This window comes from Agelaius tricolor, unplaced genomic scaffold (assembly GCF_023055355.1).
Source record: "Agelaius tricolor isolate 1412-34295 unplaced genomic scaffold, bAgeTri1.0.p SCAF_4, whole genome shotgun sequence".
NCBI classification, from domain to species: Eukaryota; Metazoa; Chordata; class Aves; order Passeriformes; family Icteridae; genus Agelaius; species Agelaius tricolor.
Window position 1 is genome coordinate 10,742,158 of NW_027269264.1, and position 120,691 is coordinate 10,862,848.

General features: G+C 43.3%; 1 protein-coding gene across 2 annotated transcripts; it reads right to left on the reverse strand.

The window, feature by feature from the left end:
- Positions 1-58,894: 58,894 nt before the first annotated feature.
- CORO2A (coronin 2A) lies at positions 58,895-116,415 on the reverse strand. Of its 2 annotated transcripts, none has more exons than XM_071424536.1 (12): positions 116,093-116,415; positions 80,196-80,396; positions 75,044-75,160; positions 70,374-70,523; positions 69,677-69,856; positions 68,739-68,855; positions 66,451-66,555; positions 66,007-66,103; positions 64,113-64,225; positions 62,943-63,033; positions 62,062-62,333; positions 58,895-60,856 (listed from the first exon to the last, which is right to left on the reverse strand). In XM_071424536.1, the coding sequence occupies exons 2-12, from the start codon at positions 80,394-80,396 to the stop codon at positions 60,728-60,730; spliced, it is 1,572 nt and encodes a 523-aa protein (XP_071280637.1). In that variant the 5' UTR covers positions 116,093-116,415; the 3' UTR covers positions 58,895-60,727. The 2 variants fall into 2 exon arrangements, with proteins under 2 accessions (XP_071280637.1, XP_071280638.1); XM_071424537.1 differs by lacking the exon at positions 116,093-116,415 and adding an exon at positions 115,748-115,892.
- Between the last annotated feature and the right edge of the window lie 4,276 nt (positions 116,416-120,691).

Consider the following 120,691-nt stretch of genomic DNA (forward strand, 5'->3'; position numbering starts at 1 on the left):
ATTATGCTCTATGTGACTCAGACATTTCCCTTTGATAGCAGTCAAGGCAGAGCATTAGGAAGTCTGTAGCATGGTGATTTCACTATTGCAAGGAATGAACAGATATGTGATGTTTTTGTGTGGGATTCACACAGTAAATTCAGTCCTTTGTGTGTAAAAGCATCATGTGAAATCATTGCACCTGTTATCAAATAGCACAAACTACTGGTCTAACAACATTTCTTTTCTGTCTTGCTACCTACATGACTGGTGGTCAGGGAATTTTTTAATCTGTTGTAATTTTGGTTCTGCTGGTCTGCCCCATTTTTGTCTCTTTTTCTAGGGTAGGTTGGTGGGGAGTTTAACCCCACCAGCTAGTGTCAGCTTTTTGCTTTGCTGAATCCCTCACCAGCCTAAGTGCCAATGATTCCAGTTGTGAACCAACCTATATTAACTCAATGTGGGAGAAAACAGAGTACCCTGGAGCTAGGAACCACAGGAAACGTTGAATTGGAAGGGACTCACAAGGATCATCAAGTCCAGCTCCTGGCCGTGCACAGCACCTTCCCCAAGAATCACACCATGTGCCTGAGAGCATTGTCCAAACACTCCTTGAACTCTGTCAGGCTTGGTGCTGTGACCACTTCCCTGAGGAGCCTGTTGCAGTGCCCAAACCACCCTCTGGGTGAAGAACCTTTTCTGATAATGCAACCTAAACCTCCCCTGACACCACTTCAGGCTACTCCCTCAAGTCCTGTCACTGTCACCACAGAGAAGAGATCAGTGCCTGCTGCTTCTCTTCCCCTCATGAGGAAGTTGTAACTGCAATGAAGTCTCCCCTCAGTCTTCTCCAGGCTGAACAGACCAAATGACCTCAGCTGCTCCCCACAAGGCTTCCCCTCAAGGCCCTTGACCACTGTCTTAGCCCTGCTTTGGACACTCTCTAATTGTTTAATGCCTTTTTTATATTATGTTACCCAGAACTGCCCCCAGGACTTGAGGTGAGGCTGCCCCAGTGCAGAGCAGAGTGGGACAATCATGTCTTCATTGAAGTCTTCCTACTAACACATCACGACCAAAATGTAACATCCAAGAAAAGGAAAGGGCAAATTATATTTGCTACTGTAACAGCCTCAAATTTATATAGCAAAATGAAATTACTTTCTGTGTAACAAATCTGATAGAAGGGAGATTTACTTTTTTAACTTCAAGGTAAATTTGTCGTTCATCTGTGAGCAAAGGAGGATGTTTTAATGGTTTACAAACTAAACCTGCTGGGAAAAATGTGAGTAGTAATGGATTTTAGTTTTCTATTACTGCATTGCTGCAGAAACTTCAGGCTACATGAAGAATAGGGAATTACTAGAGACAAAGAGCCAAAATTCTTTTTAAACTAATGTAAAACCATTGAAATATGAATGGTTTCAAACTGAAACAGGCAATAGAATGAGATTCAGATTTATGAATAACTGGCAAAAGTAGTATTGTATCTCTCCAAAATGACAAGATAACAAATAACAATGTTAATGAAGTTCCAGTATAAATGACATCTAAGTGTGATCACAGCACCAGAGAATCACACGATAACAGAGGGACTGAATGTGGAAGGGACCACTGGATGCCATTTGGCCCAGGCTCCTGGTTAAGAAGAATCACCTACAGCATGTTGCCAAGGATAGTGTCCAGAAAGCTTCAAAAAGTGGATATCGCAAAAGTCTCCAAGGATGGAGGCTGCACAATCTCTTGGGACAACTTTTGACAGTGCTTGGTCAACCCACAGTGGAAAAATGTTCAGAGGGAGCCTCCTGTGTTTTGTTTTCTGCCCCATGCCTCTGTCCTGTCACCGGGTGCTGTTGGACAGAGCCTGTTTCCATCTTTTTGGCAATCTCCCCTCAGGTACTTATACCCATTAAAAAGATCCCTCCTTGAGACTTCTCTTCTGTAGGCTATGCTGTTGCAGCTTTCTCATCATCCTCAGTTATTAAAATTTTTTCCCCAAATGGAAAACTCCAAATAAACTTTTCAAGGACATGTAAATCTTGCCTTTGAAGTTTAGTTCTACAAAACCGCAGGGTTTTGAAGTCAATGAGACACACAATTCACAGGCAGGTGACTTCTCTCAAAGTTTAGAAATTTCAAAGTCTGTCCACATCTTTAGCCACTTTACTCATTTTCAAATTTGTATCTGGAACACTAAAAATTTTGTAATAGAAAATTAGGTAAACAAGTGTTGCCGAGCAAATGTTAAAAGGTGCTTGAATCAGTACTTAAATTGAGATAAACAGACAGCATAATAATAATGAAAGAAAAACCTTTACAGTCTTATTTCTGTTTCAAAGAACATTTCACAGGTGGCTTGAGCAATCCACAGGGTGACTGATCATTCCTTTCACAGGCACAAACAAAAGCTGTGTGGTTCACATCTTTGTGTTGTTCCAAAGATTTAACAGTCTGGGCTTGGTAGAAGTATAAAGACACAGACAACCCAAAAAAGGGCAGAACTCCCTTGTTTTTAAGCCTTTTGCTTTTCCAAGGCTGTCTCCATCCAGGGAAGGGCTGCACATCCTTTTCAAAGTAAGGCTCTCCTTACTTTAGAGGTTCAGAGGTTTTTCACCCTCCCTTGATCCAAGAAGAGGCATGAAAGCATGATCTAACTCTGACATGCACAGAGACACAGACATGCATCTGCCTGCCCTGTTTGTAGCTGAGAATATGCTCAAAGGGCATTAAGGTAATACCCTTTGACCTGTTCCCCCATCACTCTTACTGACCACACAGCAGGTGCTGTGGTGTAAAGGCTCCTCTGGGTTACACCCACTACAGGATTGCTTTCTCAGCTCAGACAGCAGACAACATGAGCTAGAAGCAGTATCACCCTTCCCATTTGAGCCTGGAGTCTGGAGTAATCTCTAGGTCTGGCTTGTAGATCTGCAGACTCCAGAGCAGAAGTGCTGTGACACCAAAAGTCTACTTAATTATGACTTTTACCCATGCCTCTGCTTCCAAGGCCAGATCAGCAAATGCAAAGCTTTTGCTCTAAAACAGTGAACAACGGGTCTCCAAATATGCTTTAAAAATAAAATTGTATTGTCATGACAGTTCAAAGACATTTCTCCCCACAGTTTCCCATCTTAATTTATATATATATGTGTGTGTGTGTATCTATGTGTGTGTGTGATATTCTGCTATAAATTCAGGCTCTCTAAAATCACAGAGGCAAAAGAAATTCTTCATGGAGTCAAACACAGTCTGAATACATTGACGTCCTGCTCTAAATAAAAATAGCAAGTATGCCTTTAAAATTATGCAAAAGCAAGCAGGAGGGAAAGGGGGACAAGGGAGAGTGAAGGCAGCTCTCTTCAATGATTTGATAAGAAAGCACATCAGAAGAAGAAAATTGTGTCAAGACATACAAGTAAATAAAATATTTAAAATGAAGCAAAATATCTAGGTCTAGAAGACCAGCACAGGCAAGAAAAATAGACATAATGATTCTATAATTAATTATGTCACATGTATTTACCAAGTGATTCTTTTTCTTGTTTTGGATTACTAAAGATTTCTTGTTGCCACTGCCTCTAGCCTACAGTGTCATTTGTAATAATTTCTTGTTCCTATTTGATTGCCATGTGACAGAGCTTGTTCTGAACTCAGTTCAATAATTAGTCACTGCAGAGTGTGGGAGGGTTCCCCATCCCAGGCACACATGAAAGGTGAAGAGGTAAATCTTTATGGGAAAAAAATGGCTCCATTATCTAAAACAGCAAGAGATTTCTCAGGTACAAACCCTTCTCTTGTTCCTCCCAAACTCACCAGCAGGGAAAAAAGCTAATTCTTTCTCTCCTTCCTCACCTGACACACAGTGTTTCTACATATGAAACAAACTACTTAGATGCATCTGTGGATGCTGAATTTGCTTGATTTAGCTGTTGGGTGAAAACCTGAGCACAGTCTAGAGTTCAGAAATTCACCAGGAAGCACTGTGTCGATCGATTAGTTATCCTGAGAGTCCTCATCTTCACTTTCACTGATAAAGCCTGACTGATAATTATTTTCCAAAGTTGTTCACCCTGGAGGATGCAGACTGTGACTGATAGAATAGAGGCAGCCTGAGGGGGCTGAAGGAGCTCAGAGGATGGCAGCATCCACAGTCAGAGGAAGCTCCGCATTGGTCAGACATTTAGCAGATAAACAGGGAGAGAAGGGAAGTCAGTCCATCAGCTGGCTGAGATGTAGGCATGGGTCTCCAATTAACAGGCACATTATCCAGGAGCAAAAAGAACTGTCTTGTGTGTCTCAACCTCGTTGTTGCCTGGCACCCTCACTCTTTCCTCACCATCCTTCACAGTGCCCATATAGTGCCACCATGCTGTGGATGTTGATATACTGTCCAGGTTGCAGGAATATGGACTGGGAGCTTCACCTCTGAACTGCAAATCATCCCAGCAGAGCAGTGAGACAGATCAAGGGCTGGCTTGGGTATTTTCATAAGGGTCTTGCTTCTCCCAGGAAAGCATGCCATGGTAAATACCTCCCATATCTGCAGGAAATAATTTCAGGTTTTAATGATAAAATGAGTTAGGAAAATTCTCCTACACCGACATCCATGCGAGCCCAAGGGGCCAGAGAAACACAATGGACATCAGAAGAAAGTGATTCACCTGACCTTTCCTGTTCCTCTTAAAGGACCCCATTTTTACATCAGTATGATCTCAAAAATACCTTGTGCAGTTTATCACAAGGTTCCAAAACTATGGCCTGTCATTTACAGTGATGATCTCAGGCAAGATGATAATAAGCATGCTCTTAGCACCTTCTCTCAGTGTTGTCAGCAGAAACTTCTCTATGCCCTTAGTCCTTGTGAAAGGAGACCTGTCATCTGTTGTCAGCTCATCTGGCTCTTCTACTTACATATTAAGTGTCCTGTGCTGAGTAAGACCTTTTGGCAATAAAAACATATTAATGCTGATGCAGATCTCCCGGAAATCATGGTAATGCTCAGAAAAACTGTGATAAAGCAGCAAGATTCTTCAGCAACTAAATATATGAAAACACCAAGAGAAGACAGTATAGCTGTATTATGAAAACTAGCACTTTACTACCCTAGGCTTATAGAATTACTATTCCTAGAGGGCATTCCTATTTGGCTGTTAAGGTAACAAACTTAAAGGTGAGTAGGGCATCATATCCTTGCAGCTGTATAGATATAAAAATGTGAACTTTCTTCCTGCTGTAGGTGGTTATTAAATTCTACTTCATTATATCCAAGTTCTATCAAACCCAAGGATTTAAGAATGAAAATGCTATGTAATGCCATAGCTACAATATGTTATAAACCCTAACTTTATTGACTCAGCTGTCAAAATGTAAACATATTCATTAATGGTGGAGGTAATTGGACCAATGTTCAAAATGCAAATCATCAAAATAAAATCACTCCAGTTTAGTGAAAGGCATAGGTTTATGCCATGTTAAAAATGAGAGAAATATTTCTCTGTCTAATGTTACCCTCTAGATAACATCATTTCATGCATTGATCCCTGCCTGCACCTCAGAGCTTTCACTTGAACAGCAGTACACTCTGCAGACACATCTTAGATTAACCCTTCAAGCAATGAGGAAATTAGGACTCTATGATGTCCCTAGATATTTTGCTTGAAGCTTAATTAAAGGTTAGTAAGGAAATGAAATATTTCTCCTGTATATTGGCTGTGCTTTTCCTTCCTATGTTATTTCTACATGGTTTGAGTTCATTAATAAATTGAGGTGAATGCACTTCATCTCCAGCAACGGGTCCAAGCAGTTTTATGAGGAAACGGCTACCTAGTTTCCATAACAGCCCTCAGTACCTTTCACTGAAATATAATAAGCATAAATGGCAATCCATCTTCCAATGCCAAAGATGTTCCCAGACTGATCGCAGGGACCAGTATTTGGAAGTAGATTATTGTATTTTCAGGCTCCACTTCACAGTTTCCAAAGTGGTTAAGAAGAGTATTTGATTGAGGAAAATGGAATAAATGTTTAAATTAGTTGTCTTTTCACCCAGACAATGTGATTGAGGGATGTCCCCTCCTCAGGACATTAGCCTTGGGTAGTTTTTTTCCCTACAGGGAGCACTAGTGTCTCTGGGCACCCAGACACTAGCTCAATCCCATGTCTGCTCAAAAAGTAAGCTTAAACTGTATTACATAGACAGCAAGGCCTGCTCTCAAACATCCTTCACACTCCTCAGTAAAGCCTCTTGCTGGCTTAAAATGTGACCTCAGTGTGAGCTGTAAATTTTGGTAGACAGGATTTAATAATTGTAAAGAGGGACCAGAAACAGTGGGCTGCAGGATCTGGGGTGAGTTTCCATCCCAGCACAGTGGAGATGGAGCAGGTCAGTTCTCAGGGCCAGGGTGATTTCCTCACAGACCCACCAAAGCATGCGGCTGACATTCCCCCTTCTGCATCTCTGATGAAGAAGTATTAAATATAGGTTATAAACCAATCCCTGGACACCTCAACCAAGAATGGTCAACTGGATGACATGCCAACAGGTTTAACTTTCTCAGTTTTACAAGGAGCTTCTAAATTAGATTCATTCAACGCACACTGACTTTGAGAAACGCTAATCTTTTTATATGGGTATAATGCAGGACTGAGAAAAATGTCTAGCAGAAGTATAAGAATATTAATTTCAATATATTTCTGACTGTAAAAATTAGTCTATTTCATATATTGTATTCCTTTTTGACTCTACCAGCCCAAAACCTTCCCCTGATTCTTTTGAGAGGTGGCTCCTTCTTAAACAGCTTACTACATTTTCCCCAGCCTCTTCTCTGTTTACTGAATGTTATTTGTTGCTTTTAAAAGGACAAAGGCTGATGATCACATTTTTTTATTATTGCCCCATGTCCTTAAAAGTGAGAAATTCTGTTTCTCTATAGAGCTCTGCATAGAGAGTTTGTAGCAAATTCTGAAACCTAGTTTATAATTGGCTTTTCCCACAAACTCTCTCTTGGGAAAGATTGCTGCCAGCTTTACAAGTCTGTGCTGATTTTGGATAAACCTTCACCAGTTCATGACTTTTCATAAAAATCATGCAATATGCAGACAGCTTGCACAATTTTACCAGAGCTAAGCAGGAATACTTTCCAACAATTTACCTTGCATTTAAATACGTTACTTTCTGGAAGACAAGTATTTTTCAGAGACCTATTCATTGCAAGAAAGTCCACCTTTAGATACTCTTGCTGCTGTCAAGTTTAAACAGTGAAAAATCTGCATACTTATAAATCAGTCTCAATAAAGGAAAACAAGCTCAGACTTCTGCCTTCCTTGTGGGCATCTTCATTTGAAATTCTCTCTGGAAATTGCATTAGTTTTCATATGAGAAGGTCCCTATAATTTGCCTAATTACAAGCCTGACAGTTTTACATGGAGCTTATATTCAGAAAATGAAAGGAATGATGAGGGAAATTCATGGAAGAGTTTTTATTTCCCCTGACAGAAATATCATCTCAGCCTGATTTGCATGTTAACATTACACATCACCCTCCAAATCTTATTGGTGGAAATATATCCACTCTCATCTATTCCCATGAAAACAGAAAACAAGGATTGACATTTGTTCATCTTGTTCCAGCAAAGCAGCTCCAAAAATAGTGAATTTAGGTCAGACTAAGATATTGCCTGTCATAGAAAAATTCAGCCTTCTTAAATCACAGTTAAAAGAGAAACATGATTGCATTTCTACATCTTAAAAAAAAAAAAAGAGACACTCTAGGACTTACAGTCAAACAGATAATTGCATGCACTTTTTTTTTGGACATGTCTCAGTCAGAGCCTGAGACACAGAAACAATAGGGTCTTGCTAATAAGTTGTTGCCATGTCCAGATGGCCATTCCTTAACCAGATTTGTAAGAGTGCCTTTCGATATGTAACCACTGTCGGTACTTGAATTTTCAAGAAGGCTGATGTATTCTAAAACTGTAGCATCTTCTGAGGCTCCTGTGCTCAAGACTAATGAATAATTAAAAGTTACTTGGGAAATTCTCCAGTGACCCCTGTCTTAATTTCTCCTTCTTTAAAACCCACGGTACACTCATCTACACACGAAGTGTTTGAGCACTTCCATTGAAGAAGAGAGTGCAAGTGCAGAGGTCTGTACTACTGATCCCTTGATACTCATTGATAGCACATTTACAAATCTATAAACAATTGATTCAGTCACAGTGTCAAGGCTAATGGGCTTTTTTTCATTACAGCACTTAATCTAGTAACAGACAAACACCTTGTATGACCAAAAATGGCATGGAGTCATCTTCTTCAATAAACTTTACCCATTTTATTTTAACTGAGTACTATATGGCTGGTATATGCACAGAAATTAGGAACTTAAAAGTCTGTATTCTGGGCTAAAAAAGAAAAAGGAATAGTATGAAGGGTCATGTAACTACACATAGTTGTAATTGTTTGGCATCTCAGCTTCTGTGCTGCCTTATGTGTTCTGTTTAAAGTGCTGTGTGTGTCTCTTCAGCACTATCATTTTTATAGGTAACCAAGACACAATGGAATAATTTTCCTCCACATATAATACAAAGTGAAAATTTCAGCTATACAGTCAACAGTTTTCAGATTTCCTGATTTTTTGAGTGCTTAACTATAAAACTTCTTCAAATACATATATTTTTACTGAGAATATGATACTCATTCTATCTAATATTTTACTCTTTTCTGTAACAGAAATTTACAGTCAGTTATTTTAATGTAGAGTGTGTATTTAATAGGAAAGGGATTACAGATACCTTCTATTTCTTGACACAGCACTAGCAACATTCAGCATCTCAAACTGAAATATTCAAGCCAACTCAACAATAATACTTTAAGTATAATATACTTCATTTACATTCTTCCCTGAGGGAGTTAGAAACACAAATACCATCTTAATTAATTCATAAAAGATAGATTTAGTGTTATAACTAAATGTGTCTGCAAAGTGCCACTTGAGAAAATACAGGCAAGTGTCATTACACAGGGGCATCTATTGTGTTAGAGAATAATTTTTAAAAATCTGCAAGCTTGAGTCATATACAGCATCACGGAAAGTGCTGATACCAGTTTATATTCAGTACCCAAAACTGTTCCAAAGAGAGCCTAAAATAGACTTAATGTATACTTTCAGAAAACCTTTTTGGTTTTATATCTAAATAAATGGGTAAAAGGAAGATAATTTAACCATAATCTGTACCATGACTTCAGTCTCTGAAATAATTATACATATGTTGAAAATAATTATACATATGTACCATTTGACTTCTTGTCTCAATAATTAGTCCTAACATCATAATTTGTTTTGTATGTAGTTTACACATATTATTTGGTCACATCCAGAGTACAAAGAACATTTGCTCTGATGAGTTGAAGTAAAACAGATACCATGTAAATAATATGCTAAGAAACACAAAGAAGCAAGTTATCAGGCTACAAAAGCTACCTCATGCAAAGCACCAATGTTTCTTTAGTTCTAGGCAAGTTCTTACCGCCTTGCAAGAAGAAATGCGCAAACATTAGTGGATCCAGCCACTCTATAGGCATAGTATATAAAAAGACTACTGTGATTATTTCCAATTTTTTCATTTCACTCTTCTCTTCTAAGCTTCCCTTTGCTTTAAAGGTCAACCAGTTTCATTGGATTATAATAAAACTGGTATTTTATGCTAAATGAAAGCTTCTTTTCCTCTCCCCCATCTCTGCTCAGAAATCTTGACAAAGTGGCACATATCAAAAACAGCAATGTTCATTTAGATTGGGATGTTCAAATCTCAAGTGAAGCTTCATAAACAAGTCTCATGTGAGCCTTCATAAATATACCTTTTTTCTACATATGTTCAGCACACAAGTGCTGCTCATTAAAATTTACCTGTATTCAATAATTTCTGTTTGGTATTCTTTATTGTGCAGCATTCCCTGAAAAAGGCCTGGAGTCTGCAGAATCTCACCAAACATCTACCCCAACACATTTCTGGCACTAGAAAATGCTTTTCTAAGTTTACACACTGAATATCTAGTTACAATCAAAGCACTAAAATTTCAGCTTTCTGAAGAAATTAGTGTTTCACAGGACAGAGGAAGGCTCGTTCAGGGATACAAATTAGTTGATGAGAACCAGGCATCTTCAGGCAAGTATAACATCCTCTTACAGGAATTTCAATTTCAGGCTCCTACAAGAAATAAAGCTGGAAGGCCCTCTAGCCACTGTTAGGAAAAGGCTTCTGTGGACACAGCAGACTTCTCCAGGAATCAGAAACATATCTGATGAAGAGGGAAAGATCATAGAATTGTTGAATCACAGAAGAGTTTGAGTTGGAAGGAACTTTTAAACATCATTTTGTGCAACACCCTTGCAGTGAGCAGGGATATCTTCAGCTTAATCATGTTGCTCAGAGCCCTGTCCAACCTGTCTTTGAATGTGTTCAGGAATGGGTCTAGTACCTCTCTGGGAAACCAGCTCCAGTGTTTTACCACACTCATCATAAAAAAAATGAGTTTAAATTAATATAAACTTACTACCTCTCATTCTATTACTATAGCCAAAAAGTCTGTCTCCATCTTTCTTGTAAGCTGCCTTTGAAAGGCAGAAATAAGATCTCCCCAGAGCCTTCTCTTCCCTCCTCTAACATGCTCTCTGAGGCAGGGAGGAGCACACCCCAGAGGCATCAGTTTCCTCTTTCTATGCTGCCTGCACAGATCTGATAAGTCTGATCTTTTGAATGTGCCCAGGAAAAAATGGAGCTCCTGTTGCAGCACAATGACATTTTAATGAGCTGGTTTAAAGTCGTTTTTATTATAAACGCATGGGAGGATAAAGCTCTCAGCTTTATCGTAAATCCACACAGTTCAAGGGGAAAAAGGTGACTCTCCCACCAGTGCCTCTGTACATCACACTGAGCCTCACCCTCTGATCTGCCTGCGAAGTGAATTGCGCTGGTGCTGCCATTAGAGGAAGCCTTGCTAGCAAGTCCTGCCACAGCAGGATCAAGTGCCTGTTACAGATCTCCTACCAGGCAGGTATTAATCATTCAAGCACAACAACCTACAACAGACTTTTAAATGGGTGAGGGAAAAGCTGCTTTACTAAACCACAAATTGCACAGAAGAGAAGAACGACCTACTGGTAATTGGTTGTAACTAATTAAGTAACCTGAACAGAGAGGCTACTAATGATAGTCGGTTGCTAAATAGCTACAACTGTTAATTGTAAAAGTTTCTGGAGACTTTTGACATGATCTCTGGCAGGCTATATGCAAAGGCACCTGTATGAATAAATTAATTGCAGCTTTGCGATGTCCAGAAAGAAAATGGATAGGAAAAATGCAGTGCAGCTTAAAAATGAAAAGGTGATTATCAGAACTAAATTAATCCTTCTAAAAAGGTACAAAGTCAGACAAAAGACTTGATCACCAGAAATGTGACAAAATGGGAGCAAGCATTAGAGTACTTAAGAATGTTCCTTTTAGTAAAAGGCGCCTTAAGAATTATAAGTGAATCACCTTCAGTATGCCCCCCTATAGCAATCTCCAATAGCAAAACAATGGTTCAAGCTCTATAAACCTACCAACAATCCACAGGGGGAAAAAGATATAATATTAAAATTAATTTTTTTAACAGCCAAATTCTGGTTGAAATCAAAGAAAAACAAAATGAAAAAGTAGATACAATAATAACTCATATCTCTGTTTTCTCCTGGGTGTCTTTCTGTACTCATTAGATATGCTACCCACATGCATCTAAATCTGATTTCTGATACAACAATAGTAAGAGATTTAGCACAATGGACATGGGCCATAGCCCAATTGTCAGTCAGACTAAATTTTTGCAGCAGGCACTATAGTACACAAACACCCTTAGGCCTGGTCACCTTTAAAAAAGAGCCAAATTCTTGTCTGCTTTCAATATTTCATAAACTCATTATTTGATGCATCACCAGTCTTCTCCATACAGATTTTTTTACCTCTCAGGTATTCTGGAAATGCATCCACTTCTGTTTGATCTTGCTACTTTAACAAATTGTGTGCTCTGAAACATTTCATACAGTTGACCCTGTGACTCCATTATTGAGCTCAGATAGTTACATTGTTCTAACTTGACTTATCTAGTGGCCTCAATGTCAATCTAAACATCAAACCAAGTTAAAACTTAATTACAACTCAGGTTCAAAACATGTCATTGCAACTTTCAACATAGAAGAAATTCTAGCCTATATTTCACAGTATATAGTCTAAACTGTCACATGATAATAGAGAAAAATCCAAGCAAGACACAGCACTGCAGACCTTGTTAGCCAGGGAAAAAAGGTATGAAATGTAATTGGCCAGAAGTAGTCTCTTGACATTCCCTTGAAGGATTGAATTATCTAACAGGAAGGAGCCTAAAGCCAAAAACCAAAGATGGGAGTATGTTTTTTTGTTTCATCCTTTTCTTGCTTCTTGTCACAGCTGAACATGGTTCACATCGTACCTGCTATATTTGTTGGATATTTACACAAACATTATGGTCCTAAAGCAGTTGATGTTTCTGAATTGTTTCTAACAGTTCATATTTCAACACCCTAACTTCAAATAACCATTATTTTGAACTTCTGCCAAAACCTTTAAAGTTTTACTATCAGACAGCCACAGAATCTCCTATTACTTCCTTGTCTCCTAAAGCACATGATATTTTATTTTAGTGTTCCCATTACATGTAAATATATGTCAAGTGTTATCTTCTCTGAGGTAGCACCATTCTGGCAAAGTTACAGGTGCTATTGCTCTTCCTGTAACTAGGAATAATAGCCTCCAACTCTTTAAGGTTTGCATGGTTTTCACAGGTCCTTTTATGCAACTTGTGCATGACTAATGTTTCTCCTCTCAGGTAAAGAGCTTGCAATCTCCATCAATCAGGAAGAATTTCTTCACTGAAATTGTGATCAGGCATTGGAATGGGCCACCCAGTGAGGTGGTGGAATCACTTCTGGAGGAGTTTGAGGAATGACTGGACATGACACTATGTGCTATGGTCTGGATTACATGGTGGGTTTTGGCCAAAGGTTGGACTCAATGACCTTGACAGCCTTTTCCAACCATAATGATTCCATAAATCTATGATTTGAACAAGTAAGGGGTTGTGACATGAGATGAGTATTTGATATAACGCAAATTTATCTTTGTGACATGCAGACTGCAATCCAGTGAGTGGTCCTGAGGATCAGAATTAACAGATTGTTCTACCAAGCAAATAACATAAACTCTTTTCCATGTAGTGTAAAGGCAATACAGCTCTGGTCTTAACTCTGACAGACAAAGCAATTTTTCCTCCATGAAACCATGTTTTATATGCTTACAGTTGTTAAGAGGTGTTTTATGTAAGACATCTGAGAATATCTTCATGATACCACCTCAGCTTTTATTAGAATATTAGCTATGTATGGAGGTCATCCTGAGCAGAAGCTAGAAATTATGTTAGAATGAGATATGGTGATTTTTTTTAATTGCAATAGTTACAGGCTGCTGTGGTATTTTCTGAGGTCCCCCAGGGAGGAGGAATGATGAATCTGACTCCATGCTCTTAGAAGGCTAATTTATTATTATATTATATTATATTATATTATATTATATTATATTATATTATATTATATTATATTATATTATATTATATTTATTATATAAAAGAATGCTATACTAAAAGAAAAAAAAGAAAACTATACTAAAGAATAGAGAAAGGGTACAGACAGAAGGCTAAAAGATAATAATGAAAACCTTGTGACTCTGCCAGAGTCCCGACACAGCTGGACAGTGATTGGTCATTAAGTGAAAAACAATTCACATGAAACCAATCAAACAACCATCTGTTGGATAAACAATCTCTGACCACATTCCAAAGCAGCAAAACACAGGAGAAGCAAATGAAATCTTATTTTCCTTTTTCTCTGTGGCTTCACAACTTCCCAGGAGAAGAATCCTGGGCAAGGGGATTTTTCAAAAATATGATGGTGACAGGCAGCAATATCTGACTCTGGAGGTGATTTGTCACATTGAAGCTGATCCCATACCCTATATTGTAGTTTTCAGTCAATGTAATTGGCTGTGCTGGCCTCCTGGTTCTTGACCAAGTAAATAACATCATGACAGTGTACAATCCAAGATCTGTGAGAGGATACTGAGAAAATGCCACGTTGCTGTAGAAAACTGGGTTTTCTCCAAATCTACTTGCTCTGGAATAATCTTGCTTGTATCATAAAGAGTCAGAAGTAATTTGCAACACTGAATGTGGAATTAAATACTCTGTCTCTGAGCCTTGATGATGCCATTTGAACTAGCAGGAGCAAGGTTTGGGATGGGGCCTTTAGAATTCCTATCCAGCGCAGCGATCAGGAATTACTAGTGAGACAGAAGAGCTGGATTATTTGGCATGGACAAGGCCTTGTGCTGATGCCTGGAAACTCACAGGACTTCTTGCAGCTAAGCAGAGCTGGCAGGTTACTGCACCACCTAGCACATCCAGCCAGGTTGCCTCAAAAGGCACAACAAAAACAGCAGAAAGGTGAGGGATGAGACACCCACACCAACCTAGCCTTTGGCTTCCAGCACTTCCACCATCCTCAGCAAGCCCCTGAGGACAGACAGTACCACCCACTGCGCACCAACAAGTCTATTCTGCAAATCATCTAAACATAGGCAATAGCACAATAAATTGCCCTGTGAGCAACCCGTGAACTGATTTCTAGCAGATTTGATTGTTGTAGTTGACTGAGTTTTAACTGAAATATACAGAGATCGTGCTCTGAATGAATCCACTCTGCCATGCTTCATTAGGCACTTCTAGCATGGAGAAGCCAGAACTGAGGAATTAGGCCCAAGCAGCTTGGGCAATTGCCCCACACCTATATCCAATGTATTTGTCTTGGCCTGTAGTAGTGCCTGCCTTCAAATACCATTTTTTTCTTTTCACAAGGTTATCAATGATGTGTTCTCATTTACTAAACTAGCTTATTACTATTATAATTATAGGAATCTGGTAGTTTTGGCTACATCTATAGCTGTAACCTAAAGAGGAACAGAGTTGGCTTAAGGGATGGCACATGTACATTGATACTGTTCAACTATTACAACATTATCTGGCACATTTTTTTCTGGTGACAACCACCCCCTACCTGGCAAAGTTTGAGCATCATTTTGGGAAGAAGCAATTTCAAAACACAGTAAAGGGACAAAGAAAAGAGAGTTTAACCATGTGAGCTTGCATTTTAGCCTGGTTAAATTATAACTAAAAATTGACATTTAAAAAATAATTATCCCTTCAAATTCAACAAAAACTCTCAAGAGGCTGAACTCACACAGACTCTCACAAGTTCATCTAACAACATAAGCATTAAATACCTGACATTTAAAAACAGATCAAAATACTAGAAACATTTCTTGGCAACCCCCTATTAAGGCGTGTGTTTATTCCAATAAAAACAATCCAAGTTCTCAGTGTTTCAGGCAGCCATTACACACTATTCCCAGATTTACAGATCAAAATTACTAGCTTCAATACCCAAATGAATAATTGAAGAAAACAATTTTTTCTTCTACAATTTCTTTTATTTGTAGTACGCTACCAAGTCCTTACTATCTTCATTTCATGAATGGAAAATGTAAGGAAAAAAATGTCATCCCAGAATTATCCAGTAAATGAAATAACTGAATTTAGGGTATTCTTCCATTCTATAGATGTTTACTTTCTCTTCCTTTGCCTTCTCTAGGAGCTGATAATTTTTCACTTCCATGACTACTAATTCCCTTTTTTGTAACTTCCTGCCACTCCAGCAACCAATGTTGAACAGGAAATAACTTTTCCTGATTTTTAGCTCCAAGTTTTTCATGTCTCCCTAAGCACTGAGAAAGGCGTCGTTTGTCTGTAAGTTTACATGCTTTTTCCAGTCACATAAGCCATTTAAACAAAGTATACCTCTCATAACAAACCTCTCTTCTAGCCTTAGCTCAGCAGTGCTGCCAGCCTAACAGAAAGCCTAGTTAACTCCAGAATGTGCAGATACCAGCACTGAAGATAGGGCTAGACAAAACACCAACACCTGTGATGATCCTTGGCACAGGACCCAGACACTGGGACTGAACCCAGATTTGCTGAAGGCCACAGAAGCTTTCAGTCATATTGTCAAGAATCCAGCCCAGACTACAGTCTGCAGTTTTAACCTCAGGGATATCTGTTGTTCAGTGGTGAAAGATGAGAATAACCCCTTATCACTCAAGAATCTTTGCAGAGTTTTTCTCTGTACACTTCTGTGAAAAGAAGTGTTGTGAGGGTTAGACATCTGAGACAGCTTGATCTATTCCTTCTGTAGCCTAGTAGAAACACTTTGGCTCACATTAGAAAGTTCATTTTTAAAACAACTGACCAGAGGCACAGTAGCTGCATCAGGTAACGCTGTAATAGTTGGAACGCCAGATAAATGTGAGCAAATTTTTGCAAGACTTTTGCTTCATTCTCATCCTTTCTCTTTTTGAGTCATACTACCCAGCTGTCTTGCTGACACCCAGCAGAGTGGAAGAATGGGTTTTAGCAGCATGGAACAAAGAGTAAGAAAGTCGATACTGACCTTGTAAAGATTCACAGTTGCAGCCTCTGAGCGTATAATTGTACTTGCCAGCAATAGCTGTCTGGTTCATAATCTTGAAAAGTCCATTTTTAGAGATTTCCTATGTCTGTCTTAAAAGGTACTTAATAATTGTATGAGGTATTACCTTCCAGAACATGATGCAGAACAACCTCATCATTGATTTTTCCACCCCTGTTCCTTTCTGTTCAAACAACTGTACAGATAAAAGTAGTTTAACTGCGACTCAGGTCAGCTGGGGAGAAAAGTTTAACTTTACTTTCCATACTTAGTAGCACAGGACATCTTTTGCTTCTTTTTTCCTTTACTTTACATTTGAATATACTCAGTTACCCATCCTGTTCTGTGATTAGCCACACTCTTCAGCCTTTGTTTACTTCATCAGAGAGTACAGCTTTCAGATTCTGAAAATGAACTAGCATACAAAAAAGTCAATAAAAGTTTTGGCAGCCGTGTTCCTAAGGGCCTCAAATGATGTTTTGCCTAGGTTCTTGACCTCAGTGATCACTAGCGTCAGAGCATTGCGGGGTAGGACGGTCGGGACAGGCGGAGACGAGAGATCTCTGCAGCCAGGTTGTGGAACTTGCGGTTTATTGCCAAGGGCCTGGGTGCAGGGCCCTGCTGGGAGCCGCCAGCCACAGCTCGGAGCAGGCCCGAGAGAAGACAGGGGTAGAGAGGATGAGAGGGTAAGAGCATAAAAGCATAAGAGAGTAAAAAGGGTAAGAGAGTAAAAAGGGTAAGAGAGTAAAAGGGTAAGAGAGCAAAGTTCTCATTACAATACAATAAATCTTCTTCTGTGTTGAATATTCTAATTCTCACTAACCAATCTAGTACAATATACAAATCCTATAGTATTTACATACAGACTATAAAAATCATTACATTACCATACTGTGTTACATTTTAAACCCTAAAAACTACTCTTTGGACCCCTTCTGCCAAGCTGGCAAGGTCTGCTCTGACCCTTGGACCTGCCTGCAAGCAGAGGGTCTTGTTTCATCAAAAGGAGATTACCTTCAGTCAGCCACACCATTGTTTTCCAGTTGTTCAGTAACTAAGGGATCTCAAAGCTTGCTTTCATTTCAATCTCGCTTATAGTTTCTATATTCTCAAAATCTTTTGCCAGACAATCATATTTATAAGGCTTTCCTGTTTCATCTTCCCCAACAACTAGCAATTACATTTGAAAGATGTACCCAGCACTAAAATCTTACATAAGCATCAGTTATATATAAGCTTGTCAAGACTGATGGCAAAAAAATTAAAGAAGGCATGAAGAGTACGTGACATTCCAAACGTGACTATTGGAAGAAACACAGATCTCTCTCAGGACACCACTTCCAGCAGCAAAATCAAGGGAAGTGCCATTTTTGTCTCTACCACCAACCCAGTGCTCCTGATGAGCCTACAGACCCTGCAATCAGCACACCTGCAAGGTGGCTAGAAACCTGTGGAGCATCACAGATATCTAACTTTTTTGTTAGTCTAGCAGGAACAGACATATCAAACATATTTCACTCAAATAAAAATAGACAGTAAGCAGCAATTTGATTTAAGATTTATGAAGGATAATGTAAGCATGAATCCAAACCAAAGGACTGTTTCTTAATAACTGATGATTTGTAAAGGATATAAAAGCAATATGCAAAAGTAAGCTTGATGTGTCCTATCAAAAGTAACCACAAAAATCTGATGAGGACTTGACAGCAAGTGCTCCTTTGCCTCGCTGTCCAGACCACATGGACTAACATATTTGGAACTTCATGAGTTTGTGAATGTTGGAGAGTGAAATTATAAAATAGACTTGCTTAAAGACTGTGTAAAAAAATATCATATTCCCCTTGGAAAAGATATTGCATTGAACTTAGTTTTTGTTTCCCTGCAAGTGAGAGTGATCCTTCTACAGCATGGTTTGAAAATGCAAAGCAGGAGGGCTGGAGCAAATGGCTCTGCAGCCACACAGAGCCTTATTAGCAGAGATGAGCTCCATATACACAGAGAAGAATAGTGTTGACATTTCTCTATTCCTGTGGGGTTCCGTGCCAAAGGAGCTGAGCTAAAGAACAGGTCCTGAGGGTGGCTACTCACAAGTTTTCTCTGCAGCCAACTCTTAAATTTCAGGAAGTCATCCCAGCTCCTTTAATCTGCTCTGTTACTTAAGGAAAAATATTGGAACACAAAATTTGTGATCTAAATTCTCTTTGGCAATCTTTTCTTGCCTACAGAAGGGAACACACAGTGTTGAGACCTGTACTTGCTCGAGTTATCACCTGGCAACAATCACAACAGAAAATCCCCTGCATTATCCAGCTTTGGCACTGCTAGCCTGGAGGGACTTTTGTCAATGGGAGTAATGAATCTGAGATTAATTGACACACAGATACAGCTAAACTGATTCTGGGGATGCATACTGCCAGGGACAGTTCCATTAAGTTTTGCACTGAAATGAATTTAGAATGTGCACATTTAGTGCGTAGGCTACAATTATTCTGTATGTATCATTGTGCATACTTAAATAATGATATTCAGCAATCAAAAAGATTCCTTTTCCTCCAAGGTATCTCCCAAGAGTATTTTTATACTGACCATGGTGGACTACTCTAGATGGGGTAGAACCAATATGGATAAAATACTCCTCATTTCTGTTTTTTCACTCAAGTTGCAACTAAAATGCCTCAGAAATATCCATGCAACCTGAGGTAATAATCTTTCTCAATGTCAGTAACTTCATAAAAGCAAGCCTCTGCTGTTGCCCTTATCATTTATGTTGTGGAAGAAAGGCTAGAAGAGGCTATATTTAGCTTGGTTTTGCATAAAACCATCAGTTCCAGAAATATACAGAGACAGATGAGTCTTTGGTTTCTGCAGCTGACATCTGTGTACCTACTGGAGCTTCCAAAGGCAGTATTCTTTAGTTGAGTTTAGTTCTAGCTTGTTTCTGTCTGCACTGGATTACCATGGTCAAGTTTGGAGACTGACACTATGAGACCATGACTTATCAATTTTGGCCTCTCTGCACTGCAGCTATCATTGAAATAGACAAACAACCCCCAAAAGTCACCTCAGGATATGTAGCAGTAATGCAAGGAGCAAAAAATGCTGGACGCCAGGCTTGGAGATGCTACTTCTTTAGTAGAGCTTCAGAGGAAGTCTAGATCAGAAAGATCAAAAGGGGAAAAAAAAAAGGCGGGGGGGGGGGGGGGGGGGGGTAAAGAGCTAATAAAAATGGGTTTGTGTGACAATCAATCCTTGATGGTTTCCAGATAGGTTTCCAGATATTTTACAGAATAGAAGGCCACACCTCCATCTGTATCTATTCTCACCACCTCTATCCTATAGAAAGACCTTAACCTTAAGAGAGTCTCAAATCTCCTTGAGGACTCACTGGTTTTACAAGAAAGGCAGGCATGAAAACATAGAGCTGTGCATTCTTAAGTTCTTGTGTGGCCTGAGGCCCCTTCTTAGCAGCCCCTCAGAGGGTGCTGGGCTTCCCCTCTGTCTTGGTCCCAGTGGTGCTTTGCAGAATATTTAGTTGCTGACAGATCAGCCGTGGCTGGCCCTAGCTCTGGCCAGGCTTTCCCTCTTGGGCACAGGCTCTGACTAAGGCTACACATCCTCCAACCACTCCTCCATCTATCCCTGCATGTACTTCCTGGGGCTGCCACCCAGATCTCACTAGGAAATAACTGGCCATATGATTCCAAACCCTGGCAAGACGGAGGCACCGGGGAGGGAGGGAGCCCTGGCTGCACACAGTAACTCAACAGCCCCTCAGAGCAGAGGGTTGTTCATTACTACTACTTGCTCAGAAAGAAATATGAGTTCCTGAGGTGAAGAAGGTGGGATTTTTCTTCCTGAGATGCAATTCCTTTGTTAAGAGAATTCATGGTGATGTGTAACCTGTTATTAGGTGTCTTAGCCCTATGCAGCAGAAGGTAAAATACCTTTACAGGCTTGTACATCTCTGTGCTCTGTGTGCCTCTATGAGAAGACAATCTGTTGAAGCCAGCTTTCCTTGGACAGTTTTGTGTTACAGTTCAGCACCACAAGAACACCCCAACAATCTCTCATTTGCTTGTCACGAAGTTCCTTTCTTCCAACCCATAAAATACTCAATTCCAATCCAGGTAGGGTTGGCTTCCTCAGCTCAGACCAAAGGGACTCTGGTTTCAGGTTCATTTGACTCTCCAGTGATGCCTTCACCAGCTATCACTGTGAGGAAGTTGTTGCATGACTTACAGGTCCCTCAAGTGTTTTCTTCCATCTTGCCAGCCTCTCCCCTCTGGACATGCCTCTCTACAAAATGAATCAAGCAACAGAGAAAGAAAGGACTCACTCCTATTGAGTCACGTACATGTCTGGATGTATATTTTTTGTTTTACATTCATTATCTGGCCCTGAGAATGCTTCTTTCTTTGTGCTTATATCACCAGCTCCCAGGACAGCACATGAAAAATGAGACTGAAATGGAGCTGGCTCCCTTCTCCTCTGTGCACCTGGCTGAAGGATACCATGCACAGCCTCAGGCTTACCTGCCAGCATAGCCAGGGGGAGGATGTGAATTAAGTGAATATTTGGAGATTAACAAGATAATGACCAAAACACTGCACCTATTGCTTATAAACAAAAGTATTTCGGTGTCATTGGTCCACTGAAGGCATATAGCCTTTACGTTAAAGATCAAAAATTATTTGTGAGAGTCCAAAACAAATAAGCCTCAAGTCAAAAGATTTCTCTCTGCTGTCTGAGTCTGGAGGTGAAAGGAAGTGTCTCCTCCAGCAACACCACACAATTGTCTGCCCAATTCCATATTTTCCACCAGCAGTTTCATCTCATTCATCCTGGTGGAAACCAGCTGCTTCAGGAACCAACTAGCAATTCTTTCAGCCTTCCCTCACAGGAGAGGTGCTCCATTCCTCTAATCATCTTGGTCCTGGACTCTCCTGGACTCCTGGACTCCTCTGGACTCACTCCAGCAGGTCCATGTCCTCCCTGTGCTGGGACCCCAGAGCTGGATGCAGGGTTCCAGGTGGGCTCTCAGCAGAGCAGAGCAGAGGGGCAGAATCCCCTCCCTCCCCTGCTGCCCACGCTGCTCTGGATGCAGCCCAGGACACGTTTGGCTCTCTGGGCTGGGAGTGCCCATGGCTGGGTCATGTCCAGCCTCTCACCCAGCAGCACCCCCAAGTCCTTCTCACAGGGCTGCTCTCCATCTGCTCACCCCCAGCCTGTCCCCTGATACTGGGGGTAGTCCTGACCCAGGTGCAGCACCTTGAACTTGGCCTTGTTGATCCTCATGGGATTCCTGTGGGCCCCTTCTTGAGCTTGTGCAGGACTTGACTCTCAAGGGTAGGGACACCCACCTGCCTCCAGTTCAGCAGCCATTATACATCAGCAGCTTTTACAATTCTCTCACTGGCAGATACGCAGCTGCTTTGCAGAGAACACAGCAGAGCAACATGTACATTTTGCCAGCTCAGTAGCAGTAAAATCAAATTAACAACAGAGAAGGAACATTAATTTAGGTTTTTCAAAATAACACTTTTACTGGAAGCCACAACAATCACCAGTTCAAATACCCCTTTTAGCAGGTAAAATTCATGCCTGAAGAGATTGAGCTGTGTAAATCAGATTGGATTTTTTTCCTTTTAAAATGGTATCAAAGTAATTTCTCACTTTTCCCATAAAAATTATTAAATGTTATTGCTTGTCAATCTTATTTAAGATTTTTTTCATTCTGTATTTACCTACCACATATTTCTCCATCATTCTTTCCCTTGAGGTCTCAATTATTCTCAAGTACTATGTCATTAACATTATTACTTATGTTCCAATAGTAGTACAGATAAGTTAAGTCTTGCTTTCTCCTATTGGAGATCTGAATAATCACATTAAATAAATAAATGCTTACCAAGGGCTCCTCTTTTCCTCACCTTTCTTGCTGTTTTTACTTATGAAATGTTTATGAGACCTGATGTGGTATTAGATGTATTTTCACATTGGAAAAGAAAACAATGCAAGATGGGAAGAAGCTTGCTTATAGACTATATTGAAGAATGTAATAGCCCTGTCCCTAGAGAAGCAGGAACTCTGCATTTTGCCCATCACACACATAAGATTTTAGAAACTGCTGCCTTATATTGGAAATAGACAGGCAATTAATGATGGCCCATTTCTGCAATACATGTGCAAGCTCTTAGCAAACCAGTGGCTGTGCTCCCGAATGCACCTAATGTGTGAAGTGCTCTGTAATGTCACTTCCCTTTGGGTACTTCCTAGAAAGGCTTCCTGATATTTTCTTTGGACACAAAGGACGTACAACTTATCTCTTCTTCCTGACTGCATAGTGAGAAGAGCACAGGTCCCCAAAACAGAAATGTACCTCAAAATCTTTTCAGAGATCTTCCCTAATGCTGTTTCAAGTGCAGAGAGCTGTGCTGTGTATTATTACAGCTCTCTTCCTCTACTTCCATTTCCCCACTTTTTATTGGCTTCTAGTCTTTGCATCATAGGAGCCTGAAAAAGCCCAGCCTAGATCAGGGCTGTGTTTTGCAGGATGATGTACAAATAACTAAGAGAAGACAGTCTCAACCTTCAGCCTCTCAAATTTATACTGAAAGATTACAGAAAAGGGGGGGAATATCACCATCCCTTTATCAAACAAGCTATCAGTCACAGGTAATGCAATTTGTGAGAGCACTGAAGAGTGAACCTCAGGCAGAATTTCACCATCATGTTAAATGGGCATTGCCATTTCTCAACAGCATAAACAGCTTTGCATCTGCCTTTAAGCTGACTGCTTGGCTTGGTAGCCTTTCAGCCCTCCACCTCTTCAAGACAGAACAAACAACAGAAACACAGGATGTTCTATCTGAACATGAGGAACAACTTCACAGTGAGGGTGACTGAGCACTGAAACAGGCTGCCAAGAGATCTCATGGAATCTCCTTTTCTGGAGTTAGTCAAAAGCTGCCTGGACTCAATCCTGAGTAACATGCTCTATGGAACTCTCCTTGAGTAGAGATGTTGGACTCAACAGCCTCTACTGGCCCTGTCCAACATTACCCGTGGTGTGATTCTGTGGATCTCTGAGTTTTGCACCTCAGAGTGAAGCAAGTCCCATATGAAGCTAAGAGGCCAAAGCAAGGAAGTATTTAGTCTGCTTCACCTCTCTGGGGAGAACCGCCAAGTAACCATATTTGAATTGCATTCACTGGTATGAGAGAAGGAAAAGGGAGCCAAGGGCAAAACTGTGTTTTCTGAAACAGCACCAGTTAATGCAGGTTTGTGACCACAGCCAACATGTCCTCTTCCTTAGCCAAGAGATGATTTTTGTAATGCAAAGGAATTCTGACTTGCCTTCCTGGTGTGCCTGCAACATGGCAAGGCAAACCTTTCCTCCTTCCTGTGCAAACTAAGTACCTGTAGGAACAAAAGTACTGTAGCCCAGGGGAGAACTGATTAGTTCTGATTAGTTTGCATAAGCTGGTAAATGGAGTGCTCACTAACACAATGAACACACTGGCTGTAAACAGGAACATTCTGTTACACAGAACTCCAAGGTATTAACACAGCACTACCAATGAACACACTGGCTGTACACAGGAACATTCTGTTACACAGAACTCCAAGGTATTAACACAGCACTACCAATAAAAAATATCAGTTGGCATACTTGTGAAGATTTGGTCCTTAATAATCATCAGAAAGAAATTTACAATCCAAATAAGAGTAAAAAAAGAAAAAAATAGGGGGAAGGGGAAGGGAAGGTTCCAGGAAGGTTCTGGGAATATTCTGGGAAGGGAAAGTTGGGAAGGGAAGGGGAAGGGAAGGTTCCAGGAAGGTTCTGGGAATATTCTGGGAAGGGAAAGTTGGGAAGGGAAGGGAAGGGAAGGGAAGGGAAGGGAAGGGAAGGGAAGGGAAGGGAAGGGAAGGGAAGGGAAGGGAAGGGAAGGGAAGGGAAGGGAAGGGAAGGGAAGGGAAGGGAAGGGAAGGGAAGGGAAGGGAAGGGAAGGGAAGGGAAGGGAAGGGAAGGGAAGGGAAGGGAAGGGAAGGGAAGGGAAGGGAAGGGAAGGGAAGGGAAGGGAAGGGAAGGGAAGGGAAGGGAAGGGAAGGGAAGGGAAGGGAAAAAAACAGAGAGGAGTTATTTGAAACAATTGTGTTGCCTGCTATCAGCCATCACTCCATCCAAGATCCTTTCTGTGAGTATTGAGCACAACAAAAGGGTGCTACAACCCAGCCCTGGTCTTCATCTTAAGTCATATAGGCTCACAGGTATCAAAGCAGCCCTGTTCTTTCTTCCAAAATGTAGTCCTCAGGATTGCATAAAATGACTACCAAAAAAATTATTTCACATGCCTGCTGCAAAATTATGCTTCCGTCCTGGGCCTCATCACACTATATGTCAATGCAGTGCAAGACATCTGCTGCTGGGCTCGATGCCAAATCCACAAGACTCAGTATGATACCAAAGTTGTGAAAGATGCAATTATGGAGCTATAACAATTTCATTTTCTGGATCCTGAATCCCTCTGTCTTTTCAGAACCAGTGGGGACAACGGCTTTTTCAGGTAACATACTGCTCTGGAATGGTGCCCATCCTGTATTGGCTGGCAGGAGTTCTGAGTTTGGTCCTTTTCATTTCCTTTCTCTTTATCCCTACCACTTCCCCACTTAAAGCACAAAAACAATTCAGAAGAAATAAGCGGTGTGTATGCTCTGCATGGAAAATATGGAAAGTCTTTGCCAAGCTCTAGGATGAAATCAGTAATTTATGCAGTGAAAACTGGGTCAACAGTCACTCCCCTCAGTGGACAGATATTTTGCCATCATCTTGAGGGGGCTTTGCAAATGATTAGTGAACGTGTATGTTGGGAGAAACAAGAACACTTCATGCCCCAGGCACTACCCAAAACATCCTGCAGACTCCTGCTGAGAAGGTGGTTCAGGGACAAGTTTCATAGGTCAAAACAATCAGATGAAATCCGTGAGGATCCAGCACTTTGCTAAAAATGTATGCAAATTTTGCCAGTAGATTATTATTATAATTATCTCTTTTTTTCTTTTTTTTTTTTTTTTATCCCTCCATTTTAGTAACCTTCCCTCAGGATTTACAGTCATATAAACAAAATCACCTCTTTCACTGACCTTATCCTTCCAATCCCTCTCCAACTGCTCACTTTAGTGCCAGTGTAATTATCTCCCAAAAATAAATAGACAAATAGTACAGAGAGGCATGCGGAGAAGCCATTTTGAAATCTTGTCTGAACCTGTTAGTGTTCTGCAAAATACCTCTGTAATGAAAGACATGCAGTAATAGTGGAATTCAGAGAAGAAGAGATCAATCAAGCTGCATAAATCTCTCCTTCCTACTGCGCTCATGTGCTTTTCAGACAGGACACTCTTGACTGGTGTGTTATAAGCCTTTGGGGCTTGGGTTTATGTGTTGGCTTTTCTACAAATTAGTCCATTAGCAAAGCTGTAAAAAGGAGTTTCTGGAATGTGTGTTTAGGTTCATACAAACAGCCTAGGAGACAGACAGGACTCAAACACTAAGTTTAGGGAAAACAAGGCCACCCCAAAGACCAACAAAGTGGCCATAAAAGGAACCTAACCATAATCAAGTCCTCTAATTTGTAAAATTATCGATTCAGAGCTCAAGAACACACATTTATGAAAGGTCCCAAAACTAAAGGATTGATGGAAAGTGGAGCAAATATATGAGCTTACATCTCTAAAACACATTTTATTTAAGAAGCATGGGATGCTCTTCAGATGCTGCTTGAATCACTATTTGCTTTGGCTACCAAAGCTCAAACCAACATCTGCCATCTGGGATATTTAACTCTGCTGGGAGCCCGAGAAACAACAAAAGCCACATTAGCCCCAACATGCCTCTATCACATTTGTCTTTTGAATCTCAGTGCTATAGCATCTGTAATCTGTGTCTCTGGCTTTTTTCTTTTCCTGAGAAAGACAGATAATAATACTATCGAAGAGCAGTATCATCATTAGCCTTACAAAAATATCAAACATGCAAGCACTCTTGACACCATGCTCTCGTGATGTGTTTTTATGATGACTGGAGAAGTGCAATGACTGTCTGAGAACAAAATGTTCAGTGTTACTGCTCCCCACCAAGATCACATGGCCCTCTTCCTTCATAACAGCAGTGGAAGGAACAACCACAAGAAAAATGCATTTAATTTTGCTGTGCAAGTGAATTTCTAAACTGATTCTTTTATCCAGAAATGAAAAACAAACAGTTAAAAAAAGAAAATGCTCATCTTGCAGTCTCAGGACAACTTAGCAAAAGTACAGTTTTATAGAAGTTGTTATCCTGTCTTTGGCCTCAGGCATATTTAGACCAATATCTTGCTCAATACAGATGAACGCTAAGAAACAAACTTCTAACATACATTGCAATAAAATAATTTTCCACTAAGGAAAGGCCTTTTAACCCCATCCAGTTAAATTTAACTCACTTCCTACTCTTCAGAAATTTCTTGAGAGAAGCTGCAAAACATTATCAATATAACAACCAAAAAAAGTCTAATTTTTCTAAGAACTTACATGTTTATGACCTCACAAGCTTTCATTTCTTAGTTATCTTTCAAATAGAAATTATTTTTCTGTTCAAATTTGAATATATAGTGTTCAATACCAAGAACATCCCATATGTCCAGATTCCCTTTGAGGTAAGAAGGGGAACATGAGCAGCAAGAACATCTCCCAGAGCACACTCCTGGAAAAGCTGGCAGCCCATGGCTTGGACAGGAGGACTCCTTGCTGGGTTCAAAACTGGCTGGATGGCTGGGCCCAGAGTGGTGTTGAATGGTGCTGCATCCAGCTGGTGACTGCTCACCAGTGGTGTCCCTCAGGGGTCTATGCTGGGGCCAGTTCTGTTCAATACTTTTACTGACAACATGGATGAGGGTATTGAGTCTTTCATTAGTAAATTTGCAGATGACATTAAGCTGGGAGTGTGTGTGGATCCACTGGAAGGTGGGAGGGTTCTGCAAAGGGACCTGGAATGGTTGGATGGAAGGGCAGAGTCCAGTAAGATGGAGTTTAATAAGTCCAAGTGCCGAGTCCTGCATTTTGGCCACAATAACCCCCTGCAGCGTTATAGGCAGGGGATGGTGTGGCTGGACAGTGCCCAGACAGAAAGAGACCCAGGGGTGCTGGTCCACAGCTGGCTGAACATGAGCCAGCAGTGTGCCCCGGGGGCCAAGAAGGCCAATGGCATCCTGGCCTGTGTCAGGAATAGTGTGGCCAGCAGGAGCAGGGGGGTCATCCTTCCCCTGTACTTGGCACTGGTGAGGGCACACCTTGAGTGCTGTGTCCAGTTCTGGGCCCCTCAGTTTGGGAAGGATGTTGAGACACTTGAGCGTGTCCAGAGGAGGCAACGAGGCTGGTGAGGGGCTTGGAACACAAGCCCTGTGAGGAATGGCTGAGGGAGCTGGGGGTGTTTAGCCTGGAGAAAAGAAGACTCAGAGGTGTCCTCATCACTTTCTACAACTCCCTGAAAGGTGACTGTAGTCAGGTGGGGGTTGGTCTCTTTCTCCAGGCAGCAAATGACAGAATGAGAGGACGCAGTCTCAAGCTGCATCAGGGCAAATATAGGTTGGATATTAGGAAGAAGTTTTTCACAGAAAGAGTGATGAAATATTGGAATGGCCTTCCTGGGGAGGTGGTGGAGTCACCATCCCTGGATGTGTTTAAAAGAAGATTGGATGTGGCACTCGGTGCCATGTTTCATTGAGGTGTTTGGGCATAGGTTGGATTCGATCTTTAAGGTCTCTTCCAAACTAGTCATTCTGTGAATTCAGTGAATTCTGTGAAGTCTTATTTGTCTTCTCTTTCAGCTACACAGCTGCAGACTCCCAACGGAAGCTTGGAGAGCAAGAAGAACACCATCACCATCCTTTTTAACAGCTTGCAGCACCCCTAGATTAGGTGGTCTGCAAAAAACCTATGATAAAGAGGCTTTCCACAATATTTTAAGCTATGCTGCTCCAAAAGGTACAGGTAAGGAGTAATCCCATGTGGTCTTTTACGTCTTCTTCAAAAATCCTGAAGTTACTTGAGAAACAAAATACTACAGCTTCACCCCCCAGTGAATTTCAGAATAACTCATATAAAATTATAAAAATAAAATGTATTTACACTGATATACCTATTTAAACTTGAGTATTTTATAAGTCAATTAAAAAACAGCCCAATTTTAACCCTAGTTCTGCAATGGGTCAGAGATAGATTAGCATAGATAAATTTCCAAGAAATGTGAAATATAAAAATGATAATAATTCAAGAGGCTAATTGGGCAACATGTAACTCAGCAATCTTTTGGTTTTTGCAATGTGTGTTCTAAAAAGAGATAAAGCAGTGATATTACATGCACTGTAATGCCCATTTAACACTACTAGTTATTAATACTGTGTAAAAGTCTACCTAAAACATACACATTTTAGTGGGATGTATTGACCTAACCCCTTTGAGGGTCTGGAGTACTGGTTGCAGAAACTGGTTTCCACTGTTCTGCAATAAATCAAAATTACTTCCTGGTCATAGGTTTGATCTTAAAGAATGGATATATGCATCTGCTTTTTTCTTATTATCTCTACCTAATCCATAAATGGATCTGTTAGGGATGTGGCAACAAATTTCAGCTCTTTCCCCAGCAAAAGCTATAGATCCCTGGTGCTTTGCTGCATTTCTCTGAAGCTTCGGACTCTACTTTCTACTGATATGCTTCTAGTGAATTAATGTTTCTTCAGTGGAAAAGAAATAAAGAAGTAAATTAGCTAAACTTTTTCATTAATATTCTGTTTGTGTCTCCAAGAGAGAACAAATAAGGTGCTGGACAGAAGACAGAAATAAATATAGTTGCGTTCTACAGCATTAGTAAAGCACTCTGTTTATCACAGCTGAAGGGACAAACACTGGCAATGTCTCTAAGCTGGGAAAATTGGAGAATGTAAAAAGTGCATCAGGATTGTATTTTGTTACTATATGGTTGGTGGAAGACAATGCTCTGTGAAATGCTCTGTTCTTGTGGACTCACTGTGAGGAATTACTCATTAATCATAAAGGATACAGAACAGAGGCCTTTTGTGAAACAGAGTCATCTGTTTTGTAAAAGCTTGCTTTTGATGAAAGTCTGTTGCATTCAAATGGTGTAACAATATTTTGTACCAGTAGAAGATTTATCCCACCCTTTTTACACTTTTTTCTTTTTTTTTTCCTTTTTGTAATCTCTTTTTTTCTTTTTCTACTTATTTTCCTTTCTTTTCTTCTTTCTTTTTCTCTTTTTTTCTTTTTCTTTTTTTTTTTCTTTTCTTTTTTAATATGTTATTCAGCATCTTCCATCTGCACAGGTATTCTATCTGCTCCATCCATTCACAGGTGTTCCATCCTTCCTACAATTATTTTAGTACATCTACATATTTCCACTGTGCTTTGCTGAGGTTTATTCTTCCTTATATATTTGTCCCTGACTTGAAAATTACCACAGAAAAATAAAGAGCTGTTTAGAGGTTCAGGGTTATCAGCCTTGAGTTGGAGTCAGCTGTACCACAGTGTGAAGAAGGAAGTATTTCTTGTCAATATGTAGAGCAAATCTGGAAGGAAAAGCCTTCACCTCTCAGCCACAGCCAAGATGCAAAAATTGTATTCAGGATCTTGGCCTTAAAGCCCAACTAGCCCATCTAAAATATCAGTTGCCACATATTGGGCTCTGACTGATATTTGAAGGAACAGAACTGGCAGGGCATTAGGAGTGCAAAGCTTTTCTATGAGCGGCCCTAGCAATCCTATGAACTCATCTTCTTCTTGAGTTGGCCTAATAATTTTGTGTTCTCTTTATCTAGACACAACGGTGTGCATGGTTTGGCTTCTTCACTGACCCATAGCGTTGAAGGCCTGCGTGTACCCCAGCACAGCAATGCTTATAGAGGTGTCCCCCAGATACTTTGCAACACGAGTAGATGCATACTCCACGTATTTAACAGAGACACTGGGAGGCTGAGGTCTAGGCACCAGGGATGTTGCTAATCCATAGACATGTGTGGAGAATCCAGATGGTGAATTAGAGAAAAGCAATGGCATGTTGATAGCAGGCTTGGGAAGAGTTTTGGCTCATTCCAGCTTAGCACATAAAAAAACTCCTGCACTTAAGCAGGACTGGAACTTCTGCTGTTGAGGAACAAATTTTTGACCCTTGCAACACCAAAAGTAACATACCTATTTCAAAACCAGCAACTATTTGAAAGCACTACACTGACCTGCAGCTGTCTCTCAACTCTTTTGCCTAAAAAAAGCTCAAATTCTTCCTTTTCCTTCCTCTTATAAAAATCTCACTTCTTTTTGTCCCACTTTATATGAGAATTTCTCTCCATGACCTGACCAGTTTATAACCACAGAATATATGAATTTCCACAGTTCATGACATACCGAGAAAATTAATATTTTGCAAAACATAGAAATGAGCTCACAAGATATTTTGTCTTAGTCATGTACTTTAATATTTGGCCTCTAAACCACCTTAGGTGTATGAATGCTGGGAAATGGCATATCTGGGAATTGTTAGGGGCCAAACTCTGCTGTCAGCCACTACAATGTAAAAGGTATGCGCAGATGACCTCTCCTAGACTAACACAGCCACAATCCTATCAAGATTTTTATTATTGCAATATTTCGTTCTCTCTATAACTCCTCTGCCACACAATGCACAGTTCCTCCAGCTGCCTTGAATAAGCTGTATGCACAATGCTTGCTGCTTATTACTTTCCATAATCTTTTTCTTTTTGTCATGGGTAATGAAGCAATGAACCTGCAGTGTCTTTCCTAACTGTTTTATAAAGATACAACACAGTGTCACAATTACAGTAAGCAAAGGGGAAAAATTGTGTGAATGCACATATTATATTGCCTACAACAGCTTGCAGAATTATCAGTTCTCTCAATTTTCTTTCACTACCTCCTACTTCATCTCTTCATTAAGTCAGTGAGCTTCTTATGACCCTCTCCACCCTTCTGCTATGAATAAATGGCAAACCTCTTCAAAAGCTTGGTACTGAAAAATTCTGTTTTCTCAAACACTAATGTTCATGTAACCTGCTGGGCAATGTCTTGTAAAAATAATGATGAAATATTCATGGGAGTATGATGACAGCAAATAAATGGAGCAAAGAGAGCCACAAAGCAAGACAAGAGGTCATTTATCACATACTTCTAAGCCAAAAAATGAAATAACAAGCAGCCTTCTGAAGCCTGCTGGGTGAAGCATGAGCCCTCAGTTAGGCCTATCAATATCAGACTCATCTCTATTGCCACAGCAAATCAATCTCCTGGCCTCTGCTTGCTTCTTACTATGATAGCTACCACTTTAAAATCTCCTGGGTATACCAAAACAGATAGACTTTGCACTATGAAAAAGTCTCTCTCTAGATAAGGCTGAATAATAAGATATGTAGCAAGACTGATACTTCAAAACCAAAATATGAATGAAAAACTATTGCCATGGAAATTACTCAGGAATCAGGATAACAGCTCTTTGGCTAAGTCTCAAAGAAGGGGAGTGGCTAGTTTCAAAAAGATATTCAAAAGTTTATTTGCCCATACTTCTTTCAGTTTTGGGCAAGCAAAAAATGCCAACAGGGTATTTTTTTCTAGAAATTGATAAAATTTCACGGTTGCCAGATAAAAAATGTTGGACTCCAGTTTTACGTATTTATTTCCCCTTCCTCAAAGTAGATTGAAAGGACTGAGCAATGAGGACGGTAACAGTTTTATAATGGCTTTACAAAGGCATAAATGATTTTAAGCAAAGACCATGTCACCTGACATGCAGACCACAGGGAGCAGGCTGTCCTTGTCCTCCCTACTGCAAAGTCACAGCATTTTGATCATGAATTTGATGCTTATTCATCCCCTGCACAGAGCAGTAGATCAGTGCTAGGTTTGCTACTCCTCCAACAGTGGAGACCACAGGGCATGCAGGGCAGCTTCTCCAGGGCTTGGCTGTTATCTTTGGAAAGCAAAAATAGTTTCTTGCATGCAGCCAAGAGCTGCAATGAGGAGCTTGTCCCTGTCTCATTGATCCACTCTCCATTGGCACTGAGGTGATGCTGGGTGCCCTGAGGCTCCAGATGAACTGAGCCCAGACCCACAGCCTTGGTGTCACCTACAAACCTGACAGAGTGCTCTTGTGACTTCCCCTGCTGGAAACAGTAACCAGAAAAGGCCACAGAGAAGATCCTGAAAGACCCCATGGGCCCTGAGCCCTTAGGCAGATTTGGCCCGGTGACCACCACCTCTCCTCTTGGCCAGTCAAGCAGGGTTTATCCACCCAGACTCTAATCTCTACCATGGATTCAAGGACCTTGTGGGATACTGTTGGAAACCTTGCTGATGTTATACTCCTTGTATATGTTATACTCCTTGTATATAACATGCTTATGTTCTTCCCTTATCCACAAACACTTTATCAAACAAGGTAACCAACTCTCAGACCTGATTCACCCCCGGTCCCAATCACCTTTTATTTCATGCTGCAAGGGATGTGCTCCAACTGAATGCGTGCCATGATTTTCTCAGGAAGCAAAGTGAGACTTGACTGCCCTGGGGTTCCCCAGATCATCTTTCCTCTCCTTTTTTTAAGACAAGTCTGATATTTGCCTTATTTCTGTTGCTGGGATTCTCCCCAAACTCTCCATAGCCTTACAAAAATGCTTGAAGGTGATCTTACCCAGCCATAGGCCAGGTCTCTCAGCAGAACTCTCTTTGAAGTTCCACAGCCTTGTAGGTGTTGAGTCTGTGCAAGTAATCTGTGACTCAGCCTTCATACACAAGCTGGCTGTTCTTACCCTCCTTAAGTTCTGCCTCAAGGGAGTCCACCAGCAAAGAGTGAGGAAAAGACAGTATTGAGCACCTTTGTCTTTATCTATGCCTCTTTTCATAAAAACTGACTGCCTGATTTAGCCCACGTTTTTCTTGTTTAGCCTTTCACTGTTGATGCAGAGGCATGACTGACAAGATTGGATTTTGACATTTATTTTGCCCAAGATGAAACAGAAATGACTGTTGTAAAAACAAAGAATGACAAATTCATTGGTATTATCTCTCAATGACAAGTTCTAGATTATGCTGAGAGTCCATCATGCACTTACATTACACAACAATTACTATGGAAGTGTCCCTTCAAGCTGCTCTTTAATGAACAAAGAATCCCTTTTCCTATAGAGAAATTATTCCTGCAGACTTACAGTTTATCTAAAAGGAAACTTCTTTACCATTTTCATTCTTTTTCCTTATTTTCATTCCATACAGCAGTTTTATCATATCATACCTTCCTTTCAATTGAGATCCCTTGAGATGTTCTACCATGAGATTACCATACTTAGACTTGATGTTCCTAGGAAAACACATCAATGTAACATTTCTGAAAGGCCAAGTTGTTTCCTGTTGTCCCTTAGGAGACAATATCACTTCGTCCTATCTTTGTTTAAATGTACCAAGAGCTTTTTGGCACCATGCAAGAACAGAGCTGTCAAGATTGTAAATTCAAGTTATAACCCAAGGAGTGTTCACAATTTTATCTTATCCTGAGCTGCCTAACATCAAAAGAAATATTGAGAACACAACCAGCTTTCTGCATCCCTGAAATATGCAGCTGCAGAAGCCTCTGATTTAAAGGAGTTGAAAGTACAGCAGCTGTTTTAGGAAAAGTTATAAATGAAACTCTGCTCCTTGCACTCACAAGCCTAGCTAAGTCCACATGGTAAGACTTTGTGTCATAAGGAGCCACTCTAAAAGGCAGAAATGGAGACATATGAATAAAAAACATACTGTGACAGAGGACACTGCAGCACTCAGTTCCTTATTGCTGCCATTCCTCCTCTTCAAGCATCAGTGGGCTGAAGCTATATGATGCTATCCATAATGTTTGTAATCCAAACACATGGAGATGGAACTGGCATAGACATCTAGTAAACTGAGCCCAAACCTCTTGAAAACTTAGCAAGCCCTCTAAATTCTCAGTTTATGGCTTGACCTATTTAATGGAAAGAAAATTTGAATCATACTTAGAATAGCCATGATTAGATGCCATTGCCTTGTGCAGACATTTTGTGATGTACAACTTACTGTCCATAATTCCTCATAAAAATTCACTCTTTTAATTACAGTTTTCACATCCCAAGGGCTTGAGCCTACACTAACTGATAATCATCCCAAAAGTAATTAAAAGCATAGAGGACAACTGACCTCTGGATAACAATTCCATTCTGTGGCGTACACAGTTTTGAAAAGGGATTTTGGTCCCCTGCTGAATAACAACTATTCAGAACCTTCTTATAAACACAGAAATGCACTAAAATGCATTATTTTAAATTGGATTTTCAGGTTTTCCAATTCAAGTATGCATGTCTTTGACTGGGACATGGGCCAAGCTTGGAAAAGTCCCAAATGGAGGACTGTCTGAATTTTTCATGTCAGATAGCTCTGAATGAGATAGATGAGGGATATAAATACATTGTCTGTATTTCATATTTTCAGTCTTACTGCACTGCTCTTGAGAGGTACTATCTCCTGGTCTTTTCTCCTTCCCTACATTAACATGAAATAATATGCATCAGAGAAACATCATTTGGTCATAAACTTACTACCTGATTCTACTACTCCCTGTGTATTGTAAAATGTAACAGGTAATATATATGTGTGTAGGAACCAAGTATCTTTATGTGGGTTTTGCAAATGATGTAATGGCAAAGGCACAGGCACATAATCTAAAACATTCCTCATGAGTTTCCAAAAGCCATATGGGGGTGTGTGCCAGTTACTACAGGGCTGGGGTTATCTAAGGTGTCCTCAAAGGTGTGGTGTGAACAAGAGTGTTGACACCCACCTCTCATCCCTCCAGTAAAGGAATCTCCACCCGACATCGTGGAAGAAGCATCCTGGCACTGGTACTCCCTAGAGGTGGTATGGTTTCACCAAAAGGTCTTCCAGGGCTTCAGTCCCTGCAGTTAAACCCAGTGCTCACTGTTTCCCAAGGAACTGGGAGTTTGTGACTACCCAGTACTGAACTGTGAGTCTTGCTGACCCCACAGCTGAATATAATAATAAAACAGTGAATGGGAAAGAATCTGCAAGCTGTGCAGGGCTGGCCCACATCTGCTTTCACCAACTGCTATCCTGCAGTGTGGTTGTGCATCCCACATAGTACATCTCCACCATCCTGCTCCCAGAGAGCTGGGCCCACCCATGCCCCACACAGCAGGTTTCTGACATCTCTACAAGTGCATCTCCACAAGGGATTTCCTTTTCAAGGATTCTGTTCAAGAGCCTCCATCCATGTATTGTAGTGTTAAAACCAGTGCCTCAAAGTTTTGTTATGAGGAAGAGTTTATGGTCAATGACAGGCACTGTTCCCAGAGATGCTCACTATTCCCATACTTCAATGACTCCAAGAAGTTAGGAGTGTTTAGGGGGTCTCTGTTTAAGGATAAAAACACACTTAAAAATAATGGATTTAAGTTCCACAAGTCCCAGTGCTTCTGACTACTTTTATCTCTCTCCATTCTTTATTCCTGAAACTCTGACATTTTCAGCACAATACTTTTGGCATTATCATATACTGCTGTCACATTTACAATTTATACAACTTCATACACAATGAATAGAAGGTAAGATGTAAGTAGCTATATCAATGATAAGCACATTTTTGATGTATGCTCTGCTGTTTACTGTGTCATAAGGACATAGTAGGAAAAAAATAACTGAATGGTTATAACTATACAATAGATAATATTGCCTAAGTCTCTATTAATTGCACTGCACACCTTCATACACTCTAAGATTTTAATTTAAAAGAGAAAAAAGCAAAAAGCTATTTTTTAAATTATCTCTGAATGTTTTAAATGATCTTTTGATTTTATTGGAACCAAACATAAAAATACACTAGTTCTTAGGTAGTGCCAGACCAGTACTTTTTAAAGATAGTATGCCTTGTCTCTCCTTGGTTCACAAGTTTCATATACAGATGAAAAAGACATATTTCAGCTCCAGAATGATTAGTGGAAGGTGTGCAGGTCCACAGCCCTGTGTCAGGTCCCTCTCCTCAATCAGTTTCTTATTGTATTTCTGTTGAGTTGACAGTAGGACTGTGATCCCAGTGAGTAAATCTGCATAATGCCAACACAGAATAATGGTTGCAGTGTATCTGGAATGTAAAGCACGGTATTAAGATTTCCCTGTGGGACAATCTGTCCCCCTCCTAGCAATTCTGTGTATTGAAGCAATCCTAAACATACTTAAAATGAACAACACATTTTAGAGAATGTCATAAGGCTTCACCAGGTTGGTGAAGCCTTGGACAAATGATAAGCTGAATTAGTTTTGCAACTGTTCTTTCCCATTCCTGTTAGAATGATGAATCAGTAAGCAAACCCCGTACTTAAATGATGTCTGGGTAAATGCATGTCCTCTAGAAATTAAAATGCAAGATCAAAATAGCATTAATTATTCTTTTATAAAAATAAAGAGGTAGCACAAATATACAAATCCAGTGCCACAAACTGCATCAGTTGTTTCAGAATACACAAATTATCAGAAGCTCTGAAAATACCAGGACTCAAAGTTGAAAATGCAATCATAGATCAAATAACTAGTTTCCCAGAACTTTTCAAGTTGGAAACCTGAGTATCCTAAATTATGTCTCATGGTTAACTTTTTCCTTTATATTTCATAAATCAAATTTTTAAAAAAACCACCAAAAATACAGATTAATTAAAATATACCTCTGCTGCCAAACTCACTGTCATAGAAAGAAATGATAAAACCACAAACAGAACTACTCTTCATACATGTTAAAGCATGAAAAAGCTTCACATGTCCCACATTACAAACATGCCCCACCCTTGGGCACTACTGACCTCTTCTGACTGGCAGATCACAATTTAAGCTCCATGTCAGGTTAATTTATGGAGTTTCAATGAGTAAAGCCAGCCACTGTAGGTTTTTTTCAAAGCTTTATTAGTTTGACTTACTTCAGATGAAGTTCTCACTTAAAATAAGACCACGAAGAGAGGAGCCGTTCTCCAGCAGCAAAATTCTGGCTGAGGTTTCTAGCTGGAACATGGAACAGCTCTTCTGTACAAGTTCCAGGATAGCATACACACCACACTGCTCAGGACCACTCACATCTAAATTCCTGCTCTCAAAAAATAGCAAAACTAGATTCCAACCCAAAGCTGATGCAGATCTTCACAGGCAGATAAGTTTTTGCATGCTTCAGTTATTTGGGAGAGAGCTGATCACAGAATCACAGAATAGTTTGAGCTGGAAGGGACCTCTAAAGGTCGTCTAATACAAAATCCCTGAAGTAAGGAGGGGCATTTTCAACTAGATCAGGGTATTCAGAGCCCCATCCCACTTGGTCTTGAACACTTCCAAGGATACAGCATTGACCATCAACCACCTTTCCAGGCAACCTGTGGCAATGTTTCACCACCCTCATCATAAAAATTTCTTCCTTAAATCCATCCTCTTTTAGTTTAGAACCATTACCCCTTGTCCAACCACTACAGGCCCTGCTAAAAAGTTTGTCTCTATCTTTACTATAAGCCTCCTTTAAGTTTACTGAAAGACCATAATAAACTCTCTCCAGAGAGAGGAGAACCTCTTTTCCAGGATGAACAAGCTCAACTCTCTCAGCCTGCCCACACAGAAGAGGTATTCCATTCCTCTCATAATTTTGTCTCCCTCCTTGGGACACACTAGAAAGGATGTACATCTTTCTTGTGCTGAAGGCCCCAGAGCTGGACACAATACTTCAGGACTGAGGGTCTCACGAGGGCAGAGGGGCAGAGTAGACGGGGAGAATCCCCCCTAGACCTCTTGGCCATCCTTTTTTTGTTGCAGCCCAGGATGTGGCTGGGGTATTCTGGGCTGTGAGTACACCTTGCTGGGTCATGTCCAGTTTAAATTCTGACATTTACTTCAGTCTGATTAAACTTCAAAATAAATCAGAAATTATGGCACATGAGAAAAATTCATTTTAGAGTACCCATTTCAAGAAGCTTATTTTCTCGGTGTGGTCTGCACACTCTATAAGGTCTGCAGACTAAGCACACCTAAAAAAAAAAAAAAGGTAATAAAGAGAAACAAGCTTATATTTGTTGTCTTAAATTCAGTATACTGTTGCCTGCATCTTCATCTTTAGGGATCTGAAAACTGAAGAAGGTTGAAAAGCCCTGAAGTACAATCAATGCCCTGATTGTACTTCATGAGGAAGACTTGACCAGCTGAAGGATCCCCATTTTCCATGTCTTATGCCACAGGAATCTCCCTTTCAGCTGGAGGATCTTTCACACTCATGAATTTGTAAATACCTCTTTTGTCAACCACACGCTGAAGCACAACTCAAGCCACTCAACCCTCAAAAACATGAAGAAAGTTTCGTCCACAGAGTACCTGGACCTGTTCCAGCTGGACTCCCTTGTAAGAAACCATGGTGGACCAGGTTGTGGGAAGGCCCTCAGCAGGACAATGCCTGTTTAGAGCCTTATTAGCATTTCCTCTGTAACCCTACTTCACTTCAGCCACTGGACTGAGATAATAAATTTGGAACCATACACTTCCATCACAGCTCACTTTTGAAGTTGTCTTTCTCTTTGGACTGACTTCAGGGCAAACAAATACTTCAAACCTAATTTGGATATTTTGACCCTTTCCCAGTGTCAGGAGTTATGGATCCTAACAATGGTCTGATCTGTGCCATCTCTGCAAGCTGTGCTGACTGGCCCCTGCTCACGCCATAGGTATGTGTTTTAAGGCAAGGGGAAATTATTAACTGACCAAAATTTGTGTCATGTTTTGACAATGTGCTCACTTAGTATGCCTCTTATAAAACTAGTGTGCTCAGACAATACTCCCTGTAACGAAACATGTGCTTTCACTGTTCATGCTCTGCTGACACTGGATATTCAGCATTGCAAATTCATCTCACAGCCACTCAGCTTACATGGAGCCTGATCAGAAAGCAAACAAAAGCCTTGCCCTTCACTTCAGCAGACTTCCAGTTGGGCTGTTTCACTGCTCTGTTTGTGCTCCTGGACCAAACTGTCATACAGCACCTTTCACAGAGTGAATGTTTTTATTGCAGTACTATATTATCTGGAGGAGCAAGTTTTATAACGGAAGCACTGACAGTGACCCTTAACTAAAATACAGCTTTAGATGCTGCTACTGCTCTGCCTTAACAAGTCTCCTATCAGCTTCACAGCAGTAAAGAAGAAAAATCCAAGTATCATGGTGCTGCCAGGGAGCATTTCACTCATGTCTTGCATATACTACTTTTATTCAACCTATCTTTGCCAGATTTTAAACTCTGTTTCATATCCTCTCTGAATAGTGCTGCTGTTGTCATGGCACTGTAACTTCACTTACTCCTTAAGATACACCAGCCATTACATTTATGTCATCATTAATTTGCCTCTCTGCATACAGCTCATAGACTGATTTATAGCTTTAAATAATCTCTGGTAGTCAGCATCTACATCCAGGCCATTCTATTCCACATGTAAATCACAGCTAAGTCTGGCCTCTCCTGCTGTACTGAGTAACTGCTCTGCATCTCTGCGCTGACTTCAAACAGGTCTGAGTAGCCAGGCCCTGAAGAGGTCTCACTTTCCCCTCTTCTGCCACAGGCTTTGCTATTGTGTGCATCTGAAAAGGAGAGAATTGTGCAGATTTAGGAAAATTATCCCTGGACTGGATCTCAAGGCTCAAGCCTATAATTCAGCACACTGCCTGTGCTTGTCCATTATGCAGCACGAATAAAGCATTACAGGGAAAGTAGACTTTGAAAGCCCTGGATGTTTCAAGTGCCTCCTGCCAGCCAGCCCTCATTGCTGATCCATCATTTCACAGATGAAGCACTGCAGAGAGCTGTCAGTATTGCTGTCACTATGATGAATGAGGCAACCTGCTACAACTTTCTCAAACAATATATTGAGCTCATCTATTGTCAGCATTTATAACATCCCTCTCCCCAGGCACTCACATGCAGCTACCACTTTACCAGTTGCTTTGTTTATTTGAACTTGCTGGAGGGGTTCTTGGAGTAAACAGTTTATGATTAGAAGTACAGGGAGTGGCTTGTAGATAAGAAAGTAGACATAAGCCTTTTTGACAGTCATTGAGCTACAGAGAAAGATGCTCAGAGACCACATTCTTGGCCATTTTAGCCATTGCAAACTATACTCTATTTTACTCAGTAATCACACCTTCCATTGCAAAACATGTTAACTACAGAATTATATACAAGACTAGGTTTTATAAACTCCTCATCATTGTGGTATCTATTTCAATGATTTCTTAAAGTATTGTTTTCACAGTAGGACAGGCTTAAAGCTTTTCCACTACCTTATCATCCACTACTCTCCTGTATCCAGTTGTGGAATATTTAGCAAGCTGGAATAATACACTGATCCCAGTTCTAAACAAGGGAGTTTCCAAGCTGAAAATAATTGCACCCTGGGGAAAATTACATATATGTTTTCCCTGGTCCTAATTTCCTCTACACACCTGGTTTTGATTATGACTGAAAAGGGAATCCTGCCTTAGATCTCTAGTCTTATTCACCATGGCCATTTTTATAGCCTTTGCAGTAAGGAAAATTATCTGTGTCTCTGCCTACTGACATACTGCAGCATATGTGTATCCTTTTACAGTTTTATGGTATTATCAAGTGACACAATGATGCACTGATAAACTCATTGGCATGGTTGAAATACTGAAGTCTTTCAAGTTTATGTGAAGAAAATATTTTTTTACAGTAAAAGTCTTATAAAATTACTTTTTGCATATGCTTCTCCCTGAAATTTTGTTGCAAGAAAAATACAGAAAACCAGAGGATCAAACCCAGACAGCATGGGTTTAGGAAAGGCAGGTCCTGCCTGACCAACTTGATCTCTTTCATGACCAGGTGACCCACCTGGTGGATGAGGGGAAGGCTGTGGATGTGTCTACCTGACCTTCAGCAAAGCCTTTGACACCATCTCCCACAGCATTTTCCTGGAAAAGCTGGCAGCCCACAGTTTGGACAGGAGCACTCTTTGCTGGGTTAGAAACTGGCTGCACAGCCAGGCCCAGAGAGTGGAGGTGAATGGTGTCACATCCAGCTGGGGGCTGGTCACCAGTGGTGTTCCCAGGGGTCTGTGCTGGGCTCAGTCCTGCTTAATACCTTTATTTATGGTTTTGGTGAGGAGGTTGAGTTCATCTCACTAGGTTCACAGGTGACACTGCATTGGGTAGAAGTGTCGACCTGCTGGAGGGCAGGAAGGCTCTGCAGAGGGATCTGGACAGGCTGGATTGATGGGCCAAGGGCAAAGGTGTGAGGTTCAATAAGGCCAAGTGTCAGATCCTGCCCTTGGGTCACAACAACCCTGTGCAGGCTGGGGCAGGGTGGCTGGAAAGCTGCCCTGGAAAAGAAGACTGGAAGTGCTGGTCAACGATGCCTGTACAGCAGCCAGGATTGTGTCCTGGCAGCCAAGAAGGCCAATGGCATCCTGGCCTGTATCAGCAATAGTGTGGCCAGCAGGAGCAGGCACCTCTTGTCCACCTGCACTCAGCACTGACAAGGATGCACCTCAAGTTCTGTGTCCAATTCCGGGTCCCTTAATTCAGGAAGGACCTGGAGATGCTGGAGCATGTTCAGAGATGGGCAGTGGAGCTGGAGAAGGGTCCAGAGAGTAAAAGCTAACAGAAGAAGCTGAGACAGTGGGATTTACTCAGCCTGGAATAAAGGAGGCTCATGGAAGACCTTTTTTTTCTCTGCAGCTACCCGAGAGGAAGCTGTAGCCAGGTAAAAGTTGGTCTCTTCTCCCAGATAGCCAGTGATAGGACAAAAGGACACCACATCAAGCCATACTAGAAAAGGTTCAGGTTATGCCTAAATTTTTTCACAGAAAGAGTTGTCAAGCATTGGAAAAGGCTGCCCAGAGAGGCAGTGGAGTTACCATCCCTTAAAATGTTCAAGAAAGGATTGAATATGGCACTTAGTGCTAAGGGTTTTTTTGAAATGGTGATTTTTTTTGTGAAAAGTTAGACTTGACTGTCTTGGAAGTCTTGCATCCTTAATGATTCTATGATCCTACATTTTGTTCAGGTAAGCACAGTAAGCACATACTTATTACTTCCATTTAGAAATAATAGCTTCAGAAACAAAACTGAAACTATTTAGTGATAGAATTCCAACTACAGAGTAATATTTTGCTGCATAATGCTGGAAGCTCTACAGCAGATCTCAGATCCCTAACTCCACTGTTATGATCTCCCACTTGTTTCAGATGCAGCCATTACCCACAAGTACAGAATGTGATGTATTTTGTCTTTGCTGTGGGTATATGTAAGACAGAAAAAGAGGAAACTGATCAACAGAGGCTTGATTTCCTGGTACTGAAAATAATCTAATTATAACAATAGTAGCAGCTAGCCTTCATTAACTCATCAGTTTGGGGGTTTTTAAGAGAGATATGTTGAACTTCTGCTCCCCTGTATCACAGTACTGAATACCTTGTTGGAAAATGTCTCTGTTTCTCAAGATGAGACATGAGGGTGACAGTTACCCCTGCTCAGGCATATCTCTAAGTCACTCCTTCCTGCCCTGCTTCAGACTACATTTATGTCCTCATCCAAGCAGAATCAAACCTTGTAGCTGGAAGCAGGTAGATGTATGGGGCCATCCTTCGTGGAGAAAGGAAAAGAAAAATGTAGCTTTTTTTTTTTTTGATCTTCAGAAGGATATGAAAATGACTCAGTAGCAAATACAACCCAGAAGCCCAAAACCCTGATCTACCTGTATATGAGATCTGCTGTGTTCAGGCTGGGATCATTGTCGCTTTGTTTCAATTTGCTCTAGTCTCCCTGTCCCTGACCCTGGGCAAGCGGGTGGAAAACACACGCGCTATCCTCCTACCTTTGCAACTGCTGCTGATAGCCAAGGGTCACTCTACCTTACACAGCTCTTGCAAGAATTGCCAGAGCTTCTCCAAAGGCATCCCGACGACAATAAATCAGGTCTTTTCACAGTGCTGAGAAAAAAACTTCTGTAGCAGGCAAAGAAGCACTAATGATGAATACCTGCCATGCAGCTGAATTGAGGCCACGGAAATGAATGCCCCAGAAGGTGCCTTAAGAAAAAAACAAAAGCCAATTAGTGCTGCACATGTCTTTCACAGGGTTTTGCAAACCTGAAGTACATACAGTGCCTTATTCTGCCAGTTGAGCATCAACAGTGTCTTTGTCCTCAATAACTTCCTTTGAGATACAGAAAGAAAACTTCTCCAGTTTTAAGACTCCAGACAGATTAAGGCTGAGAATTATCTCTCTAAGTGATGCCTTTGATGAACCCCTTAGGATCACCGTGATACCATGGTCAGGGTCCTCACACCATGCACAGATCTCACCATTTTGAAAAACCAACTTTTCCTACCCAAGACAAAACCCTCCTTCCTTAGAAGCAGGCTGCTCCTCCACTGACTGCATGGTTGGTGTGTCTGGTCTGGAGCCAAATGTATGCACACCACGTGCCTCTGGCTAAACAAGATGAAACCCCATACCAGATGCTGGCCCAAAAGCACAAATCTATTGGGATAGTAGAGTAGAGAGCAGTGATATGGCATGATCCAACCTGTTTATTCATTGTCATTTCTCTTTAGCAAACACTCTGCCAATTCTCCAGAATAAAACCTGCAGGAGAGGCTCGTAAGGTCTCTCCCCACAGGTGGAAGATTAACAATTTTCTAAGAAATGTTTAGGTAATTTTCCAGGCGCTGATATATTAAATGCCCCTGTGCCTTTTTAAATGTTCTGAGCCTGACAGTTACCATGTATACCTCATCCACCTGCTGGCAATCACAAGCACTATTTTCGGCTCTGGCGCAGAGCTTGGGTTTTCCTCTTCAAGTCTATGGTTTCACCCTCTCCATGGCAGTTTGAAAAGTACCAGCACCACTCCTAAATAAGCCCAAGATTGTTTAGGTGCTGTCTATTCTACTGATGCCAAGGAAAGAATGATTACAGCCCCTCCCTGAGGCCACTCACTTCTGCCCTGGTTGCAGTGTGAATGTTGGCATTCAGTCCCTGGCCCAGTGCTCCTCCACAGCAGAAACAGAAGCCAACTGTAGCTTCTTCTGCCTCACCCCTTGACACTTTTTCTGTAGACTTGTTAGGAATTCTGTGCTTTCCAAAGGAACATTCTTAGCATATTTTTTGCTTTTCGCGCATAAGATTACTCCTTCCCTTTTTTTCATTATTTTATCTGCCTTACACTTGCAGTTTCCAAGTTGATTGCATATCAATGCTATCACTTGCATTGATAGCTGTGACATATGAGGCACCTCTTCAAGAGTTAATATGCAATCCACCATTATGTTGTGTGGCAAGACTTAAGTTAATAATACCCCAACAGGTAACCTCTTCTGCATTTTTCTTATGGAACTTCAGAAAAAATTTTGCTGTGCTGGTCCATTAGGAGCTCTCCATAAAGGTGTCCAATTGTTTTCTCTGAGAACAGTGGCTATTGTGTATACAAGACAGAAAAGTAATTACAACCTATATATAACACACAATGATGTGTTTACTTCTCTCATTTCTCACCAAAAGGTTAGCAACAAAAAGTTTCTGGGCTTAAAACAAGGAGAGCTGACATTCCTTTCAGTGTTCTGTACATGCACTTTCACTGAAATTTAAATCTAGTTGATGTGCTTCTTTAAATCACACTTTTCCTCACTATACAAAACCAAACCTGTGGTAGAGGGAACACCAGAAGTTCGTAAAACAATCTGGCTACAGGCACAAACCCTTTTAGCATGAAGAAAAAGCCACAGAAGAGTTGCCTTTCCCCAGCACTGCACTAACTCCATCTGTCTGTGGCTACTTGCCACTGGCTTACACAAACAGCATGTTTCCACATGGCAGCGTGCAGCAAGGCACATTATAGCCAGACCTGCCTCTTTTCACTGCATGTCTTCTCCTCTGTCCTGTGTACTTGCACTTGCTCTGTAACTCAGCCCTTCATGTCACCAGCACAATATTCGTCTCCCAGCCCCTGAATAATATTACTTATAAGATATATAACTTATATATCCCACTTTACCACCCATCCCAACCTTATAACTTCATGTATGTGCGAAGCAGTAAGGAGCAACAAATAAATGTTTGGGTTGGTATCTACACTGCATTTTCTATTTTTATTTTGATGGTCAGTCTCTCAATGGGCTTGTGAAAGAGTACTGTAAGGTTAGTGAATAGGAATGGATAGTGAAGAGGAAGAGATAAATATTGTTGCAAGAGTAGATTATGCTTCGCATTTCAAAGAAAATGTCTACATAACATCTATCACCTTATCACAAGAAGCCTGCAGTTTGAGACTGTTTATTGTGTCTTGCAGGGGAAAGAATGTAATATAGAATATTACAGAATCATCTGGACAGAAGGTCCTCATGTCAGCCCTGTTTCCATCAAAATTACCCTTCTCTTGTTGCTACTGCTATCATTCCTGCAACTACTAGACATCCATCACTACAGAGGAAATCAGTGAGGGCTGAAGTAACGCACGGTTACTGATGCTAATATCAACATGAGAGAGTATAGATGCTATGACTTAATAGTCATAGCATCTATAATATAACAGCCAAGAATTTGTTTTGCTCTAGTGTGAGGTCATGCACACTAACTGCTGCTCAGGTTCAGGATTCAAATTCCAGTTAAAGGAGTTATAGAGTTATCTGATCCCAGAAAGTAGAAATCACATTTTCTCTGCTTGTTGGGACAAAGACAAAACCTATCAGAACATGTAGGAATTTCTGAGATTAAGAAAGTACTCACCTTTCCCTCACAAATGTCCCGCATTTCTGCACAAAGCCCTCACTCACCTGGCCAAAAGAAGGACAGAAGTGCAGGAACCTCCTGTTTGATGTTTTAGACCATTTTGTTCCTCCTTAAACATAATTAAGCCTTCCTGAAAGATTTTTAATCAAAGGGTCAGCTGCAGTTATTTTCTTGAGATGGGAGATCAGCCAACAACCAGCAACAGTTTAAGTACTTAGCCCAACAAATATGGTATTTTATTTTCCCTTTAAGCTCTAGGGAAACAGGCCTGGACAGTGGTTAGAGCAGTGGTCAGAAGTAAAGGATATTTGGGATTCACACAACCAGATGATAGCCATTCTGCTTTAAAGAAAAGTAAATTAAAATGCATAGCTTCCAGGCTTTTTTGAAAGAACAAAACAAAACAAAGCAAAAAAATAAAAACAAGCAAATAAACAAATGAAAATACAAAACTTCCTGTTGGTGCCTGCTTCAGGAACAATGTAAATATGATCAGCTGCACACTGAAAGAAGTCTACTACCAAAGTACCTACATACACATCAGTAGTGGTGTGTGTTAGTGCATGTGCATGTGAGTATCATGACAGTAAAATATGTCTGTATGCCTGTATTTGTATAGATTAGTTACACACTGCACAACCTGCTGTACTGAAGCAGAATGAGGATAAAGGGAAACTGAGATGAGATGATTGAGATGAGATGAGATGAGATGAGATGAGATGAGATGAGATGAGATGAGATGAGATATGAGATGAGATGAACTACCTCATCAGCTGCACCTAAGAGGGACAGAGAGGTTGTTCAGAGAGATTCTCATGACAAGGGTGAAGACAATGGAGGCCTCATGCTCCCTACAAATGTCCAAGCCAGTGTCACATAGAGGAGTACCACAGACTCAGTGCCTTCCCTGAGGCAGGAACTGCAAGGAGCTGGGCTACCAAGGACTATCAGAGTGGCCTAAGGCTGATGGGAGTGGCAAAGGTCAGCCAGTGCATAGCTAGCTGGAGATGGATAGGACTGAGAGGGCAGATCAATCCTTGAAGAAGCATCCTGGCAAACAAGCCCCAGACTAGTGTTAATGGCTCAGCTCCAATGTCCATGAAAGTATGTAAATAATTCATGAATAAGGAATTCCCTGAAGTAGGTAACCATGAAGGCAGCCAAGTGCTGAACAGAAGTGCATGCTTTGTTCACAGGCACGGTGGCTATTTAAGCCTTTCTTCCCTTCTGCCCTACAGCATTATTACAAATTAGATTCCTTACCCTGAAACTGCAACAATAAAAGCCTTTGCTTTGCAATGTTATCCCAAAGAAGATGCAGAGAAATGGGTCATGACACCTTCAGCTGCAGAGCTAATCCATCATAATGCGCCATAGCTCCTACAAATTGCTGCCCCTGGCAGATCATGGCAGACATTTCCAATTGTTCCCAGATGGCTAATACGTAGTAATGGTTTGTAACCTGCCTACACTGGACCACCACAGCTGCTCCACTGAGTATTTTGGATATTGATGGATTCCCCCTTTTGACCCAGAACACTGAACATGTTTAATAAAGGAGTATTGCCACCAAAATCATTCCTTTCCCTTCTTTTTCCCCACATCCTGAATTTAAAGGTCAGAAGTAAAATCAAGCTCTATGAAAACTGTTTTCCTCATTTTAGGAAGATATATTTGTGCTTTCATCTGACAGCTCAGTTGAAACATTCTGTTCTATGCCAATAGAAAGGATGGTTCTGCCTATTTACAGGAAGTACACAAGTGAATGAATCACACACACTTCCCAGAAAGTATATAAGCTCTCTTTGTGATGGAGTACACATCTCCTGATTTCTCTGTCCCAAATCTAAGATCTATCTATTCTCTGAAAAATGATGACATAGTGTTTATTTTTTTAGGACATGCTTCTTAATTTAATCTTTAAGAAAGCCACAACTGCACAGAAAATAGCCAACCATTATTGATGCTTCACACTGTGTTAGTCATGGTAGTGTCATTCCCTCATGGGTGAACACAATTTCATTTTCAAGTTCTCCCAAATAAACCTTCAAAATTATTCATAACAAAACAAGCACTCCAAATACTAAGTATGCCTGTGTGTGCACACATGCATTAGTGTATGTACTTATGTTTACATATGAGTTACAGTCACTTTAAGAGTCCAATCTTCCAGCAGACTCCAGCAGAGGGAGTTGAACCTCTGTTTTGTTATTCATTCTCCCTTCTTTAGAAGCCATATTGCCTATTAGTACTGAATTTCCCTCATGTTCTATGCTCCTTTTTAGCTTCCCTTCCACATAACTTGCCCTTGGCATTGTTAACAGTATTCTCACTGACCTTTTCCTCACTCAATGATTTTAAGGCTGAAGGGACTTCTAAATTTTTTCTAATCTTCCACACTACCCAACCCAGAAAAACCTCACCCAGGTATTTTTACAAGAGACATTGTGACTCACACTCGGCTAAAATTTTATCCAATAAGCACTCTTTCATAACCCAAGAATGCCACAGGTCAAAGAATTCACCACAGCCTTTCTGTGATAGTGTCCTTCAGCTGTCAGTATGTTAGGATTGAAAGGAAAGACTTAATTCCATCCTGCTCCTTCGTATCTTCAATTTCTGTCAGCACTTAATAATTTTTCTCCTACATTTTTTATTATTTGTAGCATTTGTTTAATATTTTTCTGTTATATGCAACTATGTGTATTTCAGGAAACCCATGTGTAGCAGGGAAAAAGAAGACTTTCTGTCAATACTGAAAATTCAAGAAAGAGGCCTCATTCTCTCTCTCATGAGAAAGAGAACTCATCCTTTGGTCCTCTGTACTTAGATCATTCTCATACTCTTTCCCAGGGAACAAGATATCAAGGCATCCAGTCATTTTATAAACAGCATAAGAGAAGTAAATTAAAGTTTGAGTCAGGTAGGCACTCACACAGCTTCATGAATGTTTGAGCAAAAATAGCTGGACAACTGTTCATTGATTTCCAGTAATTAAGACAGCTGAATTTCCAGTTGTTGTAATTTAACATAGCACTGTAACCTCCAGGGAAAAAAAAAAATTACCTGCTATCTCTTAATGGCACAATTTTGAAGTTTGACCTCGCATTCCTCCTCAGGCACATTTTTATTTCAAGGTGTTCATAAAATACTTCTATGAAGATGCATTAAATGCTACACATAAACAGAAAACATCATCTGAAAAATATGAGGCAAAAAGAACGTAGCAGCTCTACAGAAATGGAGGCCAGGCTTACAGTGAATATATTGAGCATGATTCCGTTCATTTCATTTCTATAGGTAAAAAAGAGTCATACAGGCATTCAGAAACATGGCTACAGACAAGATAATCTTTGAATGCACCCTTCTCATCTGGGAGACTGTGTACGGTGTTGCATCATAAGATTTGAATAGAACCACTTAAAATAACCCAGAGGATCAATGAGATGAATCAGAAGAGAATGAACTGAGGGTAATTTCACTGAGGGACTTTGTCTCCAGCCAGGCAAAGTGCTATTGCAGAATAAAAAGGAATCGTATACTCTACAGTTCCACAAAATAGGACAAAAAGTAACAACCTTAATGTACAGAAAGGAAAATACTTCTGTAGAAAGGATTAGACAGACAAGATGTTAGTGTAAATCCTGCTGAAGGTAAAGATGGAAAAGAATTGGCACAGATTACTTGAAGATGGCACACATCTCCATCATTGGAGGTTTTAATAGGCCAGACAAACACCTGCCAGAATGGTGTGACTGCACTTAATCCTGCATCAGGCAGAGACATGGACTGATGACCACTTTAGTCCTTTCAGCTCTGCTCTTTTGACTCTCAGCTGAATCAAAAATCAGCTAAGAAGGAAGAAACACTGGAGTCAACCACGCTTACTCTCCCCAGTGAGTTCCAGATCATATCTGCTTGAATACATTTGTATGCTTCTATGGAAATACCTTTTTGTACAGAAAATTTATAAAGCATTTCACATGGTGGCAAAATACAGCTGTAAATGCAAATACAAGTAATATGTGGAGAAATATTATAATATAGCCCCAAGGTATCATCTGGAGTCCTATCTACTTAGTTTATTGACAAAAGTTGAGCTACTCTAAATTGTCATTGAAATGTCTTGTGACCTTAACTGCAAATTAAGCTGTGTTCTTACAGCTTGGAATATCATTTTCAATCATTAAGGTTCAAGAGCTGAAATTTAATGTGGGGTTTTTTTGATGGCTCATAGGGCAAACCACCACAGTTGTCTTGCCACTGTCTCACTATTCCTTAGGAAAATTTAAAAATCAGTGGGAAGATACAAGGAATGATGAAGAAGAACATTAACTCAACACAGAACTATGCAAAATAGTGGGAAATTCCAACTTAGGAAGTGCAGAAAGTGAGAACAAACTCATTGTAACTGGCAAAACATTTCCTCCCAGATTCAGACTAAAAAGTGCTTTAGCAATACTGCAAAGTGCAGTGTTGACATACAACATGTGAAACTCTGCTGATTTCATGTGGTTTCACTTAAGAAATGCATTTAGCCTATTAGTGGCAACCACAAGTCATTCTACAGTGTCATCTCCCTGATAGCTATACTTAAATAGTTTCATCAGTTTTGCCCTTTGTCAGCAAGATGAACCAGGGCAAGATGGCTATGTAAGAGAAAGTCATTAGGCAACACATCAGCAGGACTAAGACAAAGCCACAGGGCTGATTTTACCGGTCTGCATACATCCCTCTGTTGTTTAATTGTAGCAGTAAGAACACTGCTGTGGTTTGGCTGAAAAACCATTAATTGGCAGCTCATGGTAGCCTGCACTTTCTACTCAAACCTAACCACAGACGCTAGCTAGCATCAGGGCTAGCCGCTCTGCAGCCTTGCTCCCATGTACTAAGTACCAGCACTAGGGAGACCACACCGACATGCTGTCCACACATCGTGCTGAGAACAGTGAAGGTACGATTCTCTCGCATTCTCAGTCCTAAATTATGTACCCAGTCTCGGATCCAAGTAAGCTGATAGTAGTTCAATGACTTCTTGTTGTGCCTTCACTTGTTACTTGACACTCCTTTGCATGATTTTATGCACGATAACAGGAACATGTACAGGAACATTTGAATATTCCAACAGGAATATGTTGGCATACAAATGCTTTATTTAATGTTGAGCATATAGGCTAAAAACAATATAGTTAACAACTGAAACATACCATCATCGCTGAGCAGATGTAAGCAAGAAGCCCCTTCTCCAAAGACAAACATTAGCTACAAGGACACTGGTTGTTAAATTATCTCAGCATGTACTTACAAGAACTGAATTATACAACCATAACTATAGAATTACCCTCAATAAGTGATTCTTAAAGAAACTGAGGCCTTTACAGCATCTAAGTTTGAAGTGCCAGAGTGTTCACTTAAGTAAATTCTTGTGGGAAGGAAAACACTCCTCCTTTCTGATTTCTGGCAATGGCTTATAGCAGAAAGCTGCACATGAAGAAATGTATTTTTTAATAGGGCATTTATTGTTCCCCAGAAAGGCTAATGCACTTAACATAAAATCAAATTAAATCCAAGTACATTACCAAAATAACTCAATTAATTTAATTTATTTCACATGTCAGAAAATGAGTGTGATCTCAGGTGTTTTCCTATTCTATGATAAACAGTTCAATTATACTTACACATTTTTATATAAATCACCACCATAAGAATATTCTAAAAACAAAGATAGATGGCATTTGTATGCTCTGATATTTTATTGTTTTGTTAAAATCTCTAAATATCTCAATTTTTACACCTCATTGTTTATTGTCACTAGAGAAGACCATTTTCATCTTTTCATCTTCACATTAGAACATTCTCTAAACTATTTGCTTGGACTTACAATATGTGAAACAATAGTTCCCTCTTCTGGACTGAGGTAATGCTACATTTAGGGCAGAGAAATCTCTGCAGAACATAATTCTGGTTAATGTTCACTGAAGGTGTGGGTTTTCTTCCCTAATTGAACAATCTTACAATAAAACGAAAAGCCCTGAAGTGTATACACAAAGAAGTCAAGCACATAAAGAAAGAGAGGTGTAGAAATCAATGAAGTATTGGATTGTGGGGCTTTGCATTCAATTTCACCTAAAGGCACTGATAGCTGCAACAGATGTAAGTAAGGATCTGTCACCATTTTGATAGTGAAACATAAACTCTCTGGAATGCATTGATTCCCAAACTCCCAGGGTTTTTAAAAAAGTGGTACAAATCACTGATCTGGAAGGAGGAATTTATTTTAAACAAGTGTTTAATTCAAGGTCTTGTGCTTTTGGACCGGAGCATTGATTACATAACCAAAGATCAGCTAGTACATACTAAATTTTAAAAAGTAACCACCCACTGAAAGAATAGAGACAATGGATAGAGGAAGTAAAGCAAAAAAAAAAACCTCAAGGTCCCAGATTCACAGAACAAAATATGCCCTCAAAGGCACCAGTTGTTATCCCCATCTTGAACAAAGCATCAGGAAGCAAATTTCTGGAGGTGCACAAGCACCTTAAACTAACTAATGCTCTCTCACAAGGGTTTTTCTGTGAAAAGCAGGCCAGTACAGCAAAGTACCAGTATGGAAGAGTTGAAACTCTGGGTTACCTGCAGCTGGAGACAAATGGCAGGTACAGAGTCAATCTTGTGAACAAAGAGTACCAAACTCGCCTATGGAACAACACTTGAAGTTCACACTTCAAGCCTTGTTCCACAGACCTCCATGACTCTTGCCTTGTCTGGCAAGGAGAGTCTGGGAAAAAAACTGATGGTCTCTGCAGGGCAGGGCCTGTATTTGAACCACAGCAACTGTTACTCTTGATGAAAATATCCCTGAACAGAAGTTGCTCAAAATACCCTCTTTTTGAAACAAGAGCCCCCCTGAAAGGGGTGAGAATCTGCAGTGGTTCACATGGAGATGGGAGAGTGAAACTATTATTCCCAAGTCCAGCTCTATAGGTGTAATACAGATCAGTCTGTCTTACCCATCAGGAAATTTTATTGAGTGCTCTGTGAACTCTGAGTGGTCCCACTGGATCGCCCAGAGCCTGGGCATACTCCAGTAAAACAGGCAGAAGAGACCAATAGGTTTAACTTCCATTTCTTCAGTGCTCAGTTGGGTTAATAATTGACTGCAGAAAAACACAGTGAGCTTTACCAGGGTGGCGGCCTTTATTCTCTGATGTCTAAAAGATACTATTCCAAGAGGTACATACTCCCAAAATTAGTGTTACAATGCTTGCTGTTGCAATAAGTAATAAAAACTCCTCTCCACACATACAAAGGAGCCTGCAGCTAAAATGGTCCTGTGAGAGGAACATATTCTATAGCAACATGGTCATCTTTAGGTAGCTGAAAGGGCTTCATATTTGGTACTGACCTGCTCCTTTCTGGTATCGAATTCAAATGAATAGCCAAACAATTCTGCTACATTTACCTTCCAATGGGGAGAGAAGCACGTTTTGAGCCAGGTGTTTATTTGTATATTCTTTTCATGAAAGGATCTCAGATGTCTGTTCCATCACTGTAAGATGAATCATGTTTCCATGAACCATGAACACAGTGATTTGCTCCCTTCCAGTGATCATTTGAAAAAACTAAGGTTTCTTCTTTCTGTATGATTGACACTTCCACTGACTGCATCTGATTTTCATTGTCTCTTTATGATGATGAAAAAAAAAAAAAAATTTCAAGCCTTTTTTTTCACTTCCAGAGGCTTTCAAGGCTTCCTAAAGATGGTTTTAACCCTCTAAGCATAAGGGTCAGAGACAAAAGCATTCTAAGAACCTGAGTGTGAACTGCTATGATCCACTTCTGTGGCCCTAAAAACAAGGTCCCCAGATGGGCCACACCCTTAAGAGCTGGATTCAGAGATCGTGTGTCCCTTTCAACTCAAAATATTCTTTGATATAGCAATTATACCCCTTTTCACCACTTCCCTCAGACAAAAGGCAAGCATTCTCACCTGCGCCTCACTTTTTCAGTGTGCTCCGTTCCCTAAAAATGTATTTGGCTTGAGAAGGAGTGCACTTTTAACTTTACCACCAGCAAAAGCAATTGTGGGTTTATGAGCAGACAAAATTTATGTGTGTAGGAAAATGTGTGACACACTTCAAATCAGAGTAACTGAGTCTTAGTAAAACACAGTCTCTCCCTTGAATCTATTTTCAACCTTTTTCAGCAGCAATAGAAAGTAAAATCAGTTCCTTATTTTGCACCTTGCTGTAAATGCCGTTACTTCTACCACTTTTCCAGCTGGGACAAAGCATCTTGTGCCTTTCTTCATCAAAATAATGCTTGAGCAGAATTTCATTTAAATCTTCCCAAAGATTTAATTTGCCTCACAAATCACAGTGGACATACTTTTTGCAAAAGGCTCGGGTAAACTCACATGAAAAAATTCTGTAGGAACATCTTTGTGAAAATTGAAGAATCCATAGTCCCGTGCCCTGTCAAAAAAATGTACCTAAACATTTTGCATCACAATCACATACACTGTACTTGACCTAGAAATTAAGCTTTCCAGATTACATTAAGTCAAAGAAGCTGAGGTGTTCTGCAAGGGCTATCAGTAGGAAGTAAGGTTTGATTCAAAATACATTGCCTTCATTTTTAGGTGATTCTACCCTACAGACTACCCCTCAGGTTTACTCACCAGAATTTTTTGTTCCTTCCTCAAATTTGTTCACATCAAGTCCTGCAGAGATATGGAATCAGTGCAAAGACTCAACTTTGGCATTTAAAGACCTGAAGCTGAGGTAAGGTAATGATGGTATTTTCCCATAAACCTTGCAAGGCCTGATCAAATATACCCACGTGAGTCAAGACAGTGAAAATATAAAGCATCAAATCCAACACAAAGAAGAAGCCCAGTCACTCACTCTAATAAAAAGAGAGAAAGCATATGAGGCAACATCCAAAGCAGATGAAGGCCCAAGCTCTCTACTGTTAAAGGAAATAAAATTATGCTGCCTCTATCCACTTCTAATGCCCCTCACATATGCTATCCATATCTCATGACTAAGCACTGAAAAAGATGAAAAACACAGATAACTCCTGCTATTATGCCCCTTCCTCTGAGAATCCTCAAGGGGTGTTTGTGGTGGGATCATAATTACTGGATGTGCAAATTTCTACTGAAGATAAAACACACTAAAACAAGAGGAGAGAAAATCAGTGGAGGAAACAATCTTCATTTATGTATGCATTCATTTTAAGAACTTCCCTAAACAGATTATTGTGCATCATTTTTCCACAAACAAGGATTTGGAGAGAGCAGGGCATAATGTTTGCCATGTTGTGACACAGAAAATTAAACTCATATTTTTTTCCTCTAATTCTCCACAAAGATCTTACTCAGGAGAGTGTACTTTGCTGACAGAAGCAGCAGTTGCCAGCAGCTCAGAGGTGCAGAATTTTAAATGTGATAGCTCTAACCATGTAGTCTCAGTCCCGGCCTTGTCAGGACCAACAGAAAGGAGTTTCCTAGGGGCATGTGAGCCACTTAAAACAATTGGAAGGAAGTGACAAGTCATAGACAGAGGACAGTGCTGTCCACTGCAGGGGTCAGAAGCCCCATATCTGCAGATCTGCAGATTTATCATTTAGGGAGGTTTGCTGCTTGTGTGGGCCTTTCGCTGAGAACGTTGTGCAGAGGCTACCAAAGCTTATCTGCCTGTCTACTATGCAGTGGTGCCTTTCCATGTGTGCGCCAAAGCCACCACCAAGGGTAACCTGAGAATTATCAAATGTAACTAGCAGGCTAGAGGGGAGCTGCTGAAGAGTGTGGACACCCAAGTGGTTTTCTCCACTGTGCCCAAAGAGGACTCAGCAGAAACTGTGCATGAACCACTGGTTGCAGAGCTGCTGCTCATAGCAGACTTCTGAGTCCCACAGCCACAGCAGCCATGGTGAGAATCTGAAGGACATAACCAGGTTCTAAGGAGAGGGAAAGCTGGCAGAGAAAAAGAGATATTGTTGAGGTAGATAAGTAGATACCTGCTGTATACCAGATTAGGGAGGATCAGGTTAAGATATGCTTCAACATCCTGTATGTACACAGGTTTATGGAGCCAGATGGGTTTGACCCAAGTGTGCTGAGGCAGGTGAAGGCCAGTGGCAGTGCAAGGCCACTCTCAGTGTCCTTTGAAAGGTGGAGGTGAGTGGGAAAAGTTGCAAATTAAAAAGTTGCAAATCTCAGCCCTGCCTTCTAACCATGTAAGAAGAAGATGAATGAACTACAGCCTCATGCAATCCTTTGGAAGATGTTGGAGAAAATCCTCTTGGAGAGCATTTCCAAAGGCATGAAGAATCAGAAGGTGTTCAGGTGTAGTCAACCAGGATTTCTGAGCAGAAAATCAAAAACTGTTTACAAAACAAATCCAAAACTGTTGAACCTCTCCCTTAGTGACCTGCAGGATGGGACAGCACAGACTCAAGCAAGTTCAGAGAGCATATAAAAGTGGAAGGAGTGGAAGGTGCAGTAGACAGCTGTGCTGCACTTCAGGGGAACCTCAACAGGCGAAATGCAGAGCTAGACAGGGAGGAATGTGACAAAACCCAGCAAGAGCAATTGCACCATCCTGCAGGTAAGGAGGAGTAGCTCCACGCACTGGCACGTGCTGGGGACTTGACGAGCAGCTTTGCAGAGAAGTTCTGTGAGGTCCTGCTGGACAGTAAGCTGAGTTTGAGCCAGCAGCACTGGCCTTCTGCAAAAATGACCAACATTATCCTCAACTGTATTTAGGAGTGCATTAAGAGCATTCCTAATTCAGGGGAATTTGTCCTTCCTGTACCCTCAGTGCTGGTGAGGCCATGTGAGGAGTGCCAAGTCCAGTCCTGGGCTCCCAGCAGAGATGAGTTGTTGACAGACTGCAGTGGCTCCAGCACAAGCCCAGAGATCCTGCTCTTAAATAGTGCTGCAGCATGTCCAAGAGGCAATTCCTGATACTGCAACTTCACTTCAGTGCCCCCCTGCAGCTTGCAGCCACCCTGTCCTAGGGAGGGATGCTACCCAGCCCAAGACAACAAGGGGAATCTGCTGCTTCCCACTGCAGGGCAAACAAGGGGGCATCATCTCCATGCTCTCCTCTGTCTGCAGCTCCTTGAGCACACCAAGGGTACAGCCTTCCAAAAAGAGAAATAAAATGAGAATGACAACTACTGTCTAGGTTTTATTCTGCAGTTGACAGCTGGCCTGGAGTAGAAGATGAAGATGTGAAGTGTTGTGATTCTAAATCCAGCAGGCAAGCTAACACTGCAGGGCTGTATTTAACTCTGTCTTTCAGGTTAAGCAGCCATAACACCAAAGTTGCAAAGGTGCTGCAGGCTCTTCCTCTGCCTCCCACACTAATCTGCCTGCTGCTGCCTTTTTCTAGGCTTTGGTGTGAGCAGTGAGACTGTATCAGCCCCTGAGGAGGGACACAGTGCCTGCCCAGGCAGTCTCACCAGCACAAGGTTCTTACAAGACCAGGAGGTCACAGTGTCCTGATGCCATGGCAGATGCACAAAGTTCCCAGCACAGTCTTCCTCCAGCAATTTCCACCATTATTTCTCCTTACACTGGCCTAAAATATGCCACAAAAAACATTCAAAATTACATCTCAAATGCAGCCATGAGCATTTCTATGCCCAAAGCTGTAACTGATAAACAAACCATTACAGTGGAAGACAGCTCCAAGGACAGGAGCACAGGGAATGGTTCTTCAGATTTTCACCACAGCTATGATGCCCATGGGAATCAGAGCATTGAACAAAAACAACAAAATTAGCTTTAAAGAGAGCTACAGACTTGAGATGGCTTCAGACCACACTTTTTTTTTCCTGGTGACTGGAGATGGCCAGCATCATGACAGTAAGCATAATGGGAATTTTGCTTGTATTGTGACGGAGGTTGCAGCTGCTATCCTGTGCTTTTTCTGTGCTGCTTCAGTCTGCTAAATCAAAATCTTGTCTTCAAATAAATAAATTTGGTAATAACACATTAAATCCTCCTCATGTGGAATATCTAAAAGAGCCTGGTCAGAGTTGTACTGCACAAGAGAAGAGCTAGGACTGCAAGACAGCAGCAGACACCTCACCACACAGAATGCATCTCCAGCAGCACTGAGTTTACTCAAGGCAACACACACAGTAATTCAGTGTGCAATGGCCACCCCTTTGTGGCATCAAGGGCAACTGGGAACAATGTAAAAAGAAAGGGCCATCTGCATAACTCTGTGTACAACCCACCTCCTAATGTAAGGCCCCAGCTTGACACAAGCAAAAGAGACAGTAGGTGACACTCCTTTCTGCCCTTGATTGAGCTTAAGTTTCAGTCACTTCAAAAATACAATAATAAAACAACAATCTTGCATGTATAAAAATGCAAAACTCTAAATATATTTATTATTCAGTTATATTTGCTTTTCATTGCACAGATTTGTTTTTTATCCCCATGTTCAACAGTTTTTTACAAAGCTTTTAGGAGTTTCGAAACTTAGAATGATCACTCAATACTATTTAGGCACAGATCATGAACGCAAAACTCCATTTCCTCAAGGTTTTTTCCAGTGAAAGATTAGTGGTTGCAGTTAAGCTCCAAATTTAAATACATTTCACAGTCCACGCTTTTACAGGCATACCGTCTAAAAAAGAAGTTTTGATTAAATAGACTCCCAAAGCCTAAATAAAAGCACCTTCTTTTCCATAAATGCTGAAATCAACAAAACCCAAGGATAAAAACCATAGTGGCCAACCATTTTCTATGCTAGCCAGTCATAGATTAACAAAGAAACAGTTCTCAAGAGGATGTAAAAATCCCCTGGAAAAATTACTTTACTTTGGAAATAATTTAAATTATTTCGTATTTAAAAAAAATAAGCTAAAAAAAAATGCAGCCAATAAAACATATCTGGTGACAAGGATTTGTCCTAGACATATCCCCTAGTTGATTCCATGATTTCTATGTGCCACAATAGAGGTGCACAGTTACAGGTTAAACAGTGTTTGCTTGCTCTGCCTGGGTTGAAGACATCTCCATAAGGTCCAGCATGGAGCCAGAGAGCTGGTGCTGAAGGGCACAGGTCAGTGTGGCCACAGGGCTGAGGAAGGCTGAGCAGCCTGGGAGGATGCAGGGGGCTGGACAATACAGCTGGCTAGAGGGAACTTGCAGCTGTAGACGGCTTCAGGAATGGGACAAGGTGCTGGCACCTGGGTGTGAAGGAAGCAGCAGCTGCAGTCATTAAGGACAAGTGATATCCCAGCAACCCTGGAGGGCTGTTCATGACTGGCCATGGCCCTGTGATCTTACTGTGGCTGACGCAAATCTTCTAGCACCATTGCTGAAACGCCTGCAGTGGGCTGGGGGTCCAAGTTCCTACTCATTCTTTTAAACCTTCCTAGCAAATTCCCCCACTGTCAACACTGTGGAGCTTTAAATGCTGTTCTCAATCTCTGATGACCCCCAGTTGACTGCAGCTGGTCTTTGGCAGAAGAAGGGAAAGAAGGCCACTAACTCACATGACACAGAGACTCTTCAGCTTCTCTGGCAAGAACTAGCTCACACCATGACCTTTTTAAAGCAAGACATCCAACACCAACTCTACTTTTCCTATTACAAGAGTGCTGGCCCTTGGCATCCCCAGCACCAGGTCAGGGCAGCCACGGCTTTCCCAAAGCACCTGGGGGCTGGGCCAAGCTGTGAGGTGAGAGGGGTGCATAAGGATCACTTTGGAGCTAGAGGTGCCTCTGAAGCTCAGCAGAGTGGACTCCCTGAGCAAGGGGACAGCAGCCACAGGAGCCACATCGCTGGGCCCAGAGCAAGAAAAGAAGCTGGTAGCTGCCTTCAGTCTCCCAGTCTCCTGTCATGTGGAGGGACAGCAAAACAGGTCATTCCTAGAGTTTAACATGTAACTTCTCCAGGAGCAGAAGAGCAAGATTTTTCAAAGTCTCTCACTAGCATTAATACACAAGCTTCTGACATTGGTGAGCAGGCAAGCAAGGGGAGCCTGAAGAAGCACAGCAAGTCCATCAAAAACTGTCTGGTGATGATTAGGGAAATGTGACCACCACAAGCCAGGCAAGTCCATGCTGCCTAAAATATCAATTCTACCCCCAGTAAAAAACCTAGGAGGAGTTATCTGCAGGAACTAGAGTCTCCCCCTGTGTCCAGGGGAACAAAGAGCTGTAGGCCAGCAATCCCATTAATCATCTGTGTCCGTGCGGAGGTTTCTGAGCTCCAGCGACAGCTGTTTAATTTGGATATCTCTCTGGATTACCAACTCACGTAGTCGACGGATTTCTTCCTGTTGCCGGTAATACATCTGTAAAAGCTGTAAGAAAGCACATATTTTATTTCCTTTACACTAAAAAAATTAGGTTTAACCTGACAATGCCATCAGACTTGTTACATCACTTCTGAGAGAAACATCTAAGGAGGAGGCCTTCAACCAGCAGACAACGCCAGCAGTGCTCCTGTTTTCCACTAGATTGGGTAGTGACTGCATGTGTTTCACAGGAAGTATTTAGAGTCTGCCACATCTCCTTCTCTGACCTTGGACAACTCCTTTTTCCTTCTTCCAGTTGGGACTAGCATTGTCTTTCACTATGCATGCAGCAGAGCACTCAGCTCTGCAAAGGCTGCTTCTGTACCCTTAGGGTGCCAGCTCAGAAACACGCAGAAAAATATCCTTTTTCACGCCACAGGGAAATTCAGTTGTGGAAATTCCTGCCCTATCAAGGTGCAGATGCTAAATTCTTGCAGAGATGAAAGGTAGGGGAAGAAAATTATTCCAGGGTTCCTAAAAGCAAACAAACTGCACGTACTTGAAAATGTCCCTGAGCTGCCAACAGTGGGAGGCTGACAAATCACCACAGAGATGTATCACTGTGCCAGCTTTGATTACTATACTGAGAGGTGGTTTTCCATTATTAAAGACAGATCGTGGACCTGCCAGGATCTTTTCTAGAGGATTTCCCAGGTGCATGCTGCAGCCAGCAGCCAATCTCAACAGCACTGCACTAATAAGTTGACCTTCAGCAGTGAGCTGCAGATGCAGACTCTTTCCCATGTCAGGGTCCACAGTACATCAGGCAGTTAAGACTACATGGATGCACCAGGAGTACACCCACTCCTTTCACAGAAATCTCTGCTGCCTCACCTCTGCTGCAGGCTTGCTGACTGCAGTTCTCATCAAAGGCTTATCCTGCATAAACCCCAGAACCCTAAGGTCCCAAGGACCTCCTTGTGCCCAGCCAGTCACCAGGCAGGTCTGTGCCACAAGAATGCCTAGGAAGTGAGAATGCTGACTGCCCCCTCCTTTCCAGACACCCTCAGCTGGGGCGCCGCTGGGCTGTACTTCTGCTTCCTTGTGGCAGTCAGGCTGAGTTTTTGCCACCACAAAGAACAAAGAGCTTGCACTGACTCAGGCCTGAAAAATAACCCCTCCCTGAATTGCCACCATGTGAATGGCATTCTTTCATCATCTGGCTTTGAGCCTAGCCTGTAGCCCCAACACTTTACCCTAGACATTCATACCTCACTTTCAGTTTTTGGTGGTGGACACTGAAATACATCAAAGCCATTGGAGAGGCATGTTTGTTGATTTTCTGGCAGATTCTCTTCCACTTTCAGCCTTTTTCTGCCATGTTCAATCTCTCTTGGCTTCTGCTTGTCCTCCACTGATATCCTTCCTTGCGCTTCCTGTTGCTGGCTCACATCAGTAGCTTCTGTGAGGGGCTCTTGATCAGGAAACTGTGGCAGGGACTTCACAGCTTCAGAGCCTGGTCTCAAGGATACCAAGAGAGGCCCTAGGGAGGGAGGAGACAAGTGAGCACTCCCAAACCACACTCAAAACTCAGCACTAAGCAGTTCATTCTAAGAACCAGCTCTAACCATTTCATTCAAAGATAAACATGGAGGCACGTGACCAGAGCAGCTTCCAGAATTTACAGCCAACAAATTATCTTAACTTCCAGCCATATTTACTATGCCTCCCCTTTTCCTTCTTTTCTCTTTCTCTGGCAGGTAATAGGCCAGAGAGCTGGCAGCAGCTGGGGAGCGTCACAAATGACACATAGACAGGCAGAAGGCTAACTGGTATAAGAACCTCCCATCTTTACTAAACTGCTTCTTTTTACACCCTGGTCAATACAGGTGGTCATTTAATATATTTCCCCTGATTGGCTAATTAACAAGACACCCATTTGTAAACAATCTTTTGAGAATAACAGGAAAACAGATACTAGAAAAACACCACCTATGGGTTGTTTTTAATAATGGGCTATAATTGTTTATCTCCAGCTTCCTAAAGTCTCCCAGGCCAATTCTGGGAAAACTTATCTAGCTTTCTCACTCTTTGACCAGGCTATCACATCCACAGGGGAGCTGAAGGGCTGGGGAGCTCTCCATGTGCTGACCTTTGTTAATCCCAGCGAGCCATTCTTCTGCTGTCAGTGCCGGTTGGGCTGCTGCAGTCAGGGGGTAGATATCTGCCTGGTATGATTCCGACTGGAAACAAACAAAAGTCCAGAGTAACTATGTCAGTGAGATTTTGGCTTAAAGATGTCATACTGGATTGTGGTGGAGAAATGAATTTATTCCCCTTCAGCACAAGGGAGTGCCATGAGCACTCACTGCAGGGACACAAAGTCTTTTCACCTGCTCTGGACCTCTCTGCTCCTCACCTGAACTCAGAAGAATTGTATCTGGAGGCCTAATTTAATCCGTGCTAGTAAGGTCTTCAGACTCAGGGAGGTTAACATAGGCTAACTCAACTCCCATGAAATCATGTTCCTGAGGGTGAATACATGGATACAAAGGATGGACAAGTCCCAAATCATCAGCTGATTATCAATTGACAGAAACTGGCCAAGGAGATAAAGCTGGAGGAACACGCCTGGTTGGGAGTTGCAGTGAGCATTAGTTCTCCTGTGTCTCTGAATGCAAGGAACTCATACCTTCTTTTTATATTCTACTTTCTGGAAGTAGAGAGCACAGTACTGACATTTCCCATGTACCTATGCCCACACAGTCACACAGGAGCTACCTTGGCTAGCTACAGATTCAAGGCCTGTTTCTTTCTCTAATGACACCAGCTCTGAGACTTACTCCTACATCACCCTCAGTGCAACAGGTCGTGCCTTACATGCTGCAGAACAACTGTCTGTAACACAACTCCACCCAATGGGTAGACACCCATAGTTCCTATTTTACCAGGGTGATTCTTCCTTCTTCCACAAGGAGATTGTTATGCCACCCAACACCAGCTCCAACCCCTCTCCCTCTTTTGTCATTATGTCACACAGATTCTATTGGAGAAGTTTACAGACAGCTAGCAGACCTGGCAGCATGTCTTGGAAAGTCAGATATTAAATTGAATAAACTCCTGAGTAACTCTTGAGTTACCAGATAGGGTTTGTTGGCAGGGCTGCCCCAGAAACAGGCCAGCTACATCCCCCATGCCAGGAGAGAGAAAATCTCTTGTTCTACCTACTCTCGTTCCCCCAAGAGTTGCAGAGAGGAGGCAGTGCACCCATTTTTTCACTGATATTTGCCTCAGATAAGAACATGATCTGAGGTCAACTTACCCGTCGAGGCACAATCATGGAGATGGGCTCAATCAGGCTTTTAGTTGGAATCAGTTTGTAAAAACGGAAAATTTCACAAGCTGCCACATCAAGACCTCTCTTTGGCATCATTCCTGGGGGAAGAGCATGAAATAAATGGAGTACAAATCTCCTTGGGAAAGTTAATGTCATCAGCCATGTGAAAAGGGTCATCAAGAAATGAAAGACATCATAGCATCAGCACCACATCAGCATGGTTTGAGGTCTGCGTCCATAACTGGCTCAGAGGCACAAATGACAAGACTAAATAATTACTTTTTTTTCTGTCAGACAATGTTGTTACATACATGCGTGGGTTTCATGCTAAGCCTCCTGGTCCTTATTCATTCTAATGGGCTCCAAATAGAGTGAGCAGAAGAGAGCAGAGCTGGCAGGTAATGCCACAGCATTTGAGTATCAGGATCACTAGGAAGGGATTTCAGGACACCTAAACAACACCAGAATAGCTCTATATGGCTGAAATACCTTCCAGGGAATTATCCTCCCCCAATTCTGTCCCAAAACAGAAATGAGAATGAGAAGGGTGTGAACATCAATTCTGCCCATTTGTGTTTTAGGGACTGGCTAAGCTACACAAGGTCTCCAAGTTACCTGATAACCTCAGTGGGTTTCTCTCTCATTAGCTTGTACAGTTCAAAGCTCTATCCACATCAATTCCCTTAAAAAAAGAGATTCCCTATGCTTGTAGACCTTGCTTCATGGCACCCAAGCTTAGTTTTCTACTAATACCCAGTGACTTCTTTAAGCAGCAGATTCTACGTGAAGGCCTGCTGCACTTTACATTATAAATTCATCTAAAAGTGAATCTAAATTCCACTCCTCCATACAGTATTTTGTTTTGATAATATGTTAAAGGAACTTTTTTACAATAACCTTAGCAGTACGCTTGATCAGCTCAACAAAGCAAGTTAGGGAAGTAGACTTGATTCACCTTTTAAAAACACCTGTACACTTACTTTGCATGAAATTATTTTTAAAAAGACTATGACAATGAGAAATAAGGATGTTGTACTGGATTATAAAAAAAGGATTATAAAAACTGAAAAACGAGCAGATCCTTACAGTTAAGTTTTAAATAATATATTCCTTTAATTTTTTTTTTTAAGAAACCTGCAGGCACAAAATTCAGTGCTGCCAAATATCCATACCAATGTTCTCTATGAGTAGGAGTGTCCACAGATAGTGTAGAGGGGTGTTAATGATCCTAAAAATATGTAGAGGAATATGACTCAGAGTAGACCAGACAAGGTTCAAGAAAGGGTTAACAATAAGGTCTGAGGGCTGAAAGCTAAATTCTGTGACATTAATTAAACAGTGGGTAGTACAAAGGTTAATAAGCAAGGGTCTCCAAGGGAGGAGAGGTGATCTAACCACAAAAGATCTATTTCTGAATAGGAAATGTCAGTAAAAAAGAAGGTAGACAGCAATAAAGACTGAAGGCATTAAGCTGTGAAGCATCTGTTACCGCAGAAATCACAGAGTGGGAATGATGGAAATAGAGCTCAAAGACAAAAATCTTGAAACAGATTGACAAGTGTCAAGGAGCATTCTCTACTTTTAAATCCAGACTATCCTCCTTTCCACCTTGACTAGGTATGTAAGAGGAGATGTAGCAGTGACTGGTAAAACTGCCCAGCCCATGCTGGTCAGAAGGGCCCTTTCCAAGCTCTGACCCTGTAATACCACCTGTCATATTTGGGTGAGCTAAGCCAAGCTGACTGTAAGCACCTGTAAACCTGTGTGGAGGTTCTCCATTCTCTTTTCTAAACAGAATTTTGGATATTCCTAGACTCTGGCAGCCTCTAAAATGAAGAAACCACAATCCTCTTGTAACATTAGACATTCTGGCACTCACCAATTCCTTTCTGCGGTAAGTGAGAATGATATTCCATCAGGTAGTTCAGGAATGGTTTCTCAGGGCTTACCTCATAGTACCGTATGTTTCCATCACCCTAAAGGCAAAGAAAATCAACATCAGCCGGACTCTGCTGTTCAGCATAACAATCTGAGAATTCCTGGCCCCAAGCAACCATGCAGGATCAACCATGAAACAAATGCTTATTCTCAAATTCCTATACAGGAAGGTTAGGACCCAGCTGCATACCTCTCCACAACAAACATGGTACATCTGTAAAGTTGGTAAATGTAACCTGATGATGAAGAACCCTCTGGCCCCACCCCATCTGCTTATATCCTTAGGTTAACATGCTTCAGGAGCATCTTTGACCTCAGTCTCTCACAACACAGGCTGACAGCAGAATCAAACAGACCTGCACTTGCTGATGTGGAAAGCACTTACCTTTCCCACCACATAAAGCATGTGTGTGTCAGAGTCATAGACAGGAAACAGAAGTCCCGAGGAGCCATCCAGATCCTCCTCCAGTAAAGGCACAGAAAGGTCATTCTGGGCAGGACACAGGAAAAAGAGTCAGCTGCAATCACCTGTGAGTCGCCTCAAGTCCAGGACACCTCACCTGAGCCCCACCTGGCAGTGGCATGTGAGCACAGCTCTGTAATGACCCACAGCCATGCACAGACTGCTGCAAAGCTCTGTGGGTGAGAAATGGGTGCTCTGTCCCAGTCCTTGTCTGAAGTTCCTGCCACTATAACACCTCAGGTATCTGATGGCATTTCAGGGTAGATATGGTAAGAAACATTGCCTGCCTCTACACGGGCCAGACCGCAGGAGATGAAGGGGCCTTCAGGGTACACCTGCACCACTGGTGTAAAATTCACACTGAATTTTACTCATGTTCTCTCAAAACCTCTAGTCTAGGCAATACTTTCATGACAGTGCACCACCCACAAGAGCAGTCTGCATCAGCCAAGCAATCTCAGCATTGCACAGTGGGAAGGTGCCTGATACAAGGACAGAACCTCCCACTGGCCTTTTGCAGGTAAGCCATGTAGGAGGACACAGCACACCACTCCATATGCAAAGCTCTCATGTCTTGTACAAAGCTATCTCTGCACTGCTGAAGGGAGTGATTTTGGGAGGCCTAACAAAGCAGAATCTGGTGTCTTATGGCTGTCCATGTGGTGATTCTCACATAAACATGTATTTAGCATAGGGTTAACACACATTTTCTCCTGCAGAACTGACCAGCTGCAGGCTGCAGTAAGCCAGGGCTTCTGTTTAGATGCAAAGACGGGTGTGGACATGGAAAAGAGGCCTGCTGGGGAGGCTCTGTGCCAATCCCTGTTCCTAAGGAGGCTTTACACACCTTGCTTCACAGATCTTTCCACTATGTTTTTAAACCAAGCACGTAAAACTCTGACATGACACCCATGAAGTATCACAGCACTGCTTAGCATTGTGGAAAGCCTTCAGACAGCAGCATTGTGCTTTGTCTCTCACATGTGCAAAGAAGCCATGTCAAAACATAGCCAAATCATAGCAAATTGTAGGCCTGGTCTACCAGCTTTGTCTGGTAACAAAGTGTGACAGCACTATAAAGAGACAAAAGATTGTGCTGCATGGTGGTTAATGCACAGAGGCATGTATAGATGCTGACAAAGTAAAAATATCTCACTACATATGAAAGGGCAGATGAGAGCAGCCATCCTGACAGGAGATCAGATGTCTTGGAAATGACCAATTAAGCACTACCTCAGTACTCTACTGTCAGGAATCATCAGAAATCAAAAACACCCAACATAATTTTCTTCTTTGAGGGCTTCATCTGAGTATGCTGTGTCTAGAGCTCATTTCTCTTTCCAGGACCAGTTTGCCAGTAAGACCAGTAAGAGCCATGTTAAGTCAGAGCTACAGTAACCATGAGGTCCTTTGAACAATTTCTTCATGTAGTGGGCTGTTGTGGTTTAACTCAGTCAGCAACTAAGTACCATGCAGCCATTTGCCCACTTCCCCTTGGTAGGATGGAGAAGAGAATCAGAAAAAATTAAACCCATGGTTGAGATACAAATAGTTAAGTAATTGAAAAAAAAAGAAAAAAAAAAGAACAATAACAATTGTAATGAAAAGGGAGAGAGAGGAATAAAACTCAAGAAAAATAAGTGATGGACAACACAACCACTCACCACTTGCTGACCAATGCCCAACCAGTCCCTGAGTAGCAATCCATGGCTCCTGACCAAGTCCCCCCAGTTGAGCATGACGTTCTATGGTAAAGAATATCCCTTTGGCCAGTTCAGATCAGCTGTCCTGGATATCCTCCCTCCCGGTTTCTCGTGCACCTGCACACTGGCAGAGCATGAGACACTGAAAAGTCTTTGACTTAGGGTAAGCACTACTTAGCAACACCCCAAAATGTCAGTGTGCTTTCAACACTAAATCCAAACCACAACCTTGTGCCAGCTACTAAGAAAATTAATTCTATCCCAGCCAAAACCAGGACATGGGCACAGCATTCACTTTGCTGTCTTAGGTTTCTCTGTTGAAAACCTCTCCAGAAACTCAGTTATGTCTCACACCAGTAAGACCTATCACCCCTCAGGAATCTGACAGATCACTTCTGAATTCCTGTTATAAATCAATTCCTGTGTATGTGGCAGGTGGAAAGTTAAAGTGACAGCAAAAGAGAGAAAGCAGAAGCTGGTAGGGTTAAGATTTTTGGTCCAACTCACTTGATCCCATAATGCAATTTGCCTATTATTCCACCGAGACGTTCCAGTAGAAAACAGCATTTTCATGTTTCCAAGGAATGAGACTTTATTGACTCTGTGAGACTTGTAGCTTCCTTCCTGTAGAAGAGAAAGGACACTGCTTGAGTAAGACAATATCTGTTGCATTGTGACATTTTATATTACCTGACAACTCTCATTCACTCACATCTGAAAGATCTGCTCAGCCCAGCTGAACACTGGTGAGCAGGATTTCACAGGCATCTGAAAATAGTGGCCTAAACTCTTCAGGATCATTCCCAAAATCTCAACAACACATCACAGAATATTCTGAGTTGAAAGGGACACACAAAGATCATCAAGTCCAACTCTAAAGCGAATGGCCCATACAGGGATTAAACCCACAATCCTGGTGTTATCAACACCCTGCTCTGACTGGCTGAGCCAGTCTCACCTCTCTAACTATTGATTCACATATTTGCAAGACAGCAGTCTTTAGTAGTTCCAGGCAGGACTTTCTGTGTACACTAACCTCTGCAAATAGCTACAAAATGCAGCCAGCTGCACCTAGCCAACAAAATCCAGGTAACAAGAACAACCATTGAGACATTTGTCATTGGGACAAATGTACACTTGCATCCACCTCTCCACCTGATCTCTACATTCCCTCCCATGTCCCTCTCAGAGGGCTGAAGAAGGTACCTATGAAAACAATACAATCCAAGTAAGGTTTCAAGGAGCAAGGAACATGGTATCAAGATATAAAATCCCTGTTTTCAACAATGACAGCAAGCATTCTGTGGAAAATAGAAGGGAACAACGCCATATAGTGCCTTGGGCAATGCAGATGCATCATCTTTTATGGCAATGAAGGTACTCAGGAGAGGAAACACTCCAAGAGGTGAGATCAGATGGACCATAAACCTCTGAACCCAACCTACCTGTAGGACTGTTCCAGCACGAGGGTCTATCACACGTATCTTTCTGTCCCTGCAAGCAGTGGCAAGGAGACTGCCATCTGTGTTGAATGACATGGAGAGTACCACATCTTTGTGAGCATCAAGAATCTTCACTGGGTTTGAAATAACAGCGTCCGTGACACCAAGGTTCCAGATCATTATCTGGAGCAAAAATAATTTAAAAAATCAGTCCTTTGCTGCCTCACACCCGAGACTTCGTGTATTTTATTCACTTCTTCATCTTTTCTCTACATGTATAGGTCTTACCATCATAAGTGATTGTTCTCCAGCACTTAAAATAATTCCTGATACTAACAGCAATGTATCAGTGTCAGCTAAGAATGTCCAATATTTTAATTTCCTTTAAAACCACATTTTGTACATAAAAATAGAAAACATCAATGCATATACGTTCAGTAGCACAAAGAAAAGTGGACGGCATTGCATGCTGTATGCAATTCAGTAAATGAGAAGTGCAGAGTAGACTGAAGTTCATCAGAAGGCTGGAAAATTAGACAGTCCTTTTGAACTTATAGCAACATCCTTTTGCTTTTGAGTCACCATGGAAATTCCCCCTGAAGAAAGCTTCCAAACTCTTTAGTACCATCTTACAGCTTGAAATTAAAACAAAATTTCAAAACACCAAGCCAAACAGGGTGTCCTAGGAGCACAGACCCACCTTGTAGTCATAGCCAGAGCTGAAGAGGATGTTATCAGCCGTGGGATGCCATTCAATCAGACCGACTCTTCGAGCATGCCCAAGAAGTTCTTTCTTCGGAGTGGTAATGTTTCTTTTTAGCAACTGATTGGGGATGTCCCAGATTTTAACCTGAATGGCACAGCATGGGTCTTTGTGAAATTCCTGAGAAGGAGCTAATTTGGAATTTATCAATAGCTATTAACTGCCTTGGAATTACTATTGCATTTGTAGTAAATAGGAATGCAATTGGCTTTTTTGAACACCTATCCTTGTTATTTGTATCTTTACTATTCTGTGGACCTGAAGACTCCTCTTTATGTTCTATCTTCAGACAACAGTCCTACCAGGGTTTCTTTAAATTTGGCAATCCAACCCTTAGGCATGTCAGCACAATTATGAAAAGTTATTCCCAAGGGGAAGAAATAAACCACTAATCTTGCAGCCCTTGCCTCTTAAGTGTACTGAAGCCACTCAGCACTGAGAGCGTGCTGTCTTGTAACAGGCCCACCTACAGCTCTGGGTCCTTCTAGAAGGATGCTGCATGAAGACAAAAATGCTCTGTCCTCCTGTGGTGGAAGAAAACAATAGCAGAAACCAGCAAGAGGGGCTGAACCTACGTGGGTATAAAAGGAGTCTTTCCCACACTAACCCTAGAAACACAAGTATTTAGGATGCTAACAGATGATTAATCCTTTGGCTCAATGAAAATTACTATGCTTGTGTCATAATTTTTCTATTTCTTAGCCTGAAGCAAAAGCAAAATGCTCTTTGGAACATTGTTTGTGGAAATCAGCCACAGATGCCCAAGTCTCCTACTGTTTGGTTGATGAGGATCACACCTTTCTAAGACAAATAAGAAGCAGACCCAAATTCTGGGACCTCCTGGCATCAGCACCCCTCTCAGCAGTGTATTCTTTATCCCAATAAGGAATCAAGCCCACCAGAAATGCAATGGCTGTAGAGTCCAGCAGTATCTGCATGAACTTCTACAGTAGTTAGAGAAAATATCACACTTTACAATCAGACTGATTGATTCCTTACAGTTTCAACAGCTGTCACTAAAGAAATGGGGCTAAGAGACTAGAAAAGGGGAAAATAGGTTGTGTTCATGCTGACAAGAACTGCCTAGAATGAGCCACCCACTCCTCATGCTGTGAAATGATTGCTTATAAAAGCAGAGAAAAGCACCTGGCTGGAATCTCAGACTGCATTAAAAGGCAGAAATTTCCAGTTCTTTGCTGTGCAGAATAGGCAGGACTTGGACTCAGGCCTGCAGGGCAAGCAGGGACAATCCAAGCATGAACAAGCTGTCTACCCTGCTACCTCTTGAAGAAAGTCTGATAAAATGAAGTAAAAGGCACAGAGTTGCCCCTCTAACCAGAGGGCAGCAGAACTTCAACAAGTTGAACTCTTCAAGCCTGATGATTTGCCAAGAAGAACAGAAGGGCTAAGAAGATAAGCTCAAACTCTCAACCCCTAGGCCTTTGCATAGGCCTCAGCCCTAAGCCCACCTGAAACAGCAGGGAGAACTGGAACTCACTGTTCACAGAGAACATACAATCCTTCCCATGCCCAAAAGTACCATTCTACATAGCTCCAGCTGTGCACCACAAAAGATAGCTGTAGTGCTGTCAGATGAAAAATTGTCTGCACCTGGCAGGCTAACACAATGCCTATTCTTCAAAAACCACTGCCTGTGGAACTGCACAATACCCATTCTGTAAGAAAAAGAACTGGAAAGCAACCAGCCCACTTGTGCCAAATTTTACCACTTGACTGGGTGGTCAAGTATGACTTTGAGAGTCACTGACCACCAGGGATGACCAAAGAGATTCCCAGGACAGAAGAACACATGAGTAAAAGAGAGAGAAAATATGTTACTGATTTTAGGGAAATTATTACTATGCTTATTCAGGGAAAAATCAGTGACTACGTACATAAAATATAGTATCTAAACAGGATTTTCTTTTGTAGTCAGCATGCATGATATTTCAGAGGAGATATCCCCTCATACACCCAGCTAAATAAAGAATGTCTGCTATTTAATGCTATGTTAGTGTTAAGAAGCTTTTATTTTTACCGATTTTTGGTAACGGTGGTACCACCAAATCAAGCTCCAGAAAGGCTGGTTAACAGTCAAGAAACCTCTGAGCAATGTGGGAGAAGTGAAATTTCCATTATCTACTCAGAAGGCTTGTAGCCTTGCTCAAAGGGAGGCCCAGCCCAGTAAGCATTTAGATGCATCCTTGTAGTAAGCCACAAGTCTTACTTGCACAGTGGCTTACTAATGCTCAGAAATAGAAGAGAGCACCAGGCTTTTGACAACAGGCTGGAAGGAAGGCTTTTCCTCTTATGTCCAGCCCAGTGGAAGCGGTGGACACCTCTGTGACCCCCAAAAAACCTTTCTCAAACTTCTCTTAAAACAGAAGAAATATTGCCATGAAGATGTCTCAACAGTATGTCCAATCTGAGCTCTCCAGAACAGGCAGGTTAAGTAAGATGTTGACCCCACAGAACAAGTCCAACAGCAGACAAGAGATAAGAAGGAAGCAGCAACACAGCAAATCTGAGGAGAGCTCGAAAGAAAATAATTTGTTCAGTCTCTGGCTGCCCTTCAACTACATAGCATGAAGGCACAGAGAGGATGGAGCCAAACTCTCTGAAGGTAGAAAAGGAGAGCATCAAAGGCAATGGATGTATATGGCAATACAGCAATGCCTGGAGATCAGATGCATCCCATTTTCCCTAGAAGGATACTCAACACCTGGAAGGAGGACCTATTGAGGCCACAGGATCTGTAGCCTTGGAGATCTTCTCAGCTCATTTGAACAAGGCTTGGAGAAACCCAATTATTTGAGTAGGGCATAGAGGAAGTGACATCCAAGGTCCAGCTATGAGGTATCAGGAAAGGCAGTCACACCAAGAAACAGTCTGCTGTCCTTGCTACTTAGCAGGCAGGGAGGAGATGTCTCTACACCATGTCACAGTGCAGAAGACCCCTAAGATACCATTTTCTGGTGCTAGGATGAGGATGGGAGAGTAGTAAAAAGCAAGTACAGTCACAGACAGGCAGATTTCTTGGAACAACTTTTGGTACTGATACCTGTGACATGCTACCTGTTTCCATTCTTTAGTCTGAGGAATGATCCAGTGTCAAGTTTCTGGAGAAAACTGGAAAGGAAATCTGGGGATAGTGCATCCAGTTTTGTACCCCTCAGTGCAAGAAAGATGCTGGAGGCCCACCCAGGATGCCCAGGAGACTGCAGCACTTTATCTTGCAAGTAAAAGCTGGGGAAGATGGTCATGCTCAGCCTGGAGAAGAGACAGCTTCCAGGCAAATTGATAAAAGCTTCAACACTTACAAGACTAACTGAGAAAACAGAGCCAGGCTCTGTCTTGAAATGCACAGTAGGAGGGCAGGATACAGCAGTCATTAACTGCACTGGAAAGAAAAAGATTCCCCTTGGGAGGAGTGAAGAATAGGAACAAGTGGTCTGCCTAGAGAGGTGGTGGAAGAAACCTCCCCTTCAACACAAACGCTTCTGTGATTCTGTAACTGCAGTGGGATGTTTTGAGGATTGTGTTCATTTCTCATATGAGGCTCAAAAGAGTGGCCAAGGTGGTGCCCTCTGCCACAAGTTAGTCATACCATGCCATACCTCCTGAGATAGCATGAAAGCCTGGATACAGGTTGGCAGATACAATAAAATCTTCACCATCAGTTCAGAAACTGAAAGAAGCCTTAAAAGAAATAAAAAAAAAACCAAAAAAACCACAGAGGAGTATCCAAACAAGCAAAACAAGCAGTCACAAAAAAGGAAGGACAATCAAAAAAGCTTATAATCAAAACTGACTTTTTGGCAGAATTAAAATGGCAGAGCATGTGAACCAAGCCAGGTCTGGAGAAAATAACAGGAGAAAACTCCCTGATTCTCTACGGCAGAGTGAGAATAAACCCAGTGGGATCTCACATGGGATCTCTGGAAAAAAGCATGGCAGTTAGTCAGACATTCTCACTATCAAAGACGTCAGCATCACACTTTTTACAAGACCTTTTGAAAGTGACCTTCCAGTAGGGAGATATGAGCTAAATTGTCCCTTACAAACACGACTAGAATCTTTCAATTGCCACAGTGTCTACATCTTACCCACACTAACTTCAGCCAAAGCACCCACTGCAGAAGTGTATGATGCATATTCCTCACCACAGCTGATCCAGCATGACCCTACAGAGTGCAGGAGCAAGCTCTGCGGGGAATTAATCCGAAAGAGCTAGTCCAGATAATGTTGTGTTGAAGCTTTTTTTAAAGTAAAGACAGAGTTTCAAAGAGATTAAACTTTAATAGCCGTTCCATTTTAAACTCATATTTTGTTTTCCTCATACAAACACACCATAAAAAGGCACAAGCCCCCACAAAATAGATCTTCCTCATTACACTGATTTGGTATTTCATCTGGAAGGCATCACACAGGTCTGAATTCAGGAGAAAGAAAGGAATCTTACTTTTTCCTGACTTCTTAAATAAGTATATGCATGTTTTCACATCTCACATCATTTCACATTCATGAGCTTTTGGTTTCTTTCAACTTCATTCTCCAAAAAGCACATTAGCCAGGTACTAACACACAGTACAATGTGGTAAACTTACTGTGGCATCTTCTGAACATGAAGCTATTACAAAGTCATTGAATGGGTTCCACTTGATGTCCAGAACATTTCCTTTGTGCCCACATACTTTGGGATAATGTGGGTCAAGCTTGCCTGTCTGGAAAAAAATAAATATAATCAAGGTGAGCCATGGAATTACAGGGCATTTTCATGGCAGCTCCAGAAAGAAACTTTCTGCTTGTTGTTCTCCAAATGCCCTAGGTGCTCTCTGCCTGTTAAAGATGGGGTTTTTGCTGTCCCTGATAGTCAAGTCTTGATGATACCACCATAAAGGAAAGAAAGTCTGCCAGGCCTTCCCAAGAACATGTGCTGTGAAAAAATTTCCATGCATGCCTACACATTTGGAAGACAGTATTAGGTTCAGACACCAAAGAGTAATTTAGAGGAGAAACATCTATGAATGAGATTAATCTTCGACATTTTTTAGAGATCTTTTGCTGGGGGGATAAACAACAGCAAACTCTCCTTCAGAAGTTATTTCCTACAAGCAGCAAAAAAAATTTATTTCGGTTTTGGGTTACCAAGGTATTTGTGACACAAATTACAAATTACCGTTTTTCTTTCAGCAAGCTATTTCTCTCTTATGGTGTTCAAATCCAGCCATTCATCAAATTCAATCAGCATTCTGGACTCTCAAAAAAAGCCCAAAACCATGCCATGTTTAGGTGGCAGCACTGGTACAAATCCCAGACTAAGTGCCCTAAGGTGTACTGGGAGCCTTATGCCAGATGGGGGCTGTATTGCATTGAACAAACCCACACTGCCGGCACCATCTCTGCTGGAGAGTCAAGTCTGAATATTTAAATAGTAGAAAGGGTGGTGGTGATTTTATTAACATTGAAGTAATGCTTGCTTCCCTCTGTAAGAAGCAGAAAAAGCGTGGGGAGCCCCCTGACCCACCCCAGGCATCAGCTAAAGAGCAAAAGTTGGTCACTGAAGAAGGGAGACAGACATAATGGCAAGAGTAGTGGTGCTTACCAGCGTACTGCTTCCTGCCAGGAAGAACTGTAGACCAAAATGATTGCAAATGTGTGCTCTCCTAGAAAGCAGACACTTCTGTAGATGTACTACTCCCTACACCTCTCCAGAGGTGGGCCTTAGGAGAGCAGAGCTGAGGGGAATCTGCTACCCCTAAACAGGCCATGGATAGGATATAATTTTCCCAGCTTTTAAATTCTGGGGGGTTTTTGCAATTTTGCATACAGAACAGGACACCAGTGTGTAACTATTCTGGCTTCACTGGAAAGTTTGTTGCATAAACTGGGACTAACCTGCTTTAAACTGAACATCCAAAGGGCTTTGAAATGTAAAAGACTGTGGTTTTTAAAACTACAGTCTAAACCAACTCCCTTTTATAACAGCGACAATGCAAAGAGATTTGGGAAGGCAGAAGAGAGATAAAAGGCCTTTAATAAGAAGCACTCCTCCACCCACAGTGTCCTTTTGTAGGCTTCAGAGCTTGGTTTTAAGATGACAACTAAAAGGGGTGGACAGCTGGATCGAGAGGGATCCATTGATCCTTAAGGGAACTCTGTCCCCTCCCAGAGTTAGCTGCCTGTCTGCTCCCCACTCCATTTTGGGAGACTCCCAGGCTGTCCTGGGAGTTTGCCTGACCCATCCTTCAAAGCCCAGTTTGCCTGACCCATCCTTCAAAGCTCTCTTACCCCACTCCCACTTACCCTACTCCCAGGCTTTGGAAAAGGAGCCCTTGCTCTCCCAGCCACCAGTCTCACCTGCCCCATTGCAAGCCCTGGGACACGCCACACATGAACCCCCCAAGAGCCAAAAAAACACATGACATAAAACTAGAGCTGCTGGTCTCAGATGCACATCTGCATGTGGAAGTGAAAATCTTCATTGCTAGAGGAAATTTCGTTCTACAGATCAAAAACTAGATGTGTTGTTGTTCCATGAAGTGGTACCTGACTTCCACAGTTGCCTGCAGAGCTTGAAAATTAGCAGTTTTTCAACCACTCCCTTTCTAAAGTTCTAGCACTTCTGAAAAGCTTGGAGCTTGCTGACAAAAATCACTTCTAGTGGAATATCTGTCAAAACTCTCCCAGCAGATTTCTGCGGGGTAGATTACTGTGAGGTCAGTCAGCCCCACCTCTGCCCCTGAAGGGCACTAGCACAGCGCTCACACACCTGTCAGTTCTGCAAGGCCAGAAGGGTCATCAGCACTCTCATTTTACAGTCCATGTTCCCAGAGAGAAAGGAGGGGAGTTTGTGTCTATGAAGTCTGCACAGCCACAGATATGCTCCCTTTCACACCTGGTGCTGACACATGGGAAGACTGGAGATTGCAGATCTGGGTATAAATAATCTCCTGGGACCTTGTTCTCACTTTTTTTTTTTGCTGCAGAGGAAGAGACAGATGCGGTCTCAACAGTCTGGTCATCAGGAAAGGAAAAAGGCAGGACTTCATCTTTCAAAGGAAGGCCACAAAATTTCCCTCCCAGTCAAGATCTTTCCTTGGCATGCTGTGCATGCACTTCCCCCACACATCTACACCCAGGCCACACTGTGGGAAAGCAGTTGATCTCTCATTTACAGTCACTGAGCTCATGTCTCCCTGAACTTGGGAGTTTTACAGTCAGTCAGCCTGTTCTGGGCACCAGGCAACCCCTGTGGCTGCAGCCCCTTGCCTCTCTGTTAAGATGTGCTGCCTTTCCACCCAGCTGGTTTCAGTGGCACATATTCACCAGGATGCCACTGACACACCCTGCTACAGACCATTTCCAGAGTGATGGCAAATATTCAACTAATTTCTTATAAGGCTGAATGCAAAGGCCTGCTATAAGGATGGTATCTAGGGCAAAGAACTCATTCTTTACATAACCTCCACTGTCCCTAGCCATACCCCACCCCCAGGCTCTCAGAGAAGAAGACTGGTGCAGAAGGAAAGAAGTGGTATTTATTCAAGAGATGAGAGACCTTGTTGTCTGTGACTCAGCAGGAGTACAACAAACAAGCAAGGAGGTGCAGTTAAACAGGACAAAGCTGAGGCTTCATTCAAGGATATCCTTAGACAGGCAGCCACCCTAGCAGCAACACATGCAGAATGAACTAAAAAAACATTGGAGGGAGGGATAAGAACAGCTCCCTAAACAGGCTGTTTATCCTCTTCAGCAACTGTAGCCCTCCCTGTCCTGGCTACTACCTCTTGCTTTGACCAAATGTCATCCTGGCTCTTGGGCTCTTGGGCTCTTCCTCCACACTTTGTCCCACCTGGGACGTGTCTGCTTCCCATGAATCCAGTGAAAAATAACCACAGTCAGCTGTCCATTGTAAGAGGGCAATACTGTCCCAGACAGGTCTGCAGAACAAGCTGCCTTTATGCCCTGGCAGCCAAGGCCGCAAGCCAAGTGTCCAGCACACTGTCTGCCATGGCTCACCTTCACAGCAAGAGATGGCAGTCACAAAAAGCCACCATCAGAAGCACAAGTCAAAAGTTTCTGCTTTGCACCAGACAGTACCACTTTGGAAGTGGAGTAGCCAAAACAAAGTAGCTGGTATGGCAGGTCCTGACTCAGGTAATCCTTTTTTATGGGAGGCTGAGGCTGCTTTACCCCCCAGCATAGGTCAGGAACAGGTATTCAGAGAACAGCTGTGTGAAGCACCTAATTTCTCTGATCCACAACCAAAGATTAACCCTTAAGGGGCCAATTCCTGTCCATAGCTCCATTTTGAAGCCATTAATTCTTCTAGACTCATCAGCATCCAGAACAGAGAGCCCCACATCTGAACTGCAGCAGCATTTACATCTGCTGCTAACAGTCTGCTCCCTGGTCTCCAGAATCCCCTTCACCAAACAAATCAAAAGGAGTTGCTCCTTAAACTTCTTCTCCTCACAGCTTTATACATCTTGCCTTTTTTCCCAGACTGACTGAGGCACGACCTGCAAAGTCTTTCCTCATATGAAAGTACTTTTACATTTTCATTGACATACTTTAACTATCCTTTTCTGTATCTTTTTTAGTTCCGCCATGCCTTTGACTTCTGCATTCAATATTTCAAAACTGGGTGGAGTATCTGAGCAGGTGTAAGAAGGAAAAATTACTACAAAGACTAGCCAAGCTGAGAAGAGGTGAGAAGACAGGAAAATTAATAGTAAGCAGTACAAGCACCTTCAGCTACTTTTGCCAGCACTTTCAGAGCTTGGTCCCACACCACATCCCCCACAGTCAATAGCTGTCTGCCTACAGGTGCAGTTCTGTGATAAAGACAAGTTGTTGAGCCTCAACAGACCATCATTGCGGGGGCAGAAGTGAATCAGTTAAGAAAAACAGGGTAGTGGTTAATTTTAGAAGGACAGTCTCTAAACTGCACCAGCATTGAAGGAATGAATTAACAAAGTCCAGAAGGGCCGGAAACTGTGCTAGGTTCTTCAAGCACAACCAGTTCACTTTCATCCTTAGCAAATATATATTAAAAAAGTGGCATTACAATAACACCATCCATTAACTTTTAATTAAAGGCTGAACTTTTGCCTTTCATCTGTTCTGCCCTGATTCCAGAGAGATCATAATCCCATACTGAAGTTAGTGCATGCCTAATTTTACTGAAGCAATAACCATCAGACAGCCAGCTTCTCCCTCTCACCACATCCTAAGTCATGAAATCTCATATACATGGGATTTGTTTCTGAAAGGGAACTCTTCACAGCAGCACTGCTTGAAGTTTAAGAGCTTCATTGCCTGATAACTGTGTCTCCATTCTTCCACAAAGGAGATGATAGAACAAAACATACCATATTCTCCTTTGGTTATAGCTGAATCCATGTCACTAAAGCAGCTTTCTGGTTTTGCCCCCTTTATCCACTAAATACTTTTTAATTTGCAGTTTCTCCCAGGAGACAAACATCTGAACAGCACATTCTGCTGACTATACAAGAAAGGCAAATGAGTTGTAAAATGAAGCAAGGTGTTAAAAATCTGCAAGCAGCAATGCAAGACATACAAATACACACATGCCAGGAGTCACCTGCTAGGGCAACTGGGGCCTCTTCCATCATTTTGCAATTTGGGTAACAGCATTAACTGACTATCCTCTGTGACCCAGCTCCCTAGAAGATGTCCCTCCTCCAGCCTCCTGATGGGCTCCCGAAAGCCAGCTCTCCCTGGGGAGCTCACCTGCTTGATGGGAATGACGAGGAAGGCGCCGCCGCCCACGCACTCCGTCACCACAGCGATGAAGCTGGGGTTCACGGCGCAGAAGTGGTTGTCATTGATGTTGTGGGTGATGGGCACGCAGTCGTAGCACTTATCCTTGCTGGCAGCTTTGCCATACACGTGGCGGAACTTGGAGCTGCGGTACTGCGGGTGCCACGACATCTGCAAGGAGAGAAACACAACATCCAAGGCATAAGGACAGGCCATCCTGGCGAGGCTTGCAGAGCCCCACTCCCCTCTTCCCACCACAGGCTCACCCTCCCCACCTGGGCTGCTCACACCAACCCACAGCCAGCAAGCTGTAGATGCAGTTTTTTTCTGGTGTTCACTCCTTTGCCATAACCATGTTACACATCTCTGATGGAGAGAGGAGAGTGCAGGGAAGAAGTGACAGCTCTCAGCATCACCAGCCACCTGGACTGTGCATGTGCCAGCAGTCCCCATCGCTGGGGTAGGGCCACATGGCAGCAAGTTCAAGAGGAGATGAATTCTGGTACGATAGAGTTCAGAAAGCATGAAAAATACAACATCTTGAGCATGGAAAGCATGAAAGACAGTGAGTGAACAAGCCAGTCTGGATGCATGCTTTGTTTAGCCCTCAGGTGGTTTAGGACCAAAACTTATTCTAAATTTTGCTCACATGAACAGAAAAAATAAGTTTGGCAGATCACAGGAATAGCTACAGTCACCTGTTGATCTTTTTTCCACAGACAATTATGTTCTGCATGTCTGGTTTATAACTGCACTATAGCCCTCTGACAGAATGCATTCTAAATGGTGTTTAAATGACACATAAAGCATGCTAAACACAAGAACCCCTTCTCACAGAGAGCAGTGAGGCTTAATAGAACTGATTTAACAGATTTCATAAAATCATACAGTCACAGAGTCGTAGAATGGTTTGGGTTGGAAGGGACCTTGAAGGCCATCTAGTTCCAACCCCCCTGACATGGGCAGGGACACTTCCCACTAGACCAGGTTGCTCAAGGCCTTATCCAAACCAGCCTCAAACACTGTCAGGGATGGGGGAACCATAGCTTTTCTGGGCAACCTGTTCCAGTATCTCACCACCCTCACAGTAAAGAATTTTTTCCTAATATTTAATCTAAGTTTCCCTTCTTTCAGTTTGTATGCATTAGTCCTTGTCCTACCACTACACTTCCTGGTGAAGATGCATTCTCCACCTTCCCTGTAGAACCCTTCAGATACTGGAAGATTGCTATTGAGGTTTCCACGCAGTCCTCTTTTCTCCAGGCTGAACAGCCCCAATTTTCTCAGCCTGTCTTCACTGGGGAGGTGCTCCAGTCCTTTTAGCAATTTCACAGCCCTCCTCTGAACTTGCTCCAGCAGTTCCATGTCATTATTATGCTGGGGGCACCAAAACTGTATGCACTGTTGCAGGTAAGGTCTCATGAGAGCAGAGGGGTAGAATCACATCCTTCAACCAGCTATTTTCAAATAGCTATTAGTGCTGGTCAGAGAAGGTAATTAAGACTATTAAACCCAGATCCCACAAGATTTAGAGAGTAAAAGGCATACAATGAGTGTAGGGATAAGACTCTACTGCCCAAATGAAAAGAAATGCAGAAATGAAAAGAAAGACAGGAAGATTATGGGTGAAAGAGCACCTCGCACAACAGCTGGGAATGTAGGCAAATACTGTCAGAAGGCAGGGTTTTGCCCCATATTGACCTCCTTAATGTGCATTTGGTGAACAGTATTATCAGTGATACTGGATCAACAATACTCCAATTTGACAAGGGAACCCAACCAATTAGCTTTTGAGCTACTGCAAGGCTTAGAGAGCTCGCTCACATGGTTGAAGGGTTAAGGGAAGCGTGAATGCACTCAATGGCAGGAAGTCAAGTGCATCATCACCTGACAAGCAGAGGTCTAAGCAATTTTAAACCAAAATGTTCATGTTGCTGGCATGGTACTGCATCCTCCTGGGATGTCTATCAAAGGCTAAGGAACCAAATGGCTCAATACTGGGCAGTGAAACTGGAGCTTTACAAGCTCTCATCAATACAAAGTTCCACAAGGCTGTGTCACACTGGAAGATTTGGGCTGTGAACAGTACTAGGACACAAGTTCTATCCTATTTCCTGCCTCCTCCCAATTCTACTGACACAGCTCAGAGCCAACCCCACCTTGGACAAATACACATGCCTGTAGTATTTGTGTCCTGGCAGATCACCAGTTGCTTTCATAGTCATCCTTGTTGCTCTCTGTTACCTTAGCATGTTTTACCTATGCTAACCCTAATTTGTCCATACTTTTAGCTGAATAAATCTCTTCCACAGAAAACACTAGGTCTTTTATACAGTGAGAGATACCTGTGCCAAACAAAAACAAGGAAATGCAAGTTATTTGAAGAAGAAAGCAGCAATCCTGAAAGCTGATCTTGGAAGAAGGGATATTCACAGGCAGAAAGTAAGTTGAGGTTATATGCAAGTGGCTACCTTCCCAAACAGCAGAGGTGCAGTGTTCTCAAACAATTTCATGTTCATTACAGTTTTAGTGGTTAGGCTTACTCACACCAGGAGGAGGGGGAGGAATCACTGTATTGCCCAGATGCAGCAGTATGCAGCAGTTGCTTCTTACAGCAGGACTATTATCTTTCCAAAATGAACTAAATTGCCTGGCTGCAAGTTAATTTTAGCTACACTGCTTTCGAGCTGGGAAAGAGTGTGTGGTCTGAAGTTTCAAGCCCCTTCTGGAGAAAGGAGTCACCAAGCACAGAGGAGCAACTATTGAGAACACCAGGACTCTTCACCTTGAGAAACTCAGAAGGATCTCATCAATGCACACCAATACCTCAGTATTAAAGTAGTAGTGGAGAAGACAGAAGCAGACTCTCCTCAGCAGTGCCCAGCAGCTGGACAAGAAGCAATGGGTACAAACTGAAACTCAGAAATCTCTATTTATATGCAATGAAACACTTTTTCTCCATGAGGAGAAAACACTGTTCAACACTGGCACCAGTTGCCCAAAACATTATGGAGTTTCCATCCTTGGAGGCATGGTCCTGGGCAACTTTTCTAGTTGATCCTGCTTTGAGAAGAAGGATTGGACTAGATGATCTCAAGGGATCACTTCCAATCTCACCTCTTCTGTGATCCTGTGATTTTAGGGCCTCTGGATCTCAGCCATGTGTATCTTGTACTGTCCTAAAAATGCCACTGCCAACATAGAAAATGCACACCCATACAAGGCAGACTTTCAACCCAATAAACCAGAAGTATGCCTTTCAGGCTCAGCTTTCTCACCTGTTCCTCTGGCAGGAAGTGATGACAACACATTTCTTCCTCGTTCATAAAAACTGGTTTTTGGACAGGTAACCATTTTTTTTAAAGTGCAAAGAGCAACTTTTGGTATAAGGAATGGTGGGGGGAGGGGGGAGAAAGTGACAAAAACTATACCAATATTTTGTCAGTAAGATAGGATTGCTTTTATATTGCAAGAACAGGCACTATCATCTTCAAATAATTAAAAGGCATTGTTTGTGCATTTTAAAATGTCTGAAAATTTAATGTTTTCCCCAGTCCCTTAACAATATGCTTTCCCTGAATGTTTTTTGGACTAAAAAGCTAAAGCATTAGCTTTCTCCCTGCACTGGAGGGTCAGCCCCAGTGTAGAGGGTCTCTCCTTGCACAGCCATGTTTGAGCTGTGTGAGCCCATATGGGCAGAGCCCAAGGACCTGAAAATCCCATGTGTGCACCACTGGGTAAGGCTTGAAGCCAGAGCTGAGGGATTCCCAGCTGACCTCACTGCTTGTGGCACAGCAAGATGCCAGGGTGCCCACAGCAGGGGCATGCAGACCACCCGTGAACACTGGGCAGCACACATGGACAGCAGATTTTGAGAGGCTGCTGGAACTGAGGTCCGGGTCCTCTTTCTGGTCAAAGAGGTGGAAGACCTCCCTCACTTGCTGCTCAGGCCTCTGGTGCCAGCACATAGACTGATCCTGAGCTGACAAAAGGATAAAAGTCACTGATTAAGGGATCACTGACCCTCTGCCTGGGTAGCACAGAGCCCTTGGCATCCTGGGGAAAGAAGGAAGGCAGCACAGCCTTTGCAATCCAGGAATCAACCTCATGCCTTCCCTCCTCATCATCCTGACCTAATTCCCAATATTGCTAGCCTCCCTGTAGAGGAGGGGAGAATCAGAATGGAGTGAGACAGTGCAAATTATAGTACTGTTCATGTATTTCTAACCATACAGCTGATGTAATGACTGTGCTTAGCAATGTCCTCTCACTCAGCTCTCAGGGAACATATCCTGGGACTTTGTGGACTTTTTATTACCACCTCTCCCAGCAAAAAACATTAAGTAGATCTTTTCCTGAAGCTGCCAAGAGTTCCTGGAGAAGGATACAAAGATCCCTACAAGCACTTCTCAGATCCCTGCTTACCAGGTCAGATACCAGCTTTTTTAGGCTGGACAGTGTTTCCAGACAGCTTCTGCCTATTGAGATGTGCAACCCTAGTGATGCCTCAGGTTTTAGCTTTTATATTTTTCAGATTCTGTTCTGCTTTAGTCTGTAAGTCTAGGCTTCATATTATGGGATAGTAAGCTCTCTTCACAGAATAGGTAGACAAAACAATTCCTTCTTTACCTGGGGACCAAGGACAACCAATCCGGATCTCAGGCCCAAGAGTATAAACAACAGTGGACTGAAGAGAGAAAACAAGAAGGATTGGACTTCATGGGCTAAAGCTGTAATTGGACAATTAGCTCCAAAACTTATAAAAGTGAGAGACCCTGTGACCGGTCATCCATTTTTGTGGCCATTTGGGGTTGTGCTGCCCAAGGTGGATCTATTGAGACCTCTTAATAAATACCTGTTTTATTCTCTAGCTCTGTCTAGTCTCTGTTCTAGGTCAGCCTTCACAAGGCATCACTAGCACTGGAAACACTATCTCATGAAAGAATATGTTGTACTTCACACAAAACAGAGTAAAATACATCCATTTGCTTCAGAATTCCTCACTGCTGGCATGAAAAGAGGAAGTAACTCCTCTGCCTCTGTAAGCAGGACAATGGTAAGAGATATAGCAAGGACACACAGTTTAAAATTGTTTCTGTAGCCTCACTGTAGGCATTCCTGGGTCTTCACTCCAAAAGAATACTACTACTCTGAGAAGCAGATCTGATTGTGAGGAAAATCTCAACTACAGAGCAGAGGAAACCTCATGAAAGCTTGATGCAGCAAGTGCAGTCAGCAACAGGCCATGGAAGGAAGAGGAACAGAAGGGAATCAACCAAGAATCTGGTGCTTGGTTATCTCTTTTGGTTCTTTAGGGCAGAGCTCAGCAGTTGGGTCTGAAATTACGAGATAAAAAAGCAAAGCCATAGCAAATCTCAGCCCAGTACTCAGAACAGGTGAGAATTTTCTTTCTGGCACCTGAAAGGATGCCCAGAAAACCACTGAGGTATTTTGATACCCACAAGCACAGCCTACTCAGCTCTTTGGTGCTTACCAAACATGACCATCAAAATGGTTGTGTGACCTCTAGAGAACAGGCAGGTAAAGACAGACTCCAGTTCCACCACTTGTCTTCAGAAACACAATGCAGTACCACTGAAGGGAGTTTGCTCTGCTTTAGCTCTCACTCTTTTACATGGCTGTTTCTGAAATGTTAGCTTTTCATGACTCACCTGCAAAACACGACTGCAAATGTCTCAGCCCTTGCCAAAGGAGTGAGCTCCTAGAAGGGCTGTGAGGCCTATGGATGTCTGCAGCACCTCAATGCATTCTTATGAGAGCCATGCTGTGGCATATTTACTACTCCTGAGGAAATGTCAGACCAACCAAACAGGCATATGCTTGTACAACTGAACTGAACACATGCTTCACCATCACCTAGCACGTTCCCAGTTTTCCAATTCCATTCCACTTACCCTAGGATTACAGATTTGTCTGCACCATTGTATCGGCTTTACAAGGGCTGGTTTTGGTAGCAAGGGGCTAGAGGGGTAGCTTCTGTGAGAAACTGCTGGAAGCTTCTTCCATGCCCAGTAGAGCCAATCCCTGGTGGCTCCGAAGATGGGCATGACACTGGCCAAGGCTGGGCCAATTAGAAATGATGGTAAGACCTCTGTGACCACATACTTAAGAAAAATTGAAAACAAAAAGTGGTTGCAGAGCTGTAATTGCAAGCAGAGAAGAGCAGAGAGAGAACATGTGGGAAGAGCAACTCTGCAGACACCAAGGTCAGTGGAGAAGGAGGGGCAGGAGCTGCTCCAGGCAGTGGAGCTGAGATTCCCCTGCAGGCCGTGGTGAAGCAGCTGTGCCCCTGCAGCCCATGGGGATTCACAGGGGTGCAGAGATCCACCTGCACCCCATGGAGGTGCCCATGCAGGAGCAGGTGGATGCCTGGAGGAGGCTGTGATCCTTTGGGTGACCCATGGAGAGAGGGGCCCTTGGAGGAGTACACCCCACAGAAGAGTGACCCACACTGCAGCAGTTTGAGAGGGGTTGGTGCCCATGGGATGGAGCCACGTCAGAGAAGCTCATGGAGAGCTGTCTCCCATGGGAGGGATCCTGGGTGCAGCAGAAGAATGACTCCTGAGCAGTGGGAGCAGCCTCAGGAGATGAACTGACCATAACTCCCATTGCCTGTTTTCTTGCACTGCTGGAGTGGGAGATAGAGCTGGAAGGAGGGAGGGGTGTGGGGAGGGTGTTTTTAGGAGTTTATTTTACTTCTCATTATCCCGTTCTGAGTTTCTTAGTAATAAATTCAATTAATATCTCTAAGTTAAGCCTGTTTTGCCTGTGATGCTATTTGATGAATGGCCACTTCCCGTTTCTTCATCTCAACCCAGGAACTCTTCATTAAATTTTCTTTCCTCTGTCCAGCTGCAGAGAGGAATGAGTAAGCAGCTTTGGTGAGTGCCTGGCATCTACCCTGGGTCAACCTATTACAACCATGAATGATATTTGTGAATTCTGGATGAATTTATCTTGGTCCAGGAGAAAATAACCACATGGAAAAAAGTGAAATATGTTTGAGGAAACCCAGAAATCCTTAGTGTTTTTTATATCCCTGGCAGTGTCGGGAGCAGACCAGGAAATTATTTTCTTTACATCCTGGGAAAGGCCTGAAAGAAGATTGATGGGCACCTTATCTCCTACAAATACCAGTTCTTGGGTGTGGCCCCACACACTGCTAGGAGGCAACCTGTCCAGCACACAGTCCTGGAGTGCTTGTGGTCTGGCACCTTCAGCCCCATCCACAAGCTGATTTTTCTTACTCCGAGCAGAAAATTAATATGTGAGAGGATGGGATTTATGAAAACACAAGCAAACAAACAAGCAGAAGACCACAACACCAAACAATCGCAAAACCAACCCAAAAACCAGAACAAGGCACTTGAGGAGAATCAGATCATAGAAAGTATCTGATGTGGATTAAAAAGAGAACAAATGATAGGGTTCACATCCCATCTGGAAGGAGGTGAACTGGAGTGTTTTGGCAGCAATGAGATCTCTCACTCTGCTTCCCCAGGGAACCACAGCTGGGCAGTATGACCGTGCCAGCCCAGGAAAGAAACAGCCAAAAAGAAAGAGCTCTCCTCATTCCCCTGTGAACAGACATGCACATCTCCAGCTGTGATGGCACCAGAAGTGTTGGGAGCCAGGACTTCCATGCATCCCGCTGCTGACTGCCAGGAAGATGACTCATTTTCTACTTCCCAGATGCCCACAGCAGGACTATCAGGTACCAGGCCCCCACCTGCCAAACAAACCCCAAGGGCTCAGCACCATGGCTCTCTTGGAGCCAAGAGTGTCTGCTGCCACCCATCCCAATTCAACAATGAGCCTAGTGCTGGTGAAATTTTTGTTGGTGACTTTATACAAAGGGAAAGGCTGAGCAACCCCATCATTCACCAACCTGGATGTTCTCCATGTATTTTCTTTCTTTAGAAGTATGTTCCCTCTTCTGAAAATACAAGCAAGAAATGAGATAGACTGGCTTTGTGCTGAAGTACCAAGTCATGGCATGAGTTGTCTGTATTTCCAGAGAGAAACTACATGAAAAAGTGTGCGCACAAGAGGATGCTGTATACTGTGTGCTCACACTCCACTCCACTGGCCTGCACTGGGATTTCTGTTCAGCTTGTGCTTCATCAGTGACATGAACACTAGACAAAAGACCTCAACTCTGGGCACTGCTCTTTAGGACATGCCAGAGAGTTAGAGGAGCATTCAGGGCAGACCTGTATGGACCAGTGATCAGAGGAGTGAGATCTGCTAAGAAAGCCTAAAAACTTTGGGGTGGAGATGAAGGAGGGAAGCCATGACAGTAGGCTTCAAACACAGAACAAGTTGGTACAAGGAGGATATAAATCATCTCCTTTCAAAGTCTAGGGGAGACAAGAGAGTCAAAAGACATGTGTTTTAACTGCATCAAAGAAGTTTCCAATTAGGAGCAGCAAAACTTTTATCAGTCATAGGAGTGGGAGAGAGAATGGCATTAATCTCTCCTGGCATTTCCCAGGCAGATTCAATAAAGCCTAGCAATGATTACAGAGCTACAGCTGCTCTTGATTTGGACACAAAACAGACTCACAGAGATTGGCAAGAAATCAGATAATAATTTTAATTTCATGTGCAATAAGTCTGCTGTGTCCAGAGCGTGGCAAGGCTATACACCCACTCATGCTGGATGCATTAACCCACTCAGAAGTGCACCCACTATCTCCATTTTAAGCAATTTTCAGTTGCAGTACTTAATGCCAAAATTTCAAATTTTAACATCGAGGGACAAAGCAGCTGAATCAGATATAGCTACTTCAGAACAACCTGCTTCATTATGGTACCAAGAGCAGAGTTGCAACTAAAGCTGTTTAGCAATGGCCATGATTCCAACCATTAACTGGCCAGAGTAGCTCCTTCCAAATATATCACTCTTCAGGGTTACTGTTAAGAGCAGTATAATGGTAGACGAAAGGCAAAAGTTTAATTTCAGTTTGTTTGTTTTATGCCGAGTTTGAGCTGAAACCTTTTCCGCTGCATTGTAAAAAAAAGTGGGCCCTATTTCCTTGAGGTTAATCTCAGCAACTCCGTGAGACTGCAAAAAAGACTTGTAGAGGACAAGACCACCCCATCCAGATACAGACCTGAAGATATTGGTGAGCAAAAGGGGTGGCACTTTCAAAAGCAGAGATCACATGACATCAACATAAAAGAAGGAAATGGATACATAAAAGCATTCAAAGTGGTACAAAATGCCACCTGGAGAACTCACAGGAGCTGAACAAGTTCAGTAGGCACAAGAAATTTCTGCTCTTGGCAAGGCCACATGAAGCTCCTTCAGAAAGGCATCTGAGGTCTCTGGCACCAGAAAATTTTTCAAGCTAACCAGGCTGGAAATCACTTTCCTGTTTGCAGAGAGTTGTTCTCAGTTCCCAGAGCTGCCCATGGCCCATCCCAACACTCATCTCCCGAGGGACCCGGCTCCAGACATGAACTACAGCCTCTGCACCTCCTGCACAGCAGGGTCCTGGCCGCACCCAGCATTCCTCCACCCAGCACGCATCCATCCAGGCACAAGTCCTTGACCGCTCCTGTTCCCCATGCCAACACCTGTCACTGTTTCACTGATTCAAGGCAGTGAAGGGAGAAGGCTCACAGCTGACTCCAGTGACACAAACAGGCATTCTACTCCATCACCTGTAAGATATTCAAAGCCTTTTTTACAAGTTTTGTACAAACTAAGCCTGTGCAAACACAAGATCACTGTCTGTAAAGCATCACATTAGATGAATCTTGCGAGTCTCTCATAAGACTGTATTACAGTCTTAGCATGGAAGCAGGGCACAAAAAGGCTGGGTGGATTGCAGAAGCAGCACTCAATTAAGCCAATTTAGACAGGCAGTATTTTTATTCCAAATAAAAGTTTGTAAGTTCTAACAGAAAGCTCTCAAGCTCTGTCTGCCTTCAGGTAAGCAACAGAGGGACAGACTAGCTGCCTCTACTCTTGATCTCTGGATCATACGGGCCATTCACTGAAAGCTGGATTTGGTGACCCTTGTGGGTGCCTTGTAACTCAAAATATTCAGTGAAATCTGTGAAACACTATTGCAGCGATCAAAGAACAGACAGAGCTCTTCAAAAGACCACAATGTGGCACAGCATCTCCTGAAGAGACAAACTTGTACCCTTCCCCATCCAAATCCACAATGACACGCTCACGCTCCTCAGAACACCTGGGCTCAGAGCCTTCCAGTTCATAGTGCACAATGGTTCCATTGCACAAATCCATTATGTGCACAGTGCATGCCCCATGCCGAACAACTGTTTTATGTTCTCTTGTGCTGCACACCTCTGAGCAGAGTAGAAAAGCATGCCAATGAATTAATAATGGTTATGTTTGCTTCACACTCCCCCAGCTTCGTGCAAGAAGTCTCCTTTCTCCTCAAGACCTGTTCTCCACACGGCCTGTGTGGTATTCCTGCACAAAAGCTGCCCTGACATCAGGCTGAAATCCAGCCAAACCTCTGGAGATCTAGTCCCGGTGCACTCCCAAGGAAAGCATATGACTACCAGAAAACCTTTTAAGTACTGTTTTCTACTGTTAATAGGCAGGTTTCCAAACTCTGCCTATACCTCTTACTTGCCACTCTGAAAAGCACTTCAGATGTTCAAGTGATCTAGCCTGACAAGTAGGACTCCCTTTCTCCTCTGTCCTTACTCCCAGGGAATTAAGAGAATTTGATCAAATAAAAGACCTTTTCAGAAGTCTCAATCCCTTGAAAGTTCGCGGTAATTTGAAAAGCAAAGAGACCAAGAGAGAAAAAAATACACTGTCCTCATTCCTTCTCTTGTATGCAGGGTCAAAAGAGATAGAAAGGGGAGAAAAGAAGGAATTCAATTGCTAGAAGGGGGATTTTGAAAGTTACAATGAACACTTCAATCTCAAATGCCATCAAAACTTCATTTCCTTTTTACCTTCTTGTTTGGAATGCTAAACTTGCATTGCATTGGTAATGCCTCTTTCCTTTCAGCCTAATAATTTTTAAGTGATGTTTCTATGGCCGAAAAACCCAGAGGGGCAGCCTTGCAAGTCTTGAGAGAACTGTTTGCAATCACCTAAGGAGAAGCAGCAAGAGATTCAAACTTCCAACCTCATGCAAAAAAAGCAGATGGAAAGTGGCACAAGGATCTACAGCTAGAAAACTCCTGAGAAGACACACATCCTCTTCTCAGTTCTGTACCACCAGTCCATGAAATAAAATCTTTATCTGCATGCAGCTCCAAGTAATAAAATCAAACAGAAGTAAGAATCATTGTCATTCCCAGAATCTGCCTAGATCCATTATTTTCTCTGGTGCCTTCTCTCCCTCTTTCTTGAAATCATCCATCATTTTCATCCATCTTATCCTTCTCCTATTCTGCTAAAATCTCTCTCCTCCCCTCCACTTTTCTTCCACACTGCTTATTCTCTCAAAATTCATTCCTCCCCATCCAAAAATGAATAAGGTAACTTGATGCCTAAAGGTAAGAAGAGTCACTCTGGGAGACTCAAAAAGCCCTTTCAGCTACCTTGTCTCTGTCAATGACAATGAGATAACGCTTGCATCCAGATGACAAGAAAAAGATGTACATGAAGTCAGCTTCAGTAGTTCCTCACACTGAACACCAAGCTATGTACTGGAAATAGGGGATGCATTTCCATTCCCAGTACCCCAGGACTTGTAGAAAGGAAACAGTTAAACACATAGTCTTAAATAAGGCAATTAATATATCATGAAATACTGCTGGTTTTCAGCCTGAGAGCCAGCTACATGCACTGTAAATTTCATGACATGGCTCCATACAGAGCAAACTGTACAAGAGAGCTCCATAAAAATTATTTCCCCTCTCCACACTCTGCAGTCCCCAGATTTATGTTGAAGCAGGAAGACAGGTGCTCCCCGCTCCCAAGCCAGGCTTCTGCATTCTGCACACAGGCACAGGGTCCTGGTTTCAGTGTCTTTCTGCTTTAAGCAGACCATTGCCCCCTCTCCTGATCAGGGAGGTGTGACTCTTGCTGCATCATGTTTCCTGATGAATCTTGGCAGAGGAACACCTGCTAAGCAGGCTGCTCTAAGACTTTCTGCTTTTACTAGCCAGCATCAGGGCACAGGGCACAGCTCTGATCAGGGAAGCAGTGCAGTGCAGTACATACCTCCTGCCAGCAAGATTAATGAGTCTTACATGACCTGCAGAAGGCACCTGTCACCTGCATGGGACACACAAGCAAGACTCACATAAAACAAGCACCTTCACTGGGATACAGCTGCTTTTAGCAGCTAACTAATCAACAAGAACAACTAAGTCCCAGGTCCACGCAGCTGGACTGGGACAGTTTTGGCAAACAGAAATACATCACATAATTGTATTTACTCTGAATTACGCTATTAATGCTTCTTTCACAGGGAAAATATCTCTCCCCCCAGGACCTGGTACTGCAACCCTGCCCCTGTGGTTAAGCAAGAGAATTCAAAGAGAGAGGCATTGAAAAAACAGTGTGCAGAGGTACTTCTCACTTCCAGACAGCTTTAATATCTTCAACCTCACATAGCTCCAAATGCATTCCTCACCATTTCTTCTTGCCTTATGCAGAGAAAGGGTGCCGGCTGCAACCCTGATAGGAGTACAGTGTTCACAAAGCAAGCAAGCAATGAGAAAGGTGTCTGTTTGTTATGCTAGTCAGCAGGTGTCACTTTTTAGTAAAAGTAATCAGTGCAATTTCCAATCCCATGTGTCCTCATTTGCCACCAGCTATCATGGATATGAAAAGGGCTTCATTAGAAACAGGAGAGTGGGAAACACATCACTCTTGTTAATTAAGTATTGTAGTAAGGTGTAGTTTTCTTCCAGTAGCATGCACTCATGCCAAAAAAGTTTTGGAAGACAGGACAGACCTGTGCTAACATGGACCAGGCTCAGGCATGAGCAGGCAGCCCACTGGAGAACAGTCCAGTCATCATTTGTTCAACCCCACACCAGTATTATTCCCAGGCGATTTAAGCAGACCTCATCCTGATCCCATTCTCCTCTTTTCCCTTCTATCTGAAGCTGCAGTAAGGGACAGCTTTATCACGCATGCAAGTTAACTTTCTGGCTAAAAGAAAGGCCATCCTCAGTGACATACCAGTATGGCTGCAGCTGTCTCCAGCTGCACCTTGCAAACTCCCAGAAGTGAGACTCCCTCACTCTCCTGGTGCCCAGCACCACCTTCCTTAGGCTGACCTACCCTCACAGACTTCTGCCCACGCTCTCCATGCATGACCTGGAGAACCAGCAGAGCAGAGAGTACTTTCAGGAGCACCTCCTCTTCCTTCCAGAGAGGACTCACCAGCAGCCAGAGGGAAGCCAGTGTGGTTGGGCTTGTGACTCTCTTAACCACAGAGTGACTAATTACATGGGTGTACTCCAAAATACCAAGTCCTATGCACCACCAGGCAGGTGGGGAGGCAGTCCCTGGTTCAGCCTGCAAAGAAACTACAGGAGAGCCCTGAAAATAACAAGGGAATTACTGCACTGCCAGGCTGGTAGAAGAGTGGGTGGAGGCTTTGAGAAGACATCCTTTTGCTTAATTGGTCTGAGACAACCCTCATCTCAACCTACTAGAAGCTCTTGCTTCCCCATGAGGAAGGTCTTTATCATAAAGGCAAATGCTCCTCTCTCTTGTCCTCTCCTGCTCAGTCACAACTTGTTTTTAACAACATCTTCCCATGAGAATGTACATCAACATATCAAGGCCAAGCCCTCAATCCAGCCATCCAAACTTTGTGTTGAAAGGGTCATGATGTCCCTTCTCATTTTCAGCATTCCTTTTCTTGGGTTGTGAAAGCTTTTGGGTAAGGCTGTGTGAAATACACTGCTGTCCCTATGGAGAAAATATTGCTAAGAACTGATCTTGGAGACAAGCTTTTAACAAATTATCTTTTCCAACAACTGGCAATGGTACTCCATGGACCACCTTCAAGTCTTCTGGTACTGAGAAGGCTGCTCACTGGTGCACTAGGAAGATGCAGGTGTCACAACAGATCTCCAGCTTTTCATCTCCTTTCTTAAAGGAAACGCGAAAGTTTTATTTTGATCTGAGAAGGCAGAAAGAATAAATACTAACTATAACTCTGTTATGTCTCCCAAAGTAGTTCCAAGCACAAATGAGGAAGTTTGTTGTAAAGGAGCACTAGAAAAAGCAGCAGGGACACTGAAAAGACAGAGCCACTGAATGCCTTCATCACCTCAGTCTTAACTACTAAGATCAGCCTTCAGGCACCCTGTGGCCCTGAGAGATCCAGAAAATCCAAAGCAAGGAAGGCTGACTCTTGTTGGAGGGAGATCAGGTCAGGGAACATTTAAACAGACTGGATATGGCCAAGGGCCTGATGGAATGGACCCACAGGAGCTGAGGAAGCTGGCCCTTGCTCCTGCAAGGTCATTCCTCATTTTCTTTGAAACCTGATGGCAATGAAGTATCGTCCCTGAGGACTGGAAGAGCATAAGTGTCACCATTCAAAAGGGCAAGACAGAAGATCCGGGGAAGCACAGGCTGTTCAGCCTGAGCTTGACCAGAGAGTTAAATGTAAAAAGGAACTCTTAGACTCTGAGGGTGGTCACTCTCTGCCTGTCTGAGACATGGGTTGCTGAGAGAGGCTGTGGAGTCTTAGAGACACTCAAAACCCAACTAGACAATACCCTGAACCTGCTCTGAGATGGCAGCTGGACTAGGTAAAGCCCAGATGTACCTCCACCCTCAACCATGCTGTTACCCTGTGAAATCTGCACTGATCTCTTGGGTGAAGATCCTGAACAGGTACAGTGAAAGTAGACCTGAACTTTCTGTGTGCATTCAGTGTGAAAAAGATGGAAGATATCCCTGTTACACAACACTGCCTGCAAGGGACTTGTCATATGGGCCATGCTAAGGGGAAAGAAAGCAAGCAGCAACTCAGATGACATAAAGCAGCAAAAATATCTGGACCACAGTGCAAACTCTCTCAATCAAAACAAACTAGATGAGGAACAGGCAGGTGAGAAGGTTTTCTGGAGAGGCTGGGAAAAGGAGAATGACATCAAAGTAGTAAAACTTTGTAGATTCACAGATAAAAGTGAGAAAGATGGAGAGTCAGCCCAGCTTTTGGAAACCCTTACCAGGCTTCACAAGCCAAACTGCATTAAGAAAACACAAAATCACCATGCCATGGTATATTCAGATTCCAGTACTATGATAGTTCCTCACCACAGTATGAGGTTAGCAAGAAGGTCCTCAAACGGGAAGCATAAATTTGTGGAACAAAAGCAGATCATCACAGGTCTTGTGAGTACATCTTTTTTCCTGTCCTTCTCATTCATTTTTCTACATCCTCCCCTAAGGACTTTTTCTCCAAAATTCTCAAATAATGGAGAGACAGCATCCCACTAAACTTAACCCAGCAGACAGCTGTCTTTACAATTATGCAGCTTTTCTCCACTGTCAAAATAAGATCTCCTTTTGTGCAATCACTGTCCCTTGCTTCTTATTCTATTTAGCCAGATCCCAGGCAAAAGATTCTAACCCTTCTTACTGCAGCAAGCTTTCCTCCACAGCTGACACACAGCTTCTCAGTTTTACCCGGTTTTTACCTCATTCTCCTTCTGTCAGACATGTTTTCTGAACAGCTGACAAATTTGTCCTCCTTGCTTCCACTCTCTTTGGCTCATCTGCATTTTACCAGAGCAGCTGCACCTCAAGCTGGCAGAATGCATCTATTCCACTTACGTGCATGGACAGAACCATACAAAGCTCCCTTTTAAATTTACCAGATATTCTCCAGTTCATATTTATTGTTTTCTTTCTACAGCATGTCACTGGGTTGTGTTGGAATTAAATGCCACCTTTGGATGCTTTTCTGCAGAACTGCACTGGGTCTGATGGTACTGCATTATCTGGAGACCTGAACCTCTCTCTGCTGAACCATTTCCTAATTTTCCCATGCCATTACTTCAGCTCATCAAGGCACTTTCAAACCAGAGCCCTGTTATTCTGCAAGCTTCCTGCTCCTCCTGGTTTCCTGTTTATTGTTGATTCCTTTATCCTAATTGCTAATAAAAATACAAAAAGCACCAGACGTCAGGAAGAACCCTGCAAAATTCTTCTCAATAAATCCCATTCTGATACCAAATTGTCATGTAAGCTCTCCTCCATAATTCTCTCACCAAATTTACATATACCTGACCACAGATAGATGTATATAGTGCATATTCTCTTATCTTAATAGCGTGGGCTACCATTTTTCTGAAGTCAAGATAAAAGATCCCACATCCACTGGGCTTACCACCCTCTGGAAGATGAAATGATTGGTTTCGTCATGCTCATGCTGCCTTTTTCATCTCATTATTTCTCTCATGTGTTCCACTTTCTCATGTTGCTCTGATGTCCTCCTTATAGAGAGGCTCAAGCTTTCAAGCTCTCCTGTGTCTAGAGTTCAGGAACCTCCTCCATCCTCTGTAAAGTACTCAAAGAGAACGTGTTAATTGCTCTAAGTTAATTTCAGACAGCTCCTCATGTGTGCCGCAGCCCCACTGGCTGGGGTCCCCACACACCTTCTGTGAGCACTGTCCAACATCAACTGCCCCACTGTAGTCCAAAGTACCGCTCATCCCTTCTTGCTGCTACAGGGGAATTTAGCCAGGCTTGGGGAGGGCTCTGCATTTGTCCCTAGAAGAATCCACTGTGGCTGGAAGCTGTGATTCCCTACTAGACAGGACTGCACTGCTGAGCTGATCAAAGGGCATCCCTTAGGCAACAACTCCCTGGCTAAGCACCCAGTATCCCAAGAACCCACTGGGATCCCCAGACCAGGCTGCATGCAGGACAATAAAGTGCTTGTTGTTCACAGCCTACCAGGGGGGCAATTCCTCAGGATCTCCAAGCTTCTGTTCTCCTGGGGCTCTGGGAGCACGTTTTTCCAACACACAGTCTTAAACTCCATGGCCAGCGCAGCAAGCATCTGTATCATTAGCAGATCTCTCACAGAAAGCCTTATCTGCAGCCGGAGAAGACCTCCTGTCTCACCTGTGACTGGACATCTGGAGCAACACCCAGGAGCCCAGATTCAGAATCAGTGAGCCAGAGGACACCTCCTGTCACAGCTTGCCCTCTTGGGCTGCACAAAGTCTTGCTACTATGGCCTGCAGCTCTGTGCAACCTGGCAGCTCTCTGCAGGACAGGCAGCCTCACACTCCTGCTTACAGTGGGTTTTACTCTGCACACCAACAAATGTGCCCATGCAGACATGGCTCTCTAAAGCCAAGATAGGGATGAAAGCATCCTCTCCTTTACCCCTGCAGGAAGTACCTCTTTTGGTTTACTTTCTGCATGCCAAGGAGGACCAGCAATACTGGTGTGATTGCATTAATATAATTACAGGCTTTAGCTTCTGCTGAAAATGTATTCCCACATAAACAGGCCTGGAAAGCCCAGTGGTACTAACAGGATAAGCAAAGGTCTGTCCTTTGCAGTACATGAAAAGCAACAACTCTAGAAAGCCAGAGAACAACTATAGCTCACACTTTACAGCTCAGCAGATAACACTATCATTGCCATTTTTGTTTCTTCTTCCTATAGCTCTTTAATTTCAAAATAGGAATTGTCCTTTCCTGCCCAGGAAAGGGGTGGGGAATTGCTCCCTGAGAACACCCCCTCAGAACATTTACGCATTATCTTTGCAAGTAATCAGTCACACACCTCCTAAGTCCAGCACGTCTGACTGTTGTCCTTTGACAGTCACTTCCCTGCACCCAGCAGCACAATCAGAGCAAGGCCATAAGCACACAGAGGCCAGGCCATACACTGGCAATCCACTTGCCTAGGTGTGTCCATTTGCCACACCCACGTTTCAGACTAGTTTGCTGGTTCCCACTCTCATCCAGGCAACATTTTTAATTTAATTTAATGCTCTCAGGTTTACATTTTTGAGTTTGCTTTTTTTTTCCCCAAAATCTACCCACACATGTTTCCATCTTCAAAGATGGAATACAATTACACCCTTTAAAAGGCAACTCTGAAGCCAAACAGAAAAATTTCAAACAGAGGAATTGTTATCTACAACTTGTAAGAAACACACATGAGAAATAGTTTCCTGGTTTATCATAGTATGTGTTGAGTTGCTCTTCAACACAAAATCAGAGCCCTCAGAATTTCATCACCAGACACCAGCCTTCTGGCTCAGAAGACCAGAGAGAACAAATAAGAACAGACCATTCCATTTCTGGACTTGCTTTCCACAAACCTATCACACCAAATGGTTTGTGAACCTTTCAGCTTAAGCTGGGTTCCCCTCAAAGCCATGGACACTCTCCTAGGCATACCTGCAATACAGCAGGTGACACACCCTAGACAGACCTTGCCATCCAAATTCCACTTCCATGCTATAACACTATCAAGGGGAAATTGTCAGTAATAAATTCCTTTGGAACCAAAGTCAGCCAGACCATATGATTATAAAACAACCCAGAGCTTTAAATACCATCTGAACGTGTCGTCTCAAACAACACTACAAGCTCAGGGGCTACAAGTTTATTGTTACAAGAGAAATAAACAAGCACTGATATGGTGGCTTTCACCTTTTGGGTCATGACTTGGTTGTACCGGCAGGGCAGGTGGAGTCTGCACTGAGGCTATGTCTCTTCCACAACCCTGGTCTGAGAAGCAAAATCCTTGAGAAGAAAATGTTGCCTTGGAGGTGAGGTTGATCAGTTCAGAGTCCCCAGAGGGAGAACCTAACCATCAGAGCATGGTCTTGACCATGTCAATTGACAGCCAGCTGCTAACAGTCAGCAGAGAGAGCTACAGAAAAACACGTTCTCAGGCCAGTCTCCAGAACAGGACCTCAGGCAGTCCAGTCACAAGCACACACACTGCAGTTTTGCCCCCACGTGCTGCAGTTTCTCCTCTTCACACGAAAACAGGGCCCGTGGGTCACAGCACTGCACAAGTGCTGTGTGAGGCCTTCTACTGCAGCCAGAGTGCAGAAACACAGGACCTGTGTGTGTCCCATAGCCCTGCTGCTGCTGCTGCTGCTGCTGGGTGCCCAGCATCTGTGTACAGCAGTGGCAATCTAATGGGTAAGGCTGCTGAATATGCATTAATGGAGAATCCGAAGTGGGACACTTACTGCAGACACTTGAGCCGGGATAGGGAAGCAGTTTAAACTGGTGCCACAAGAAAACTGAGTTACTGATGAAGTCTTGCAAACAGGGCCAGCCTAGCAAGCAGTTTTGTATGAATAATGCATTCAAAAGAAAAAAAAAGAAAAAAAAAAGAAAAAAAAGAAAGAAAGCTTCAAATAGTTTTTGTAAACAAGAAAGGAGGTAGAGAACCATCAACTAAGTGATCTCACATTCCTCGATTTGCTTTATCAATCTCAGTATTCAAAAAAAAAAGCTTAAGAGCAGTCCAGGCTCTCTAGTGAATCAACAAAACCACACAAAGGACCGTACCACTCCTCACAGCCTCCAGGCTGTACATTAGCTTTTAGCAACGGTATCTACCACATGAATAATGCAGCACGTCTTCCAGAGCATCTGTACTCCAATCAATCCACAGTAGCAAATAAAAACCTTTCAGCACGCCTTTCTATCAGGCAGCGGGACCTTTTTACAGCTGCTCAGAGGCATATCCTTGGAAAAACAACCCTATCTGCGACCAAAGCTGGAAGCTTTTAAATTGGCCAGCTGGGAACCAGCCTTTTAAATCAGCCATCCAGCGATGGGCCTCGATTTTATCAATTGCCTTTCTTTGTCTTTTGTTCCATAAGGATCCACACCCACCGTTCCCGGGCTCAGATTAAGGGAGCTCAGACTAAGGTTTCAGTCGGCTTTCAGAAATAGACATGTGTCTCTTCCCAAAAGCAGCTCAGAGGCTGCAGCCGGCCCTTCCCAAGAGGGACATGCTGGCCTCCCCAGACACACAGCATACACGCCACATCCTTCTCCTGCACTATAAAACAGCCTCATAATGAGGCATGGGCAAAGAGCCTTCACCAAATCAAGCATCAGTCAGATGCTCCAATGTGTATTTTCAGAAGCAGAACAAGTGATGAAAAGAGACACTTTGTCCGTGTCCATCACCAATGCTGGTTTGAGTATTGCTCCTCTGCAGAATCACAAAGGTCCCTTCTCCTGGGAAGCCCACCAGGAGTTGTGGGAACTGCTTCTGTCACTGCAGGCAGAGCACATCATGCAGGCTACTGGCTACCTGAGAAAGGGCGTGCCACCAGTGCAGATGGACCAGGATCCACAGAAGTGGTGGGGGACAAAATCACAGCAGCAAGCAAGATCTCAAAGAACAATATATTCTAGAGATGTTGTCTGTTATCAGAAAACCCAGCTCTAAAAAACACTCCAATGTATTTGCAGCTCTCCAGCATGGCACGGGTACTTAAATATGGTGCCCTGGTAAGCTGGCCGTGGAAAACAAACAGCTCTAGAATAAGCATTGCACAAGTAGAGAGGACATGAAGTAAGAAGGTGAAGAGTCACTCAAAACTGAAATAATGGGTTGATTTCCTCATCCACAAAAAGGGAATTTCTCTGAGAGTGCACAGCAGCCCCTCTTGCCCCTTATTTTTGGTGCACAGTGGCCAGGGCAGGACTTGAGGTCTCATGTGAATCCTTGCAGGAGTCATGCCAGCCCTTCCCCCATGCTGGCAGTAGTGCCACATGGACACAGCCTCAAGGAGACGTGAGACAGTGGCTCCTCCACTGACACAGGCATCTTCTGCTCAGACCATAAGCAAAAGGGTTTTTCAGTACTTTTGCATACCCCAGTTATTGGCTTAGGCCAGGGAAGGCAAACACTGCATAGAGACCCACCCTGTACTGAATAGAAAGACTCCAGAAACCCACTGCAGCCATGCACCCCACAAACATCATCACCAGCTGGTACCACATTTTTTGTCTCAGAGCATCCTTCTAATGATGGAACCCAAGGCTGCCCAGTTAAGGCCAAATTCATGCCAAGGTCCCAAGCTTGGCAAAATGCACATCGTGCAAATTTTTTTACTTTGGAAGATACACCAAGTGTTGTGACCCTCAAAATAATTTTAAGCACATATGTCCATGGGCAGGCAAGGGCTGCCAGGAGTGAGTGAAACAAGACCACTCTTCACAAGACAAGGTTGAGACAGCAAAAATCCCATGGCCTTCCTTGATAAGTTTTCCAGCTACACTTGTGTTCAGACACAGGTTTAAAACACAGTGCACTCCCAAGGCAGGCAGCAACACCACATGGCATCCAGCATAATAACGCCCTCCTGGTGACACCTGTCCATGCTACTGCCACATCCCACTGCCTGGTACTTCTCTTCTGTGCTCTTCTGCAATGCTGGCAAACCAGGGAGATGGACAAGGGAGTACATGTGCCTTATAAAAATAGCTCAGCCAGGTTATTTTTAACTCAGCACAGTTAGCAATGATGTTGAGGAGCAGCGAAGAGAGCAAAGAGAAAAACCAGGAGAGACCACAGTCTCAAGTAGCTTTGAAGAGGCTCAAGCTCTCCTGTCATCTGATCTGGTGAGGAATCCAAGACTATATTTTGGGTAGAACCCCCTAGAACACTTTGAAGTGCACATCATGAAGTACTGGTTGAATTGTCACCTGTTCTTTATTTTATTGCTGTGGTCACTTCCAATCTTGACACCAAATGTGTACTTGAGCTTCCCTGGGACACGTGAGAGAAGCAAAGAGAAATTACAATGCTAAATCACATAACCACATAAAAACCTCAGGCCAGAAGGCACGTCTGGAGGTCCTGAGTCAGTCCTGTCCTCAGCACACAGCAAAGCTCACTACAAAGGGAGGTCAGGTTCCTTAGACTGTCCAGACGAGTTTGAAAGACTGATGAGATCCCTTTGGCCCCCTTGGAAAATGTGCCTATTTGGAGTCTTGTGGAGATGCTCTGCAGAGGTACCCTGCAGAGTTACCAGATGACTCTGGTCAAACTTGCTGCCCACCAGGACCCTCACAGCCTTCACAAGAGCTGCTCCTTTCACTGCAGGGAGAGGCTGCACATCAGGGGCAGAAACTGACTTTTATCTTTATTAAATTTCATAGGGGGCTGGTTTAACCTTCGTTATAAGCATAAGGCAGTCTGGAGCCTCCAGCCTGCTTAGAAAGCCCAGCAGCTGGGAAGTGCCCATGGAGGCTCTGCTGCCAGATATTGGACTTCCCTGCAGTGGCCTGACAACCATCATTCTTCCCACAAGCAACCTGGAGCAAGGGAGCCTGAGGCACCATCATTCTTACTCCACTGCCAACAGCACCTGGAGCTCTGCTTCTTGAAGGTTCACACCACTCGCTCACAAATCACCCCCAGCCACAGGAGAAGTTTCTTTATTAATATTTCTCAGCCAATGTCAGCTATAAATCAAGCTGAAGCGTACAGACCACCCTTCACGGTGTGTGAACACACCTGTGCTCAGTCAGTGCAAAGTCAATTTGTACATCCCAGGAGGCACAGGAGAATACTCCAGGAATGATTCCACACTCAGTGGTAACACCTTTTTTTGGCAGTTCAACCTGTCCTTTCACCACTCCCTTTTCTGCCTCATGTGGTGCCATACTCTGCAAGTTCTGACAGAAAGAAACATGGTGAGTTGAGGACATAAGTGCCTTCAGTCAACATGGCCTTTACAAGATACCATAGTGGATCAGGGGAGTGTGGAGACTAGCAAAACCCAAAACAACCCCAACCTCAGCTCAGTTCCATTAGGCTTATCAGAGCTCTCAGGAAGGGCAGGAGGCAGTATTACAGAAGCAAAGGATGGGGCAATGCCAGCCTCTTTGGAGGGTAAGCCCCGCCTTCCTCTGATTCACCTCTAGCCTTCCAAGATAGCCTGTGTACAGAAAGATAAAGCTAACTTGCCTGCATTCTCCAGAGACAATACCCTCTTTCACTTTGCTGGTTACCTGGGCAGCAAAGAAAATATTATTGCTTATCAACTTCCTTGTGAGTACTAATGTACTTCTGAATTCAACAAGAGGGCAAATTCCACCTTAGAGACCTTTTATATGCTGGCAAGATCCTACTTCATTAGAAAAGGAAAGCAAATAAAACAATCTTGGTTCAAAGAACAATAAAAACTCGAAGCCTCTTTGCCCCTTCCCCCCCCCCACATGCAGAAACTCAGCTTAAAAAGTAAGTTACGAACTTTCAGGGATGTTGCCACATTTCTTGTCAGAAAGGGAACCTTGAAAAACTTGTCATCAGACACTCTCCAAAGCTCAGCAGTTTCTCCTGAAACCAGAACACCAGGCTTTCACTCTCCTGTTTCTCAAAAAGAAGTTTTCTGCTATTCAAGGCCAAGCTGGCTTCTGGGTTTCAGAAACCAAAGTTCAGCTCTCCATCAAAATGATGCAGCTGGGTCTCAGTAACCTGCTATGTTCTTTGGGAAGACAAGGACACCTGGCCCTCCTGTCCTTATTGTGAGACCTGCAGACATCTGGCAGAGAGGGTGTCTTTTCTAAAGGCTACTGTACAAAAGGCTTTCCTTTCAGCAAAGGTTCACGGGTTCAAGATTGTTCACCTCCCAATATCTTGGTTACTTGCCTACAGGAGTCCAAGTGGAATCCATTGGGATAGCCAGATTTCCTCTCAAACCTCTTCTGCCTACCTGAGCAGTTGTGGCAGCCACCAGAACACAGATGCATGAGAAAACCTGAAGTGCTCAGCAGGATGGTGAGACAAAGGAAATGCACCCAGTGCAGATGTTTCTCCTGAGTTCTGTCGAGGTTTGGAGGTTACACACTTCACTTGGATGTCTCAATATACAGCCCTTACATCTAATGTGATGCCATGTCACTGCACTCCCATGGCTGGAGCTGTGTACACAGGCTTGAATGTGATGACATCCTGGCCAGTGACACCAAGTCTGTATCTCATCTCTGAAGCTGCCTGGGGAAATGAAAACTGCTGAAGAGATGGAGGGGCACTAACCAGGCTCCTATTTGCCTGGGAAGGAAAGCACAGCCATACAAGGGCACAGTATAGGAGACCCCACCTCTCTGGTCTCCAGTTAAGCCTCACAGTCAACCTATCCATAGCTCTAAATCAGGACAGATGTGGAGCCTTCAAAATCCCTAAGGATGATGGCCTCCACCTGCCTGGTCCCACTGCCCTGCTAGGGATGAAGTTTTCTCTAATGTCTGACCTACTTCCCTCCAGCTGCAGCTTGCATTCTTGGTCTGCTTATTACACTGTCAGTGCCAAGGAGAGTTTGGCTCTCTAACTGCCCTCCCAGAAGTTGTATCTTTCTGTTAGCAAATGAGTTTGGCAGCAAAGGACACACATACCTACTACCATAGACCAGAGAAAAACTAGCTGAGAGTTTCTCAAACGTGAGCCAGAATTAGAGGGAAATGGTCCCTGTCCTTCTGAAGGCAATGACAGCAGGACTTTGTTCCTTGAAAGGCAGCAGGCAGTATCAGAGGTATTCTCTGAAACCCATAGCTGCAGAATTCATTCACCTGCCAAACAGCATCATCTGCATACAAAAAAATAGTGAGGGGCCCACACAGAAGAGAAGTGTGGGAAACTCTCCCACACCCATGCAGTGCCTGTGGAATTATGATTCAAGTTGAGGCCTTTCTCTTTGAGTGGCTAATTAAGTCAGAAATGACATCTGTCTGTTCTCCAGAAAACTCCTAACACACTTTTGAGCTCTTTAACAGCAGGTGCCACTTTTACATGAAGCATGACAAGCCAGCAAGAGAGTGGCAAAGGCAGGTGTCACAGGCACAACAGCCAATGCTTTCTTCCACCACTTCATAGAATCATAGAATATGCTGAGTTGGAAGGGACCCATCCAGATTATTGAAATACAACTCCTGTCCCTGCATAGGATATTCCCAGGAGTTACTCCATGTGAGAGCATTGTCCAAACACTTCTTGAACTCTGTCAGGCTTGGTGCTGTGTTGGAACCCAGGGCATGGGGAGTATTTTACTGCCTGTCCTGACAAGTCCTGATTCCCAGGAAATTACTGTTTTTAACCTTCTTCCATGGAGAGGGCTTCCAAGAATTTGGGATTAATTGGAATCTGCAAGTGTGTGAAATAGATAATAGTATAGTTTATCACAGGGTGAAAAATTTAGAATTTTGGGTTTTTAGTAGACAGAAGGAGGTAGACAGAAGAACAAATGGAGGATTTTGGGTGTTGGCTGGTTCCTTCTTCTTCATCTACTCCATTTTCTGCTGTGTTGGGGAGAGCCACAATGCAGATGTTGCGTGGCAGACATATAATTAGTTATTGATAGATAAGTAGAAATAAAGTATGTTTTAAGGGTTAATTGGATAAAATAGCTTAAAAAAAAAAAAACCTTGAAACTGTACATCTTGTGACCTTTTTTGCTGTCTTCTCCATGTGTGCTGAGTCTGGTGTAGATGGTACACAGAACTTCTGACAAGATAAAAATAAACAGCAACCTGAAGACAGAAAAAGTCCCGTTCGTCTCTGACTCCTGGCATAGAACTTTTTATTAGGAGTCTCCCACACAGGGCACCCCAAGGGGTCTTACACAGTGCTGTAATCACTTCCCTGGGGAGCCTGTTCCAGTCCCCACCACCCTAACAGTGAAGAACCTTTTGCTGATATCCAGCCTAAACATTCTCTAAATCAGCTTCAGGACTTTTCCTCAAGTCCTGTCACTGGCCTCAAGAGTGTAGATATCAGTATCTGTCCCTCCTCTTCCCCTCACAAAGAAGTTGCAACCGCAATGAGGTCTCCCCTCAGTCTCCTCCAGGCTGAACAGACAAAGTGACCTCAGCTGCTCCTCATATGGCTTCACCTTTAGGCCCTTCACCATCTTTGTTGGCCTCCTCTGGACACTCTCTAACAGCTCAATGTCTTTTATTACCCAGAACTGTCCCCAGCACTCGAGGTGAGGCTGCCCCAGAGCAGAGCAGAGCAGGACAATCTCCTCCCTTGCCTGGCTGTGATGCTGTGCCTGATGCACCCCAGGACACGGGTGGGCCCTTCTGGCTGCCAGGGCACTGCTGACTTATGTTCAACTTGCCACTGACCAGGACCCCCAGCTCCCATTCCATGGAGCTGCTCTCCAGTCTCTTGCTCCCCCGTCTATACACACATGCAGGGTTTCCCCATCCCAAGTGCACAATCCAGCACTTCGCCTTGTTCAACTTCATACTGTTGGTGGTTGCCCAGCCCTCTATTTTATCAGAGTTTCTCCACAGGGCCTCTCTGTCCTCAAGGGAGTCAACAGTTCCTGCAATTAAGTGTCATTGGCAAACTTGCTTGGTATCCCTTTCAGTCCTGCACCCAAGTTGTTAATGAAGATGTTAAAGGGCCAAGGATGGAGCCCTGTGGCAGCTCACTAGGGACAAGTCTCCAGTTTGATGTCACCCCATTGTGAGTATGGTACCCTATACATCATAAATTTTAAAATTCATCGTTTAGAGCATCAGTAGCAGGTTGAGTTTTGCTTTTTGGTTTTTAGTCTGGCTTTGATTGATGCTGACTAAGTGGGAAGACTACCCATGCTTTCCCTGCCAGGGAAAAGAGATTCTGTGCCAATTCATTCACCTGCTGGCTTGGCAAATATACAGTTTCTGGAAATAACTGCCATCACTCTGAAACTATTCCATCAGTGCAAGTACAAAAGTATTGTTTGGTTCAGACTTGGAGCATGGGTTTGGAGCTAATCTCTTTATTGCTGCCATTCATTGCACTCCAGTTTGCATTGCAACGCCATCTTGGAACATGCAGATAGGATTCTCTCCAGCTGAAATTAAAACCATTCCAGGATCAGGACCCAGTATTCTCCATCTGCTATGGAACCAGCTGAGTCAAACTAAAACATCCAAAATACCTGTGGATATGAAAAGTCCTGGATATGAAAACCCCTTTCACTCTCCAGATCTGCTTTTCTTGAACTGTAGATGTTACAGTTAGCATGTAGGGGAGTCACTGCACACAGACATCCCTCTCTGTTTGAACTTCAGCCTTACCTGTCTTCATATAGACTATTTACCTGCTCTCCTCCAAGTACTGCACTCTAATATTTCTTTTAGGTGCTCCTCAATCTCTGATCATTTGATTCAGCACCACTGCTCTTCTCCAGTCTCATTCTTCACACCTCTCCATCTTCACACCTCCCAGCAGTGAAGATCAGCCACTCCTCCCACACTGTAGTAGTTTAATCACTGTATACTTCATTCCTGACAGCCCCTTCATGTATCTCTGCCAGGATGAGTTTTGATCATCTTCCAGCTTTGTCCCAATGCACCAGCCTTCACTTCAACCCTTCCAGCCAGGAGCACCTCTGGAAGTGCCTCCACATCCCAGCAGACCTCCCTGCTACAGGCTCTCTCTCCTTCTACCACTGCTGCTTTCTATGCCAGCCTATTTCCCCAGCATAGCTGATATCCATGCTGACAAACTGATCTTTTCTATGCCTTTGAGTCAGCTCTGGGCATCTGTGCCTCACTGACTTTTTGAGCCAAAGGCTTATCTGTCTGTTTAGCCAGCCCTAATGGATTTTCCGCCTGCAGATTCATCTAATGGCTTTTCTTGAACCACATCCTCAACATCCTGTGTCAATGCGTTACACTGTTTATCTGTATCCTGTAGTTCCTGGGCAATGATAAACAGAGGAACAATCACTCCCTATCTGAACCCTCCATCCCATCATACTACCATATGTGAAAAGCTGTATGTCATATCCCTTTTCAGACATACCTTTTCCAGTTATCCTTCTCTGCATTCCCTTCTGCATTACCAGGTCCTCAGTGAGCTGCAGGAAGCTAGTTTGGCACAAGGCATCGAAGACCAAGTTGCATTATAGATGTATCCAGACCGTTTTGGGGTTTTCTTTAAATCAGTGCAGTACAAAAAAGAAAAAAAAATTAAAGAAAACCCAGAAAGGTAGCACAGTCCTTAAAATCTGGCTGTGAATTAAAGCAGAATTCTGAATTCCTGACATAATGCAGGCCAGGCAGCTTAGGATGCTATTTCCATGCCTTAGGCAGCAAAAACAAAGGCTGTTTGTGTAAGAAGAGTGAGAAATAAAGCACTGGGTAGGACACACAGGGCTTCACTGCAGCTATCTGCATATGCAGTTTTCTGTGGATATTTTAAATGTGCTCATGAAATTACATCAGTATCTAGGGCTTTCCAGTACCAGATAGCCTTCAGGCTCCAGGAAACTTCTGAAGACTGGTCAGAGCCAGTGGAGGGTCAGCACTGTGCTCCTAGCTTAGCCTGAGATGACAGCAAGTGGGATGAGTCCCACAGAGGGCTCCCTGAGCAGGCTCAAGGACTGCAGGTGAGTGCTACACCTGCCTTGCATGACACTGTCATGCCAGGGAGCTCCAGGGGTAGGAAGGACAGCAGGTAATGACACAGGTAGACATGAAAGTTTAAAAAGGGTTAGTTTGGAAACAGCTCAAAATAAAAAACTGGATTTCCTGAGGAAGTTTTGCTTTTCTGCAGGAGTTGAAGACACTTGCAGATTTCCAGACTAATAGACTAAAACCACTATATGGTCATCTGCCGGTACTGGTAGTGGCCAGTGGCACCAGTGAAGCAGAGCCCCACAACAATGAAAGGTGTGTGAAACACTTCTAGTGCCATTAATCTTCCAAACTCACACAACTGAGTTTGACTGCAAGACAGGCAGAAATAAGAGTACAAATGCTGCTAATTTTTTTATCTATGTAAGGTAAGCTGCCATGAAGTCATAGAGAAGTTCATGTTGCAAGTCATGTCAGGGAAGGAAGTATAGGTAAGACATTGTAAAACTCTTCAGAAATATACATAAAATAATGACTAGTTTCTCAAAATTGAGAGAAAGAGAAGGTAGAGAAATTGTCACTTCAGTTCCCTCTTTACACATTAAATGCATTTTCTCTATCAAGCTTAAGAAGCTCTATTCTAGTAACAGCCCACATACAAATAAACACCAAATCAAAGGTCTCAAAACAAAGAGATTCCCCAAGTTAAGAGCAGGATATCTTTAGTGAAATAGGATTTTTTTAAACCTCAAGAATGACCAAAATATACTCAAGGATATCCTTTGATATTTTTTCTTAATTCAGCGCATCAACCTATAAAGCAGATATGTGTGCTGCAGAGAAAGTTAGGAATTCTTAACCACTCAACTGAGTTCAACATGCATAATGAACATTGGGAAGGAAACATGAAACACAAGGACAAAGACAGACTTTCTAGGTGGATTTTAGCTGTGGGTTTCCTTGCTTTAACTTAGGAAAACTTCTAATATCATCACCAGGTTTTTGCTTCTAGTATCATGACCAAATCACAGGCAAATTTAGACTGGGAGGGACCTCAGATGGTCCACAGCACAAACTTTCAGTCAAAATAGGGTTAGCCTTTAAGTCAAGTCAGGCTTTTCACAGCCTCATTCATGTGAATTCTGAAAATCTCCAGAGGTGGGGGTACTAAAGTCAAGAAAAACATCCTGCTAAGCCCCTGTCTGGATAATTGTGAACTCAGTCAGTCATTACACGCCAATCACAAAAGCAGGTACTGGTCGTACACAGTGCTCTGCCTCCATGAGGATGAGTCACCTACCCCACCCTCTCCAGGCCGCAAGTCAACACAGCCAGTGAAGTCCTTCTCCACTTACAGTCAATGTTCAAACTGGCTCAGAGGACTCCTGCCTTCAAACTGTCATCCCTTCAACAACCATAAAACATAACTCAGGAGAGAAAGTCAGCTGTTGTGTTAGGGAACAAGAATACCACCTTGGGACCCTAAGGGCAAAGTCCAGCAGAACATGCTGAGAGCTTGGAGAGGAGACATGTATGGTCTCCTCTGTGAGATGAGATGCTCTAGTGGTGACTAGCTGGAGAACAGAAATTCCTGCAGGAGGCCAGGTAGCTGCTGTTTGGTTAATGGCAGACTGAGAGATGTCACCTACTTCCAGAGAACACTGCAATCTGCACTGAGTGACATTATTTAGGTGATCATCCTGTTCAAGTTTCTAGCTATGCATCATCCTGGGAAGCTCTTCCCACGATTCCTCCTCTTTGCTGCTAAAAACACAAATGCCTTATTATTTTGCCAAGTAATAACTTCTGCTTCCAGCTACTGGCTTTCATTGTGGTTTGTCAGCCCAATTGAAGAATCCATTATCTATAAAGACAAAAGCGATTTTTGATCTTTTCAATTCCACAGAAACCAAGAGTTCACCAAAATACAACCTGGAGACCAAGAAAGACAAAAGCATCAACTTTCCACTTGAGCTTTTACCTATAAAATCTCATAGAAGGCTTGGGTTTTTCTGCTCCAAGACTTGTGTTGCCTGGCAGGATGCATCACACCCAGAACTACTGCACAAGAAGATTAATGTATGACAGGAGCATGAGCTTCAAATAGATGCAAGAGGCTGTAAAGTCAAACCCTTCAATCCCTATTAACCCTTTATATACCATGATTTTTAAGACTGTGAGACACTGAATTCCAATTGATTTCTATGGAACATGTCAGATGCCAGGCTATCATTAGCAAAATCAATCTTTTCAATTAAGACTCGAGCATCAGTTGCTGACATAAAGACCTTTTGCAAATTCAAAGGGAAACAGCCATGACCACAGGCAGGAGGGGTCAGAAGACAGACTCTGATCCTCCCTGACTGCAAGGAAAAGAGCCTCTCATGTAAAGAAACTGAACATTACAAGAGCAGGAACTTGGAGCAATGCTATTCTGATTTTGTTTTTGTTCCTCTATGTGTGCATTTTGGTATTCAAATTAAATTAGAGAAAATGGCAGAGAAAAATAATGTGAACTAATTACATTTAAGTAGATGTTAGCAAGACAATCTTTGACCACTTCTACTTGTCTCTTGCAATTAAAGAGCTGTCTGGATTCTCTGTGCCTATTACCCTGCAATTTTGTTGCCAGCACAGGCTCCTTTTACAGAGCAGATAGACTAGAAGAAACCAAGGGTAACAAGGAAGATTGGTCCTTCCTGGCATCATTCACATTACAGGTGGTGCTCCTAAAAACATCAGTGTTAGGCTTCCTAGAAACGAGCACTGCAACTCTGACAGCAATTCAGGCAAAATGGTAGCTATGCTTTTCTAAGGCAATATGGTTTACATTTTTCAAGATTTGTGTATTCTTGCTTAGGGAAAACACTGTGAAACACTGGTTTAAATAACTTGTTATAACCTCAATGTAACCATGTGAAAGATGGCTGAGAGCCGAACAGCACTGGCAGAGTCAAATTTGCTGCAGCCCAGAAGGCAAAACTGCACAGATACCCGACAGGGTAGCTGTGGTGCTACAGGACTCAGCACAGATCAATGGTGTGACACTGGGGGCCATTCAGGGGCAGCCCTTCAGGGGTCCTTTGGCAGACTGGCAAACGTCCTACATGCTAACACCCCATGGCCAAACAAGATCCAAGTGAGGCTGGACTAGGACAGACAGTTCAGGGAGAGATCTGCTGCTCCCAGACCTGTGCACATGTTCTTGTTCACCTGCTGTATCAGTCCACGTCCCAGGCCACAGAGTGAGCCATGTCTGAGAAAAAAGCATTGCCCACCAAGCACTTCTCATGCACCCTACCACTGATTCTCAGAAAAGCTGGGAGGGGATCCAGAGATTTCAAACTCTCCCAAGGAGGAATTCAGACCTTTTAACATATGCTCTGGAAGGCAAGTTTAAATCACAGTATTTGTAGAGCAAGAACTGATTAATTTTGGCTCTTGGGAGTAAACCCAGTATTTGCCTTGGCCCCTCCCACTCTTTTTTTTCTGACTGTCCCTACTGGACTTTATGTACAAGATCCTCAAGTCATGAGGATCCTATTTCCTGTATTAATGCAACCCTGACAGCCTTGCCCAGTCACCTTTTTCTGGGAGGAGCCCTCCCCCAAGCATTGCTTCCTCTCCTGTTTAAGCACAACTCCCAGTACCGCAGGAGGAAGAACAAGATGGAGTTTGGCCTCTGTTGCTTTCCTGGATGCTATCTTATCAGCTTTCATGAACTTTGTCTTAATCTCAGCTATAAAAATACCACAGCTGCTGGGATTTTCTTCTGCTCTGTCTTCCTTATCATTTTCCTAGGTGACTTTGTCCCCCAGAGGGAGAGAAGCAGTGCAGAGTCATCAGTTGCAACCTCCTCTCTGCAGGTAGGTCCATGTTTCTTGGCACAGAGATAAAAAGCAGGCTATTCACCAGACTGGAAGGAAACTCTTCAACAAACCAGAGCCCAGAAGGATGCTCAGAAGAAAGAGCGAGAGAGACACCAAACTTTGTGCACTGGAAAATCTGAAACTGTGTGAGCAGAGCAGGGAACAGGTCAACAAGGGAAGAGAGAACAGGGCTTGGAGCTGCACACTATCATTGGTCCTACTCTTGGCAGCAGCATGTCTCCAAGCTTTAGAAAGGATTTTGCTTGGCTGAGGGTCAGAAAGTCCCATTTGTGAATTTCAAAGTGCTTTAGAAATAGTAAGCATCAGCATTACACTAATAGAGCCCTGCAGGGTGTATTTTCAAAATGGGGAATTGCTGGCAAGCCTGTAATACCACAGAGGGGAAATCCCTGGAAACACCAGGCCAGTCTAGCTTCTACTTACAAGCCAGTATAACCCTGTGAGTATCAAAATCTCTCAGCCAATACAGTCTCATGGATGATGTAAAGGTCTTTCCTGTTTCTCCTGAGGAGAGGCAGGAGGCACGTCAGCATAATTGCAGTGTGCTGCAGGCTGCTTGCCTCACTCAGCTCTGCAGCCAGAGCAGCTTTACAGCGTGCACTTACGGGAAGCCACGGAATGACTACATGTGAAACACCTCACCACACCACCACTCCAGTGCCTTCTTGCCACGGGAGCAAGAGACCAGACCGTCTGTGCTCCTGCTGTGCATCAAGAGGTGGCCAGAGACAGCTCTTTCAAAGCACAGCTGCTGTCCAGCCTCACCAGGGATGCCCTTGGCTCCGAGCAGCAGTTTAGTAGCAACCACCAGCAACCACCCAGACAGCCCACTGGCCAGCTGTAAGATCACTGGTGTTTATAACTGGGAGTCAGGAACATTCAGATAAGGTGCTGGCATTTTGTGGGGCTTTTTTGTTGAAGCAAACACTTCAAACAAAGTTTTCCTATGAGAGTGGAGAACAGGGTGTGGCTGTTAAGGACCAGCTGAGTCCCCTTGAACCAGCCAAGAGTAGATACTGGGGAAATGATCTGGCACAGTTTCCCTCCACACTGTTTCCTCACTGAGTCTCTGTCATACCCTGTCACAGCCCATTCGCCAGTAGTTTTCCCATCAAAATCCCTGCCTGGGGAAATCAGGATCTAACAAGGTAGCATGAAGACTTCATGCTATGCAGCCACTGTGGATCAACGAATACAAAAAAGTCAGAGGCAGCAAACTGACCACAAATTATGAGGAGCCTGCAAGGTCATGCATAAAATACAGCTTAGCCTGCCCCAAGGCAACCGTCTGTCACTCAAAGAATCACCTTTTTTTTCTGGGATATGCCAAACCTTTCAGTTCTCTCCCTAAGCCTCTGTAACAGTGAGTGCTTGGGCACCTGAGGTTTACAGCACAAGGATCTGCTCTGTACTCAGCTATTCATCCCCAAAACACAGCTCACACCACATTTAGGCATCTGGCAGTCCAGACAGCCTACAGGCAAGAGAGAACTCCCCCTTGCAGAAGCACCATAAACCTGTTCCAGAGACAGCAACCTGCCCAGTACCAACACACCTAGAAAGAGACTCACAGACTTAGGCAACTGAAAATCCACTCATTATCCAGCTCCTAACAAATGTAGCGGACACAGAAATGTGAAAATATTATCCTTTACTGGCATTTGCAGAGCGGGAAATTTCCTCAGAGGGGACAAACCAGCATACTTGAAAGACAGGCAGTAATTACCCAGGCAGAAAAGGAGAATGAGAAATATACAACATCTGGAGATACCCTGACCTGCCACCACGTAATCCACCTGCTGCACAGACACAGCCAGCAGCCAGATGGATGAACGGGATGGAGGTGATCAGTGCTGCTGGTCAGGCAGGGGACAGTGGTCTCCCTCACCCCTGGACTAGCAAAAACAGGCACACTCATGCTCAGATGCGTTGCCTCAGAGGAAGAGGGGCCAGGAGGAACTTAGGGCAGAGTTGGGGTGCAGGCAGCAGAATTGTGTGGCTCTTTGTCCAGTACCTGGGTCTCACATTTCCTGTCTAAGGCAGCTCTACTGAGATAACGGGCAGTGATTTTTTGCTACAGCGTAACAGATTGTATGAATTTGAAACACAGCTCATTGAAGCCATAACAATAGATGTCATAATGCTAATTCACCAAATAACAGCAGCACAGATGAAAACACATCATTTTTTCCTGTCTCTAAGAAGCAACCAGCTCTCGCCTATTCTGCCTCCCAATGCCCTAGAGTTTCCTGAAATGCTCACAACCAAAACATGAACTCCCTCGTGTCTCCATCAGTCACTCCCTATCTCTGATCAAACCAGGAGAGATCAGAGCTCTCCAAAGAGGGCACAGCCAGAGGAAGAACAAAGGGAACAGCAGGGCTACACAGGCTGCTCCTTTGTTAACCCACTGGGGAGCCTGCACTGGAGAAGCTTAAAGGCAACCATCAGTCAACCTTCTCCCAAATGTTCCCTGAATCCTCAGCATAAATCACTTCCCTTGAGCACCCAAGGGGCCAAAAGAGGCTAAGCCTGTCCAGGTAAATACCCTTCACAAGGACGACAGCACAGCGTCTTCTTAGAAAGTATAAATAAAAAGGGCTGGGGCTGAGGCAGGGTGGCATGGAAATCAGGAACAGACAGGATGCTCCAGAGCATGACAAGGAGGGCACCACTCCCTGCAAAGTGAACTATGTGTTCAGACACTGCACATAGCTGGCCCCACCGGGCCATAGGTCTGCAAAGTGCTGTCTGTTACACATCCCTTCACAACAGCCTGTCTTGGCCTTTGACAGAGCTGCGGCATCAAAGCCAGACCCACGGAAGAAGCAGTCTTCAAAGCTGTGCTGCCTGAAAATAAGACTCCTTCAAGGTGCCAGTTCCCCGTTCAGGGGGAAGTGGGACCAGGGGATCCCGGTGCCAGAGAGTCATTGATGTGGCTGTCGTCACGCTCAGTGCAAGATGCGACCTACCCTGACATCAAGCACCCGAATTCCCCACAACTCGCAGGAAAGAGGCCAAATTTAAGTCATCGCACACACAGCCACAGGTCAGGCTTCTGTATAAATAATAAGCGAAGTTATACAGATGCCAAACCGTGCCACCGGCGGCAGGGCTGGCAGCAGGCGTAGCCTTCCCGACCAGGCACCAGGACGGCTCGGGTCGGCAAGAAGCCCTGTTGCTCCGCGCACCGCTGCCTGCAGACCCCCGGTCGGAGGGCTCCCGCCGCGGGCCGGCTGCCAGTCCGCCACACCCCGCGCAGAAAACCCCGCCGGCAGATCCCTGCAGGAATAGCCCTGGCGCTACCGCCGAGCGAGAGAATCTTACCCGCCGAGGGCGCGACCAGCACCGGCTGCCCCGGTCGCGGCCGGCCGGAACGCCCCGCTCCGCCGCAGCACGGGGGATGCCCGATGCCCGCGGCGCTGGGCGCCCAGGGCATCCTCCGGCCGTCGGTGCCCGCCGCTGCAGGCGGCTGCCCCAGCTCCTCACAAAGCGGGGTGGGGCCGGAGGGAGCTGCGGCACCCCCGGCGCAAGGCGGGCAGAGCGGGCGTCCCCTCCCGCTCCCCGGCACCGCCGAGCTCCGCAGGCCCTGGGCTGCGGCAGGTGCCCGAGCCGGCCCTGCCCGCGCCTGCCCCGGCCCCACGCCCCGCACCACCACCCGCGCTCTCGTACCTTGCCGCTGGCCACGGGGGTCTGGACGTGCGCACGGGAGCCGCGCCGCGCCAGCCCAGCCGGGCCCGCCCGCGGTCCCCGCCCCGGTCCGCCCCCGCGCCGCGCCCCGCAGCCGGGAGGTGCCGGCGGGCACCGGGGCTTGCCGCTGGCCCCGTGGAGCTCCCAGGAGCCTAACCGGGGCGATCAGGTCTGCGGCCGTGCCCGGCCCCTGGGCGCAACCTCCCGTGGCCAGCGAGGGTTTGTCCTGGTGCCGAGACGGGGAGAGCCCCTCCGAAACCACAGCAAGGTGTTCCGGTGCATCTCCGCTACCCTAGGCTTGGGAGCCATCCCACCCGAGCCAATGACGGTGCCATTCGCCGTCACCATCGCCGCTGCAGGTGGGTCCTCGACTCTGTGCCCAGAGGCACATGGTGAAAGGTGGTTGCGTGATCCTCCTTACGAGATCGACCTGACAGCATCAGGACGTTGCCGTCACTTGCAGTGAGTGCCACAGGCCTTGCATTAGCTCAGAGAGCTTCTGAGTTCTCTGTGCCCACCAGGTACCGCGCATCCTGAACACTGCACACACCCCTGCGACTGTTTTAATGTGCCAGCCTTAGCTGGCAGCCTCTGGCTGTCTCAGTAGTCCCTGGCAGATGGAGAGAGACTGGCCCAAAGCTGCAGGCCCTTTACTGATGGCATATGGCTTTAGAAAGCTTCTCACAGAGCTCACACTCATACTTTGGGGTCAGCTGGTACCTTGGCAGCACTGCAAAACTCCTCAGTGCCCTGAATAAGGAACTTGGTAAGTAGACAGCAGCACCCAAGATCAAATAGCAGAGGTTTCTTTTGCCAGGTCACCACCTCAGCTAACATTGTTCTGGTCCTGTCTGATTAATCAGAGTCTGAGACAGATAGCTCATCTACATACCTTAGTCCCATCACTCATTGGGTGGCAGAGCAGCTCTGGGCTGAGCTAACAGCTGTGACAAGACTATGAGACTCAGTGTCCTTCACAAGTGAGATGCTGCAGATCAGTGTAAATGAGCAAACAGAAAAGCATACGTGCCCAAATGATAGTGTGGATGCTGTTACCAATTATTAACTCCTCAAGGCAAAGTACTATTTATCAAGAAGCTGTATATCAACCTTAGCACATGTAGACAAAGACAGAAGGGGTAGAGGCCTCGTGAACCCTTCCAAAAAAATGTCTCAAACACTCTCAACCGAAGCAACAACAGGCAACACAGCAGGATTGAAATCACTGGAACAGTAAGAACTGCTGTCCTTAGCTGAAAGATAATTCCATCAAGGGGAGATCACAACCACCAACCCAGCGACCACTTCCTCACTACAGACCCCTACACTACAAGTAAAAGAAGAGACTGCATGTATGATGTCATTAGCACATCTGTCAGGACACCTCAAGTCCTTTTGGAGAAGAAAAATGATGCCTGTGAAAGGACCAGATCACTGAATGCTTCAAGGGTGTTGAGCAGAATTTCAGAACCAACCGGCAACCACCAAGAGTGATCTTCATCCTTTGCTACCAGGTGCCAGCCCAGGACATCCCAGGAGACTGAGGCACTTCAGCAGATACGCCACCAGACAACTGTGGAGAAGCAATATCCATGGATGGAGCACAGGAAGGAATTCCTGTGGACACAAATTGTGGCTGCTAGTGCAGCAGCTGTCCTGGGCCTGCCATGCCTACAGGAATTGAGATGACTTCTGGTAGCCCTCAGGATCCTTGCAGTATGTGCACACATGTTTCCCATGGAGAAGTACAAGACAGGTCAGGTACTGATGCACAGATGATTTCCAGTGCTTCCTTTAACACATGTTGTGCTCCAACCCTGAGTAAACTGTAGAAGATTGCATGCAGGACTGACAGAGAGACAAAGACATCTTTGTTTAGGGTCTTTAGGGGGAAAGATTTCTTTCACCTACAGCTCTGTCCACTGTAGGCATCCGGCTGTGCTACTCATGTGCAAGTGCCATTCCTGAGAGCTGTATTAGGTGCTGACAAAGTGAATGGTTTTGCTCCCAAGTCCCCTTTGCAGTCTTAAACTTGGTGGCTGCACCTGGGGTGTCCTTCGTGATTGGGGTGAATCTCTGAGGTGTTCCCCGAGATGTCTCAACTGGTCATCCAGCAGCAAGAGCCTGGTTGAGCAACTGCTGCTGACAGCCTGTGTCCACAGAAGTGGCTTTTGGGAAAGAGCTCTCCCACACAACACTTCTGCTGTGCAAAGGGCCTCCAGCAGCCAACATGTTTGTGCTTTCTATTGAGATCCATCAGCAGAAGTTGGACCAGCATGTTCTGTAACTCTCTGCCATCCCACACCATTAGGTACCAGAAATCAGGCCAAGAGGCAGGGTGGTATCCCATCCATCTCTTTCTGGCCCATGCAAAATAGTGAGAAGTGGAAAGCTACCACTCCAGCAGAGTTGGTTATGAAGGGGAGCCTGACAGCAGTGCAACAGAACAACACTCCTGTTAGCCAGGAGCAGTATCTCAACCTGTGGCAAGCCACTGGAAGAGCAGAGCTGGCACCTGTTGTGGCTGGTTTGCATTTCAGGAGCTACATAGCATGGCCACATTCATGGTGTCTGTGCAGCAATGATGAAGCAGTTCATCCAGCTGGGCATACCTCCCTGGGAGCAAGGTCCTGACTGGCATGGAGCATTTAGAGAGTTGGATGAGAAGAGACAGAAGGGAACTAACTTTCTGCACAGTGATATGCCTTGCAACTCCAGGAAAGGCATGACCAGTTTGCAGATATGATATCCTCAGGTATATTTAATTCAAGGCTAAGTTATACCAGAACACAGCCCAGTACATCTGCACTGAAGGGGAGACACTGCAGCAAACACTGAACTCTTCTTTATCCCTGCCTGCAGAGGACAAGGGGCCTGACGTGGCTCTGGATGGAGACATGTGGAGGAAGCTGCTAATTAGTTATGACCAATTAGCTTCATCTTTAACAAAAACTTCACTGGTTCCTATTTTTCCTACTGTAATTATTTCCAGCCCCATGCAGCTCACTAAAACTAACTGTGCCACAGGTATGCGGGCAGGTGGCATGGAGGGCACAACACCTACCAGCCTTGGGACTGATTTAAAGCACCATTGCAATGGTAGTGCCAAAACTGGAAGCCTTTTCAGAGTTTGTGGCATTGGCATTTCCCATCAAGTGCAATAGCTTTTATGATGTTGAAAAATGTTATTGGAAGATGCAGAAAAAAAATGTCAATTGGTTTTAATTTTGTTTTGGAACTTTTCCTCCCTGCAAAATGCTGCCCATAGACAATACTTTTCTACCAACAAAATGACTCTGTAAAAGAAAAATATGTAGGCATTATTTTCAGCATGGAATTGTGATGTTGGGCTGAGTACTATTTTTTTCCCAAATGATAAGGACAGTAGAATAGAAAAGCATTTTACTCTTATCAAATAAAGGGAACAATATAGACTTGGAGGAGTAGACAAAAAAACTCATGCAAAACACAAACACTATGTCAGCTTAGCTTTGCAAGGCTGACAAAGCAGAAGTTATGCAAAGCAATGATATTGCACTTACTCAAAATGAGAGTTGAGGAACAGGCACCTAAAAAGGACACTGGACATAAAAGACAAACCCCAAAGAACCATATAGGGACTTCCAATAAGGTGTGCAACTATGTAAAATAAAGTAATACACATACATCAAGTAATCAGGGATAGCCAATGAGTATGTCATCAGTGTGTATGATTAAAAACTCTCAGTTTTGAGCATTTACCCAATGTTCAGGGCACTCAGTTTGAGGAAGGATTCTCTGAGTGACCAGCACACTGCAATAAAGAATGCAGCTTTCTAATACTCAAACCTATGTTAGAAAGTTTTTATCTGTACAATTTTGGTATTACAAGGGGGCTTGAAATTTAATTCTGCTTACCCTGGATATTGCTCCAAGTCTCCAAGCTTCGAACAGCTTGACACCAGAATGTGCCAGAGGTTCTTTGTCATAAAAAATAAGCTCGAAACCTGAGCAGATACTGATCCAATAGCTGGAGTCTCAAAGACAGACTTTGCACTTTGCAGGAAGCTGTCATTTAATAACAAGGAGAAATAAGGACTTCATCTCAAAGGTAGTGGACCATGTGACCAAAGCAAACATCTAGCTGCAGTAGAGTACGGTACATTTCACCCCAAATGTGTCATGGTTACAATACCTTCTCTTCCACTGACTAACCCAGTGTACTGTTTTCCCCCCTGGAGAGCTCCTGAAGTTCAACAGAAAGCACATAGATAATCTCATGATTTAGCATCTCCGTGCAGGCCCCAGCTTCTCACTGAACTTAGGAAAGGGGTTAAATTATCTCACCTGGCATTATATAATATCAGCTTGGAGCACTGTGGCTCGGTCATTGGAAAGTGTTTGTCTTCTTGCACTTGGCATGTCCCTAGACAAACTAGAGCTAATGTTTTGTAAAGGAGCTCTTAGCACTAGGAGATGGCTGGAGAAGTCTCAGCATTTTCTCAGGCCACAAGTGAGCTCTTAAATGGGAAGAGAGCAAGCCTGAGGCCTTGTGTCTGGCAGGAGGTTGCCCAGCCTGCAGACTGGAAAAGAAACTCAGCA

Excerpts from the sequence above, each read along its gene's own strand:
- CORO2A (XM_071424536.1), bottom strand. The coding sequence starts at position 80,396 with ATGTCGTGGCACCCGCAGTACCGCAGCTCCAAGTTCCGCCACGTGTAT. Across the intron at positions 75,161-80,195 it reads TCGTCATTCCCATCAAGCAG|ACAGGCAAGCTTGACCCACA; the intron begins GTGAGCTCCCCA and ends ATTTTTTTCCAG. Across the intron at positions 68,856-69,676 it reads GTGCTGGAACAGTCCTACAG|GAAGGAAGCTACAAGTCTCA; the intron begins GTAGGTTGGGTT and ends TCTCTTCTACAG.